General features: G+C 46.5%; 1 protein-coding gene and 1 long non-coding RNA gene across 3 annotated transcripts; one reads left to right on the top strand and one right to left on the bottom strand.

The window, feature by feature from the left end:
• Positions 1 to 11,148: 11,148 nt before the first annotated feature.
• Positions 11,149 to 118,295, bottom strand: LOC120037758 (dystroglycan-like). 2 transcript variants are annotated; one of them, XM_038983722.1, is made up of 4 exons: positions 118,132 to 118,295; positions 116,031 to 116,509; positions 50,092 to 50,774; positions 11,149 to 16,335 (listed from the first exon to the last, which is right to left on the bottom strand). In XM_038983722.1, the coding sequence occupies exons 3-4, from the start codon at positions 50,512 to 50,514 to the stop codon at positions 14,047 to 14,049; spliced, it is 2,712 nt and encodes a 903-aa protein (XP_038839650.1). In that variant the 5' UTR covers positions 50,515 to 50,774; positions 116,031 to 116,509; positions 118,132 to 118,295; the 3' UTR covers positions 11,149 to 14,046. The 2 variants fall into 2 exon arrangements, 1 of the variants encoding a protein (XP_038839650.1); XR_005474870.1 differs by lacking the exons at positions 11,149 to 16,335; positions 50,092 to 50,774 and adding an exon at positions 98,497 to 99,498 and having other exon boundaries at positions 118,132 to 118,289.
• LOC120037759 lies at positions 63,745 to 66,106 on the top strand. The gene is made up of 3 exons (XR_005474871.1): positions 63,745 to 64,684; positions 64,806 to 65,639; positions 65,805 to 66,106. It is a non-coding gene; the product is annotated as an uncharacterized LOC120037759 (long non-coding RNA).
• Positions 118,296 to 130,100: the final 11,805 nt, after the last annotated feature.

The following is a 130,100-nucleotide window of genomic DNA, read 5'->3' as shown; positions in this document are numbered from 1 at the left end:
TGTGACCCACCATTTTCCTCATGCAGCACGACACATCTCCTTCACATAGAGTTGATCAGGCTGTTGATTGTGGCCTGGGGAATGTTGTCCCACTCCTCTTCAATGGCTGTGCGAAGTTGCTTGATATTGGCGGGAACTGGAACACGCTGTCATACACGTCAATCCACAGCATCCCAAACATGCTCAATGGGTGACATGTCTGGTGAGTATGTAGGCCATGGAAGAACTGGGACATTTTCAGCTTCCAGGAATTGTGTACAGATCCTTGCGATATGGGGCATTGCATGAAAAGGCTGAAACATGAGGTGATGGACAATGGGCCTCAGGATCTCGTCACGGTATTTCTGTGCATTCAAATCGCCATCGATAAAGTGCAATTGTGTACATTGTCCGTAGCTTATATCATAACCCCACCGCCACCACTGGGAACTCTGTTCACAACGTTGACATCAGCAAACCGCTCGCCCACCATGCCATACATGCTCAGTGCCATCTGCCCGGTACAGTTGACACTGGGATTCATCCGTGAAGAGAAATTCTTCGGTTTTGCAAACTCTCAGTTTCATCAGCCGTCCGGGTGTCTGGTCTCAGATGATCACTCAGGTGAAGAAGCCCGAATGTGGAGGTCCTGGGCTGGCGTGGTTACACGTGGTCTGCGGTTGTGAGGCCGGTTGGCCATACAGCTAAATTCTCTAAAAACGACATCCTATGGTATTGAAATTAACATTACATTCTCTGGCAACAGCTCTGGTGGACCTTCCTGGAGTCAGTATGCCAATTGCACACTCCCTGAACACTTCTGTGGCATTGCGCTGTGTGACAAAACTGCACATTTTAGAGTGGCCTTTTATTGTCCCCCAGCACAATAAAGCATCCGCTTTTTGATATGCCACACATGTCAGGTGAACGGATTATTTTAATAAGGAGAAATCCTCACTAACAGGGATGAAAAACAAATTTGTTGCCAACATTTGACCGAAATAAACTTTTAGTTTATATGGAACATTTCTGGGATATTTTTTAATTTCAGCTCATGAAACATGGAAACAACCATTTATATGTTGCGGATATATTTTTTGTTAAGTGTCATGTCCGCCTGAGCATCTGCAGTGTTTACTGTGATCTCCACGAACATTGGGGAAATTGCCTTTAAAAAGCCGCAGTGTCTGTAGTATAGTGCAACGCTCCTCAGGTTGAATCCCTGTCTGTCTTTCGTTTTTCTGCGATTTATCAAATCCTATTTCCTTGCCTCTTTTTTCAACCATTATGGAGGACAAGTTCTCTCCCTTCATACCTTCTCCTCCACTACTTTGAGAATGAGGCTCTAGGACAGAGAAGGGGACAAATTGAGGAGAGATTTAGACAGGACTTTTTGTAGGAGCTGTCACATTCTGCAGTCAAGCTTCACAGCAACCAGCTTTTCATGCTGTTTTCAGCTGGTCTCTGGTGGTTGCAGGAGACATCAGGGGAAAACAGATCAGGATAACAGATCAGGATAACAGATCAGGGGAAAACAGATCAGGGGAAAACAGATCGGGATAACAGATCAGGGGATAACAGATCAGGGGAAAATAGATTGGGATAACAGATCAGGGGATAACAGATCAGAGGATAAGAGATCAGGGGAAAACAGATCAGGATAACAGATCAGGATAACAGATCAGGGGATAACAGATCAGAGGATAAGAGATCAGGGGAAAACAGATCAGAGGATAACAGATCAGGATAACAGATCAGGATAACAGATCAGGGGATAACAGATCAGGGGATAACAGGTCAGGGGAAAACAGATCAGGATAACAGATCAGGGGAAAACAGATCAGGGGATAACAGATCAGAGGATAACAGATCAGGGGAAAACAGATCAGGATAACAGATCAGGATAATAGATCAGGGGATATCAGAACAGGGGATAACAGAACAGGATAACAGATCAGGGGATAACAGATCGGAGTATAACAGTCAGGGATACCAGATCAGGATAACAGATCAGGGGATAATAGATCAGGGGATAACAGATCAGAGGATAACAGGTCAGGGGATAACAGGTCAGGATAACGGATCAGGGGATAACAGATCGGAGTGTAACATTTCATAGGATAACAGATCAGAGGATAACAGGTCAGGGGATAACAGGTCAGGGGATAACAGATCAGGATAACAGATCAAAGGATAACATATTGGAGGATAACAGATCGGAGGATAACAGATCGGAGGATAACAGTCAGGGATAACAGATCAGGATAACAGATCAGAGGATAATAGGTCAGGGGATAACAGATCAGAGGATAACAGATAAGAGGATAACAGTCAGGGGATGACCGATCAGGATAACAGATTGGAGGATAACAGTCATGGGATGACAGATCAGGATAACAAATATCTGTTTCAGTGTACTGGCCTCACACACATCCCCAGAGGGAACTATATTGTACTAGGTTGGGTGAGTAGGGAAATACCATGTAACGGCACATCAATGTTTTCACGACAGAGAAAGAGAGAGATAGAAAGGGAGGTATGGCAATGCTCTTGTTCAGTGTTGTTCTTAAACTATGCTAAACCATGGGTTTTGGTGGGCGGCACTCACTTGGCAGGTTTGTTGTGGTGCCATATTCTTTCCATTTTTAAATAATGGATTTAATGGTGCTCGGTGGGATTTTCAACGTTTTTAATATTTTTTATTACCCAACCCTGATCTGTACTTCTTCACAACTTTGTGACTGATCATATGACACTTAGATTGCACACAGGTGGACTTTATTGAACTAAATATGTGACTTCTGAAGGTAACTGGTTGCACCAGATGTTATTTAGGGGCTTCATAGCAAAGGGGGTGAATACATATGCACTCACCATTTTTCCGTTGTTTTTTCCGTGGAATTTATTGAAACAAGTTATTTTTTTCATTTCACTTCACCAATTTGAACTATTTTGTGTAAGTCCATTACATGGAATCCAAATAAAAATCCATTCAAATTAAAGGTTGTAAAGCAACTAAATAGAAAAAACACCAAGGGGATGAATACTTTTGCAAGTCAGAAGTTTACATATACCTTAGACAAATACATTTAAACTCAGTTTTTCACAATTCCTGACATTTAATCCTAGTAAAAATTCCCTGATTTAGGTCAGTTAGGATCACCACTTTATTTTAAGAATGTGAAATGTCAGAATAATAGTGGAGAGAATGATTTATTTCAGCTTTTATTTCTTTCATCACATCCCCAGTGGGTTAGAAGTTTACATACACTCAAATAGTATTTGGTAGCATTGCCTTTAAATTGTTTAACTTGGGTCAAACGTTTCAGGTAGGCTTCCACAAGCTTCCCACAATAGGTTGGGTGAATTTTGGTCCATTCCTCCTGACAGAGCTGCTGTAACTGAGTCAGGTTTGTTGGCCTCCTTGCTAGCACACGCTTTTTCAGTTCTCGGCACAAATTTTATATGGGATTGAGGTCAAGGCTTTGTGATGGCCTCTCCAATACCTTGACTTTGTTGTCCTTAAGCCATTTTGCCACAACTTTGGAAGTGTTCTTGGGATCATTGTCCATTTGGAAGAACCATTTGCGACCAAGATTTAACTTCCTGACTGATGTCTTGAGATGTTGCTTCAATATATCCACATCATTTTCCTCCTTCAAGATGCCATCTATTTTGTGAAGTGCACCAGTCCCTCCTGCAGCAAAGCACCCCCACAATATGATGCTGCCACCCTCGTGCTTCACGGTTGGGATGGTATTCTTTGGCTTGCAAGCCTCCCCATTTTTTCTGAAAAACATAACGATGGTCATTATGGCCAAACAGTTCTACTTTTGTTTCATCAGAAACATTTCTCCAAAAAGGACGATCTTAGTCTGTTTTTTATGGCGGTTTTGGAGCAGTGGCCTTTCAGGTTATGTCGATACAGGACTCGATTTACTGTGGATATAGATACTTTTGTTCCCATTTCCTCCAGGATCTTCACAAGGTCCTTTGCTGTTCTTCTGGGATTGATTTGCACTTTTCGCACCAAAGTAAGTTAATCTCTAGGAGACTGAACGCGTCTCCTTCCTGAGCGGTATGACGGCTGCATGGTGTTTATACTTGCGTACTATTGTTTGTACAGATGAACGTGGTACCTTCAGGCATTTGGAAAATGCTCCCAAGGATGAACGAGACTTGTTGAGGTCTACAAGTTTTGGGCTGAGGACTTCTGAGGATTTTTTTGAAGGTAGTCCTTGAAATACAATTGACTCAAATTATGTCTATTAGCCTATCAGAAGATTCTAAAGTCATTTACTGGAATTTCCAAGCTGTATAAATGTCAACTTTGTGTTTGCAAACTTTTGACCCACTGGAATTGTGATACAGTGAAATCTACTTTTTTTCTCCTTTTTCGTGGTATCCAATTGTTAGTAGTTGTCTCATCGCTACAACTCCCGCACGGACTCGGGAGAGGCAAAGGTCGAGAGCCATGCGTCCTCCGAAACACAACTCAACCAAGCCGTACTGCTTCTTAACACAGCCGCACCAACGTGTTGGAGGAAACACCGTACACCTAGCGACCTGGATAGCGTGCACTGCCCGCCAACAGGAGTCACTAGTGCGCGATGAGACATCCCTGCCGGCCAAACCCTCCCTAATCCGGACGACGCTAGGCCAATGGGCCTCCCGGTCGAGAATATAGAATAGTGTTGATAGCAGACCACTCCAAAGGTATAGAATAGTGTTGATAGGGGACCACTCCAAGGGTATAGAATAGTGTTGATAGGGACCACTCCAAAGGTATAGAAAAGTGTTGATAGGGGACCACTCCAAGGGTATAGAATAGTGATGATAGGGGACCACTCCATGGGTATAGAATAGTGTTGATCGGGGACCACTCCAAGGGTATAGAATAGTGTTGATAGGGGACCACTCCATGGGTATAGAATAGTGCTGATAGGGGACCACTCCATGGGTATAGAATAGTGCTGATAGGGGACCACTACATGGGTATAGCATAGTGTTGATCGGGGACCACTCAATGGGTATAGAATAGTGCTGATAGGGGACCACTCCATGGGTATAGAATAGTGTTGATCGGGGACCACTCCATGGTTATATAATAGTGTTGATAGGGGACCACTCCAAGGGTATAGAATAGTGTTGATAGGGGACCACTCCAAAAGTATAGAACAGTGTTGATAGGGGACCACTGCAAGGGTATAGAATAGTGTTGATAGGGGACCACTCCAAGGGTATAGAATAGTGTTGATATCTGACCACTCCAAGGATATAGAATAGTGTTGATAGGGGACCACTCCATGGGTATAGAATAGTGTTTATAGGGGACCACTCCAAAGGTATAGAATAGTGTTGATAGGGGACCACTCCAAGGGTATAGAATAGTGTTGATAGGGGACCACTCCATGGGTATAGAATAGTGTTGATAGGGGACCACTCCATGGGTATAGAATAGTGTTGATCGGGGACCACTCCATGACTATAGAATAGTGCTGATAGGGGACCACTCCAAAGGTATAGACTAGTGTTGATAGGGGACCACTCCAAGGGTATAGAATAGTGTTGATATCTGACCACTCCAAGGATATAGAATAGTGTTGATAGGGGACCACTCCATGGGTATAGAATAGTGTTTATAGGGGACCACTCCAAGGGTATAGAATAGTGTTGATAGGGGACCACTCCATGACTATAGAATAGTGCTGATAGGGGACCACTCCAAAGGTATAGAATAGTGTTGATAGGGGACCACTCCATGGGTATAGAATAGTGTTGATAGGGGACCACTCCAAGGGTATAGAATAGTGTTGATAGGGGACCACTCCAAGGATATAGAATAGTGTTGATAGGGGACCACTCCAAGGGTATAGAATAGTGTTGATAGGGGACCGCTCCATGAGTATAGAATAGTGCTGATAGGGGACCACTCCATGGGTATAGAATAGTGTTGATCGGGGACCACTCCAAAGGTATAGAATAGTGTTGATCGGGGACCACTCCATGAGTATAGAATAGTGCTGATAGGGGACCACTCCATGAGTATAGAATAGTGTTGATCGGGGACCACTCCAAAGGTATAGAATAGTGTTGATCAGGGACCACTCCATGAGTATAGACTAGTGCTGATAGGGGACCACTCCATGGGTATAGAATAGTGTTGATAGGGGACCACTCCAAGGGTATAGAATAGTGTTGATAGGGGACCACTCCAAGGGTATAGAATAGTGCTGATAGGGGACCACTCCAAGGGTATAGAATAGTGCTGATAGGGGACCACTCAAAAGGTATAGAATAGTGTTGATAGGGGACCACTCCAAGGGTATAGAATAGTGCTGATAGGGGACCACTCCAAGGGTATAGAATAGTGTTGATAGGGGACCACTCCATGGGTATAGAATAGTGTTGATAGGGGACCACTCCATGGTTATATAATAGTGTTGATAGGGGACCACTCCATGGTTATATAATAGTGTTGATAGGGGACCACTCCATGGGTATAGAATAGTGCTGATAGGAGACCACTCCAAAGGTATAGAATAGTGTTGATAGGGGACCACTCCAAGGGTGTAGAATAGTGTTGATAGGGGACCACTCCATGGGTATAGAATAGTGTTGATAGGGGACCACTACATGGGTATAGCATAGTGTTGATAGGGGACCACTCCAAGGGTATAGAATAGTGTTGATAGGGGACCACTCCATGGGTATAGAATAGTGTTGATAGGGGACCACTCCATGGGTATAGAATAGTGTTGATAGGGGACCACTCCATGGTTATATAATAGTGTTGATAGGGGACCACTCCATGGTTATATAATAGTGTTGATAGGGGACCACTCCATGGGTATAGAATAGTGCTGATAGGAGACCACTCCAAAGGTATAGAATAGTGTTGATAGGGGACCACTCCAAGGGTGTAGAATAGTGTTGATAGGGGACCACTCCATGGGTATAGAATAGTGTTGATAGGGGACCACTACATGGGTATAGCATAGTGTTGATAGGGGACCACTCCAAGGGTATAGAATAGTGTTGATAGGGGACCACTACATGGGTATAGCATAGTGTTGATATCTGACCACTCCAAGGATATAGAATAGTGTTGATAGGGGACCACTCCATGAGTATAGAATAGTGCTGATAGGGGACCACTCCATGAGTATAGAATAGTGTTGATCGGGGACCACTCCAAAGGTATAGAATAGTGTTGATCGGGGACCACTCCCAGGGTATAGAATAGTGCTGATAGGGGACCACTCCATGAGTATAGACTAGTGCTGATAGGGGACCATTCCATGGGTATAGAATAGTGTTGATAGGGGACCACTCCAAGGGTATAGAATAGTGTTGATAGGGGACCACTCCAAGGGTGTAGAATAGTGCTGATAGGGGACCACTCCAGGGTTATAGAATAGTGCTGATAGGGTACCACTCCAAGGGTATAGAATAGTGTTGATAGGGGACCACTCCAAGGGTATAGAATAGTGCTGATAGGAGACCACTCCAAGGGTATAGAATAGTGCTGATAGGGGACCACTCCAAAGGTATAGAATAGTGTTGATAGGGGACCACTCCAAGGGTATAGAATAGTGCTGATAGGGTACCACTCCAAGGGTATAGAATAGTGCTGATAGGGGACCACTCCAAGGGAATAGAATAGTGTTGATAGGGGACCACTCCATGGGTATAGAATAGTGTTGATAGGGGACCACTCCATGGGTATAGAATAGTGTTGATAGGGGACCACTCCATGGGTATAGAATAGTGTTGATAGGGGACCACTCCATGGGTATAGATCAAACAGCATTGCTAAAACATAAACATTATTCTATGCTGCTAGACAATGTTGTCAAACAGTCAAAATCAATGTCAAAGTTTACCATCCGTTAGTGAACGTGTATCATTAATATTTTAGTGCTTCTACACCTGCATTACTTGCTGTTTGGGGTTTTAGGCTGGGTTTCTGTACAGCACTTTGAGATATCAGCTGATGTAAGAAGGGCTGTATAAATACATTCGATTGATTGAAATTCGATTGATTAACATTTTATCAGTATTCACCTTCCTTCATTTGAAAAGACACCGTCATCGTCCCCACACAAACCTCTCTGCAATGTCACAGCTACAGAAAAAAACACGTGTTTCTTAAACCCATATAAAGTAGCTTGAGGGATATATGTGACGAAAAAGAGACAACAAATGCTGCTCTTACACAGCGTCTTTGGGTTCAATATAGGTGTAAGTTCATTGAAGGCTACGCAGATCACAATAGAACTGCTTTCTGCTATCACAAGGATACTGGACAGATAGCGTTGAGTACGACACGCTTCTCGTTGCAGTTGAGATACATTTTTAGTTGTTGTTGAGCTTTCTGGTACAAATGAAATACATGTCCGTCAAGGATGAAACACTCCCATTGGTTCAAGACCAAACAGCCAATAAGAGAAGGTCACAATAACAGTTGGGTGAAAACACTTTTTTTTTTTTTTTTAATACAAGATTTCAACATACAGTGTCTAGTGGCATAAATAAAACAATGTTATTAAAACACAGGAGAAGAAAAATGCATTTTTCACCATGCATTGTTTACTCAAGCATTCATACATGTGTACGACCCTCTTCTCTAGGTTGTAAGTTCCCTGTGGTCAAGGACAATTGTCAGGCTTTTCCCGACCGCTCCAGATGGAAAACCTTTTTCCTTCAATCTGCATTTTCTCAGTCTATTTAGCTTCCCTCTATTTCCTCCTTCCTTCTTCCCCATGGGGTATCATCCCTCTAAATCCTCACTCCTTCCTTCTTCCTCATGGGGTATCATCCCTCTAAATCCTCCCCATGGGGTATCATCCCTCTAATTCCTCCCCATGGGATATCATCCCTCTAATTCCTCCCCATGGGGTATCATCCCTCTATTTCCTCCCTCCTTCCTCATGGGGTATCATCCCTCTAATTCCTCCCCATGGGGTATCATCCCTCTATTTCCTCCCTCCTTCCTCATGGGGTATCATCCCTCTAATTCCTCCCCATGGGGTATCATCCCTCTAATTCCTCACTCCTTCCTTCTTCCCCATGGGGTATCATCCCTCTAAATCCTCACTCCTTCCTTCTTCCCCATGGGGTATCATCCCTCTAAATCCTCACTCCTTCCTTCTTCCTCATGGGGTATCATCCCTCTAAATCCTCCCCATGGGGTATCATCCCTCTAATTCCTCCCCATGGGATATCATCCCTCTAATTCCTCCCCATGGGGTATCATCCCTCTATTTCCTCCCTCCTTCCTCATGGGGTATCATCCCTCTAATTCCTCCTCATGGGGTATCATCCCTCTAATTCCTACCCATGGGATATCATCCCTCTAATTCCTCCCCATGGGGTATCATCCCTCTATTTCCTCCCTCCTTCCTCATGGGGTATCATCCCTCTAATTCCTCCTCATGGGGTATCATCCCTCTAATTCCTCCCCATGGGGTATCATCCCTCTAATTCCTCCCCATGGGGTATCATCCCTCTAATTCCTCCCCATGGGATATCATCCCTCTAATTCCTCCCCATGGGGTATCATCCCTCTATTTCCTCCATCCTTCCCCATGGGGTATCATCCCTCTAATTCCTCCCTCCTTCCCCATGGGGTATCATCCCTCTAATTCCTCCCTCCTTCCTCCTTCCCCATGGGGTATCATCCCTCTAATTCCTCCCTCCTTCCCCATGGGGTATCATCCCTCTAATTCCTCCCTCCTGCCTTCTTCCCCATGGGGTATCATCCCTCTAATTCCTCCCTCCTTCCCCATGGGGTGTCTTACAGAGAGGCTAGCTCTTTGTCATGTGTTTTAGCATGTCAATTGAACGTCTGTCTGATACGTGGCAATGTGTTAAGACAAGCCAAAATAACTTTTCACTGCGCTGTACTTTGGCAACCATTTTGTTTGCGAACCAGATGAGTCCCATTTTTATTGGGAAGGCGGTGGGGGGGGAAACAGGTATTTCAAGTAACAAAATGACAAAAATGAAGGACAAACAGTGTATAATGTCCCCCTGAAACCATTATGATAACCATATTATTCTTGTAATTCTTATAATCATCACTATCACTATTGTTACTATCATCATTATTCCAATTGTAAGTACCAATTCACTCATGAATGTAAAAACTAAATGAAGAAAACATTCTCTATAGCAAACAAAATAATATAGTAAAATATGCACCTTGGCGGGGCTCTAGGAGGCCTTCAGTCAGTCCTGCTCGCTGCATATGAAGAAATTCATTTCTAAGGCTGATTTGATTTGACACACACACACACCAATCTCTACATTTCAAATGGACAAAAAAAAAAAAGGAAATCTAATGAAAGAAAATGAACAACACAGAAACACAGAAAAGCTAATGAGATGGAGGGCACTCGTCCATCGGCTTAAACAAAACGTAAAGTTTGACACACCTTAACGTGTATCTTTCAGGACAGCTATCGTGTCCTAAATGAAAAGAATAATGTGTTTTTTTGTGTGGATTCCATATCTTTTGCAATACCGTTGCTGATATCTGAACTGTAATGCTGAAATGTAGCCAACAGATATGATATTCTGTCAACAAGGCATTTGAACCAGTTACCGACTGCGATTACATAATTTTTTTTTTTGCATCGTTGGTTTCTTCTCCGTTAAGCTTTGCACAATCAGAACATCATCATATCCTCTTAATTTGAGTCAAACGGGAATAAAACCCGAATTTGAGAAACACACGTCACTAACACTTTCACTTATGGACATGTACGGGTTTTAACACAACATGTGTGCTTGAGTGTGTCACACGTGCTTATCTTAAGTTAGGATTTGACTCAGTGTAACTAAGCCTGATTATTTTGCTAGCCTAATGAATGAATGGAGCTTAATGCTGAAATGACTACGCCACTAAAACATATATATAAACCAAAAAAACGTCCTTGTACTATCTACTTACCTATTGTTCTATAAATCTCACTCAAACGTGGGGACAAAATCTTTGTCGATCTCAGTAACTGTCATATGTAACTATATATTTATTATTTGACTAACTAACAACCCTATTGGGATAAACCATCTAGGACGATTACTGCAGCTTGTTCCTCGTCAGAAATCAAAAGAGCTGAAGTGATGACATGATCTGTGGACGCGGGGGGGGGGGGGGGGGGGGGGGGGGGGTCAGCAAGTTATTTTACATATAACTCATAAACCTTATCTGTATTTCATGGCGGTGAGTGTGATGGAAACATTGAACTGAAAGGAGATCTACCAACATGTTAACTTTTTTTTTTGAACGATTCTAGTCAAGATTAATAACACCAGTTTTAGTTCAAGGAGACAGAATTATGAACCAGTTATTGTGACAGGAATCAAGGGGTGTCAAAATGGCTGACATGATTAGATAGATGGATAACACGTCTTAATGAAACCTCTATGGACGTAGACATATTGACTCATCAATATGGGGAAGCATTAGAAAACCAATTATAACCCAAACTCATCAATAAAAAATAAATCTCTATATTATAATGTACGGCAACATACCAAGCAAGATATACCATCATAATCCACTCTGTTATATATATATATATATATATATATATATATATATATAGATGATTCATTCATTCCAATACTATTGGGACTTGTTGGATTAGAATTTCAAACGTGTGAAGAAGTATTATCTGGATATAGATAGACGGAGGTCGGCTTCCATAATAAATGGACACTCAAAAAGCAACACTTGGTTTCTGACAAAAACAAACTATGTAGGTACATCGTCATCATTATGCGTGCACATCATCATCATCATCATTATGCGTGTACATCATCATCATCATCATCATTATGCGTGTACATCATCATCATCATTATGCGTGTAGTACATCATCACTCATCTAACCTGCATTGACCACTCACCACCACCACCAGGCAGCACCTTACATTATTGCAAAGGGTCACTTTCAAAGTCGTCAGTGAAGAAGAATTTGAACATTAAATAAAACAGGTCATTCCGACTGTATAACAGGAGGCACATTTCAATTCGACAATATGGCAAAAAATTTAAAATAATCCCTTGAAATAGGTGACCAATGAGAAAAGGTATATAATAAGGAATCAATTCTCTACTCTAAGATTTTACAAATTGCAGTACACTATTCATGTATTTATAGATTTTTTTTTAAACAATTTGATGCTGTATCAAAAACGGTGTGTAAAAAAATTAGATAGAGATTTTATTAACCATTTTTTTCTGTGTTTTCTGGTAATCTTGTAATTGGGATATTCCCATTTCTTTCTTTCTCTCCCTCTAACTCTCCTACCCTCCTCTCAACAATGACCTTTGAGTTGTGAATACATGCTGTATCCCTTTCAGGACATTCTCAATCACTCTCAACAGCCCTAAACTGTTTCCTGTGAAAACAAGAGCATCATCACTACATAAAAAAATAATGACCCCCTTGTCTAAAATAAACTGCAGGAGGCTTTTTTCCACATCTGATTTCCACAAAACGTTTTTTTTGGACTAAAAATACACACAGGCCGATCCATCGTTATTTACAGAAGACACTTGTCGCATCACCATAAAGGCAAAATGGCATTCAAATTGTCAATGTTATGATCATATTCGGATTATGATACTCATTTTAACCCATTTTAAACAAGAATAGTAAAAAAGGGGCATTGTATTGTGTTATATTTCTCTCTTGAATGATTTTGGGTGGCTTTGGGAAACTCAGGCAAAGTAAAAACAAGAGATCTAATAATAATAACCAGGCCAGGGTACCCATCTGGTAATAACCCGGCCAGGGTAACCATCTGGTAATAACCCGGCCAGGGTAACCATCTGGTAATAACCAGGCCAGGGTAACCATCTGGTAATAACCAGGCCAGGGTAACCATCTGGTAATAACCAGGCCAGGGTAACCATCTGGTAATAACCAGGCCAGGGTAACCATCTGGTAATAACCAGGCCAGGCTAACCATCTGGTAATAACAAGGCCAGGGTAACCATCTGGTTGTCATTGCCTTCCATGTTAACGTTCACTAACCCTGACTAGGCCTACCTACTAAGTGTACCGTTCCTTTCTGATCGGGGGAAAATGAGATCCTGCAGGCTATTTCAGTCAGGAGATCTGCTCCACCGCCACCAAAACAATCCTATCTATCTATCTATCTATCTATCTATCTATCTATCTATCTATCTATCTATCTATCTATCTATCTATCTATCTATCTATCTATCTATCTATCTATCTATCTATCTATCTATCTATCTAATCTAACCTTAAAAGATATAAAGTTTAGAAAAAAAAAACAGAAAATAACTTTTTTTATACTAATTTCTAATTATTCTTTTAGGCTACCTTTGTTATGCTCATCTTGACGAGACATTGTGTGAATAAGGGTAAAAATATACAATTAGTGTTAAAAGGCAAACCTTATTGAATCCAAACAGCCACCTCCACATCGATCAGCCATTGTGTTCAGCTGTCTGCAGGGTTGTCCCAGATCAACATGATTATGTTGGTTTTCATTCATAGAACTCTCTATCTCATCATTAAAAACCTTTTTGCCCGCAGTGTGTTTGTTTATTGTCCTCTTGTATTATTCAAGATAAAAGAAGATTAAAAAGGCAAGTAGTTTGATCTTAAAGTCAAGTCAAAAACAGAAGAAAACCAGAACCAAAGACACAAAATAAAACAAAAAGGCCATTTAGTTTCAAATGGAGAAAAAGTTGCTGGGACAGGAGGGGGCGTGTCTTCTCAATCTAGCTGTTCAGCTGTAGCCAATGAGACGACGAGAGACTAAATAGTGTCATTGTTGTGGCTACTGTTGCCGAGGCTACCACCTAGTTCTCCCTCCCTCCCATCGTTCAACCTTAACTCAGCCTTGATCAGATCAGCACAAAACCCTCCCAACCCAAAATGTCCGAAGTTCATTACCACTTTGCAGAGCCTCTACCCTCCTCCTCCCACCCCTTACTCCCAAACAGACAACACTGGTGTGAGACGGTTACAAGTCCCCCCTGCTTCCCCTCTCCTCCTCTGGAGGAGCCAGCTAACCTTAGGGTGGCACGTAAGGTGGTGGGGATCTGTAGGGGGTCATGTTCTTTGGACGAGATCCTTTACCTTCCATGGGGACAGTGAAAGGGGGTGGAGGCTGGTAGGGAGGGGCATTGGGATCCTCATCCCTCAGAGCTGTGTACTCCCCCAGAAGGTCCTGGTTCAGGGGTGTGGTCTCTGGACTGGCCATGTTGGGGTACTCTGGCGGAGGCAGTGGGGGTTTCTCCTCCTGCAGGATGAGGGGCATGGAGGAGGACGGAGGGGGCTTGGAGTCGTCAAGCTCGTCTGCAAAGATTATGGGCACCCCCTTCTTAATGAAGGTAGCCTGGTCCTCGATGGTCAGCTTGCCCTTGCGCTTCTTACGGTAGCAGATCATGGCGATGATGCCGGCGATCAGCAATATGGCTGCCACCACCACTGCAGGGATGACCGTGTGGAGGTAGACGTCGTCCGTGCTCTGGCGTCCGGCGCCGAGCGTCGGGGTGACGGCCGGGGGTATAGGAATGGTGATTTCACTTGGCGGCACGAACATGTAGTTCCGGCAGGCAGCTGTCCCTTTGATCTTGATGTCGATGGGTTTGAATTCAGGTTCCATGGTGGAGATGAATGTCTGGGAGGGCCTTCCCTGGGCGTCAGAGATCCTCCTGGACATGGTCTGGATCTGCTCCTTGGGACAGGGGTTCTGTTGAAGGCTGTTGTTGGTCCACGCCACCATGATGGATCCCTTGGTGATGTTCCTCAGGGTGACTGTGCTGCTGTTGCGGTCCCCGAAAGAGTATGCCAGTTTCTTGATGAGCAAAATCTTCTTGTGGATGTCGTTGGTCACCTGGTGAGGTTCCCCGTGGAAGCGAGCCTGGAACAAAACCGGGGACTTATCGTTGGAAGCCCAGCGGTTCACACGGACCTCAAAGGCGTCGATCGCGTTCAGACCGCCCTTATCGGTGGCCTGCATGAAGTACTCGTGCTTCCCGATGTGGTTCGAGTCAGGTAGACCGTACAGCAGCTGACTTGTGCTATTAAACTGTATCCAGGAATCATCTCCGACCACTTCGTTGTGGTTCATCCTCAATGTCAACCTCAGCTTGTCTGTCGTACCGTCCTCTTTGTCAAAGAAAGTATCGGATGGGATTTTCACTTCAAAATATGTGCCCACGAAGGCATTGACCTGATCGATGGGGTTGCGGAGATCTGGTTTCTCGTTTCTTGGGTCAGGCACGATGGACGAAGGGGTGGTGCGCCTGGCTGGTTTGGCTGTTGTGGTCTTGGGCTCCCTTGGAATCGGAGTAGTCTTCGGTCTCTTTGGTTTCTTGGTTGGCTTTCTGGTGGCGACTGTGGTGGGTGGAGGGAGTGTCGGCGTAGCTTCCACAACGGTATGCCTGGTCATGGTGGGTTCAATGGAGATGGTACTAGTGGACTCCATCACTCTGGTTGGCAGGGGTGCACCCTGAGTAGGAGTGTGGGAATAAGAGTCTCTGACACGGATCGTGGGCTTCATGGGCAAGGGCACAGGCCCTCTCATGGGTGGGGCAGAGCTGTCTGTGGGGGCAGCAATGGCAGGTGACGATAGGGTGGGTACAATGCGAACAGGGGGCTCGACGACAGACGTTGGGGGAAGCAAAGCTAGAACAGGAGTAGGGGTATTGTTGAGCTGGCGCCTCACCCGTTTTGGGATATGAGGCTTCTTGTTGGCGATGTGCCAACCGACGACCGGATATCCCAACTGAGCCGACATAGTGCCCTCTTTAGCCGGCGCCTGGACGCTACTAATATTAGGGACGTTACTCTGGTCCAGGGAACAGCCCAGCTTCCAGGATAACAGGGCTCCGTTCTCCACCACCTTTTTGGCATTTCCTGGTCCGGCCATGAAGGCGGACATATCGAACAATCTGTTGTTGACCACGGGAAGTATCTTCATGTGCTGGAGCGCCACGCCAGAGAACTTCTTCATCTTGCCCAGCAGCTCCACCCTCTGTCTGGAGCTCATCTTGGTCAGGTCGGCATCCAGAATCACTGTGAGGACCGTCACCGGCTCCTCGTTGCCACAGACGAATGGCTGTACCTCGTTGTTGGAGTTGTTGGACGCTGACTGGATGGCTACCTGGATCGGGTCGGTGTCAGCGTGCTCTTCTGGGTGAACCTCGACAGAGAAGATATCCTGGCTGCCGTTGGATGTGGAGACGGAGATATAGTGGACACCCTTGTCCTCCCCCAGTGGTAGACCCTGTAGGATGTTTCTCTTCCAGTCCCAGTGCAGCCATGTCGGTAGCGTCTCCTTGCCTGACTCAGTTATCTGGGGAAAAAAACAAAAGATAAAGAGTTGATAAGTCCCTTTTGTTTCAATTAATAATTTAAGATAAAAGAAAAGAAAACAACATGAAAAATAAGTACGTTCACGCCCACAAAATGTTCAACTTGTTCTACTTACAGAATGACTGTTTTCTTGATTGTGTAACTAGTTTATAAATCATTAAAGATGAACTATGCATAAATCACTCCGCCATTTCCTGGTTGCAAAAATTCTAATAGTTTGCCTTATTTCTGTTTACGTGACAAAACAAGCAAGTATAGTGTAGAGAACCATTGTATCATCAAAAACAGTTTTCAGTTGTTTGAAGCTGGTGTACAAAACGGAAAGCAAAAGACAAACATTTAACTTAAGAACGGGAAGCATAGAAATAACACACATGGAACAGATCTACCGCTTCTTAGACTTGCTTTCAATGAGAATGACAGATCTATAACTCACATTTCTATGTGAATTTGGTCAGTTGCTCCCAAAAGTTTCATATTGCAGCCTTTAATAACAGAGAAGAAAATAACAGGAGATCTTGTTGTGGTTGTATCTTGTGGGTTTATAAATAATAGGAGATCTTGTTGTTTTAATCATTATACATTTTGTACAAAGCTGCTACTGGTGATTTTCTTCACACAATTTAAATTGTTTCTATTAGATTAGTGCAAAAATATGTTTCTCGATAAGGTTAAAGGTGAAATATAGTGAACAATTCACAAGATACAATTCAATTTTAAAGTACATCTAGCCGCTGGAGAGCACCCTTACTTGCCGATCTATACATTTAATTGATCATGTGTACATTACGTCTCCGTAATCGAGCATGGGTAGGATGGTCATCTGAATCAGGGTTAGTTTGGCAGCTGGGGTGAAAGAGGAGCGATTATGATAGAGGAAACCAAGTCAAGATTTAACCTTAGTTTGCAGCTTTGATATGTGCTGAGAGAAGGACAGTGTACCGTCTAGCCATACTTCCAAGTACTTGTATGAGGTGACTACCTCAATCTCTAAACCCTCAGAGGTAGTAATCACACCGGTGGGGAGAGGGGCATTCTTCTTACCAAACCACATGACCTTTGTTTTGGAGGTTTTCAGAAGAGAAATCTTGTTGGACACTAAGAAAGCTTTGTTGTAGAGCGTTTAACACACAATCCGGGGAGGGGCCAGCTGAGTATAATACTGTATCATCTGCATATAAATGGATGTGAGAGCTTCCTACTGCCTGAGCTATGTTGTTGCTGTAAATTGAGAAGAGTGTGGGGCCTAGGATCGAGCCTTGGGGTACTCCATTGGTGACAGGCAGTGTCTGAGACAACAGCTGTTCTGACTTTATACACTGCACTCTCTGAGGTAGTTAGCAAACCAGGCCAAAGACCCCTCAGAGACACCAATACTCCTTAGTCGGCCCACAAGAATGGAATAGTCTACCGTATCAAAGGCTTTGGCCAAGTCAATAAAAATAGCAGCACAACATTGCTTAGAATCAAGGGCAATGGGGACATCATTGAGGACCTTTAAGGTTGCAGCGACACATCCATAACCTGACCGGAAACCAGATTCCATACCCGGGAGAGTACTATAGACATCAAGAAAGCCAGTCAGTTGATTATTGACAAGTTTTTCCAACACTTTTGATAAACAGGGCAAATAGAAATTGGCCTATAACAGTTAAGATCAACTTGATCGCCCCCTTTGAATAAAGGACACACCGTGGCTGCCTTCCAAGCAATGGGAACCTCCCCAGAGAGGAGAGACAGGTTAAAAAGGTCAGAGATAGGCTTGGTGATTATAGGGGCTGCAACCTTAAAGAAAAAAGGGTCTAAACCATCTGACCCAGATGTTTTTTTCTGGTCAAGTTTAAGGAGCTCTTTTAGGACCTCGGACTCAGTTACTGCCTGCAGGGAGAAACTTTGTAGCGGGGCAGGGGAAAAAGAGGGAGGAGCATCGGGGCTAGACGCATTAGAAGGAGTGGGAGATGAGGAAATGTTGGACGGGCAAGGAGGCATGGCTGAGTCAAATAGGAATCCTGACTTAATGAAGTGGTGATTAAAGAGCTCAGCCATGTGCTTCTTGTCAGTAACAACCACATCATCAACATTAAGGGACATGGACAGCTGTGAGGAGGAGGGTTTATTCTCCAGGTCTTTAAACGTTTTCCAGAACTTCCTGGGTGAGACACACAGAGAGAGAACTGCTCCTTAAAGTAACTAACTTTGGCCTTCCGGATAGCCTGAGTGTAACGACTCCCCTTCCTGTTCGGGTGGCGCTCGGCGGTCGTCGTCACCGGCCTACTAGCTGCTACTGACTTTTCCTCCCCCTCCCTTTTTGTTTAGTGGTTACACCTGTTTGTAGTTAGGGTGATTAGCGGGGCTTTATTACCCAGCAGCCCGGCCTGCTGGGTGTGCGGGATTGTTTGTGTGTACAGGTTGTACATTCTTGTGTGTCTCGGTTCGTGTACGTTGTGTCTTGTGATTGTTCGTGTTCTCACTTTATTTTGTGGTGGAGCATTTACCTTTTAGAGTGGCGTCGTGTTTTACCCGTGTTGGGGAATTAAATTGGAACGCTACTCTGAACTCTCTGTCTCCTGCTTCTGACTCCTTCATCCACTACACCCCGGGCATTACACAGAGTGCACTTAATTCTCATTTGCCTGAACGAGAGCCAGTCAGCCTGAGTATGCGTGTGACGATCTTTCGCAAAATGCAATTCTTGAGGTGGAGTAACTCTACAAGATCACGGTCGAACCAGGGACTGAACTTGTTTTTATTTCTCATTTTCTTTATGGGGGCATGTTTGTTAACAATACCACAGAAAATATTAAAAAATAAGGTCCAAGCGTCTTCAACAGAGGGGATCAAGTTTACAGAGGCCAGGTCATGAAGGAAGGCTTGCTCATTAAAGTTTTTTCGCAAGCGTCTATGACAAATCAGGACAGGTCGTTTCACTGAGCAGCCATTACGAACATAGGCTGTAAAACAGTGATTACTAAGATCATTACAGAAAACAACAGACTAATACCTATCATGATTATTTGTGATGATAGCATCAAGGAGAGTAGCCTTTTCTGGGTGTTTGGAGTCATACCTTGTGTGATTGGTATTAATCTGAGAAAGATTGAGGGAGTCCCATTGCTTTAGTACTTGGTCAGGTGGCTTAAGCATGTCCCAGTTCAGGTCACCTAGCAGGACAAAGTCAGATTGTAAGGGGCCAGGAGTGAGCTTAGGGCAGGTATGATACAGGCCGGTGCTGATGGTGGACGACAACATCCAGCAACAGTCAACAAAGAGCTATTTGAAAGTTTAATGCTTAAAACCTGCAAATCAAATTGTTTGGGGACAGACTTGGTGGAGACAACCGAGCACTGAAGGTGTTCCTTGGTAAAGATACCCACTCCACCACCTTTGGAAGATCTGTCTTGCCGAAAAAAGGTTATAACCAGAAACCAGAAAGACTAATATCGGTGTTCAGAACACTTTCTTAACCACATCTCAGTAACGACCAACACATCTAGATTGGAGCTGTGAACCCACACTTTCAAATTAGCTAATACGTTTCTTGTGTTAACGTGCAGAAAACCCAGGCTTTTATGAGAGCAGAAATCAGTGAAGCAGATATCAGAGCACAAGTCAGAATTGGGGCTAGCAACAGTAGATGGACCAGGGTGTGCATGCACATTTCCAGATATCATCAACAGTAATACAATCAAGGCACGGCATTGGACAGGGAGAGTTCTGCAGTACTGATTTCAAATCAAATCAAATTTTATTTAGTCACATGCGCCGAATACAACAGGTGTAGACCTTACAGTGAACTGCTTACTTATTTGACATTTGAATGTGCAATAGATGACAACAAGATCATATTATACAGCAATTTCATCAGGTAACATGAATACAAAGCCGGCCAGTGGTGGGTAGAATAGGATGGGAGGCCAAAAGTCTGTGTAACCAATAGAGAGTCAGAGTCCTGAGTGTGGGAACAAACAGTCTGTCTCACGGTTGGGTAAACAAGAAAGTTCATAGTACAACAAAGCACACAGGAGTCGTGAGGCAAAATAGCATTAAGCACAAGAGAAAAATATAACGACTTGGGGCTAGCCATTGTAAGTTCAGAGTCATTCGTCCCAACAGTGCGTGTGTGCTAGAGGTGAGTGAAACCTCGGGAAAGAGGGGGGAGTGTGGCGGGGGTACCTGTACCAAACAGGGGGAGACAACCAGGGCAGACGGTGAACAGATCGCCAGGTGGAATCTAAGCAGCAGTGCAGTAGGCAACGGGAGTAGGTCTCACACACACTGGAGAAAAGCTTTTTTTTGGGAGGCAGATTCCTTGTAGAAAATCCCAGCGAGCTAGCTAACGTAGCTAGGAAGTCTCTGTCCACCCGGTCTTTCAACGTGGAAAAGGAGGTCGTTAGCTAGCTATATCTCTTCAGATTCGGCGGATGGTCCTTTACGACATCCAAACAAAATTGTCCTGTGGCTGTTGTAATTTGGGGATTGCGAGGAGGATATCTGATGTGATCAAAGCAACAATATCGTTTCTTATCGAGGTAATTTACAATTGAAGTGTCCTGGCTGCATATCAGTTCAAAAAAGAGATGAATCCAAGGGGTACTGTATTGTAATGACCTCTGCACAGAGGGAGGGGGCTTCAAAGGCATTTGGGTGGGAGGGCTGGGAAACTCTCCTGCCATTGTTGGGCTCAACGGCTTTGACACCTCTCACTTCCCCATTTCAGTGCTACTTGAAGTTGTTGATCTGTGCAACTGGATCTGTTCAGTCCTAGCAAGCTTGGTAGCCTTACCTTAGCATTCAGTCCTTATAAAGTACAATATATCATTGTAATTTATTTATCTTCTTTGCATTAAAAGTAGCTTCAGACTAAACATTACTCACTCAGTTCCAGGTTGGATGGTGTTTTCAGGTTTCTTGTTCCTCTTTTGCTGGTCGTTGGTTTGCCAGACCATTTGCTGTACAAACCTTGGAAAAATTAATTTTTGGTAGTAGGAATCCTTCCAGGTAATTTTGTCCAAAATCAGGCTGTAGGTTTGGAGTTTTGATTTGGAGTGAAGGTTACGTTGCAGAGGGTATTATCCTGTATATGTCCTGGTGACATAGTGAAGGTTATGTTGTGGAGGGTAGTATCCTGTATATGTCCTGGTGACATAGTGTTGTGGAGGGTAGTATCCTGTATATGTCCTGGTGACATAGTGAAGGTAATGTTGTGGAGGGTAGTATCCTGTATATGTCCTGGTGACATAGTGAAGGTTATGTTGTGGAGGGTAGTATCCTGTATATGTCCTGGTGACATAGTGAAGGTAATGTTGTGGAGGGTATTATCCTGTATATGTCCTGGTGACATAGTGAAGGTTATGTTGTGGAGGGTAGTATCCTGTATATGTCCTGGTGACATAGTGTTGTGGAGGGTAGTATCCTGTATATGTCCTGGTGACATAGTGAAGGTAATGTTGTGGAGGGTAGTATCCTGTATATGTCCTGGTGACATAGTGAAGGTTATGTTGTGGAGGGTAGTATCCTGTATATGTCCTGGTGACATAGTGAAGGTTATGTTGTAGAGGGTAGTATCCTGTATATGTCCTGGTGACATAGTGAAGGTTATGTTGTGGAGGGTAGTAGCCTGTATATGTCCTGGTGACATAGTGTTGTGGAGGGTAGTATCCTGTATATGTCCTGGTGACATAGTGAAGGTAATGTTGTGGAGGGTAGTATCCTGTATATGTCCTGGTGACATAGTGAAGGTTATGTTGTAGAGGGTAGTATCCTGTATATGTCCTGGTGACATAGTGAAGGTTATGTTGTGGAGGGTAGTATCCTGTATATGTCCTGGTGACATAGTGAAGGTTATGTTGTGGAGGGTAGTATCCTGTATATGTCCTGGTGACATAGTGAAGGTTATGTTGTGGAGGGTAGTATCCTGTATATGTCCTGGTGACATAGTGTTGTGGAGGGTAGTATCCTGTATATGTCCTGGTGACATAGTGTTGTAGAGGGTAGTATCCTGTATATGTCCTGGTGACATAGTGAAGGTTATGTTGTGGAGGGTAGTATCCTGTATATGTCCTGGTGACATAGTGAAGGTTATGTTGTGGAGGGTAGTATCCTGTATATGTCCTGGTGACATAGTGAAGGTTATGTTGTGGAGGGTAGTATCCTGTATATGTCCTGGCGGAGAACATTAAATCTATATTTTTTGTAAAAACATGCTGAAAGATGCAGGTGGCCATCTGCAAAGGGTTTTACATTTACTCCTGAGGTGCTGACCTGTTGCACCCTTGACAACCACTGTGATTATTATTATCTGACCCTGCTGGTCATCTATGAACATTTGAACATCTTGGCCAAGTTCTGTTATATTTTCCACCCGGCACAGCCAGAAGAGGACTGGCCACCCCTCATAGTCTGGTTCCTCTCTAGGTTTCTTCCTAGGTTCTGGCCTTTCTAGGGAGTTTTTCCTAGCCACCGTGCTTCTACACCTGCATTGCTTGCTGTTTGGGGTTTTAGGTTGGTATCTGTACAGCACTTTGTGATATCAGCTGATGTAAGAATGGATTTATAAATACATTTGATGGATTGATTTCTTCAACATGGGGTTTCTTCAACATGGGGTTTCTTCAACATGGGGTTTCTTCAACATGGGGTTTCTTCAACATGGGGTTTCTTCAACATGGGGTTTCTTCAACACGGGGTTTCTTCCACATGGGGTTTCTTCAACATGGGGTTTCTTCAACATGGGGTTTCTTCAACATGGGGTTTCTTCAACATGGGGTTTCTTCAACATGGGGTTTCTTCAACATGGGGTTTGTTACATCTTTTTTAAACATGGTCTAATACAGTTCACATAATAACTTAAAACATTCCAAGTGGATGACGGAGAAATACATCACAACAACAAACCACCAATGCGTCCTCTGCTTCTCAACAAGTTCATTTCGCGGCTGATAAATCGTATAGTTGATAAATGATGTAGATACCGGCGCTCCCTAGATGGATCATTAATGGTCTAACCAATACGCAGCCATCACCAGGGGAAGACACGAAACAGCATCTGGGCTTTTTACAGCATTCAGTCCCTCAGCCTCCGTGCTTTTAGAATCACCCCCCCCCCCCCCCCCCCACACACACACACACACATTTGCATGTAGGCCAGTACGTTGGGACACGCAGACAGACATGTACGTAAGTACATAGCCACACACGCAGGAGGTGGGCACACACACGCGCACACACACACACCATCTTCCCATTAATGCTTCTACACCTCCTACCGCTGCATCAGAGTAGGTGTGGCTATTTTGGAGAGAAACTTTAATAACTATGATGATGGGTAATGTGGTGATGTATCAAAAAGCTTCTGGGTGCCATCACTTGAAGATGATGAGATGATGTGTGTGTGTGTGGGTGTGTGTGTGTCCGCGTGTGGGTGTGTGTGCGTGTGTGTGTGTGTGTGTCCGCGTGTGGGTGTGTGTGCGTGTGTTTGTGTGTCCGCGTGTGGGTGTGTGTGCGGGTGTGCGTGTGTGTGTATGCGTGCGTGTGTGTGTGTGTCCGCGTGTGGGTGTGTGCGCGGGTGTGTGTATGCGTGGGTGCGTGTGTGTCCGCGTGTAGGTGTGTGTGTGTGTGTGTATGCGATGAGTACGCAGCAGTAGGTAGCTGCTCTGGCCCCTTCCTCCCCACCTTAATAGTTAATTAAACCAGGGGGCTGTTAATCTGGCCCCTTCCTCCCCACCTTAATAGTTAATTAAACCAGGGGGGCTGTTAATCTGGCCCCTTCCTCCCCACCTTAATAGTTAATTAAACCACGGGGCTGTTAATCTGGCCCCTTCCTCCCCACCTTAATAGTTAATTAAACCAGGGGGGCTGTTAATCTGGCCCCTTCCTCCCCACCTTAATAGTTAATTAAACCAGGGGGCTGTTAATCTGGCCCCTTCCTCCCCACCTTAATAGTTAATTAAACCAGGGGGGCTGTTAATCTGGCCCCTTCCTCCCCACCTTAATAGTTAATTAAACCAGGGGGCTGTTAATCTGGCCCCTTCCTCCCCACCTTAATAGTTAATTAAACCAGGGGGCTGTTAATCTGGCCCCTTCCTCCCCACCTTAATAGTTAATTAAACCAGGGGGCTGTTAATCTGGCCCCTTCCTCCCCACCTTAATAGTTAATTAAACCAGGGGGCTGTTAATCTGGCCCCTTCCTCCCCACCTTAATAGTTAATTAAACCAGGGGGGCTGTTAATCTGGCCCCTTCCTCCCCACCTTAATAGTTAATTAAACCAGGGGGCTGTTAATCTGGCCCCTTCCTCCCCACCTTAATAGTTAATTAAACCAGGGGGCTGTTAATCTGGCCCCTTCCTCCCCACCTTAATAGTTAATTAAACCAGGGGGGCTGTTAATCTGGCCCCTTCCTCCCCACCTTAATAGTTAATTAAACCAGGGGGGCTGTTAATCTGGCCCCTTCCTCCCCACTTTAATAGTTAATTAAACCAGAGGGCTGTTAATCTGGCCCCTTCCTCCCCACCTTAATAGTTAATTAAACCAGGGGGGCTGTTAATCTGGCCCCTTCCTCCCCACCTTAATAGTTAATTAAACCAGGGGGCTGTTAATCTGGCCCCTTCCTCCCCACCTTAATAGTTAATTAAACCAGGGGGCTGTTAATCTGGCCCCTTCCTCCCCACCTTAATAGTTAATTAAACCAGGGGGCTGTTAATCTGGCCCCTTCCTCCCCACCTTAATAGTTAATTAAACCAGGGGGCTGTTAATCTGGCCCCTTCCTCCCCACCTTAATAGTTAATTAAACCAGGGGGCTGTTAATCTGGCCCCTTCCTCCCCACCTTAATAGTTAATTAAACCAGGCGGCTGTTAATCTGGCCCCTTCCTCCCCACCTTAATAGTTAATTAAACCAGGGGGCTGTTAATCTGGCCCCTTCCTCCCCACCTTAATAGTTAATTAAACCAGGGGGGCTGTTAATCTGGCCCCTTCCTCCCCACCTTAATAGTTAATTAAACCAGGGGGCTGTTAATCTGGCCCCTTCCTCCCCACCTTAATAGTTAATTAAACCAGGGGGCTGTTAATCTGGCCCCTTCCTCCCCACCTTAATAGTTAATTAAACCAGGGGGCTGTTAACTTCTTATGGCTGCAAGGGGCAGTATTGAGTAGCCAGTTAAATCGTGCCCATTTCAAACGGCCTCGTACTCAATTCTTGCTCGTACAATATGCATATTATTATTATTATTGGATAGAAAACACTCTCTAGTTTCTATAACCGTTGGAATTATGTCTCTGAGTGAAACAGAACTCATTCTACAGCACTTTTCCTGACAGGGAGTGAGATTTCAGAAATCTTGGCCCCTGGTCCCAGGTCAGTTTTAAGGTCCCTGTAAATGCTATGAGGATACAAACACTGCCTACGCCTTCCTCTAGATGTCAGTAAGAGGTGACAATTTGAATGGAGTCGATTGCGCAATCAGGGCCTGTATAAAAGAGCACAAGGCGGAAGTAGCTTTCTTTTCTTCCTGCGCCTGACGCACGATGGACGTCGGGACTGGCCTCCTTCCAAGCTTTGGTTTAGCCACTTATATATCGCCGGTCATGTTTTTACTCGTTATAGGTGTTAAAAACATCATAAGGTAGTTAATTTAAACCGTTTTATAGCAATTTATATCCGTTTAGTGCGATTTTGAGGCATTTCTTTGTGGTGCACTTTGAAGCGCTGGGCACGTTTCCAGTACCGGTCGAACGTTAGTGGCCATTTCGACGGGACAAGAGAACATCTTTCGACCAAAAGACGATTAGACCCGAGAAAGGATACATTGCCCAAGATTCTGATGAAAGATCAGCTCATAGTAAGAACTATTTATGATGATAAATCGTTGTTCTGTTGAAAAATGTTAAACGCATAAATCGCCATTTTTTTTTGTGTAGCTTCGCTTGGCGAACCCTGTATTGCACAGTAAGGATAATTTTAGAAATGTAATTCAGCGATTGCATTAAGAACTAATTTGTCTTTCGATTGCTGTCCACCCTATATTTTTTTGTAAAGTTTATGATTAGTTATGCATTAGATTAGATCACTGTCAAAGATGGCGGCCGACGTTTTCGGCCCAGGTTGGCTACTATTCTCATTGTATAACCACGGTTTTTTGTGGCTAAATATGCACATTTTCGAACAAACTCTATATGTATGTTGTAATATGATGTTACAGGAGTGTCATCGGAAGAATTCTGAGAAGGTTAGTGAAAAAATTAATATATTTTGGCGATGATAACGATATCGCTCTCTTTGGCTTGAATCATTGCTCGGGTAACGTTTGCATATGTGGTATGCTAATATAACGATTTATTGTGTTTTCGCTGTAAAACACTTAGAAAATCTGAAATGTTGTCTGAATTCACAAGATCTGTGTCTTTCCATTGCTATGCGCTGTGTATTTTTAAGAAATGTTTTATGATGAGTAAATTGGTAATACACGTTGCTCTCTGTAGTAATTCTAGTCGCTTTGGTGAGATTTGTGATGGTGGCTGCAATGGCAAACTATGATTTATACCTGAAATATGCACATTTTTCTAACAAAACCTATGCTATACAATAAATATGTTATCAGACTGGCATCTGATGAAGTTTTTTCTTGGTTAGTGGCTATTTATATCTTTATTTGGTCGAATTTGTGATAGCACCTGATGGAGTAAGAAACTGATGGAGTTAGAAAAGTGGTGTCTTTTGCTAACGTGGTTAGCTAATAGATTTACATATTTTGTCTTCCCTGTAAAACATTTTAAAAATCGGACATGTTGGCTTGATTCACAAGATGTGTACCTTTCATATGCTGTATTGGACTTGTTAATGTGTGAAAGTTAAATATTTAAAAAAAATATTTTTTTGAATTTCGCGCCCTGCACTTTGAGCTGGATGTTGTCATAGATGTACCGGTGTCGGGCTGCCGCCATAAAAGGTTAATCTGGCCCCTTCCTCCCCACCTTAATAGTTAATTAAACCAGGGGGCTGTTAATCTGGCCCCTTCCTCCCCACCTTAATAGTTAATTAAACCAGGGGGTTGTTAATCTCATCAAAGACACTAACTCTCCTTTCCCAAATGGCACCTTATTCCCTATGTAGTGCACTACTTCTGACCAGAGAAATAGAAGATAGGGTGCCATTTGTAACGCGTCACTTCCTGTTTGATGAACACTGTTCTGATTTTTGCTCATAGCCCCCACACCCGCCGTGACATTCAGCATCTCTGACTATCAGCACTATCAGCATCTCTGACTATCAGCACTATCAGCGTCTCTGACTATCAGCACTATCAGCGTCTCTGACTATCAGCACAATCAGTGTCTCAGACTATCAGTGTCTCTGACTATAGGCGTCTCTGACTATCAGCGTCTCTGACTATCAGCGTCTCTGACTATCAGTGTCTCTGACTATCAGTGTCTCTGACTATCAGCACTATCAGCGTCTCTGACTATCAGTGTCTCTGACTATCAGCGTCTCTGACTATCAGCGTCTCTGACTATCAGCGTCTCTGACTATCAGCGTCTCTGACTATCAGCGTCTCTGACTATCAGCATCTCTGACTATCAGCATCTCTAACTATCAGCACTATCAGTGTCTCTGACTATCAGCATCTCTGACTATCAGCACTATCAGCATATCTGACTATCAGCATCTCTGACTATCAGCACTATCAGCGTCTCTGACTATCAGCATCTCTAACTATCAGCATCTCTGACTATTAGCACTATCAGTGTCTCTGACTATCAGCATCTCTGACTATCAGCATCTCTGACTATCAGCATCTCTAACTATCAGCATCTCTGACTATCAGCACTATCAGTGTCTCTGACTATCAGCACTATCAGTGTCTCTGACTATCAGCACTATCAGCGTCTCTGACTATCAGTGTCTCTGACTATCAGCGTCTCTGACTATCAGCGTCTCTGACTATCAGCGTCTCTGACTATCAGCGTCTCTGACTATCAGCATCTCTGACTATCAGCGTCTTTGACTATCAGTGTCTCTGACTATCAGCGTCTCTGACTATCAGTGTCTCTGACTATCAGCATCTCTGACTATCAGTGTCTCTGACTATCAGTGTCTCTGACTATCAGCGTCTCTGACTATCAGCGTCTCTGACTATCAGCGTCTCTGACTATCAGCGTTTCTGACTATCAGTGTCTCTGACTATCGGTGTCTCTGACTATCAGTGTCTCTGACTATCAGTGTCTCTGACTATCAGCACTATCAGCATCTCTGACTATCAGTGTCTCTGACTATCAGCGTCTCTGACTATCAGCGTCTCTGACTATCAGCGTCTCTGACTATCAGCGTCTCTGACTATCAGCGTCTCTGACTATCAGCGTCTCTGACTATCAGCGTCTCTGACTATCAGCGTCTCTGACTATCAGTGTCTCTGACTATCAGCGTCTCAGACTATCAGCACTATCAGCGTCTCTGACTATCAGCGTCTCTGACTATCAGCGTCTCTGACTATCAGCGTCTCTGACTATCAGCACTATCAGTGTCTCAGACTATCAGTGTCTCTGACTATCAGCGTCTCTGACTATCAGTGTCTCTGACTATCAGTGTCTCTGACTATCAGCACTATCAGTGTCTCAGACTATCAGCGTCTCTGACTATCAGCGTCTCTGACTATCAGCGTCTCTGACTAATAGTGTCTCTGACTATCAGTGTCTCTGACTATCAGCACTATCAGTGTCTCAGACTATCAGTGTCTCTGACTATCAGCGTTTACACACTGTATGAGGAGAAAAGAGATCTATGATGTGATGGAGGAAAAGGAGGGAGGAACGAAGGGATGAGAAATTACAAGATGAGTGAGTGGCGTAGAATCAACATCTAAAGTATCGAAGACATTCTGTACTGTTTGTATTAATGATATGCTCTGCCCTAGATATAGGCCTATGTACACCACCGCTAACTAACCATGTCCTCATTTTGACATACATTAGCTAGGCATCATTTGGCTATAATATATTTGACATACAGTATCAGCCTAGAGGAGGAGGAGAGGAGGTGGAGGAGGAGGGAAAGGAGGAGAGCAGCAGGGAAAGGGGGAGGAGATGTGGATGAGGAGGAGGAAGAGGAGGAGAGGTGGATGAGATGTAGAGGAGAGGAGGAAGATAGGATTAGGAGAGGAGGAAGAGAGGAGGAAGAGATGAGGATAAGGAGAGATGGAGGATGATGAGAGGTGGAGGATGAGGAGAGGTGGAGGATGAGGATAGGTGGAGGAGAGAAGGAAGAGGAGGAGAGGTTGAGAGTTGGAGGAGGAAGAGGGGAAGGAGGAGGAGATCATAAGGAGGAGAGGGGAATGATAGGAGGAGGAGAGGGGGAGGGGGAGAAGAGGAGAGGTTGAGAGGAGGAGGAGGAAAGGTGGAGGAGAGGATGAGGAGAGGTAGAGGGGGAGGGGAGGAGAGGGGGAAGAGAGACAGTTAGGGTGGGTAGCTAGACAGACCGTTTGGTTGGGTAGCTAGACAGACAGTAAGGGTGGATAGCTAGGCAGACAGTTAGGGTGGGTAGCTAGGCAGACAGTAAGGGTGGGTAGCTAGGCAGACAGTAAGGGTGGGTAGCTAGGCAGACAGTAAGGGTGGGTAGCTAGGCAGACAGTTAGGGTGGGTAGCTAGGCAGACAGTAAGGGTGGGTAGCTAGGCAGACAGTTAGGGTGGGTAGCTAGGCAGACAGTTAGGGTGGGTAGCTAGGCAGACAGTAAGGGTGGGTAGCTAGGCAGACAGTAAGGGTGGGTAGCTAGGCAGACAGTAAGGGTGGGTAGCTAGGCAGACAGTAAGGGTGGGTAGCTAGGCAGACAGTTAGGGTGGGTAGCTAGGCAGACAGTAAGGGTGGGTAGCTAGGCAGACAGTAAGGGTGGGTAGCTAGGCAGACAGTTAGGGTGGGTAGCTAGGCAGACAGTAAGGGTGGGTAGCTAGGCAGACAGTTAGGGTGGGTAGCTAGGCAGACAGTTAGGGTGGGTAGCTAGGCAGACAGTTAGGGTGGGTAGCTAGGCAGACAGTTAGGGTGGGTAGCTAGGCAGACAGTTAGGTTGGGTAGCTAGGCAGACAGTTAGGGTGGGTAGCTTGGCAGACAGTTAGGGTGGGTAGCTAGGCAGACAGTTAGGGTGGGTAGCTAGGCAGACAGTTAGGGTGGGTAGCTGGGGCAGACAGTTAGGGTGGGTAGCTAGGCAGACAGTTAGGGTGGGTAGCTAGACATACAGTTAGGGTGTGTAGCTAGGCAGACAGTTAAGGTGGGTAGCTAGGCAGACAGTTAGGGTGTGTAGCTAGGCAGACAGTTAGGGTGGGTAGCTAGGCAGACAGTTAGGGTGGGTAGCTAGGCAGACAGTTAGGTTGGGTAGCTAGGCAGACAGTTAGGGTGGGTAGCTAGGCAGACAGTTAGGGTGGGTAGCTAGGCAGACAGTTAGGGTGGGTAGCTAGGCAGACAGTTAGGGTGGGTAGCTAGGCAGACAGTTAGGGTGGGTAGCTAGGCAGACAGTTAGGGTGGGTAGCTAGGCAGACAGTTAGGGTGGGTAGCTAGGCAGACAGTTAGGGTGGGTAGCTAGGCAGACAGTTAGGGTGGGTAGCTAGGCAGACAGTTAGGGTGGGTAGCTAGGCAGACAGTTAGGGTGGGTAGCTAGGCAGACAGTTAGGGTGGGTAGCTAGGCAGACAGTTAGGGTGGGTAGCTAGGCAGACAGTTAGGGTGGGTAGCTAGGCAGACAGTTAGGGTGGGTAGCTAGGCAGACAGTTAGGGTGGGTAGCTAGGCAGACAGTTAGGGTGGGTAGCTAGGCAGACAGTTAGGGTGGGTAGCTAGACAGACAGTTAGGGTGGGTAGCTAGACAGACAGTTAGGGTGGGTAGCTAGGCAGACAGTTAGGGTGGGTAGCTAGGCAGACAGTTAGGGTGGGTAGCTAGGCAGACAGTTAGGGTGGGTAGCTAGGCAGACAGTTAGGGTGGGTAGCTAGGCAGACAGTTAGGGTGGGTAGCTAGGCAGACAGTTTGGGTGGGTAGCTAGGCAGACAGTTAGGGTGGGTAGCTAGGCAGACAGTTTGGGTGGGTAGCTAGGCAGACAGTTAGGGTGGGTAGCTAGGCAGACAGTTAGGGTGGGTAGCTAGGCAGACAGTTAGGGTGGGTAGCTAGGCAGACAGTTAGGGTGGGTAGCTAGGCAGACAGTTAGGGTGGGTAGCTAGGCAGACAGTTAGGGTGGGTAGCTAGGCAGACAGTTAGGGTGGGTAGCTAGGCAGACAGTCAGATGTTTATGAGAGACTGGTCTCTCTTCAAATCCAGCCCATTTTCAAACTGTTAAATCATTCATATATCACTCTATTCTATTGCTGTTCAGCACTAGAGCGATAGTATTATACCCCAGAGCACAGTCCTAGAATACACCCTTCCTTCTTTTAGTTTCCACTGTCAAACATACTGTGGATAACGGAAAATTATGATATCTATGCTGTGTGTCCGGGAAAAGTCTGATAGAATGCAATTCTATGGCAGCACATGTGAGGGAGGGAGGGAGGCAGAGAGAGAGCGCGAGAGCGAGAGAGAGAGAGAGAGAGAGAGAGAGAGAGAGAGAGAGAGAGAGAGAGATAGGCAGAGAGAGAGAGCGAGAGAGAGAGCGAGAGGCAGAGAGAGAGAGCGAGAGAGAGAGAGAGAGGCAGAGAGAGAGAGAGAGAGAGAGAGAGAGAGAGCGAGAGAGAGAGAGAGAGAGAGAGAGAGAGAGAGAGAGAGAGAGCGAGAGAGAGAGAGAGAGAGAGAGAGAGAGAGAGAGAGAGAGAGAGAGAGAGAGAGAGAGAGAGAGAGAGAGAGAGAGAGAGAGAGAGAGAGAGAGAGCGAGAGCGAGAGCATTAACGGCAGACTCGTACATTTCCTCAGTGAAAACAATGTTTAAGGCAAATGTCAAATCAGCTATTTCTTACTATTATTTTAGGGGGGAGTTCAGTGTTAATGTTGCAGATAGATTGTGGCTTCCATCAATGAATCATTTCCAATCCCCCATATTTTTTTTGTAAATATATATTTTTATATAATTTCCTTTATTATATTCCCCTAACCCTACCACCCCTCCCCTAATTGGAGTAAACTAATGGACGACAACACTTAGGCTTCTACTTCCAGCTAATACATACTACACTGCTCAAAAAAATAAAGGGAACACTTAAACAACACAATGTAACTCCAAGTCAATCACACTTCTGTGAAATCAAACTGTCCACTTAGGAAGCAACACTGATTGACAATAAATTTCACATGCTGTTGTGCAAATGGAATAGACAAAAGGTGGAAATTATAGGCAATTAGTAAGACACCCCCAAAAAAGGAATGGTTCTGCAGGTGGTGACCACACACCACTTCTCAGTTCCTATGCTTCCTGGCTGATGTTTTGGTCACTTTTGAATGCTGGCGGTGCTTTCACTCTAGTGGTAGCATGAGACGGAGTCTACAACCCACACAAGTGGCTCAGGTAGTGCAGTTCATCCAGGATGGCACATCAATGCGAGCTGTGGCAAAAAGGTTTGTTGTGTCTGTCAGCGTAGTGTCCAGAGCATGGAGGCGCTACCAGGAGACAGGCCAGTACATCAGGAGACGTGGAGGAGGCCGTAGGAGGGCAACAACCCAGCAGCAGGACCGCTACCTCCGCCTTTGTGCAAGGAGGTGCACTGCCAGAGCCCTGCAAAATGACCTCCAGCAGGCCACAAATGTGCATGTGTCAGCATATGGTCTCACAAGGGGTCTGAGGATCTCATCTCGGTACCTAATGGCAGTCAGGCTACCTCTGGCGAGCACATGGAGGGCTGTGCGGCCCCACAAAGAAATGCCACCCCACACCATGACTGACCCACCGCCAAACCGGTCATGCTGGAGGATGTTGCAGGCAGCAGAACGTTCTCCACGGCGTCTCCAGACTCTGTCACGTCTGTCACATGTGCTCATGTGCTCAGTGTGAACCTGCTTTCATCTGTGAAGAGCACAGGGCGCCAGTGGCGAATTTGCCAATCTTGGTGTTCTCTGGCAAATGCCAAACGTCCTGCACGGTGTTGGGCTGTAAGCACAACCCCCACCTGTGGACGTCGGGCCCTCATACCACCCTCATGGAGTCTGTTTCTGACCGTTTGAGCAGACACATGCACATTTGTGGCCTGCTGGAGGTCATTTTGCAGGGCTCTGGCAGTGCACCTCCTTGCACAAAGGCGGAGGTAGCGGTCCTGCTGCTGGGTTGTTGCCCTCCTACGGCCTCCTCCACGTCTCCTGATGTACTGGCCTGTCTCCTGGCAGCGCCTCCATGCTCTGGACACTACGCTGACAGACACAACAAACCTTTTTGCCACAGCTCGCATTGATGTGCCATCCTGGATGAACTGCACTACCTGAGCCACTTGTGTGGGTTGTAGACTCCGTCTCATGCTACCACTAGAGTGAAAGCACCGCCAGCATTCAAAAGTGACCAAAACATCAGCCAGGAAGCATAGGAACTGAGAAGTGGTGTGTGGTCACCACCTGCAGAACCATTCCTTTTTTGGGGGTGTCTTACTAATTGCCTATAATTTCCACCTTTTGTCTATTCCATTTGCACAACAGCATGTGAAATTTATTGTCAATCAGTGTTGCTTCCTAAGTGGACAGTTTGATTTCACAGAAGTGTGATTGACTTGGAGTTACATTGTGTTGTTTAAGTGTTCCCTTTATTTTTTTGAGCAGTGTATATACATTTTACAGACACAGTATATTTTACATTGGTTATCATTTGCTTGTTATTAGTCCCTTCAGCTTCACTCAACCCCTCCCATCTATCTCTGAACACAATCCACGTTCGGGAATTATATTTGCCATATATTTTTCAAATGTGCTTTGATGTTTCACAAAAGTTCAAAACCTTTCTACTCTCATAGATTCCACACATTGTAAATTAAAGATAAACATTTTTGCTAAGAGTGTAATTATATTATTGATTAATTGAATAGGACAATTTAAATAACCCAGCACTGCTATTTGCAGAGTTAGCTCAAGATATGTTGCAAAACTTCAGCCATTCCTTAACCTGCAACCTGCAACCAAAAACCAAAAACAAGCTACATATGAACAGTACCAAAACAAATAATCTAAAGTTTCTGTCTCTTTGCAGCAAAATCTGCAGAGCTGGGATGGTTGTATCCCACATACAGCTGAAGTCAGAAGTTTACATACACTTAGGTTGGAGTCATTAAAACTCATTTTTCAACCACTCGACAATTGTCTTGTTAACAAACTATAGTTTTGGCAAGTCGGTTAGGACATCTACTTTGTGCATGACACAATTCATTTTTCCAACAATTGTTTACAGACAGATTACTTCACTTATAATTCACTGTATCACAATTCCAGTGGGTCAAAGGTTTACATACACTAAGTTGACTGTGCCTTTAAACTGCTTGGAAAATTCCAGAAAATTATGTCATGGCTTTAGAAGCTTCTGATAGGCTAATTGACATTATTTGAGTCAATTGGAGGTGTACCTGTGGATGTATTTCAAGCCCTACCTTCGAACTCAGTGCCTCTTTGCTTGACATCATGGGAAAATCAAAAGAAATCAGCCAAGACCTCAGAAAAAAGATTGTAGACCTACACAAGTCTGGTTCATCCTTGGGAGCAATTTCCAAACGCCTGAAGGTACCACGTTCATCTGTACAAACAATAGCAAGTATAAACACCATGGGACCACGCAGCCATCATACCGCTCAGGAAGGAGACGCATTCTGTCTCCTAGAGATGAACGTACTTTGGCGAAAAGTGCAAATCAATTCCAGAACAACAGCAAAGGCCCTTGTGAAGATGCTGGAGGAAACAGGTACAAAATCATCTATATCCACAGTAAAACGAGTCCTATATCGACATAACCTGAAAGGCCGCTCAGCAAAGAAGAAGCCACTGCTCCACAACCGCCATAAAATAAGCCAGACTACGGTTTGCAACTGCACATGGGGACAAAGATCGTACTTTTTGGAGAAGTGTTCTCTTGTCTGATGAAAGAAAAATAGAACTGTTTGACCATAATGACCATCATTATGTTTGAAGGAAAAAGGGGGATGCTTGCAAGCCGAAGAACACCATCCCAACCGCGAAGCACGTGGGTGGCAGCATCATGTTGTGGGGGTGCTTTGCTGCAGGATGGACTGGTGCACTTCACAAAATAGATGGCATCATGAGGGAGGAAAATTATGTGGATATATTGAAGCAACATCTCAAGACATCAGTCAGGAAGTTAAAGCTGGGACACAAATGATTCTTCCAAATGGACAATGACCCCAAGCATACTTCCGAAGTTGTGGCAAAATGCCTTAAGGACAACACAGTCAAGGTATGGAGTGGCCATCACAAAGCTCTGACCTCAATCCCTTAGAAAATGTGTGTGCAGAACTGAAAAAGTGAGTGCGAGCAAGGAGCCCTACAAACCTGACTCAGTTACACCAGCTCTGTAAAGAGGAATGGGCCAAAATTCACCCAATTTATGGTGGGGAGCTTGTGGAAGGCTGCCCGAAACGTTTTACCCAAGTTAAACAATTTAAAGGCAATGCTACCAAATACTAATTGAGTGTATGTAAACTTCTGACCCACTGGGAATGTGATGAAAGAAACAAATCATTCTCTCTACTATTATTCTGACATTTCACATTCTTATAATAAAGTGGTGATCCTAACTGACCTAAAACAGGGAAATTTTACTAGGATTAAATGTCAGGAATTGTGAAGAACTGAGTTTAAATGTATTTGGCTAAGGTGTATGTAAACTTCCGACTTCAACTGTATATATAACATTCTATTAGCAAAATGTTGTATAATAATTTAAATTGAAACAGTTTTGAATCCAGCGTTGTTTTGTGCATCAGTTTATAAACCATGTGTCATGGAATCTGTACATCGAAAATCTCTTCCCAACTATTTTGCAATCTATATGGCAAAGCTGTAAACTTTTTGGTCCTTAAATGAAACTGGTATGCACCAAAATTACCGAATGACAGACCACGTATTCACCCTGCACACCCTAATTGACAAACAAACAAACCAAATCAAAGGCAAAGTCTTCTTATGCTTTGTTGATTTCAAAAAAGAAGAGGGTCTGATATAAAAATAAATATATATAAAAATTATGGAAAGCGGTGTTGGGGGAAAACATATGACATTATAAAATCCATGTACACAAATCCATGTGCGGTTAAAATTGGCAAAAAACACAAACATTTCTTTCCACAGGGCCGTGGGGTGAGACAGGGATGCAGCTTGAGCCCCACCCTCTCAACATATACGTGACCCAATTCAGGAAACTAGGCGTAATGTCGCAAGTGGCGACTTAACAGGAGAGCTGTTTGAACGTAATTTTTTAAAATCAAAATGTGCCTTAATATCAAACTTGTATGCCATCTGTAAATACAAATAAAATTGTTAAATTATGAGCCTAGTTGAAAAAGAAAAACAACTTTCCCGCTAGTCATGATTGGCTGAGATAATGAGAGTGTGGATTGGTCTACCATATAGCATGCGTCTGTCTATTGGAGCTGCTCAGTATGTTTAGGTAATCGTGTCAAACGTGGATTTATTAAAAAAAATATTGCGTAGTAAAACTGCATAAACATAATGTCAAGTTAAAGCGTACTGTTAGCTAGCTAACGTTAGCTGGCTGGGTAGTTAGCTAACGTTATGTGTATGATCTTATTCTTCGTTACTCCAACATTTGCTTGACTAGTTATAGCCATTGAACCTGGTTGGTTAGCTACATGCAGATTCATGCAGGGTAGTAACATCATGAGTTGTGATTATGGTCCATTGTTTAGCTAGCTAGCTAGCTACATGTCTTAACAAAAGACTCCACTCTAATTTTGACAAAGTATTTTATTTTCAAGTTAAAGTGTACTGTTAGCTAGCTAGCTAGCGTTAGCTGGCTGGCCCGCTAACTAACGTTATGTCATGCGTTGGGATTCATTGTTTACCTAGCTAGCTACCTAGCGACATTTCTTAACAAAAGACTGTCTTAGTGTGCCAGAGCACAGAATAACTGAAGTATTTTTAAAAGCTCAACACACGTTGAATATGTCCAGGGGGCAGTAAAACGTCGGCAACAAAGCGTAATTAAATTGTTGCCAGCAGCACAGTTACAGTCACCAACGCTCTGGATAACATTAAAACAGCCTAACAAGCTCTGCTAGGGACAGTAAAATGGTCAGAATAAAGTGTTCTCTCATTATGTGTCTGGAAGTAGCTAGCCAATGTTAGCTTGGGTGCTTGACTGTAGTTGTGAAAGTCATAGGTTTCAGAACAACTCTAGTTATTGGCCAGAGCGTCCACTGTGCGCTCTGAACGAGAAACCACAGATAGAGACTGTAGTTATGAGGTCATAGCTTTCAGAACAACTCTAGTTATTGGCCAGAGCTGTGCGCTCTGAACGCGAAACCACAGAGCGATAGGGCAAGTAATGATCCGTGTACTCTCTATCTCTCTTAGATGTCTGGAAGTAGCTGGCTAGTTAGTACAGAACGGTTGGACCAACCATTATAGAGATGGATGGGGCTAAGGCCTAAGAGGGTGTGAACAATGTTGAATGGGTGTAGACAAAGAAGGGCTCTCCAATAGTAGTACCAAAACATTGAAAGACGGTTCCCTCAAAAGTGAGTTTACAAGATGATAATGAGTTAACAAGTTGATAGTTGATAGTTTCCTCAAATGTAGTGTATGATATACCATTTTGTAGCTCTGAGTCTCTACTTTCATCCAATGTAAAAAACAGAAATTCAAATGTTGCTACATAAGACCGAAGAGTCACATATACAGTATATCAACGAATTGGCGAGGGCATAAGAACATTCTGCAGTAGCCGGCCTCATCCTACTAGAATCTGAAGTCAAATGTCTACCGTTTGCTGATGATCTGGTGTTTCTGTCCCCAATCCAATGAGGGCCTACAGCGGCACCTAGATCTTCTGCACAGATTCTGCCAGACCTGGGCCCTGACAGTAAATCTCAGTAAGACAAAAGTAACGGTGTTCCAAAAAAGGTCCAGTTGCCAGGACCACAAATTCCATCTAGACACCGTTGCCCTAGAGCACACAAAAAAACGATACGTACCTCGGCCTAAATGTCAACGCCGCAGGTAATTTCCACAAAGCTGAGAACGGTCTGAGAGACCAGGCAAGAAGGACCTTCTACGCCATCAAAGGAACATGAAATTCAGACAAACAAATTAGGATCTGTCTAAAAAATACATTAAAAAGTTATAAATCCCATTGCAATTTACGGTTATGAGCTCTGGGGTCCGCTCACCAACCAATAATTTACAAAATGAGACAAACAACAAATTGAGACTCTGCATGCAGTGTACAACGTAAAATACCAAATAATGCATGCAGAACAGAATTAGGCCGAAATCCACTAATTATCAAAATCCAGAAAAGAGACATTAAATTCTACAACCACCTAAAAGGAAGTGATTCACAAACCTTCCATAACAAAGTCAACATCTACAGAGAGATGAACCTGGAGAAGAGTCCCCTAAGCAAGCTGGTTTCTGGGGCTCTGTTCACAAACACAAACAGACCCCACTGAGCCCCAGCACAGCAACACAATTAGACCCAACCAAATCACGAGAAAACAAAATGATAATTACTTGACACATTGGAAAGAATTAACAAAAAAACAGAGCAAACTAGAATGCTATTTGGCCCTAAACAGAGAGTACACAGTGGCAGGATACCTGACCACTGTGACTGACCAAAAATTAAGGAAAGCTTTGACTATGTACGGACTGAGTGTAACCGATGTGAAATGGCTAGCTAGTTAGCGGTGGTGCGCGCTAATAGCGTTTCAATCGGTGACGTCACTCGCTTTGAGACCTTGAAGTAGTGGTTCCTCTTGCTCTGCAAGGGCCGCGGCTTTTTTTGTGGAGCGATGGGTAACGATGCTTCGTGGGTGACTGTTGTTGATGTGTGCAGAGGGTCCCTGGTTCGCGCCCGGGTTGGGGCGAGGGGACGGACTAAAGTTATACCGTTACATGAGCATAGCCTTGCTTTTGAGAGAGACCGCCGTAGGCAGACCTGGCTCTCAAGAGAAGACAGACTACGTGCACACTGCCCACAAAATGAGTTGGAAACTGAGCTGCACTTCTTAACCTCCTGCCAAATGTATGACCAAATTAGAGACACATATTTCCTTCAGATTACACAGATCCACAAAGAATTTGAAAATGAATCCAATTTTGATAAATTCCTGTAGCTACTGGGTGAAATACCACAGTGTGCCATCACAGAAAAGGGAAACCAGTGAAGAACAAACACCGTTGTAAATACAACCTATATTTATGTTTATTTATTTTCCCTTTCGTACTTTAACTATTTGCACAGTCTTACAACACTGTATATAAACATAATATGATATTTGAAATGTCTTTATTCTTTTGGAACTTCTATGAGTGTAATGTTTACTGTTCATTTTTATTGTTTATTTCACTTTTGTTTATTATCTATTTCACTGGTTTTGGCAATGTTAACATGTTTACCATGCCAATAAAGCACTTTGAATTGAATTGAATTGAGAGAGAGAGCGACAGAGTGAGACTTCAGTTCCCCAATAAACTCTAGTTTCCTCTCACTCAGGTAACCTCTAAGGATGCGTCAAAAATGACATCCTATTCCCTATGGGCCAGGGTCCAAACGTAGTGCACTATGTAGGGGATAGGGTGGCATTAGGGACGGAGAAAGACCTGAGGTGACCCTTAACCCAGGAGACACCAAGCTGTTCTGAACAGAGTAGTCATGAAGCCTTTTTCTAAAAGGAAAAAGCCACAACAACATTTGCTTGCAGTTACCATAATGAATAGTTATTGAGAAGGCGAACGAAGACGAGAGAGAGAAAGGATGAGGAGGAGGAAGAGAAGGACAAGGGAGACAAGCTACAGAGTACATGGAGAATTGAAGGCTGCAGAATAACACACACAGAGAATATTAGTGGTCTCTGTTTTTGGCCGTATCACAGGGTATGTCCCAAATGCACTCCATTCCCTGTTTAGTGCACTACTTTTGCTCATGGCTCACAGGGCTCTGGTCTAAAGTAGTGTCCTATATGTATAGGGAATATGGTGTCATTTGGGACCAGTGTAAAATAAAATGTGTAAACTCAACTCCACTTCTGCCAGGGTTCACATACTAACGCGGCTTTAGGAAAGACTTAGTCAACAGATACATATTTCAGTTGTGGGCTGTTGTGTTGTTGTGTTGTGTTCACTAAATAAAATACTGATCTTCCCTTAGTGTGTGTGTGAGGGCCCCCCATTTTAGTCTCCCCCTTTTTGACGGAGGAGAGAAAAATCAATTTTGCCATGTGGTATTGAGAACATTTTGCAGTTTTAAAGCTTTGATGATTTTCTAGAAGAATAGTGCAATTTTATAACAAATTTAATGCAATTCTACAAAAACAAATGTTTAGCAGTTATACAGCTAATTTACTGCAAATCTATTTATTTTGACATGAAGTGGAGAGATTTTTGCAGTTTTAAAGCTAATTTCCTGCAATTCTACACTCCTGCCATGATTTACGCTATGTTAATATGAAGGTCCAGTCTGATGAAATGTTAATATGAAATGTTAATATGATGGATTTTGTCAGTCTATGGAGGTCAGGGCCCTTGGGCATGTGCCCTGCATGCCCGGTCAGTATTCAGCCATGATTACTACACATTTAGATGGCTGGCTAGACTAACTACCTCTCAGACAACTGTTATCTGACATGGCTATTTGAGTGGCTGTCAGTGACTGACATAACACGAACAACTGATGAATGACGGACAACCACATTTCTAAATTGCACCTGGTGTATACTTTTACTCTCAATAGTAAGTTGAGACCCCGACAACACCTGAGACCCGGACTGAGACCCTGACTGAGACCCGGACCGAGACCCCGACCGAGACCCCGACCGAGACCCGGACCGAGACCACGACTGAGACCCCGACTGAGACAACACCTGAGACCCCGACTGAGACCCCGACTGAGACCCGGACCGAGACCCCGACTGAGACCCCGACTGAGACCTGGACTGAGACCCGGACCGAGACCCCGACCGAGACCCCGACTGAGACCCGGACCGAGACCCCGACTGAGACCCCGACTGAGACCCGGACCGAGACCCCGACTGAGACCCCGACTGAGACCCCGACCGAGACCCCGACTGAGACCCGGACCGAGACCCCGACTGAGACCCCGACTGAGACCACGACTGAGACCCCGACTGAGACAACACCTGAGACCCCGACTGAGACCCGGACCGAGACCCGGACCGAGACCCCGACCGAGACCCCGACTGAGACCCGGACCGAGACCCCGACTGAGACCCCGACTGAGACCCCGACTGAGACAACACCTGAGACCCCGACTGAGACCCCGACTGAGACCCCGACTGAGACCCGGACCGAGACCCCGACCGAGACCCCGACTGAGACCCGGACCGAGACCCCGACTGAGACCCCGACTGAGACCCGGACCGAGACCCCGACTGAGACAACACCTGAGACCCCGACTGAGACAACACTGAGACCCCGACTGAGACCCCGACTGAGACCCCGACTGAGACCCCGACTGAGACAATGACTGAGAGCCCGACTGAGACCCGGACCGAGACCCCGACTGAGACAACACCTGAGACCCCGACTGAGACAACACCTGAGACCCCGACTGAGACCCCGACTGAGACCCCGACTGAGACAACACCTGAGACCCCGACTGAGACAACACCTGAGACCCCGACTGAGACCCCGACTGAGACCCCGACTGAGACAACACCTGAGACCCCGACTGAGACCCCGACTGAGACCCCGACTGAGACCCCGACTGAGACCCCGACTGAGACCACGACTGAGACAATGACTGAGACAATGACTGAGACCCCGACTGAGACCCCGACTGAGACCCCGACTGAGACCCCGACTGAGACCCCGACTGAGACCACGACTGAGAGCCCGACTGAGAGCCCGACTGAGACCCCGACTGAGACCCCGACTGAGACCACGACTGAGACAATGACTGAGACCCCGACTGAGACCACGACTGAGACAATGACTGAGAGCCCGACTGAGAGCCCGACTGAGACCCCGACTGAGACCCCGACTGAGACCCGGACTGAGACCCCGACTGAGACCCCGACTGAGCCCCCGACTGACTCCCCGACTGAGACCCCGACTGAGACCCCGACTGAGACCCCGACTGAGACCACGACTGAGACAATGACTGAGACCCCGACTGAGACCCCGACTGAGACCCCGACTGAGACCCCGACTGAGACAATGACTGAGACCCCGACTGAGACCCGGACTGAGACCCCGACTGAGACCCCGACTGAGACCCCGACTGAGACCCCGACTGACTCCCCGACTGAGACCCCGACTGAGACCCCGACTGAGACCCCGACTGAGACCACGACTGAGACAATGACTGAGACCCCGACTGAGACCCCGACTGAGACCCCGACTGAGACCCCGACTGAGACAATGACTGAGACCCCGACTGAGAGCCCGACTGAGACCCCGACTGAGACCCCGACTGAGACAATGACTGAGAGCCCGACTGAGAGCCCGACTGAGACCCCGACTGAGACCCCGACTGAGAGCCCGACTGAGACCCCGACTGAGACCCCGACTGAGACCCGGACTGAGACCACGACTGAGACAATGACTGAGAGCCCGACTGAGAGCCCGACTGAGAGCCCGACTGAGACCCCGACTGAGACCCCGACTGAGACCACGACTGAGACCCCGACTGAGACCCCGACTAAGACCCCGACTGAGACCCCGACTGAGACAATGACTGAGACCCCGACTGAGACCCCGACTGAGACCCCGACTGAGACAATGACTGAGACCCCGACTGACTCCCCCTCTCCGCACATGTTTTTTATGCTTGGAGCCGGACCTGGACATGAGCTACATAACACCAGCAGCAGATAGAAGGGCTTGCCTCCAAAGCCTGGTTGTTGCTACGCAATTATAACATAACAAATAGAAAGGAATGGAGGGAGGCAGGGAGGGAGGGATACACATCTGGATTGAATGAACTGGATATATCTGACCAGAAACACATAATGAGTCACATATTTGACTCTTTTATCTGGTCATCCATCCTACTAATGCAAGTTTTCCGCTGCCACGCCGCCAAGCCTAACTGGGTTCAGCGCAAGCCTCTCTGTGTCAGAAAGGGAGGGGTTTCAGGGAAAGAGAGGGAAATAGGAGAAAAAGAGAGTCCTGTCTAGTGACGGGTGAAGAGGAGCGAGAATATACACTGGAAAGAAAAGTAGTCTCACAAAGCCATTTCCCCAGGGACGTCTAGGCAACAGGGACGTCTAGGCAACAGGGAAGTCTAGGCAACAGGGAAGTCTAGGCAACAGGGACGTCTAGGCAACAGGGACGTCTAGGCAACAGGGACGTCTAGGCAACAGGGAAGTCTAGGCAACAGGGAAGTCTAGGCAACAGGGACGTCTAGGCAACAGGGAAGTCTAGGCAACAGGGACGTCTAGGCAACAGGGAAGTCTAGGCAACAGGGAAGTCTAGGCAACAGGGAAGTCTAGGAAACAGGGAAGTCTAGGAAACAGGGAAGTCTAGGCAACAGGGAAGTCTAGGCAACAGGGAAGTCTAGGCAACAGGGAAGTCTAGGCAACAGGGAAGTCTAGGCAACAGGGAAGTCTAGGCAACAGGGAAGTCTAGGCAACAGGGACGTCTAGGCAACAGGGAAGTCTAGGCAACAGGGACGTCTAGGCAACAGGGAAGTCTAGGCAACAGGGAAGTCTAGGCAACAGGGAAGTCTAGGCAACAGGGACGTCTAGGCAACAGGGACATCTAGGCAACAGGGACGTCTAGGCAACAGGGACGTCTAGGCAACAGGGACGTCTAGGCAACAGGGACGTCTAGGCAACAGGGAAATACACCACCGTTCAAAAGTTTGGGGTCATTTAAAAAAGTCCTTGTTTTTGAAAGAAAAACAAATTTTTTGTCCATTGAAATAACATCAAATTGATCAGAAACACAGTGTAGACATTGTTAATGTTGTAAATGACTATTGTAGCGGGAAACGCATTGGATTAGCCTTAATTTCTAAGAACAAGAATAGACTGACGAGTTTCAGAAGAAAGGTCTTTGTTTCTGGCCATTTTGAGCCTGTAATCGAACCCACAAATAATGCCGCTCCAGATACTCAACTAGTCTAAAGAAGGCCAGTTTTATTGCTTCTTTAAATCAGGACAACCGTTTTCAGCTGTGCTAACATAATTGCAAAAAGGGTTTTCTAATGATCAATTAGCCTTTTAAAATTATAAACTTGGATTAGCTAACACAACGTGCCATTGGAACACAGGAGTGATGGTTGCTGATAACGGGCCTCTGTTCGCCTATGTAGATATTCCATAAAAAAATAAGCTGTTTCTAGCTACAAGAGTCATTTACAACATTAACATCCATTTGATGTTATTTTAATGGACAAAATCATTTGTTTTCCTTTCCAAAGTAAACATTGTTGAAGTGACCCCAAACTTTTGAACGGTAGTGTATGTCAAAAAGGGTTGTGATGTATAAGTCTTCTACAGTTCCATTTCTTGTGATCTAACAAGCCATGCAAAACATAAGCTACTCCTATTCACTGAAGTAGCCACGCCGCGAGTAGCCACGCCCGAGAGTAGCGACGCCCGAGAGTAGCCACGCCCGCGAGTAGCCAAGCCGCGAGTAGCCGCGCCCAGAGTAGCCACGCCCGCGAGTAGCCACGCCCAGAGTAGCCACGCCCGAGAGTAGCCACGCCCGCGAGTAGCCACGCCCGCGAGTAGCCACGCCCGCGAGTAGCCACGCCCGCGAGTAGCCAAGCCCGAGAGTAGCCACGCCTGCATGTTCTTGGAATCATCTAGAGGCTTCTTCCAGCCTGTGTTTCCTAGGTTGCGAATTCAAGGTTCACATGTATTCCTTTTGTTGGCCCGAGGTGACCTATTTTAAGAAATGCCATTGGTTTGTGGAGAAAAATGTTTAAGATCTTTGATAGGCTGATGAGGAATTTGTTACAGGAAATCAAATCACTGCCACCTGGTGAGGCTAGCATAGGGCTAACGTGTGCCAGGTTATCTGATGGGACCAGCTACAATGTAGCTTATGACCACGTGACAGTACTTAACCATTTTAATTGGCTGATGCTTAAACTTAACATTGAAACATGTTGGCAAGTATGGCCCCCGTTACATTTCAGAGAATGAAAGAGAGGCGAGTGGGAGTGTGAAGCCAAAGTAATTACACCAATAATTGTGAATAACTAGGCCCCACTGGATGGCTGTGAGCTTATCCCTTGTGTCCAAGGCCATTACAGTAACTGTGTGAATTGTTATCCATTATACATATGAATACCACATTCATAATACATAACGCATACCACATGCATAATACATGTTTAAACGCTCTGTCGTGCATCTCTGAGTTTACACCATAAAACTTTAGACCTTATTATTGGTCTCGTGGTAGTCGAACATTGATGATCGCTTTGCTCTACAGCCTTGAGCTTAGGCTACCTGTGTATATGGGTGTGTGCCCATCAGATTTTGTGTGTGTGTGTGTGTGTGTGTGTGTGCGTGTGTGTGTGTGTGTGTGTGTGTGTGTGTGTGTGTGTGTGTGTGTGTGTGTGTGTGCGCGCGTGAGTGTGTGCTTGTCCTTTATTGCATACGTGTGTGTAAAAAAAGCAGGCTCTACTCTTTAGAAAATGGCGATAGGGCTTGGCGATAGGGCTTGGCGTTAGGGCTTGGCGATAGGGCTTGGCGATAGGGCTTGGCGTTAGGGCTTGGCGTTAGGGCTTGGCGATAGGGCTTGGCGATAGGGCTTGGCGTTAGGGCTTGGCGTTAGGGTTTGGCGTTAGGGCTTGGTGATAGGGCTTGGCGTTAGGGCTTGGCGATAGAGCTTGGCGATAGGGCTTGGCGATAGAGCTTGGCGATAGGGCTTGGCGATAGGGCTTGGCGATAGGGCTTGGCGATAGGGCTTGGCGTTAGAGCTTGGCGATAGAGCTTGGCGATAGAGCTTGGCGATAGGGCTTGGCATTAGGGCTTGGTGATAGGGCTTGGTGATAGGGCTTGGCGATAGGGCTTGGCGATAGAGCTTGGTGATAGGGCTTGGCGATAGGGCTTGGCATTAGGGCTTGGCGATAGAGCTTGGCATTAGGGCTTGGCGATAGAGCTTGGCGATAGAGCTTGGTGATAGAGCTTGGTGATAGGGCTTGGCGATAGGGCTTGGTGATAGGGCTTGGCAATAGGGCTTGGCATTAGCATTCTTTAGCCCAGCTGTCAGGGATCCATATTCCCAATATGCAAAAGGACTCATGGCTTGGTGTATTGTACCAGGGACTTTTTAACATGTGTTTGACAGGGCAGAACAGATCCCGTGAATACAGGACTACACCCGGAGACTGGGAGACACAGATTGTTATCATGGGACGAGGCCGGAATAAGTGCTGGGGTCATGCATTTCAAACAGTTGGAATGTTTCACAATCAATCCCAGACCAGCGTCTGTGGGGAGTCTGGGGCCCTCGTGGAAAGACATGGACAGATAACTAACTACAATCTAGCTAGTGTCTCTAAGCTAGTTTTAGGACAGGAATGTTTTCCCCATTTGACATATGTATATATATGCTGTAGAACCACTGTACCAGTCAAAAGATGCCAACAAGGCAAAAGGGTGGCTACTTTGAAGAGTCTCAAATATAAAATATATTTTGATGTATTTAACACTTTTTTGGTCACTACATGATTCCATATGTGTTATTTCATAGTGTTGATGTCTTCACTATTATTCTACAATGTAGGTAATATTTAAAAAAAAAAATAAAGAAAAACCCTGGAATGAATAGGTGTGTCCAAATCTTTTTGGACTGGTACTGTGTGTAATGGGGAATATATATATTTTTTTAAAGAAGTAAAAAAGCAAACAATTTACACAATTTACACAATGAATGCGCAAGAATTGGTGGGAGACAGCGGAGCCATTCTGGAGAGAGACACATATCTTCACCACACACTCCTCCCCTTTTTCTTGTCTCAACATTTTTTAAATTGTATTCCAGACAAATTATTTTTCACGCAAACAGTATTTTAGATGCTTTTCTCTGACAGCGTAACTTAATAATCAACTAGGCCGATAATTGTGGGCTTCCCAAATAGGCATTGACCTACAAGCTTGGGATTTTATAACAATCCAAAGCAAAATAAAATGTCAAGAAGCTAATGATTCCTCTGTGGCTAAGTCAAGCTTTCTGGCAAAGTTTTTGAATGATTTGATATATGTCTGTATCGACGGGAGTTATAATTTCCATTTACTTCCCTATTGGACCCACCACTACGCCATTTCCCTCCTGTTCTATTGGACCCACCACTACGCCGTTTCCCTCCTGTCCTATTGGACCCACCACTACGCCATTTCTCTCCTGTCCTATTGGACCCACCACTACGCCATTTCCCTCCTGTTCTATTGGACCCACCACTACGCCATTTCCCTCCTGATCTGTTGGACCCACCACTACGCCATTTCTCTCCTGTCCTATTGGACCCACCACTACGCCATTTCCCTCCTGTTCTGTTGGACCCAACACTACGCCATTTCTCTCCTGTTCTATTGGACCCACCACTACGCCATTTCCCTCCTGTTCTGTTGGACCCACCACTACGCCATTTCCCTCCTGTTCTATTGGACCCACCACTACGCCATTTCCCTCCTGTTCTATTGGACCCACCACTACGCCATTTCCCTCCTGTTCTGTTGGACCCACCACTACGCCATTTCCCTCCTGTTCTGTTGGACCCACCACTACGCCATTTCTCTCCTGTCCTATTGGACCCACCACTACGCCATTTCCCTCCTGTTCTGTCGGTTTTCATATCAACTTTCTTTCGTTGTCCAGAAGCCAAAGTCACAATCCCAGTAACATTAAAAACCCATCCTAGTTGTTGCATCTTTAGTTTCCTCGTCTTTCTAAGCTTCTAACAGAGATTTTCATCTCTGCCACATACTGTATATCAAACCGCTATCAGGTGCTCTGTTTAGAATGGTGTTTTCCCCTGGTGGTCTGTTTAGAATGGTGTTTTCCCCCAGGTGGTCTGTTTAGAATGGTGTTTTCCCCCAGGTGGTCTGTTTAGAATGGTGTTTTCCCCAGGTGCTCTGTTTAGAATGGTGTTTTCCCCCAGGTGGTCTGTTTAGAATGGTGTTTTCCCCAGGTGCTCTGTTTTAGAATGGTGATTTCCACAGGTGCTCTGTTTAGAATGGTGTTTTCCCAGGTGTTCTGTTTAGAATGGTGTTTTCCCCCAGGTGTTCTGTTTAGAATGGTGTTTTCCCAGGTGTTCTGTTTAGAATGGTGTTTTCCCCCAGGTGCTCTGTTTAGAATGGTGTTTTCCCCCAGGTGTTCTGTTTAGAATGGTGTTTTCCCCCAGGTGGTCTGTTTAGAATGGTGTTTTCCCCCAGGTGTTCTGTTTAGAATGGTGTTTTCCCAGGTGCTCTGTTTAGAATGGTGTTTTCCCAGGTGTTCTGTTTAGAATGGTGTTTTCCCCCAGGTGTTCTGTTTAGAATGGTGTTTTCCCAGGTGCTCTGTTTAGAATGGTGTTTTCCCAGGTGTTCTGTTTAGAATGGTGTTTTCCCAGGTGTTCTGTTTAGAATGGTGTTTTCCCAGGTGCTCTGTTTAGAATGGTGTTTTCCCAGGTGTTCTGTTTAGAATGGTGTTTTCCCCCAGGTGTTCTGTTTAGAATGGTGTTTTCCCCCAGGTGTTCTGTTTAGAATGGTGTTTTCCCAGGTGCTCTGTTTAGAATGGTGTTTTCCCAGGTGTTCTGTTTAGAATGGTGTTTTCCCAGGTGCTCTGTTTAGAATGGTGTTTTCACCCAGGTGCTCTGTTTAGAATGGTGTTTTCCCAGGTGTTCTGTTTAGAATGGTGTTTTCCCAGGTGTTCTGTTTAGAATGGTGTTTTCCCAGGTGTTCTGTTTAGAATGGTGTTTTCCCCCAGGTGTTCTGTTTAGAATGGTGTTTTCCCCCAGGTGTTCTGTTTAGAATGGTGTTTTCCCCAGGTGCTCTGTTTAGAATGGTGTTTTCCCCCAGGTGCTCTGTTTAGAATGGTGTTTTCCCCAGGTGCTCTGTTTAGAATGGTGTTTTCCCAGGCGCTCTGTTTAGAATGGTGTTTCCCCCCAGGTGCTCTGTTTAGAATGGTGTTTTCCCCCAGGTGCTCTGTTTAGAATGGTGTTTTCCCAGGTGTGCTGTTTAGAATGGTGTTTTCCCAGGTGCTCTGTTTAAAATTGTGTTTTCCCAGGTGTGCTGTTTAGAATGGTGTTTTCCTGCTAATTGCACTTCGGCAAATGTTTGAATATGATGTTTTATTGGCTGGTTCATTACTACGTGTTCTATGAAGATGCACCACCATAATGTAAATGTGATTTCTGTCATTCTGAGCACCGTGGTAGACACCCTTCATGGGTTATGCACCCAATCCATATGTGTCCGGTACATTTCTCAAATGGACGTTAAATTAAAATCTTCCCAGTCACATTGTCCCGGAAACCCTGAAACACACACACACACACACACACACACACACACACACACACACACACAACACACAACACACAACACACAACACACAACACACACACACACAAACACACAAACACACAAACACACAAACACACAAACACACACACACACACACCCTCAGGGGCCTCAGTAATGATCGATTAGGGCTCTCACCTTCACCATGTTCCTGGTATAGTCCGTCTTCACCGGAACCTTCATCTGGAACACCCGGCCCACCACAGCAGACGAGTCTGGGAATCCTGACACTCCCCCTGCTCCTACTGCAGACTGCTGAACAGCATCTGCCACCGGCTCCAAGGCCTCCACAGCTGCCTCCACCACCTGGAAGTCTGACAGTATGGAGGAGTGCATGGAGGCTTCCAGCTCCCCGGGTCCGTCCACCATCATGTCCCCCAGCACCTCCACCTGTCCCTGGGATTGATCCAGTGGCCAGGCCCCTTGAGCCAGAGTTATCATGAGAGCCAGTAGCAGCAACACACTAGCCCTGCAACCCACAGCTAAGCTCCCCAGACCAGGCATCCCAGTCCCAGCCGCCTCCTCCGCCGCTCGACACTCTCCTCTCTGTTTATTAGCCATTCTTTGTCTTTTGTTAACTATCTCTCACACAAAGGAGGATGTCCCCTGGAGAGGACAGCATGCAACCAAACCACACACCGACAGACACAAAGCTGATCCTACCCGACCCAACCTACGCTTTTCTTTTCAATAGGGGCCCCTTCTCTCTCTCTCTCTCTCTCTGAGAGTCCCCTCTCCTTTTCTCCTCCCGTGTCCCCTGTTCTTTTGTCAGAGGCTCTTCAGTGGTTCGTAGATCCCATTGTTAACCGAGCATTTGAGACCTGTAGAAAGAGAAGAAACAGGGATTCATTAGGACATGCTTTAAATACCAGGAGGAGTTTTAAAACTGCTAGACTGTTCAATATTTAACCTCAACTTTAAACACCTCGGAGATCATTCTCTCTCTAACACCTTAAGAGTTAGGTTAATTATCTGTAGTCTACACAAATCTCAATGTCAATAACATTCCAGGCAACAATGTGCATGCTTCCTATCGTTATGTAGCTATAGCAACACAATCCCAGGTGTGTAGCTATAGCAACAGAATCCCAGGTGTGTAGCTATAGCAACACAATCCCAGGTGTGTAGCTATAGCAACATAATCCCAGGTGTGTAGCTATAGCAACAGAATCCCAGGTGTGTAGCTATAGCAACATAATCACGTGTGTAGCTATAGCAACATAATCAGATTAACATTCAAACTGAAAGAAACAACTTTCAACTCAAGGAGGAGAGGAGGGGAAGGAGAAGGACCCTTCTCTCTCTAGCCCTGTCGATACCGGATTCTAACATGCAGCCTTTGTTGTGATCTTAAAAAAATATATATCTGATCATTAGACGATTAAAGACACTTTGTGATCTGATTGTGATCAGATCTTATAAGTGTAAACACACAAGATTGGGTCAAGATCAGGACAAAGGGTGCATGTTAACGGGAAGATAGAAACAGGGCTTGCTTCTCTCTCTCTCTCTCTCTCTCTCTCTCTCTCTCTCTCTCGCTCTCTCTCGCTCTCTCTCGCTCTCTCTCTCTCTCGCTCTCTCTCGCTCTCTCTCGCTCTCTCTCTCTCTCTCCGTCGTTCCCCCTTTTCTTTGCCTCTGTGTCTCGCTCTGTGAATTCCCCATTACAGCCAGAACAGCCCCGTCTTCCCCTGTAAAGGCAGAAAGAAGCAGGCCCCTGCCTCCCTCCCATTGACTAGTGGAACATGGTGAAACAGGGGTCACCATACAATACCAGCCCAGCTCAACAGAAGCTTTTCTTGGAAGTGCTGAGATGAATGCATGACTTTTCCATTGTATGGGCCTGGCTGGTGAGCCCGGGGGGGCAAGCTCAGGGCTGTTTGTTTCTGTGTCATCAGAAGGCTGGTGAGCCCAACTCAGGGCTGTTATTCATACATGTCTTTCATGGGGGGGAGGGGGGAGAGAAAGAGAAAGGGATGGAGCAACAGAGAGGAGGAGAAGCTGCCTAAATAAGTTGTGTGTGTGTGTGTGTGTGTGTGTGTGTGTGTGTGTGTGTGTGTGTGTGTGTGTGTGTGTGTGTGTGTGTGTGTCTAGCGTAGGGGGGGGGGGCAGCTCCACATTTCTATACAACACAGCTGATTTCCCTGGAGGACATGCTCAGCCCCTCTCTACTGGGAGCTCAGGGAAACAACTGAACCAGAGAGGTGGGAGAGGAAAGAAGACGTGGGAGAGATTTGGAAGGTGAGCGAGAGAGAGTTGGGAGAGATTTGGAAGGAGAGCGAGAGAGAGAGGTGGGAGAGATTTGGAAGGCGAGAGAGAGAGAGGTGGGAGAGATTTGGAAGGAGAGCGAGAGCGAGAGGTGGGAGAGATTTGGAAGGAGAGCGAGAGAGAGAGGGGGGAGAGATTTGGAAGGCGAGAGAGAGAGAGGTGGGAGAGATTTGGAAGGCGAGAGAGAGAGAGAGGTGGGAGAGATTTGGAAGGCGAGAGAGAGAGGTGGGAGAGATTTGGAAGGAGAGTGAGAGAGAGGTGGGAGAGATTTGGAAGGAGAGCGAGAGAGAGAGAGGTGGGAGAGATTTGGAAGGAGAGCGAGAGAGAGGTGGGAGAGATTTGTAAGGAGAGCGAGAGAGAGAGATGGGAGAGATTTGGAAGGCGAGAGAGAGAGAGGTGGGAGAGATTTGGAAGGCGAGAGAGAGAGAGGTGGGAGAGATTTGGAAGGAGAGCGAGAGAGAGAGAGGCGGGAGAGATTTGGAAGGAGAGCGAGAGAGAGAGAGGTGGGAGAGATTTGGAAGGAAAGCGAGAGAGAGAGAGAGGTGGGAGAGATTTGGAAGGCGAGAGAGAGAGAGAGGTGGGAGAGATTTGGAAGGAGAGCGAGAGAGAGGTGGGAGAGATTTGGAAGGCGAGAGAGAGAGAGAGGTGGGTGAGATTTGGAAGGAGAGCGAGAGAGAGAGAGGTGGGAGAGATTTGGAAGGAGAGCGAGAGAGAGAGGTGGGAGAGATTTGGAAGGAGAGCGAGAGAGAGAGGTGGGAGAGATTTGGAAGGAGAGCGAGAGAGAGAGGTGGGAGAGATTTGGAAGGAGAGCGAGAGGTGGGAGAGATTTGGAAGGCGAGAGAGAGAGAGAGGTGGGAGAGATTTGGAAGGAGAACGAGAGAGAGAGAGGTGGGAGAGATTTGGAAGGAGAGCGAGAGAGAGAGGTGGGAGAGATTTGGAAGGAGAGCGAGAGGTGGGAGAGATTTGGAAGGAGAACGAGAGAGAGAGGTGGGAGAGATTTGGAAGGAGAGCGAGAGGTGGGAGAGATTTGGAAGGAGAACGAGAGAGAGAGAGGTGGGAGAGATTTGGAAGGAGAGCGAGAGAGAGAGGTGGGAGAGATTTGGAAGGAGAGCGAGAGGTGGGAGAGATTTGGAAGGAGAGCGAGAGGTGGGAGAGATTTGGAAGGAGAGCGAGAGGTGGGAGAGATTTGGAAGGAGAGCGAGAGAGAGGTGGGAGAGATTTGGAAGGAGAGCGAGAGAGAGAGGTGGGAGAGATTTGGAAGGAGAGCGAGAGAGAGAGGTGGGAGAGATTTGGAAGGAGAGCGAGAGAGAGAGGTGGGAGAGATTTGGAAGGAGAGCGAGAGAGAGAGGTGGGAGAGATTTGGAAGGAGAGCGAGAGGTGGGAGAGATTTGGAAGGTGAGCGAGAGAGAGAGAGAGGTTAGGAGAGATTTGGAAGGTGAGCGAGAGAGAGAGAGAGGTGGGAGAGATTTGGAAGGAGAGCGAGAGAGAGAGGTGGGAGAGATTTGGAAGGAGAGCGAGAGAGAGAGGTGGGAGAGATTTGGAAGGAGAGCGAGAGAGAGAGAGGCGGGAGAGATTTGGAAGGCGAGAGAGAGAGGTGGGAGAGATTTGGAAGGAGAGCGAGAGCGAGAGGTGGGAGAGATTTGGAAGGAGAGCGAGAGAGAGAGAGGCGGGAGAGATTTGGAAGGAGAGCGAGAGAGAGAGAGGCGGGAGAGATTTGGAAGGCGAGAGAGAGAGGTGGGAGAGATTTGGAAGGAGAGAGAGAGGTGGGAGAGATTTGGAAGGTGAGTGAGAGAGAGAGGTGGGAGAGATTTGGAAGGAGAGCGAGAGAGAGAGAGGCGGGAGAGATTTGGAAGGCGAGAGAGAGAGAGAGAGGCGGGAGAGATTTGGAAGGCGAGAGAGAGAGAGGTGGGAGAGATTTGGAAGGAGAGCGAGAGAGAGAGGTGGGAGAGATTTGGAAGGCGAGAGAGAGAGAGAGGTGGGAGAGATTTGGAAGGCGAGAGAGAGAGGTGGGAGAGATTTGGAAGGAGAGCGAGAGAGAGGGGGGGGGAGATTTGGAAGGAGAGAGAGAGAGGTGGGAGAGATTTGGAAGGAGAGCGAGAGAGGGGGGGGGGAGATTTGGAAGGAGAGAGAGAGAGGTAGGAGAGATTTGGAAGGAGAGCGAGAGAGAGAGGTGGGAGAGATTTGGAAGGCGAGAGAGAGAGGTGGGAGAGATTTGGAAGGAGAGAGAGAGAGAGGGGGGGAGAGATTTGGAAGGAGAGAGAGAGAGGTGGGAGAGATTTGGAAGGAGAGTGAGAGAGGTGGGAGAGATTTGGAAGGAGAGCGAGAGAGGTGGGAGAGATTTGGAAGGAGAGCGAGAGAGGTGGGAGAGATTTGGAAGGAGAGAGAGAGAGGTAGGAGAGATTTGGAAGGAGAGCGAGAGAGGTGGGAGAGATTTGGAAGGAGAGCGAGAGAGGTGGGAGAGATTTGGAAGGAGAGCGAGAGAGGTGGGAGAGATTTGGAAGGATAGAGAGAGAGGTAGGAGAGATTTGGAAGGAGAGAGAGAGAGGTGGGAGAGATTTGGAAGGAGAGAGAGAGAGAGGTGGGAGAGATTTGGAAGGAGAGCGAGAGAGAGAGGTGGGAGAGATTTGGAAGGAGAGCGAGAGAGAGAGGTGGGAGAGATTTGGAAGGAGAGCGAGAGGTGGGAGAGATTTGGAAGGAGAGCGAGAGAGAGAGGTGGGAGAGATTTGGAAGGAGAGCGAGAGGTGGGAGAGATTTGGAAGGAGAGCGAGAGAGAGGTGGGAGAGATTTGGAAGGAGAGCGAGAGAGAGAGGTGGGAGAGATTTGGAAGGAGAGCGAGAGAGAGAGGTGGGAGAGATTTGGAAGGAGAGCGAGAGAGAGAGGTGGGAGAGAATTGGAAGGAGAGCGAGAGAGAGAGGTGGGAGAGATTTGGAAGGAGAGCGAGAGGTGGGAGAGATTTGGAAGGTGAGCGAGAGAGAGAGAGAGGTTAGGAGAGATTTGGAAGGTGAGCGAGAGAGAGAGAGAGGTGGGAGAGATTTGGAAGGAGAGCGAGAGAGAGAGGTGGGAGAGATTTGGAAGGAGAGCGAGAGAGAGAGGTGGGAGAGATTTGGAAGGAGAGCGAGAGAGAGAGAGGCGGGAGAGATTTGGAAGGCGAGAGAGAGGTGGGAGAGATTTGGAAGGAGAGCGAGAGCGAGAGGTGGGAGAGATTTGGAAGGAGAGCGAGAGAGAGAGAGGCGGGAGAGATTTGGAAGGAGAGCGAGAGAGAGAGAGGCGGGAGAGATTTGGAAGGCGAGAGAGAGAGGTGGGAGAGATTTGGAAGGAGAGAGAGAGGTGGGAGAGATTTGGAAGGTGAGTGAGAGAGAGAGGTGGGAGAGATTTGGAAGGAGAGCGAGAGAGAGAGAGGCGGGAGAGATTTGGAAGGCGAGAGAGAGAGAGAGAGGCGGGAGAGATTTGGAAGGCGAGAGAGAGAGAGGTGGGAGAGATTTGGAAGGAGAGCGAGAGAGAGAGGTGGGAGAGATTTGGAAGGCGAGAGAGAGAGAGAGGTGGGAGAGATTTGGAAGGCGAGAGAGAGAGGTGGGAGAGATTTGGAAGGAGAGCGAGAGAGAGGGGGGGGGAGATTTGGAAGGAGAGAGAGAGAGGTGGGAGAGATTTGGAAGGAGAGCGAGAGAGAGGGGGGGGAGATTTGGAAGGAGAGAGAGAGAGGTAGGAGAGATTTGGAAGGAGAGCGAGAGAGAGAGGTGGGAGAGATTTGGAAGGCGAGAGAGAGAGGTGGGAGAGATTTGGAAGGAGAGAGAGAGAGAGGGGGGGAGAGATTTGGAAGGAGAGAGAGAGAGGTGGGAGAGATTTGGAAGGAGAGTGAGAGAGGTGGGAGAGATTTGGAAGGAGAGCGAGAGAGGTGGGAGAGATTTGGAAGGAGAGCGAGAGAGGTGGGAGAGATTTGGAAGGAGAGAGAGAGAGGTAGGAGAGATTTGGAAGGAGAGCGAGAGAGGTGGGAGAGATTTGGAAGGAGAGCGAGAGAGGTGGGAGAGATTTGGAAGGAGAGCGAGAGAGGTGGGAGAGATTTGGAAGGAGAGCGAGAGAGAGAGGTGGGAGAGATTTGGAAGGAGAGCGAGATAGAGAGGTGGGAGAGATTTGGAAGGAGAGCGAGAGGTGGGAGAGATTTGGAAGGAGAGCGAGAGAGAGAGGTGGGAGAGATTTGGAAGGAGAGCGAGAGGTGGGAGAGATTTGGAAGGAGAGCGAGAGAGAGGTGGGAGAGATTTGGAAGGAGAGCGAGAGAGAGAGGTGGGAGAGATTTGGAAGGAGAGCGAGAGAGAGGTGGGAGAGATTTGGAAGGAGAGCGAGAGAGAGAGGTGGGAGAGATTTGGAAGGAGAGCGAGAGAGAGAGGTGGGAGAGATTTGGAAGGAGAGCGAGAGGTGGGAGAGATTTGGAAGGTGAGCGAGAGAGAGAGAGAGGTTAGGAGAGATTTGGAAGGTGAGCGAGAGAGAGAGAGAGGTGGGAGAGATTTGGAAGGAGAGCGAGAGAGAGAGGTGGGAGAGATTTGGAAGGAGAGCGAGAGAGAGAGGTGGGAGAGATTTGGAAGGAGAGCGAGAGAGAGAGAGGCGGGAGAGATTTGGAAGGCGAGAGAGAGAGGTGGGAGAGATTTGGAAGGAGAGCGAGAGCGAGAGGTGGGAGAGATTTGGAAGGAGAGCGAGAGAGAGAGAGTCGGGAGAGATTTGGAAGGAGAGCGAGAGAGAGAGAGGCGGGAGAGATTTGGAAGGCGAGAGAGAGAGGTGGGAGAGATTTGGAAGGAGAGAGAGAGGTGGGAGAGATTTGGAAGGTGAGTGAGAGAGAGAGGTGGGAGAGATTTGGAAGGAGAGCGAGAGAGAGAGAGGCGGGAGAGATTTGGAAGGCGAGAGAGAGAGAGAGAGGCGGGAGAGATTTGGAAGGCGAGAGAGAGAGAGGTGGGAGAGATTTGGAAGGAGAGCGAGAGAGAGAGGTGGGAGAGATTTGGAAGGCGAGAGAGAGAGAGAGGTGGGAGAGATTTGGAAGGCGAGAGAGAGAGGTGGGAGAGATTTGGAAGGAGAGCGAGAGAGAGGGGGGGGAGATTTGGAAGGAGAGAGAGAGAGGTGGGAGAGATTTGGAAGGAGAGCGAGAGAGGGGGGGGGAGATTTGGAAGGAGAGCGAGAGAGAGGGGGGGGGGAGAGATTTGGAAGGAGAGAGAGAGAGGTAGGAGAGATTTGGAAGGAGAGCGAGAGAGAGAGGTGGGAGAGATTTGGAAGGCGAGAGAGAGAGGTGGGAGAGATTTGGAAGGAGAGAGAGAGAGAGGGGGGGAGAGATTTGGAAGGAGAGAGAGAGAGGTGGGAGAGATTTGGAAGGAGAGTGAGAGAGGTGGGAGAGATTTGGAAGGAGAGCGAGAGAGGTGGGAGAGATTTGGAAGGAGAGCGAGAGAGGTGGGAGAGATTTGGAAGGAGAGAGAGAGAGGTAGGAGAGATTTGGAAGGAGAGCGAGAGAGGTGGGAGAGATTTGGAAGGAGAGCGAGAGAGGTGGGAGAGATTTGGAAGGAGAGCGAGAGAGGTGGGAGAGATTTGGAAGGAGAGAGAGAGAGGTAGGAGAGATTTGGAAGGAGAGAGAGAGAGGTGGGAGAGATTTGGAAGGAGAGAGAGAGAGAGGTGGGAGAGATTTGGAAGGAGAGCGAGAGAGAGAGGTGGGAGAGATTTGGAAGGAGAGCGAGAGAGAGAGGTGGGAGAGATTTGGAAGGAGAGCGAGAGAGGTGGGAGAGATTTGGAAGGAGAGAGAGAGAGGTAGGAGAGATTTGGAAGGAGAGAGAGAGAGGTGGGAGAGATTTGGAAGGAGAGAGAGAGAGGTGGGAGAGATTTGGAAGGAGAGAGAGAGAGAGGTGGGAGAGATTTGGAAGGAGAGCGAGAGAGAGAGGTGGGAGAGATTTGGAAGGAGAGCGAGAGAGAGAGGTGGGAGAGATTTGGAAGGAGAGCGAGAGGTGGGAGAGATTTGGAAGGAGAGCGAGAGAGAGAGGTGGGAGAGATTTGGAAGGAGAGCGAGAGGTGGGAGAGATTTGGAAGGAGAGCGAGAGAGAGGTGGGAGAGATTTGGAAGGAGAGCGAGAGAGAGAGGTGGGAGAGATTTGGAAGGAGAGCGAGAGAGAGAGGTGGGAGAGATTTGGAAGGAGAGCGAGAGAGAGAGGTGGGAGAGATTTGGAAGGAGAGCGAGAGAGAGAGGTGGGAGAGATTTGGAAGGAGAGCGAGAGGTGGGAGAGATTTGGAAGGTGAGCGAGAGAGAGAGAGAGGTTAGGAGAGATTTGGAAGGTGAGCGAGAGAGAGAGAGAGGTGGGAGAGATTTGGAAGGAGAGCGAGAGAGAGAGGTGGGAGAGATTTGGAAGGAGAGCGAGAGAGAGAGGTGGGAGAGATTTGGAAGGAGAGCGAGAGAGAGAGAGGAGGGAGAGATTTGGAAGGCGAGAGAGAGAGGTGGGAGAGATTTGGAAGGAGAGCGAGAGCGAGAGGTGGGAGAGATTTGGAAGGAGAGCGAGAGAGAGAGAGGCAGGAGAGATTTGGAAGGAGAGCGAGAGAGAGAGAGGTGGGAGAGATTTGGAAGGCGAGAGAGAGAGGTGGGAGAGATTTGGAAGGAGAGAGAGAGGTGGGAGAGATTTGGAAGGTGAGTGAGAGAGAGAGGTGGGAGAGATTTGGAAGGAGAGCGAGAGAGAGAGAGGCGGGAGAGATTTGGAAGGCGAGAGAGAGAGAGAGAGGCGGGAGAGATTTGGAAGGCGAGAGAGAGAGAGGTGGGAGAGATTTGGAAGGAGAGCGAGAGAGAGAGGTGGGAGAGATTTGGAAGGCGAGAGAGAGAGAGAGGTGGGAGAGATTTGGAAGGCGAGAGAGAGAGGTGGGAGAGATTTGGAAGGAGAGCGAGAGAGAGGGGGGGGAGATTTGGAAGGAGAGAGAGAGAGGTGGGAGAGATTTGGAAGGAGAGCGAGAGAGGTGGGAGAGATTTGGAAGGAGAGCGAGAGAGGTGGGAGAGATTTGGAAGGAGAGAGAAAGAGAGGGGGGGAGAGATTTGGAAGGAGAGAGAGAGAGGTGGGAGAGATTTGGAAGGAGAGCGAGAGAGAGGGGGGGGAGATTTGGAAGGAGAGAGAGAGAGGTAGGAGAGATTTGGAAGGAGAGCGAGAGAGAGAGGTGGGAAAGATTTGGAAGGCGAGAGAGAGAGGTGGGAGAGATTTGGAAGGAGAGAGAGAGAGAGGGGGGGAGAGATTTGGAAGGAGAGAGAGAGAGGTGGGAGAGATTTGGAAGGAGAGTGAGAGAGGTGGGAGAGATTTGGAAGGAGAGCGAGAGAGGTGGGAGAGATTTGGAAGGAGAGCGAGAGAGGTGGGAGAGATTTGGAAGGAGAGAGAGAGAGGTAGGAGAGATTTGGAAGGAGAGCGAGAGAGGTGGGAGAGATTTGGAAGGAGAGCGAGAGAGGTGGGAGAGATTTGGAAGGAGAGCGAGAGAGGTGGGAGAGATTTGGAAGGAGAGAGAGAGAGGTAGGAGAGATTTGGAAGGAGAGAGAGAGAGGTGGGAGAGATTTGGAAGGAGAGAGAGAGAGAGGTGGGAGAGATTTGGAAGGAGAGCGAGAGAGAGAGGTGGGAGAGATTTGGAAGGAGAGCGAGAGAGGTGGGAGAGATTTGGAAGGAGAGCGAGAGAGGTGGGAGAGATTTGGAAGGAGAGAGAGAGAGGTAGGAGAGATTTGGAAGGAGAGAGAGAGAGGTGGGAGAGATTTGGAAGGAGAGAGAGAGAGGTAGGAGAGATTTGGAAGGCGAGAGAGAGAGGTGAGAAGGAGAAGAAAGGAGAGAGATGAGAGGAACACACGAGAGCATTGGGAGAGGGAGAACATGAGAGAGGGAGAACATGAGAGAGGGAGAACATGAGAGAAACACAAGAGAGCATTGGGAAAGGGCAAGGCAGAAGTGGGAGAAACAAGAGAAGAGGCGAAAGGAGAGAAGTGAGCGAGAGGGAGCTAGTCACATGCTCTTACGTGTTGATTGTTCCCCAGAAGAGAGGAGAATGTAATTCAGCCTAAACAACAACTAAATGGCTCCTAAACCCACCAGAGCACCATGTATTTTCCTAAGCTCTGCTTTGGCCTGTCATTTACTGCACATAGCCAAGTTCTGAATTAATCCACAGAATGCAAAAGATTCCATTTAAAAATGTTCAAGTTAACAACAGTGCAGAATCTAAGAAAATACCAACTAAAAACATGTCGGGGTTTTTTGTTGGCAGAAAGTGACAGATATGAGGCCTAACACATAACACGTATTATCATAGAAAACATCAAAAAGCAGGAGTCTGTTTTGTGAACACAATCACTGAAAAGTGCAGTGAAACCTTCTGTCCTGTGTTATTGAGTGCTTTGAAGTTGAAGCCACACAGGATTCCAGAATCAGAATCCCTGAAATCATATCATCCGTCATTGTTGATAACAGGTAGGCTACGGTGTCCACAAAGGTACAAACCCTTTCTCCTCCTTCAGAAACTCCCTCTAATATTCAGCCTGAACAATAAGCCTGATGGACCAGGGAGTGGCCTGAGGGACCAGAGAGTGGCCTGATGGACCAGAGAGTGGCCTGATGGACCAGAGAGTGGCCTGATGGACCAGAGAGTGGCCTGACGGACCAGGGAGTGGCCTGATGGACCAGAGAGTGGCCTGATGGACCAGAGAGTGGCCTGATGGACCAGGGAGTGGCCTGATGGACCAGGGAGTGGCCTGATGGACCAGGGAGTGGCCTGATGGACCAGAGAGTGGCCTGATGGACCAGGGAGTGACCAGAGAGTGGCCTGATGGACCAGGGAGTGGCCTGATGGACCAGGGAGTGGCCTGATGGACCAGGGAGTGGCCTGATGGACCAGGGAGTGGCCTGATGGACCAGAGTGGCCTGATGGAACAGAGAGTGGCCTGATGGACCAGGGAGTGACCTGATGGACCAGGGAGTGACCAGAGAGTGGCCTGATGGACCAGAGAGTGGCCTGATGGACCAGAGAGTGGCCTGATGGACCAGGGAGTGGCCTGATGGACCAGGGAGTGGCCTGATGGACCAGGGAGTGACCAGAGAGTGGCCTGATGGACCAGGGAGTGGCCTGATGGACCAGGGAGTGGCCTGATGGACCAGGGAGTGGCCTGATGGAACAGAGTGGCCTGATGGAACAGAGAGTGGCCTGATGGACCAGGGAGTGGCCTGATGGACCAGGGAGTGGCCTGATGGAACAGAGAGTGGCCTGATGGACCAGAGAGTGGCCTGATGGACCAGAGTGGCCTGATGGAGCAGAGAGTGGCCTGATGGACCAGGGAGCGGCCTGATGGACCAGGGAGTGGCCTGATGGAACAGAGAGTGGCCTGATGGACCAGAGAGTGGCCTGATGGACCAGGGAGTGGCCTGATGGACCAAGGAGTGACCAGAGAGTGGCCTGATGGACCAGAGAGTGGCCTGATGGACCAGAGTGGCCTGATGGACCAGAGTGGCCTGATGGAACAGAGAGTGGCCTGATGGACCAGGGAGCGGCCTGATGGACCAGGGAGTGGCCTGATGGAACAGAGAGTGGCCTGATGGACCAGAGAGTGGCCTGATGGACCAGGGAGTGGCCTGATGGACCAAGGAGTGACCAGAGAGTGGCCTGATGGACCAGAGAGTGGCCTGATGGACCAGGGAGTGGCCTGATGGACCAGGGAGTGGCCTGATGGACCAGAGAGTGGCCTGATGGACCAGGGAGTGGCCTGATGGAACAGAGAGTGGCCTGATGGACCAGGGAGTGACCAGAGAGTGGCCTGATGGACCAGGGAGTGACCAGAGAGTGGTCTGATGGACCAGAGAGTGGCCTGATGGACCAGGGAGTGACCAGAGAGTGGCCTGATGGACCAGAGAGTGACCAGAGAGTGGCCTGATGGACCAGAGAGACGCCTGATGGAACAGAGAGTGGCCTGATGGAACAAAGTGGCCTGATGGACCAGAGAGTGCCCTGATGGACCAGAGAGTGCCCTGATGGACCAGAGAGTGCCCTGATGGACCAGAGAGTGGCCTGATGGAACAGAGAGTGGCCTGATGGACCAGGGAGTGGCCTGATGGACCAGGGAGTGGCCTGTTTTTCCACCATACCTGGCAGAGTGGCTTGATGCACCAGGGAGTGGCCTGATGGGAATGGCCTGGCGGACTGGCCGGGCGGAGTGGCCTGGCAGAGTGGCCTGATGGACCAGGGAGTGCCCTGATGGACTGGCCTGGCGGAGTGGCCTGATGGACTGGCCTGGCGGAGTGGCCTGGCAGTATCAAAGAACTTCAGATCTGCTTCCCAAATGGCACCCTATTCCCTATATAGTGCCTTACTTTTGACTAGGACCCATATGACTCTGTTCAAAAGTAGTGCACTAAGTAGGGTGCCATTTGGGATGAAAGCCAGAACTGTCTCCTCTCTGGTAGTCTAGCAGATTGGTAAAGGAGTTCCTTTCAGCACTCGGAGAAGTGAAGGGGGCTATTCAGAGGGTAAAACCGTCATCACATAGCTGCATTCCACTCTTGATCAACCGACCCTTCACCTGTCACCCCGGTACAAGGAGAGACCTGAGACCGAGGCGTCTAAACCGGCAGAAAAGACACACAGAGTCCGTCATTCAAAGTCCGAAGTGCGTCCCAAATGCCACCCTATTCTCTATGTGGTGCACTAGTTTTGATCAGGGTCCAAATGGCTTTGGTCAAAAGTAGTGCACTATGTAGGGGATATAGAAATAGGGTACCATTCGGTACGCACTCAGAGCCAGAGCCTGAACCTGAGCTGGCTGTGAGCTCTGAGCCGTGGAATGGAATGGTCTTTGGCTTCCTGATTCTCACATCAAAAGGAGGCTAGATCAGAGGGGTCTACAGGCACACAGACCTGGGCTCTGGCAGTACCGTCCACACTGACTGACTGGGCCTTTGTGAAAGAGAGAGACCGAGAGAGAGAGAGAGAGAGAGAGAGAGAGAGAGAGAGAGAGAGAGAGAGACAGAGAGAGAGACTGAGACAGAGAGAGACACCGAGACAGAGAGAGACACCGAGGGACACCGAGACAGAGAGAGACAGAGAGACAGAGACACCGAGACAGAGAGAGACACCGAGACAGAGAGAGACACCGAGACAGAGAGAGACACCGAGAGACACCGAGACAGGGTGAGAGACAGAGAGAGAGACAGAGACAGAGAGACAGAGAGAGACACCGAGACAGAGAGAGAGACAGAGAGACAGAGACAGTGAGACAGAGAGACAGAGACAGAGAGACAGAGAGAGAGACAGAGAGACAGAGAGAGACACCAAGAGACACCAAGACCGAGAGAGACAGAGAGAGAGACAGAGAGACAGAGAGAGAGACAGAGACAGAGAGACAGAGAGAGAGACAGAGACAGAGAGACAGAGAGAGAGACAGAGAGACAGAGAGACAGAGAGAGAGAGACAGAGACAGACAGACAGAGAGACAGAGAGAGAGAGAGACAGAGAGAGAGACAGAGAGAGAGACAGAGAGACAGAGAGACAGAGAGAGAGAGAGAGAGAGAGACAGAGACAGACAGAGAGACAGAGAGAGAGAGAGACAGAGAGAGAGACAGAGAGACAGAGAGACAGAGAGAGAGAGGCCAGTTCTGATGGCTGATACAGTCCACTGCCCAAAGCTCTGAGATTAAGATTTAAATAGAGGTGGGTGGCTAGGAGTGGTGTGTGTGTGTGTATGTAGATGCCTGGGAGGTGGAATGAAAGGCGAGTGGGAGAGGTGAGGAGTGGACTAGACTGAAAGACAAACTGCCTGAACCATGTCACAACATGGAGGGGGTGACAGTCTGAACCAGGTCACAACATGGAGGGGTGACAGGCAGTTCCCAGTCTGAACCAGGTCACAACATGGAGGGGTGACAGGCAGTTCCCAGTCTGAACCAGGTCACAACATGGAGGGGTGACAGGCAGTTCCCAGTCTGAACCAGGTCACAACATGGAGGGGTGACAGGCAGTTCCCAGTCTGAACCAGGTCACAACATGGAGGGGTGACAGGCAGTTCCCAGTCTGAACCAGGTCACAACATGGAGGGGTGACAGGCAGTTCCCAGTCGAACCAGGTCACAACATGGAGGGGTGACAGGCAGTTCCAAGTCTGAACCAGGTCACAACATGGAGGGGTGACAGGCAGTTCCCAGTCTGAACCAGGTCACAACATGGAGGGGTGACAGGCAGTTCCAAGTCTGAACCAGGTCACAACATGGAGGGGTGACAGGCAGTTCCCAGTCTGAACCAGGTCACAACATGGAGGGGTGACAGGCAGATCCCAGTCTGAACCAGGTCACAACATGGAGGGGTGACAGTCTGAACCAGGTCACAACATGGAGGGGTGACAGGCAGTTCCCAGTCTGAACCAGGTCACAACATGGAGGGGGGACAGGCAGTTACCAGTATGAACCAGGTCACAACATGGAGGGGTGACAGGCAGTTCCCAGTCTGAACCAGGTCACAACATGGAGGGGTGACAGGCAGTTCCCAGTCTAAACCAGGTCACAACATGGAGGGGTGACAGGCAGCTCCTAGTCTGAACCAGGTCACAACATGGAGGGGTGAAAGTCTGAACCAGGTCACAACATGGAGGGGTGACAGGCAGTTCCCAGTCTGAACCAGGTCACAACATGGAGGGGTGACAGGCAGTTCCCAGTCTGAACCAGGTCACAACATGGAGGGGGGACAGGCAGTTCCCAGTCTGAACCAGGTCACAACATGGAGGGGTGAAAGGCAGTTCCCAGTCTGAACCAGGTCACAACATGGAGGGGTGACAGGCAGTTCCCAGTCTGAACCAGGTCACAACATGGAGGGGTGACAGGCAGTTCCCAGTCTGAACCAGGTCACAACATGGAGGGGTGACAGGCAGTTCCCAGTCTGAACCAGGTCACAACATGGAGGGGTGACAGGCAGTTCCCAGTCTGAACCAGGTCACAACATGGAGGGGTGACAGGCAGTTCCCAGTCTGAACCAGGTCACAACATGGAGGGGTGACAGGCAGTTCCCAGTCTGAACCAGGTCACAACATGGAGGGGTGACAGGCAGTACCCAGTCTGAACCAGGTCACAACATGGAGGGGTGACAGGCAGTTCCCAGTCTGAACCAGGTCACAACATGGAGGGGTGACAGGCAGTTCCCAGTCTGAACCAGGTCACAACATGGAGGGGTGACAGGCAGTTCCCAGTCGAACCAGGTCACAACATGGAGGGGTGACAGGCAGTTCCCAGTCTGAACCAGGTCACAACATGGAGGGGTGACAGGCAGTTCCCAGTCGAACCAGGTCACAACATGGAGGGGTGACAGGCAGTTCCCAGTCTGAACCAGGTCACAACATGGAGGGGTGACAGGCAGTTCCCAGTCTGAACCAGGTCACAACATGGAGGGGTGACAGGCAGTTCCCAGTCTGAACCAGGTCACAACATGGAGTGGTGACAGGCAGTTCCTAGTCTGAACCAGGTCACAACATGGAGGGGTGACAGTCTGAACCAGGTCACAACATGGAGGGGTGACAGGCAGTTCCCAGTCTGAACCAAGTCACAACATGGAGGGGTGACAGGCAGTTCCCAGTCTGAACCAGGTCACAACATGGAGGGGTGACAGGCAGTTCCCAGTCTGAACCAGGTCACAACATGGAGGGGTGACAGGCAGTTCCCAGTCTGAACCAGGTCACAACATGGAGGGGTGACAGGCAGTTCCCAGTCTGAACCAGGTCACAACATGGAGGGGTGACAGGCAGTTCCCAGTCTGAACCAGGTCACAACATGGAGGGGTGACAGGCAGTTCCCAGTCTGAACCAGGTCACAACATGGAGGGGTGACAGGCAGTTCCCAGTCTGAACCAGGTCACAACATGGAGGGGTGACAGGCAGTTCCTGGAGGCGCCATGGTAACACCTTTGTCCAGCGTGGAATGAGGCCGGGGGACTAACTGTGGCTTTAGAATAGAAGGGACAGACAGGCTTTAGAATGACTAAAATTACTCATGTCCACTCTGAATGTTCTAACGACACATTCTAGCCACTCTGAATGTTCTAACAACACATTCTAGCCACTCTGAATGTTCTAACAACACATTCTAGCCACTCTGAATGTTCTAACAACACATTCTAGCCACTGAATGTTCTAACGACACATTCTAGCCACTCTGAATGTTCTAACAACACATTCTAGCCACTCTGAATGTTCTAACAACACATTCTAGCCACTCTGAATGTTCTAACAACACATTCTAGCCACTCTGAATATCCTAACAACACATTCTAGCCACTCTGAATGTTCTAACAACACATTCTAGCCACTCTGAATGTTCTAACGACACATTCTAGCCACTCTGAATGTTCTAACAACACATTCTAGCCACTCTGAATGTTCTAACAACACATTCTAGCCACTCTGAATATCCTAACAACACATTCTAGCCACTCTGAATGTTCTAACGACACATTCTAGCCACTCTGAATGTTCTAACAACACATTCTAGCCACTTTGAATGTTCTAACAACACATTCTAGCCACTTTGAATGTTCTAACAACACATTCTAGCCACTCTGAATGTTCTAACGACACATTCTAGCCACTTTGAATGTTCTAACAACACATTCTAGCCACTCTGAATGTTCTAACGACACATTCTAGTCACTCTGAATGTTCTAACGACACATTCTAGTCACTCTGAATGTTCTAACGACACATTCTAGCCACTCTGAATGTTCTAACAACACATTCTAGTCACTCTGAATGTTCTAACGACACATTCTAGCCACTCTGAATGTTCTAACAACACATTCTAGCCACTTTCAATGTTCTAACGACCCATTCTAGCCACTCTGAATGTTCTAACAACACATTCTAGTCACTCTGAATGTTCTAACACATTCTAGCCACTCTGAATATCCTAACAACACATTCTAGCCACTCTGAATGTTCTAACGACACATTCTAGCCACTCTGAATGTTCTAACAACACATTCTAGACACTCTGAATTGAAGTTCGAGTGCATTCGGAAAGTCTTCAGAACCCTTGACTTTTTACACATTTTAGTTACATTATAGCCTTTTTCTAAAATTTATTAAATCGTTTTTTCCCCCTATCAATCTACACACGATACCCCATAATGACAAAGCAAAAACAGTTTTTGGTGATATTTTTGCTAATTTATGGGGGGAGAAAATAAATAATAATGACATTTACATAAGTATTCAGAACCTTTACTCTATTTAGTACTTTGTTGAAGCACCTTCGGCAGTGATTATAGCCTCAAGTCTTCTTGGGTATGACGCTACAAGCTTGGCACACCTGTATTTGGGGAGTTTCTCCCATTCTTCTCTGCAGATCCTCTCAAGCTCTGTCAGGTTGGATGGGGAGCGTCGCTGCCCAGCTATTTCCAGGTCTCTCCAGAGATATTCGATCGGGTTAAATTCCGGGCTCTGCCTGGGCCACTCAACGACATTCAGAGACTTGTGCAAATAGCACTCCTGTGTCGCCTTGGCTGTATGCTTAGGGTCGTTTTCCTAATGGATGGTGAATTTTCACCCCAGTCTGAGGTCCTGAGCGCTCTGGTGCAGATTTTCATCAAGGATTTCTCTGTACTTTACTCCGTTCATCTTTCCCTTGATCTTGACTAGACTCCCAGTCCCTGCCGCTGAAAAACATCCCTACAGCATGATGCTGCCACCACCATGCTTCACTGTAGGATTGGTGCCAGGTTTCCTCCAGACGTGACGCTTGGCATTCAGGCCAAAGACTTCAATCTTGGTTTCATCAGGCAAGAGAATCTTGTGCCTTTTAGCAAACTCCAAGTGGGCCGTCATGTGCCTTTTACTGAGTAGTGACTTCCGTCTATCATAAAGGCCTGATTGGTGGAGTGCTGCAGAGATGGTTGTCATGCAGAGATGGTTGTCCTTCTGGAAGGTTCTCCCATCTCCACAGAGGAACACTGGAGCTCTGCCAGAGTGACCACCTCCCTGACCAGGGCCCTTCTCCCCGATTGCTCAGTTTGGCCAGGCGGCTAGCTCTAGGAAGAGTCTTGGTGGTTCCAAACTTCTTACATTTAAGAATGATGGAGGCCACTGTTTTCTTGTGGACCTTCAATGCTGCAGAAATGTTTTGGTACCCTTCCCCAAATCTGTGCCTCGACAGAATCCTGTCTCAGAGCTCTACGGATAATTTCTTTGACCTCATGGCTTGGTTTCTGCTCTGACATGCACTGTCAACTGTGGGACCTTATATAGACAGGTGTGTGCCTTTCCAAATCAAGTCCAATCAACTGAATTTACCACAGGTGGACTCCTATCAAGTTGTAAAAACATCTCAAGGATGATCAATGGAAACAGGCTACACCTGAGCTCAATTTTCGAGTCTCAAAGGGTCTGAATAATTACGTAAATAATGTATTTCTGTTTTAACTTGTTCATACATTTGCAGACGTTTCTACAAACTTGATTTTGCATTATGGGGTAGTGTGTGTAGATTGATGAGAAATAAATAACAATATAATCCGTTTCAGAATATGTCTAACGTAACAAAATGTGGAAAAATTGAAGGGGTCTGAATACTTTCCGAATGTATATGTATATATATATATATATATATATATATATATATGCTTAATTTAGAGTCATTTATTCAACTTCACGCCCTTCTTATCGAATTCTGAGGAGCATATTGAAGACGTTAGAAGAACTGTCCACATTAACTTTTCAACCAACAAGATGAGTAGATGAGCCTAACAAACAACAAAAGCACTAGCCTATGTACATCTACTATCCTCCATAGTGCAAACGTTGACCTATTCTATTGGTCAACTTGTCGTTCTGTGCGAGAAAGAAATGTACCAAACATAGTCTGGAACAGTTGTGGTAGATCCCAAATTAATACAACCACTTGCATCGCCAAAAACTGTTCTTACGCAAAAGCTACTAGCTTAAAAAAAAATGTTTAAAAGCAACAAGGCTGATGCAGCAGATCAGAACATTTAACTTAAAATGTGGATAAACGATTAGGCTATTTCTTCACATTATAAGCGCAACAATGTGCACAGGGTAGTAGGCTATAATAAAAATCTGTTGTTCTGCCCCTGAGCAAGGCAGTTAACCCACTGTTCCCCGGGCGCCGAAGACGTGGATGTCGATCAAAGCAGCCCCCCGGCACCTCTCTGATTCAGAGGGGTTGGGTTAAATGCGGAAGACACATTTCAGTTCAAGGCATTCAGTTGTAAAACTGACTAGGTATCCCCCTTTCCCTTTTATAAGTGTTAATGCTCTTAAGTGTGAATGCTCTAAAATGCAATCAATTAGCAGGAAAAAAAAACATTCTCAAAAATGACCGCAAATGCAATTATGCATGTAATGCTTTGTTATAAAGGTGCATTTTATATGGTGAAAATTATCTTCCCCAAACTAGAAACTCACGCGCCGCCTATGTATGCCAGCTAAGCTCTACATGATAAAACGATTTTGGGGGTTGTATTGTTGTGCGGCTTTTGACATAATCAATCATAGTCTGCTGCTGGAAAAACGTGTGTGTTATGGCTTTACACCCCTTGCTAAATTGTGGATAAAGAGTTACCTGTCTAACATAACACAGAGGGTGTTATTTAATGGAAGCCTCTCCAACATAATCCATGTAGAATCAGGAGTTCCCCAGGGCAGCTGTCTAGGCCCCTTACTTCTTTCAATCTTAAAATAATGACATTCCACTGGCTTTGAGTAATGCCAGTGTGTCTATGTATACGGAAGACTCAACATACACATCAGCTATTACAGCAACTGAAATGCCTGCAACACTTAACAAAGAGCTGCAGTTAGTTTCAGAATGGGTGGAAATTAATAAGTTAGTCCTAAATATTTAAAAACATTGTATTTGGGACAAATCATTCACTAAACCCTAAACCTCAACTACATCTTGTAATAAATAATATGGAAATTGAGCAAGTTGAGGTGACTAAACTGCTTGGAGTAACCCTGGATTGTAAACTTTCATGATCAAAATATATACAAACAACAGTAGCTAAGATGGGGAGAAGTCTGTCCATAATAAAGTGCTGCTCTACCTTCTTAACAACACTATCAACAAGGCAGGTCCTACAGGCCCTAGTTTTGTCGCTCCTGGACTACTGTTCAGTCGTGTGGTCAGGTGCCACAAAGAAGGACTTAGGGAAATTGTAATTGGCTCAGAACAGGGCAACACAATTGGCCCTTGGATGTACACAGAGAGCAAACATTAATACGCATGTCAATCTCTTCTGGCTCAGAGTGGAGGAGAGATTGACTTCAACACTATTGTATTTGTGAGAGGTATTGATATGTCGAATGCACCGAGCTGTCTGTTTAAACAACTAGCACACAGCTCAGACACCCATGAATACCCCACAAGACGTGCCACCAGAGGTCTCTTCACAGTCCCCAGGTCCAGAATGGACTGTGGGAGTCGCACAGTACTATATAGAGCCATGACTCTATTCCACATCAGGAAACTGATGCAAGCAGAGAGTCGGATATAAAAAAAACATAAAAAATACACCTCGTGGAATAGTGGGGACTGTGAAGAGACACAAACATAGGCACGGACACATGCATACACACACATGATAACATACACACTATACACACACATGTTCACATGGATTTTGTGTTGTAGATATGTGGTAGTGGAGTAGTGGCCTCAGGGCACACACAGATGTTGTGAATTCTGTAATGAATGTATTGTAATATTTTAAAATTGTATAACTGCCTTAATTTTGCTGGACCCCAAGAAGAGTAGCTGCTGCCTTGGCAGGAACTAATGGGGATCCATAATAAACCCCAGGAAGAGAAGCTGCTGCCTTGACAGGAACTAATGAGGACCCATAATAAACCCCAGGAAGAGTAGCTGCTGTCTCGGCAGGAACTAATGGGGATCCATAATAAACCCCAGGAAGAGAAGCTGCTGCCTTGACAGGAACTAATGGGGATCCATAATAAACCCCAGGAAGAGTAGCTGCTGCCTTGGCAGGAACTAATGGGGATCCATAATAAACCCCAGGAAGAGTAGCTGCTACCTTGACAGGAACTAAAAGGGATCCATAATAAACCCCAGGAAGAGTAGCTGCTGCCTTGGCAGGAACTAACGGGGATCCATAATAAACCCCAGGAAGAGAAGCTGCTGCCTTGGCAGGAACTAAAGGGGATCCATAATAAACCCCAGGAAGAGTAGCTGCTGCCTTGGCAGGAACTAATGGGGATCCATAATAAACCCCAGGAAGAGAAGCTGCTGCCTTGGCAGGAACTAATGGGGATCCATAATAAACCCCAGGAAGAGTAGCTGCTGCCTTGACAGGAACTAATGGGGATCCATAATAAACCCCAGGAAGAGTAGCTGCTGCCTTGGCAGGAACTAATGAGGATCCATAATAAACCCCAGGAAGAGTAGCTGCTGCCTTGACAGGAACTAAAAGGGATCCATAATAAACCCCAGGAAGAGTAGCTGCTGCCTTGGCATGAACTAATGGGGATCCATAATAAACCCCAGGAAGAGTAGCTGCTGCCTTGGCAAGAACTAATGAGGATCCATAATCAACCCCAGGAAGAGTAGCTGCTGCCTTGGCAGGAACTAATGAGGATCCATAATAAACCCCAGGAAGAGTAGCTGCTGCCTTGGCAGGAACTAAAGGGGATCCATAATAAACACCAGGAAGAGAAGCTGCTGCCTTGGCAGGAACTAATGGGGATCCATAATAAACCCCAGGAAGAGTAGCTGCTGCCTTGGCAGGAACTAATGGGGATCCATAATAAACCCCAGGAAGAGTAGCTGCTGCCTTGGCAGGAACTAATGAGGATCCATAATAAACCCCAGGAAGAGTAGCTGCTGCCTTGGCAGGAACTAATGGAGATCCATAATAAACCCCAGGAAGAGTAGCTGCTGCCTTGGCAGGAACTAATGGGGATCCATAATAAACCCCAGGAAGAGTAGCTGCTGCCTTGGCAGGAACTAATGGGGATCCATAATAAACCCCAGGAAGAGTAGCTGCTGCCTTGGCAGGAACTGATTGGGATCCATAATAAACCCCAGGAAGAGTAGCTGGTGCCTTGGCAGGAACTGATTGGGATCCATAATAAACCCCAGGAAGAGTAGCTGCTGCCTTGACAGGAACTAACGGGGATCCATAATAAACCCCAGGAAGAGTAGCTGCTGCCTTGACAGGAACTAATGGGGATCCATAATAAACCCCAGGAAGAGTAGCTGCTGCCTTGACAGGAACTAATGAGGATCCATAATAAACACCAGGAAGAGTAGCTGCTGCCTTGACAGGAACTAATGAGGATCCATAATAAACCCCAGGAAGAGTAGCTGCTGCCTTGACAGGAACTAATGGGGATCCATAATAAACCCCAGGAAGAGTAGCTGCTGCCTTGGCAGGAACTAATGGGGATCCATAATAAACCCCAGGAAGAGTAGCTGCTGCCTTGGCAGGAACTAATGGGGATCCATAATAAACCCCAGGAAGAGTAGCTGCTGCCTTGGCAGGAACTAATGGGGCTCCATAATAAACCCCAGGAAGAGTAGCTGCTGCCTTGGCAGGAACTAATGGGGATCCATAATAAACCCCAGGAAGAGTAGCTGCTGCCTATTTCGTGCCTTTGTTTTCTTCTTCTTAATATTAGCATTTATGAGGCCAGCAAACAAATTCTTCACACGCTAAGAATGTATTTCCTCCAAAGTGATAATGAAAAAGTACCTCTCGGGACCCAAAACACTCGTTTTCTGGAGACTTGTGGGAGGAGTGCTGACTGCGTTTCCCACTGTATGCACTTTCAGTGTGCCTGATTGGTCCAGAATGAGGAGAAATCCGCACACAATGCCTCCCTGACCACCTCCTGAAGTAGCAAACCAGGTCTGAACACAAATCAGACCACAAACCAACGTTCGTGTCTCTAGGTCCGTCTAATCAATGCGATCTTCGTATTCTGATAGGAGAAGCATGTTAAGTGTCAAGTGTAGGACATGACCTTCGAGACTTACCCAGAGAGACTCAGTGTTGTAATCGTTTGCCAAAGGTGATTCTAACATGTATTGACTCAGGGCGTTGAATATTTATCTAATCAAGATTTAAATTAAATTCCCAAAAATATGTAACATCTTTCTTCCACTGACATTACAGAGTATTTTGTGTAGATTGTTGACAGAAAATTACAATTAAATCCATTATATTCCCACTTTGTGACACAACAAAATGTGGGAAAAGTCAAGGGGGTATGAATGGTTTTTAAAGGCTCTGTACATAGAGAGTTCATCTGTTCTAGTGCAGGTCTATGCAGGGGCATGTGGTTTGTCTGGACTGGATTGTAAATGTATTGTCATCGTGCCTATGACCCGTGACCGAAAGGTCATCCTGCTTGAGTTTAGTTTATTTAGAGATACCCCATTAGTCCATCAGGGAACTTCCTGGGTTCCTGCACCTAGCTTCCTGCTCTATACAGAGAATCCACAGCGTATTATAATCACGGGACTCTACTTTCTAGACTTGACCATCACACTTCCAGAATAACTCATGTCATGCTCAAGGTATTTAAACACTGGGAGAAACGTATTCTACTTTGGGAAATGGAAATACAGCATCATACTGTTATGTTAGTGTAATGTGTTCTACTGCGACTAGAATTAGTTTGAGTTGTGTGTATTATTTTGTATTATTTGTACGTATTACTGCGCACCGTTGGAGGAAGGAACATAAGCATTTTGCTACACCTGCGATAACATCTGCAAAATATGTGTACGCAGAGACCAATAAAATTAGATTTGATGTGATACTGAATATAGCCATATTATTTATACATATATATAATATATATATAATAATAATAATAAGGCTATATTCAGTAAGGCTATAAGGCTATATTCTCTCATTCATATATATATATATATAAATAAAACCGCATGGTGTTTAAAGTTATGGTGTATTTTTATTGCATAATTAAGAGGGAAAAGGAATATTTAGGGTGAAACAATTATACACGGGATTATTACGATCGGCTACGTTGGTATAATAAAGGTAAGGACTAAATGTAATATCAGTCCCTTTAAAAGCTACAGTCTGGGATCCGGGAAGCTGTTCCCAGAGGCTCATCCCTCAACTGCTTAAGAAAACAAAGTGGCGAGGTCCTCCATTTTGTTTTGTTGTTGTTGTTTTTCAAATCCCAGAATGTAGCTTAGCTTTAAATAAAGCATTCCTGTCCTGTCTGACAGACAACGTTTTCTTACTGGAGGTACACATTTAGGTGACAAGTTCCCCCAGTTGAACTATCCTGCTCCAAGGCCATCAGTATAAATGAACATAATTACCCGCTGAACTCCAATGTCATCTGATGATGTTGTCATATTTGTGTTTTTTTGGGGGGGATGGTAGCCTAATGGTTCTTGTAAGCAGGCAGAGATGAACGTTTTAGGCGATGAATGTCTCTGAATTAAAAACAACAAATTCACACAGGGGACATGGAACGGGGACGACTGAGGCAAAAATGTGACAAACTAATTTAGGCCTAGGCCTGTTTTTAGCCCTAATGCTTCAGAATAACTAATGCTTTCCTGCTTTCAAAACAGTCTTTGGTGGAGTTGATGATATAGACTATACAGTAATTCCTTTTCTCAGGCTACTTCAGACCATGTCTCATCTATCCTAGATTAAACGCCTAACTTTATTGCTTGAATGAATGAGTGTATAACCAGTAAAACAGACAGCCAACACCAGCTTGTGGTATAACTGAGCATTTTCATGGAGAGCTGTTGCTTCCCAAAAGATGGAATGCAAAGTAGTGGAAAACAGAACCCTTAAAAAGGGACAGTTCACCCTAAAAACAACGTTAGTCAGATGTCTTCAGACGTCAAAAGAGGTCTTATGTTTTAGATACGTCCACGTCCCAGGCCATTCTGTGGAGCAGTCCACCCAGCTACGCTCTGGATCCTCAATCCAAAATGAATTAAAAAGATAATCACCATGTAAAGTCCAGACTTATTTCAGTTTATTCCTGTTTTTGTTGTTGTCGAGGCTACTTAACCACAACGCTAGGCTAACCGTCACTATGGATACTGTGTCATCTGGGGGAAGCTTGAAGTCACGTGAGATAATACATTAGAAAGATGACGTCAACAGACTCCACCTACAGCCATCTCTATCATTAAACCTAACATGACAACAGACTCCACCTCCAGCCATCTATATCATTAAACCTAACATGACAACAGACTCCACCTCCAGCCATCTCTATCATTAAACCTAACATGACAACAGACTCCACCTCCAGCCATCTCTATCATTAAACCTAACATGACAACAGACTCCACCTCCAGCCATCTCTATCATTAAACCTAACATGACAACAGACTCCACCTCCAGCCATCTCTATCATTAAACCTAACATGACAACAGACTCCACCTCCAGCCATCTCTATAATTAAACCTAACATGACAACAGACTCCACCTCCAGCCATCTCGATCATTAAACCTAACATGACTGTCTATATAGCCTAGAGTCTGTTTCTATGGATAGCAGGCTGGTAGTAGACCCCGGATGGCCCAGAGACTGTAGACCAGTTATTCCCAAACCCCAGGGATACGCACAATGCGGTCAGGAGTACGCCAAATAAAAAAATGATTCACATTTATTTGATTAAATAATTAAACAATCTAGTGTTCAGCGAAATAAGAACAATGTCAAATACAGGAAGCCTAGTCAAATAAATAACATCCAATCACATTAACCGTTTTTTTATCTTCACATTTTCAAACAGTCCATTTATATTTTCCAACGGGGCTATACATTTGGGTGAGGTGTTTTTTCTCTCGCCTGAGTAGCCTCGTTTCACTGCCAAAAAATAAAATTAAACCATCTAGTGTTCAGTGAAATAACAACACAATGTCAAATACAAGTAGCCTAGACAAATAATTAACGTCCAATCACATTAACCGTTACTCTCTCGCGGGAACTCAACTAACAGTCCGTATGTAGCCAAACGTAGCTGCTGCTCATGTTGGTATCTGTACTGACGGCGCTAAAGCCATGACAGGGAGACATAGTGGCGTGGTAACACGCGTGCAAGCAGTTGCTCCCAACGCCACTTGGGTACTCTGCAGCATCCACAGAGAGGCTCTTGCTGCCCAGGGAATGCCTGACAGCTTGAAAGACGTTTTGGACACTACAGTGAAAATGGTTAACTTTGTTAAAGCAAGGCCCCTGAACTCTCGTGTATTTTCTGCACTATGCAATGATATGGGCAGCGACCATGTAACACATTTACATACAAATAGTGTGCTGGTTATCAAGGGGCAAAAAATTGACACGTTTTTTGAATTGAGACGAGCTAAAATATTTTACTGACCATCATTTTCACTTGTCTGACCGCTTGCATGATGACGAGATTCTCGGCCCTCACTATCATGAAAACTAAATTGTAACGGCTGATTTCCTCCTCTTCGTCTGAAGAGGAGGTGTAGCAGGGATCGGACCAAAGTGCAGAGTGGTAAGTGTCCATGTTTTAATATAATTAACAGAACACGACAAAATATACAAAATAACAAAGTAACCTAACCGAAACAGTCCCGTGTGGCACGAACAGAGACACAGGAAACAAACACCCACAAACCAACAGTGAAAACAGGCAACCTAAATATGGTAAAACACCTAAAACAGGCAAAACACCTGTCTCTGATTGAGAACCATATCAGGCCAAATGACAAACCTAAACATAGAAACACATAACATAGACTGCCCACCCCAACTCACGCCCTGACCAACTAACTAAAGACAAAACAAAGGAAAAATAAAGGTCAGAACGTGACACTAAATACAGGCACAGACTGCGTGTGGAAAATGATTTAAGACTGAGACTCTCTCCAATACAACCCAACATTGCAGAGTTATGTGCATCTTTTCAAGTACACCCTTCTCATTAACCTGTGGTGAGTTATTCACAATTTTCGATGAACAAATAAGGTTTTATATGTAAAATGGTTAAATAAAGAGCCAAATTATATTATTATTTGTGCTCTGGTCCTATAAGAGCTCTTTTTCACTTCCCACGAGCCGGGTAGTGACTAAAACTCACTCATTCTTATGTTTAATAAATGTATAGTGTATAGTGTGTGTGTGGCAGGCTTACAATGATGTCAAAAAACAACATTTGAGAGTGCGCTGACCCTGTTGCTAGAGGGGGTACACTGACCCTGGTGCTAGAGGGGGTACACTGACCCTGGTGCTAGAGGGGGTACAGCTGACCCTGGTGCTAGAGGGGGTGCGCTGACCCTGTTGCTAGAGGGGGTACACTGACCCTGGTGCTAGAGGGGGTACAGCTGACCCTGGTGCTAGAGGGGGTACGCTGACCCTGGTGCTAGAGGGGGTACAGCTGACCCTGGTGCTATAGGGGGTACGCTGACCCTGTTGCTAGAGGGGGTACACTGACCCTGGTGCTAGAGGGGGTACAGCTGACCCTGGTGCTAGAGGGGGTACAGGTGACCCTGGTGCTAGAGGGGGAACACTGACCAAGGTGCTAGAGGGGGTACGCTGACCCTGGTGCTAGAGGGGGTACACTGACCCTGGTGCTAGAGGGGGTACAGCTGACCCTGGTGCTAGAGGGGGTACAGGTGACCCTGGTGCTAGAGGGGGAACACTGACCAAGGTGCTAGAGGGGGTACGCTGACCCTGGTGCTAGAGGGGGTACACTGACCCTGGTGCTAGAGGGGGTACACTGACCCTGGTGCTAGAGGGGGTACGCTGACCCTGGTGCTAGAGGGGGTACACTGACCCTGGTGCTAGAGGGGGTACGCTGACCCTGGTGCTAGAGGGGGTACAGCTGACCCTGGTGCTAGAGGGGGTACACTGACCCTGGTGCTAGAGGTGGTACGCTGACCCTGGTGCTAGAGGGGGTACACTGACCCTGGTGCTAGAGGGGGTACACTGACCCTGGTGCTAGAGGGGGTACGCTGACCCTGGTGCTAGAGGGGGTACACTGACCCTGGTGCTAGAGGGGGTACGCTGACCCTGGTGCTAGAGGGGGTACGCTGACCCTGGTGCTAGAGGGGGTACGCTGACCCTGGTGCTAGAGGGGGTACGCTGACCCTGGTGCTAGAGGGGGTACGCTGACCCTGGTGCTAGAGGGGGTACGCTGACCCTGGTGCTAGAGGGGGTACGCTGACCCAGGTGCTAGAGTGGGTACAGCTGACCCTGGTGCTAGAGGGGGTACGCTGACCCTGGTGCTAGAGGGGGTACGCAGCTGGAGGTTGAATGTTTGAAGGGGTACGGGACTATAAAAAGTCTGGGAAACACTGCTGTAGACGGTCAGAGAGATGAGAGATGACAGCATCTATTTTGGCAAGCCAGGGAGGGGGGGGGGCGCCCCCGTCCGCTAGGAGATTCCATACCCAGTGTAATTAGGCTAACCCGTAAGACGACTGGAGGATAACCGACTAGACTCACTGACTGGTGGAATTCCTATACTAGCCAATGGGATAAGGCCTCCTGTCCCGTCAGAGCCTCTCCCGGTCATCACACCACATGCCCTTTCAACGTCTCCCAATAGAACCAGAGACACAGCTGATACCTGTTCTATTAATGGCAGTAGGCAGGCAGGGTGAGAAGAGAGGGAGGGAGGGGGGCATTCCTAAAACAGGAACAACATATGTTGAGGAGAGCGAGAGCTAAGCAGACAGGCGACAAGGCCAGGGAGGATTGGCGCCACACAAACACCCAGAACATCTCTTCAAAAGGCAGATTAGCATTTAGGGTCTGATTACTGGACTAAATATCCTGTTTAATAGAGAATCTCTATTTAGTCCAGAACTAGGACTACATTTTATCTGGTACCAGATTAAATACGTTTTTTTAACGCTACAGGTCAACAAATAGTTTTAAGAAGAAGAAAACAGGCCAAATCATCCTCCTAGTTCAACTGAACATATAGTAGGAGGCTGTAGGAGGAGAGCATCCTCCTAGTTCAACTGAACATATTGTAGGAGGCTGTAGGAGGAGAGCATCCTCCTAGTTCAACTGAACATATTGTAGGAGGCTGTAGGAGAGGAGCATCCTCCTAGTTCAACTGAACACACTGTAGGAGAGCATCCTCCTAGTTCAACTGAACACACTGTAGGAGAGCATCCTCCTAGTTCAACTGAACACACTGTAGGAGGAGAGCATCCTCCTAGTTCAACTGAACATATTGTAGGAGGCTGTAGGAGGAGAGCATCCTCCTAGTTCAACTGAACATATTGTAGGAGGCTGTAGGAGAGGAGCATCCTCCTAGTTCAACTGAACATATTGTAGGAGGCTGTAGGAGGAGAGCATCCTCCTAGTTCAACTGAACATATTGTAGGAGGCTGTAGGAGAGGAGCATCCTCCTAGTTCAACTGAACATATTGTAGGAGGAGAGCATCCTCCTAGTTCAACTGAACATATTGTAGGAGGCTGTAGGAGAGGAGCATCCTCCTAGTTCAACTGAACATACTGTAGGAGGAGAGCATCCTCCTAGTTCAACTGAACATATTGTAGGAGGCTGTAGGAGGAGAGCATCCTCCTAGTTCAACTGAACATACTGTAGGAGGCTGTAGGAGGAGAGCATCCTCCTAGTTCAACTGAACATACTGTAGGAGGCTGTAGGAGGAGAGCATCCTCCTAGTTCAACTGAACATATTGTAGGAGGCTGTAGGAGAGGAGCATCCTCCTAGTTCAACTGAACATACTGTAGGAGGAGAGCATCCTCCTAGTTCAACTGAACATATTGTAGGAGGCTGTAGGAGGAGAGCATCCTCCTAGTTCAACTGAACATACTGTAGGAGGCTGTAGGAGGAGAGCATCCTCCTAGTTCAACTGAACATACTGTAGGAGGCTGTAGGAGGAGAGCATCCTCCTAGTTCAACTGAACATACTGTAGGAGGCTGTAGGAGGAGAGCATCCTCCTAGTTCAACTGAACATACTGTAGGAGGAGAGCATCCTCCTAGTTCAACTGAACATATTGTAGGAGGCTGTAGGAGGAGAGCATCCTCCTAGTTCAACTGAACATACTGTAGGAGAGGAGCATCCTCCTAGTTCAACTGAACATATTGTAGGAGGCTGTAGGAGGAGAGCATCCTCCTAGTTCAACTGAACATATTGTAGGAGGCTGTAGGAGGAGAGCATCCTCCTAGTTCAACTGAACACACTGTAGGAGAGCATCCTCCTAGTTCAACTGAACATATTGTAGGAGGGGAGCATCCTCCTAGTTCAACTGAACATATTGTAGGAGGCTGTAGTAGGAGAGCATCCTCCTAGTTCAACTGAACATACTGTAGGAGGGGAGCATCCTCCTAGTTCAACTGAACATATTGTAGGAGGCTGTAGGAGGAGAGCATCCTCCTAGTTCAACTGAACATATTGTAGGAGGAGAGCATCCTCCTAGTTCAACTGAACATATTGTAGGAGGAGAGCATCCTCCTAGTTCAACTGAACATATAGTAGGAGGCTGTAGGAGGAGAGCATCCTCCTAGTTCAACTGAACATATTGTAGGAGGCTGTAGGAGGAGAGCATCCTCCTAGTTCAACTGAACACACTGTAGGAGGCTGTAGGAGGAGAGCATCCTCCTAGTTCAACTGAACACACTGTAGGAGGCTGTAGGAGGAGAGCATCCTCCTAGTTCAACTGAACATATTGTAGGAGGAGAGCATCCTCCTAGTTCAACTGAACACACTGTAGGAGGAGAGCATCCTCCTAGTTCAACTGAACACACTGTAGGAGGAGAGCATCCTCCTAGTTCAACTGAACATATTGTAGGAGGCTGTAGGAGGAGAGAATCCTCCTAGTTCAACTGAACATATTGTAGGAGGCTGTAGGAGGGGAGCATCCTCCTAGTTCAACTGAACATATTGTAGGAGGAGAGCATCCTCCTAGTTCAACTGAACATATTGTAGGAGGCTGTAGGAGGGGAGCATCCTCCTAGTTCAACTGAACATATTGTAGGAGGCTGTAGGAGGAGAGCATCCTCCTAGTTCAACTGAACACACTGTAGGAGGAGAGCATCCTCCTAGTTCAACTGAACATATTGTAGGAGGCTGTAGGAGGGGAGCATCCTCCTAGTTCAACTGAACATATTGTAGGAGGCTGTAGGAGGAGAGCATCCTCCTAGTTAAACTGAACATACTGTAGGAGGAGAGCATCCTCCTAGTTCAACTGAACATATAGTAGGAGGCTGTAGGAGGAGAGCATCCTCCTAGTTCAACTGAACATATTGTAGGAGGCTGTAGGAGGAGAGCATCCTCCTAGTTCAACTGAACATACTGTAGGAGGAGAGCATCCTCCTAGTTCAACTGAACATATAGTAGGAGGCTGTAGGAGGAGAGCATCCTCCTAGTTCAACTGAACATATAGTAGGAGGCTGTAGGAGGAGAGCATCCTCCTAGTTCAACTGAACATATTGTAGGAGGCTGTAGGAGGAGAGCATCCTCCTAGTTCAACTGAACATATTGTAGGAGGCTGTAGGAGGAGAGCATCCTCCTAGTTCAACTGAACATATTGTAGGAGGCTGTAGGAGGAGAGCATCCTCCTAGTTCAACTGAACATACTGTAGGAGGAGAGCATCCTCCTAGTTCAACTGAACACACTGTAGGAGAGGAGCATCCTCCTAGTTCAACTGAACATATTGTAGGAGGCTGTAGGAGGAGAGCATCCTCCTAGTTCAACTGAACATACTGTAGGAGGCTGTAGGAGGAGAGCATCCTCCTAGTTCAACTGAACATATTGTAGGAGGCTGTAGGAGGAGAGCATCCTCCTAGTTCAACTGAACATATTGTAGGAGGAGAGCATCCTCCTAGTTCAACTGAACATATTGTAGGAGGCTGTAGAAGGAGAGCATTCTTCCACCATATGTGTGCACCATAATGTGGTGTGTATCTCCATGCCAAGAAACGTAATAACAAGCTATTCTTAGCAACACACCAATGAGTCTGTGAATTATGAAGGAAGAAATGGGAGAGGATGGACCAGGCGGCGTTTCTTGGAACACAAAGACAATAAATAACCACGGTTGGTGGCGGAACTGTAGAACTATGGAACACAAAGACAATAAATAACCACGGTTGGTTGCGGAACTGTAGAACTATGGAACACAAAGACAATAAATAACCACGGTTGGTTGCGGAACTGTAGAACTATGGAACACAAAGACAATAAATAACCACGGTTGGTTGCGGAACTGTAGAACACAAAGACAATAAATAACCACAGTTGGTGGCGGAACTGTAGAACTATGGAACTACGGAACTGTAGAACTATAGAATTGTAGAAAACACGGAACTATAGAGCCAACAAAACTATAGGAACAACGTAATCTTCTTGAAACTGCTGGTCCTCCCTCTAAATGGTGCTTGTGTGATGAGGGGTTGGGATAGAAAAGCTAAAGACAATGTTTCCGTGGACTGTACGGTAAATCGATCCCTTTAAGACAGAAGCGTATACTATACTAAATTAAAATAATGATTAGATCAATAGTGCAGATTGTGTCTTTTCACATAAAACAATTTTCAAAAAAAGTGTGCCTGCAACAGGATTTAACTTCATACCCTCATGTCCCTAAATGTCCCATAGTCCCTTATTCTACCTGCTAAACTACTGGTCAGGTGAAACTACAAAATCCTAACTAGATCTGTAAGTACGGCGTCCAGCTCCGGTATCAAACGTAGCATCACAAATTTGAATTCAAAAATATATTTCTAAGAAATACATTAAATGCATGTTGAAATATATTTTACAAAATATTTCCAAATACAATTTTTATATATATTTACCAAATATATTGATAAATAGATTATTTAATGTATTTTGAAATATATTAAATACATGTTCAGATGCATTTAACATATACAGTATCATGTATCTTAGAAAATCCATGTATAAATCAATTTAAAATATAAACTTGAAGTCGGAAGTTAACATACACTTAGGTTGGAGTCATTAAAACACATTTTTCAACCACTCCACAAATTTCTTGTTAACAAACTATAGTTTTGGTAAGTTTGGTAAGTCGAAAATGACACAAGTCATTTTCCCAACAATTATTTACAGACAGATTATTTCACTGTATGTTCATCTGTACAAACAATAGTACACAAGTATAAACACCATGGGACCACGCAGCCGTCATACCACTCCGGAAGGAGACGAGTTTTGTCTCCTAGAGAAGAACGTACTTTGGTGCGAAAAGTGCAAATCAATCCCAGAACAGCAAATGAACTTGTGAAGATGCTGGAGGAAACAGGTACAAAAGTATCTATATCCACAGTAAAACGAGTACTATATCGACATAACCTGAAAGGCCGCTCAGTAAGGAAGAAGCCACTGCTCCAAACCTGCCATAAAAAAGCCTGACTACGGTTTGCAACTGCACATGGGGACAACAATCGTACTTTTCGGAGAAATGTCCTCTGGTCTGATGAGACAAAAATAGAACTGCTTGGCCATAATGACCATCATTATGTTTGGAGCAAAAGGGGGACGCTTGCAAGCCGAAGAACACCATCCCAACCGTGAACCACGGGGGTGGCAGCATCATGTTGTGGGGGTGCTTTGCTGAAGGAGGCTCTGGTGCACTTCACAAAATAGATGAAATCATGAGGGAGGAAAATTATGTGGATATATTGAAGCAACATCTCAAGACATCGGTCAGGAAGTTAAAGCTTGGTCGCAAATGGGTCTTCTAAATGGACAATGACCCCAAGCATACTTCCAAAGTTGTGGCAAAATGGCTTGACCATTTTGAAACATTTGACCCAAGTTTAAATTGTTTAAAGGCAATGCTACCAAATACTAATTGAGTGTATGTAAACTTCTGACCCACTGAGAATGTGAAGAAATAAAAGCTGAAATAAATCATTCTCTCTACTATTATTCTGACATTTCACATTCTTGAAATAAAGTGGTGATCCTAACTGACCTAAGACTGGGAATTTTTAAGAGGATTAAATGTCAGGAATTGTGAAAAACTGAGTTGTAATGTATTTGGCTAAGGTGTATGTGAACTTCCGACTTCAACTGTATCTTTCCTTCATATGGGAAGCAGTTTCCAACAATCAAAACATATTTTATTATTTACCTAGCAGGTATCCTAGTGGTTAAAGCGTTGGGCCAGTAGCCAGACGGTTACAAGATCGAATCCTCGAGCTGACAAGGTACAAATCTGTCATTCTGCCCCCGAACAAGACAGTTAACCCACTGTTCCTAGGCCGTCATTGAAAATAAGAATTTGTTCTTAACTGACTCGCCTAAAAGGTAAAATAAAATAAAAGTAACTGTCTAAACACTTTTGTATGGAATCTAGCATAGGCCAAAGTCCTAGTAGGTACATGTCTGATTTCCTATACATTATTCCTGGTGGTTTTGGCCATTGATATACAGTATGAGGAAGACAGAGGAGCCAAAGGCAGGGTTGCACTAGAGACATAGGAGGACACAGGCTATGAAGATCTTAAACATGGATAGTCTACTGTTACAGAGACTGAAACAAACATCTAGGAGCAGAGTATAGGACTCGAGGCAGTAATCTCTGCCAAAACTGCTTCAACAAAGTACTGAATAAAGGGTCTGAATACTTATGTTAAATGTGATATTTCAGTGTTTTTTTTTTAAAACAAATATGCAAACATTTCTAAAAACCTGTTTTTGCTTTGTCATTATGGGTATTGTGTGTAGATTGATGACGGGGGGGGGGGGGGGGGGGGCAATGTAATCAATTTTAGAATAAGACTGTAACATAACAAAAATGGGGGAAAAGTCAAGGGGTCTGAATACTTTCCGAATGTTCTGTATGTTAGCCTTCATTTAAACACGAGGTGAAGGAAAAGCAGAGAGCAGTATTAGGGGTTGTACTGTATCTAACCTCGACAAATAGGAGTGCACTGGTTCAACTATGGGGAGTGTCCCAAATACTGTACTGTATCTAACCTCGACAAATAGGAGTACACTGGTTCAACTATGGGGAGTGTCCCAAATGGGGAGTGTCCCAAATGGGGAGTATCCCAAGAGGGTGCCTATTCCCTATAGTGCACTACTTGAACAGGACAAGGAGCACCTTACTGGACAAGGAGCACTAGGGTAGATTACTGGACTAGGAGCACTAGGGTAGATTACCGGACTAGGAGCACTAGGGTAGATTACTGGACTAGGAGAACTAGGGTAGATTACTGGACTAGGAGAACTAGGGTAGATTACTGCACTAGGAGCACTAGGGTAGATTACTGGACTAGGTGCACTAGGGTAGATTACTGGACTAGGAGCACTAGGGTAGATTACTGGACTAGGAGCACTAGGGTAGATTACTGGACTAGGAGCACTAGGGTAGATTACTGCACTAGGAGCACTAGGGTAGATTACTGGACTAGGAGAACTAGGGTAGATTACTGGACTAGGAGCACTAGGGTAGATTACTGGACTAGGAGAACTAGGGTAGATTACTGGACTAGGAGAACTAGGGTAGATTACTGCACTAGGAGCACTAGGGTAGATTACTGGACTAGGAGCACTAGGGTAGATTACTGGACTAGGAGCACTAGGGTAGATTACTGGGGTAGATTACTGGACTAGGAGCACAAGGGTAGATTACTACGGTAGATTACTGGACTAGGAGAACTAGGGTAGATTACTGGACTAGGAGCACTAGGGTAGATACTGGACTAGGAGCACTAGGGTAGATTAATGCACTAGGAGCACTAGGGTAGATTACTGGACTAGGAGAACTAGGGTAGATTACTGGACTAGGAGCACTAGGGTAGATTACTGGACTAGGAGCACTAGGGTGGATTACTGGACTAGGAGCACTAGGGTAGATTACTGGACTAGGAGCACTAGGGTAGATTACTGCACTAGGAGCACTAGGGTAGATTACTGGACTAGGAGAACTAGGGTAGATTACTGGACTAGGAGCACTAGGGTAGATTACTGGACTAGGAGCACTAGGGTAGATTACTGGACTAGGAGAACTAGGGTAGATTACTGGACTAGGAGAACTAGGGTAGATTACTGCACTAGGAGCACTAGGGTAGATTACTGGACTAGGAGCACTAGGGTAGATTACTGGACTAGGAGCACTAGGGTAGATTACTGGACTAGGAGCACTAGGGTAGATTACTGGACTAGGAGCACTAGGGTAGATTACTAGGGTAGATTACTGGACTAGGAGCACAAGGGTAGATTACTACGGTAGATTACTGGACTAGGAGAACTAGGGTAGATTACTGGACTAGGAGCACTAGGGTAGATTACTGGACTAGGAGAACTAGGGTAGATTACTGGACTAGGAGGGATATTCACTAAATTGTTTAGCTAAAACTAATCTGCGACACAACTTGGAACAGGGTGGTAGGCAAGGCCAGTTTCTTGAATAATACAGACAGCAATAAAGTAGACTATCATCTCATAAAAGGCAATACTCCACCAAGCAACAGACAGAAAAACGCCTTTATTCTGCTCACTCCTCATGACTGCTGCTATGACTACAGACTGAGACACAGTAGCCTATTCAACATCAGTGTGATATTGTACCAAGGCTTTATTACACTCCATTCTCCTCTCTGATCTTGGTTTCTCCATTGAGGCTATATGATGTGACTACCGGTTGTGGGGTGTGTGTGTGTGTCTAAAGAGGGTGTATGGTTACCCAGAAGGCTGAGAACATGGTGATCTGTTCATAACCACAATTTATACTGCCATAAATGCAAGGACAGAAAAGTAATGTTTTATGTCACAAGATTTTGGACTAATCTGTCAAGACAACAACCACGATAAAGGATTAAACACACATTTTAAATCAACTTGTGAAATTGATTGAATATAGCTACGACCCCCCTTATATCTTCATGCAGATTATTATAAATGATTTAACAGAATATAGCTACGACCCCCCTTATATCTTCATGCAGATTATTATAAATGACTTAACAGCGGTAACAAGTTGTCCAGTGTTCCACACCGGTACCCTAGTTTCTGGAAAGACCCTTATACGCTGCTGCCATTGCTAACACACATACACACACACGCAAGCACGCACACACACACATTCACACACACGCGCATACACACACTCACACGCGCATACACACGCAAGCGCGCACACTCACACGCAAGCACGCACACACTCACACGCAAGCACGCACACACACACATTCACACACACACGCGCATACACACACTCACACACACACGCGCATACACACACACGCAAGCACGCACACTCACACGCAAGCACGCACACACTCACACGCAAGCACACACACACACACACTCCCACATAAGCACACACACTCGCATACATACACACACTCGCTGCCTGCTGCTGCCAAATTCACAAAGAAGTGTCTCAGAGTAGGAGAACTGATACAGGATCAGGTCTTCTAACTCATTATGATATAAAAGGATTAGGCTAACAGGGTAAAACTGATCCCACATCAGAAATCCTACTCCTAGTCTGAGACGCTTTGTGAATACAGGCCCTGTTCCAACAAATTAGCCAACCTCGACTGCTGCTGAAGCCATGACGATGACACAAACACACACAAACACAAACACGGAGATGTGTGTGTGTGTGTGTGTGTGTGTGTGTGTGTGTGTGTGTGTGTGTGTGTGTGTGTGTGTGTGTGTGTGTGTGTGTGCGTGTGTACGTGTGTGTGTGTGTGTGTGTGTGTGTGTGAATGTGTTAGCCAAAACAAATCCAGCTCCTTCAACTACAAATAAAAGAGGTCTCCCTTCCTCAACTTTGTTCAGACAATCTAGAGCTAGGCTGCGATGGGCAGTACAAATGATGTGGTAATCAGCCCTAATGAAATTATGATATTGGATAGAGTGAAGAATGAACAAAGTAACAAAAAACACATGCTGATCCTCAACACAGGTGGCCCCGCAGGTCGTGGCCCCTCAGGGGGTGGCCCCTCAAGGGGGGTGGCCCCTCAAGGGGGGTGGCCCCGCAAGTTTGGTGACGACACAACGGTGTTAGGCCTGATCACAGACAACGATGACACAGCCTATATGGAGGAGGTTAGAGACCTGGCCGTGTGGTGCAAGGCCAACAACTTCTCCCTCAACGTGAGCAAGACAAAAGGAGCTGATCGTAGACTACAGGAAAAAGACTGGTCCGAACAGGCCCCCCATTAACATCGACGGGGCTGTAGTGGAGCGGGTCGAGAGTTTCAAGTCCCTTGGTGTTCACATCACCAATAAACTACGATGGACCAAAGTCACCAAGAAAGTTGTGAAGAGGGCACAACAAAACCTTTTCCTCCTCAGGATACAGACAATACTTGTGGTGCACAGTGGAATTAAAAGGGTAACTACACCCCGAAATGTAAAATTTCTCCCTGACGTGGTATCCTGATGTGATTTAAGCATTGTTGTGGACTTAGAACATCCAATTGTGTGGTTTTTCTGTATTAAACGTGTGATTTTATCAGTGAAAACCTGACAAAACAGAATCCTGAAGAAAAAAAAAACTGAATCAGGTAAAAAAAATAAAACAGATTTCATAGAAACCCTACAGTCCCTCATGCTGAGGCAGACAGCTGAGACTGACAGACAGCTGAGGCAGCCAGACAGCTGAGGCAGCCAGCTGAGGCAGACAGACAGCTGATACAGACAGATAGCTGAGGCAGCCAGCTGAGGCAGACAGACAGCTGATACAGACAGACAGCTTGGCAGACAGACATCTGAGGCAGACAGACAGCTTGGCAGACAGACAGCTGAGGCAGACAGACAGCTGAGGCAGCCAGCTGAGGCAGACAGACAGCTGAGGCAGACAGACAGCTTGGCAGACAGACAGCTGAGGCAGACAGACAGCTGAGGCAGCCAGCTTGGCAGACAGACAGCTGAGGCAGACAAACAGCTGAGGCAGCCAGCTGAGGCAGACAGACAGCTTGGCAGACAGACAGCTGAGGCAGACAGACAGCTGAGGCAGCCAGCTGAGACAGACAGCTTGGCAGACAGACAGCTGAGGCAGACAGCTGAGGCAGACAGCTTGGCAGACAGACAGCTTGGCACACAGACAGCTAGACAGCTGAGACAGGCAGACAGCTGAGACAGACAGACAGCTGGGCAGACAGACAGCTAGACAGCTGAGACAGGCAGACAGCTGAAACAGGCAGACAGCTGGGCAGACAGACAGCTTGGCAGACAGACAGCTTGGCAGACAGGGCAGTTGGTAGAGGAATGGACACACACACACACAGTTTGTAGGGGACAGTTGTTTGACAGCTGGCATCTTAGTACCCCTCTTCAGTCACAGTAGGCTGTGAACACTGATACACCCTGCTAAACCGTAGTTAACCTCAAAAGACCACTGATTCACCCTGCTAAACCATAGTTAAGCTCACTAGAACACTGATACACCCTGCTAAACCCTAGTTAACCTCACTAGACCACTGATACACCCTGCTAAACCCTAGTTAACCTCACTAGAACACTGATACACCCTGCTAAACCCTAGTTAACCTCACATCTAGAACACTGATACACCCTGCTAAACCATAGTTAAGCTCACTAGAACACTGATGCACCCTGCTAAACCCTAGTTAACCTCACTAGACCACTGATACACCCTGCTAAACCCTAGTTAACCTCACTAGAACACTGATACACCCTGCTAAACCCTAGTTAACCTCACATCTAGAACACTGTTACACCCTGCTAAACCCTAGCTAACCTCACTAGAACACTGATGCACCCTGCTAAACCATAGTTAACCTCACTAGACCACTGATACACCCTGCTAAACCCTAGTTAACCTCACTAGACCACTGATACACCCTGCTAAACCCTAGTTAACCTCACATCTAGAACACTGGTACACCCTGCTAAACCCTAGCTAACCTCACTAGACCACTGATTCACCCTGTTAAACCCTAGTTAACCTCACTAGAACACGGATTCACCCTGCTAAACCCTAGTTAACCTCACATCTAGAACACTGGTACACCCTGTTAAACCCTAGTTAACCTCACTAGAACACTGATTCACCCTGCTAAACCCTAGTTAACCTCACATCTAGAACACTGATTCACCCTGTTAAACCCTAGTTAACCTCACTAGAACACTGATACACCCTGCTAAACCCTAGTTAACCTCACATCTAGAACACTGTTACACCCTGCTAAACCCTAGCTAACCTCACTAGAACACTGATACACCCTGCTAAACCCTAGTTAACCTCACATCTAGAACACTGATACACCCTGCTAAACCCTAGTTAACCTCACTAGAGCACTGATTCACCCTGCTAAACCCTAGTTAACCTCACTAGAACACTGATACACCCTGCTAAACCCTAGTTAACCTCACTAGAACACTGATTCACCCTGCTAAACCCTAGTTAACCTCACTAGAACACTGATACACCCTGCTAAACCCTAGTTAACCTCACATCTAGAACACTGATACACCCTGCTAAACCCTAGTTAACCTCACATCTAGAACACTGATACACCCTGCTAAACCCTAGTTAACCTCACTAGAACACCGATACACCCTGCTAAACCCTAGTTAACCTCACATCTAGAACACTGGTACATCCTGCTAAACACTAGTTAACCTCACATCTAGAACACTGATACACCCTGCTAAACCCTAGTTAACCTCACTAGAACACTGATACACCCTGCTAAACCCTAGTTAACCTCACTAGACCACTGATTCACCCTGCTAAACCCTAGTTAACCTCACTAGAACACTGATACACCCTGCTAAACCCTAGTTAAAATCACATCTAGAACACTGATACACCCTGCTAAACCCTAGTTAACCTCACTAGACCACTGATACACCCTGCTAAACCCTAGTTAACCTCACTAGAACACTGATACACCCTGCTAAACCCTAGTTAACCTCACTAGACCACTGATACACCCTGCTAAACCCTAGTTAACCTCACTAGAACACTGATGCACCCTGCTAAACCCTAGTTAACCTCACTAGACCACTGATACACCCTGCTAAACCCTAGTTAACCTCACTAGAACACTGATACACCCTGCTAAACCCTAGTTAACCTCACATCTAGAAAACTGTTACACCCTGCTAAACCCTAGCTAACCTCACTAGAACACTGATGCACCCTGCTAAACCATAGTTAACCTCACTAGACCACTGATACACCCTGCTAAACCCTAGTTAACCTCACTAGACCACTGATACACCCTGCTAAACCCTAGTTAACCTCACATCTAGAACACTGGTACACCCTGCTAAACCCTAGCTAACCTCACTAGACCACTGATTCACCCTGTTAAACCCTAGTTAACCTCACTAGAACACTGATTCACCCTGCTAAACCCTAGTTAACCTCACATCTAGAACACTGGTACACCCTGCTAAACCCTAGCTAACCTCACTAGACCACTGATTCACCCTGTTAAACCCTAGTTAACCTCACTAGAACACTGATACACCCTGCTAAACCCTAGTTAACCTCACTAGACCACTGATACACCCTGCTAAACCCTAGTTAACCTCACTAGAACACTGATACACCCTGCTAAACCCTAGTTAACCTCACATCTAGAACACTGTTACACCCTGCTAAACCCTAGCTAACCTCACTAGAACACTGATACACCCTGCTAAACCCTAGTTAACCTCACTAGAACACTGATTCACCCTGCTAAACCCTAGTTAACCTCACTAGAACACTGATACACCCTGCTAAACCCTAGTTAACCTCACATCTAGAACACTGATACACCCTACTAAACCCTAGTTAACCTCACTAGAACACCAATACACCCTGCTAAACCCTAGTTAACCTCACATCTAGAACACTGGTACACCCTGCTAAACACTAGTTAACCTCACATCTAGAACACTGATACACCCTGCTAAACCCTAGTTAACCTCACTAGAACACTGATACACCCTGCTAAACCCTAGTTAACCTCACTAGACCACTGATTCACCCTGCTAAACCCTAGTTAACCTCACTAGAACACTGATGCACCCTGCTAAACCCTACTTAACCTCACTAGACCACTGATACACCCTGCTAAACCCTAGTTAACCTCACTAGAACACTGATGCACCCTGCTAAACCCTAGTTAACCTCACTAGACCACTGTTACACCCTGCTAAACCCTAGTTAACCTCACATCTAGAACAATGATACACCCTGCTAAACCCTAGTTAACCTCACATCTAGAACACTGATACACCCTGCTAAACCCTAGTTAACCTCACTAGAACACTGATACACCCTGCTAAACCCTAGTTAATCTCACTAGAACACTGTTACACCCTGCTAAACCCTAGTTAACCTCACATCTAGAACACTGATACACCCTGCTAAACCCTAGTTAACCTCACTAGACCACTGATGCACCCTGCTAAACCCTAGTTAACCTCACTAGAACACTGATACACCCTGCTAAACCCTAGTTAACCTCACTAGAACACTGATTCACCCTGCTAAACCCTAGTTAACCTCACTAGAACACTGATACACCCTGCTAAACCCTAGTTAACCTCACTAGACCACTGATTCACACTGCTAAACCCTAGTTAACCTCACTAGAACGAGGAGCGAGGAGTTAGGAGCGAGGGGTTAGGAGCGAGGGGTTAGGAGCGAGGGGTTAGGAGTGAGGAGTTAGGAGCGAGGGGTTAGGAGCGAGGGGTTAGGAGCGAGGTGTTAGGAGCGAGGAGTTAACCTCACATCTAGAACACCGATACACCCTGCTAAACCCTAGTTAACCTCACATCTAGAACACTGGTACACCCTGCTAAACACTAGTTAACCTCACATCTAGAACACTGATACACCCTGCTAAACCCTAGTTAACCTCACTAGAACACTGATACACCCTGCTAAACCCTAGTTAACCTCACTAGACCACTGATTCACCCTGCTAAACCCTAGTTAACCTCACTAGAACGAGGAGCGAGGAGTTAGGAGCGAGGAGTTAGGAGCGAAGTGTTAGGAGCGAGGTGTTAGGAGCGAGGTGTTAGGGGCGAGGTGTTAGGAGCGAGGAGTTAGGAGCGAGGTGTTAGGAGCGAGGAGTTAGGAGCGAGGGGTTAGGAGTTAGGAGTTAGGAGCGAGGAGTTAGGAGTTAGGAGCGAGGTGTTAGGAGCGAGGTGTTAGGAGCGAGGTGTTAGGAGCGAGGTGTTAGGAGCGAGGAGTTAGGAGCGAGGTGTTAGGGGCGAGCGGTTAGGAGCGAGGAGTTAGGGAAGCTTACAGTAGGACGGCAGTTGTTGCATTCAAGACAATGATGGAGATCGGTGTGTGTGTGTGTGTGTGTGTGTGTGTGTGTGTGTGTGTGTGTGTGTGTGTGTGTGTGTGTGTGTGTGTGTGTGTGTGTGTGTGTGTGTGTGTGTGTGTGTGTGTGTGTGCGTGCGTACGTACACTAATCTGCAGGAACAGAAGCAGAGAAAACAGTTTGCCATGTTTCCTTTAAGGCAAGGGGATGACAATAGCATTGAGCTTTAAAATAACCAGGGAAAGAGAGTCTTCCCCCTTTCTCATTGAGTTGTGTTGGGAGTCTGTCTGCAAGACTAACTCCATTAAAACAACTGCTTTGTTTAGTGTGTACTGGCCTGAAGACAGATACAGTGGGAAGGTTTTAGACATGCTATGGAGGAGTGAAGAGGCCCGGGGGCAAAGCAACAGAGGCTACAGATGGATGGGTGGATTACTGAAACTCTAAAAAGGGCATCTCTCTCTCTCTCTCTCGCTCAGAAAACAAAACAGTGTTTTTGAAAACAAACTATTCCCTTTGAAAAACACAATCATATTTATTTTAAAATGTTATTTGTTGTATTTCTGTTCTCCAAAGGCTGTAAAATGCCCAAGGTGTTGGAGAAGGAGAACACCAATTTCTGTGAGTGCTGTCTGCTAGCGCTTCCAAAAGTAGCTTTGACAAAACACGTTAGCCTTCACTTCAGGAAACACGTTAGCCTTCACTTCAGGAAACACGTTAGCCTTCACTTCAGGAAACACGTTAGCCTTCACTTCAGGAAACACGTTAGCCTTCACTTCAGGAAACACATTAGCCTTCACTTCAGGAAACACGTCAGCCTTCACTTGAGGAAACACGTTAGCCTTCACTTCAGGAAACACGTCAGCCTTCACTTCAGAAAACACGTCAGCCTTCACTTCAGAAAACACGTCAGCCTTCACTTCAGAAAACACGTCAGCCTTCACTTCAGAAAACACGTCAGCCTTCACTTCAGAAAACACGTCAGCCTTCACTTCAGGAAACAAGTCAGCCTTCACTTCAGGAAACACGTCAGCCTTCACTTCAGGAAACACGTCAGCCTTCACTTCAGGAAACACGCCAGCCTTCACTTCAGGAAACACGTTAGCCTTCACTTCAGGAAACACGTCAGCCTTCACTTCAGGAAACACGTCAGCCTTCACTTCAGAAAACAAGTTAGCCTTCACTTCCGGAAACACCACATGTCAAGGTGTGAAGTGGAACTACAGCAGAAGGCCTTTTAATGTAGAAAACACAACTGGTTTGTCTGACCTGGGAGAGAGGCCACAACCTGCCCTAGCTAGCAGGAAGTGTGTGCGTGTGTGTAGGGGAAGGTGTGTGTGTGTTTGTGTGTGTGTATGTATGTGTGTGTGTGTGTATGTATGTGTGTGTGTGTGTGTGTGTGTGTGTGTGTGTGTGTGTGTGTGTGTGTGTGTGTGTGTGTGTGTGTGTGTGTGTGTGTGTGTGTGTGTGTGTGTGTGTGTGTGTGTGTGTGTGTGTGTGCGTGTGTGAAATGGGATGCTTTGGAGTGAGCTGAAGAGAGCAAACGGTTAACATTTCTGACCCGAGCTGCCAAAGAGTCAACCTGGAATGCTATCTGGTACTCTGACAGAAAAGACCCCTCTGAGAACACAGAAACATGGTATAGAAGGTGTAGGATACACATTAAATACAGACATAGGCTAGGTGGTGAACTGTGTCCTTGTTAGGCATCAAAGTGTTAAGCGATATCTAAAACTATTATACTGATATCAGCCTTGTAGCCTAGTAGGCCGATCTCTGTTCAGCCTAGTAGGTCTATCTCTGTTTAGCCTAGTAGGTCGATCTCTGTTTAGCCTAGTAGGTTGATCTCTGTTCAGCCTAGTAGGTCGATCTCTGTTCAGCCTAGTAGGTCGATCTCTGTTCAGCCTAGTAGGTCGATCTCTGTTTAGCCTAGTAGGTTGATCTCTGTTCAGCCTAGTAGGTCGATCTCTGTTCAGCCTAGTAGGTCGATCTCTGTTCAGCCTAGTAGGTCAATCTCTGTTCAGCCTAGTAGGTCAATCTCTGTTCAGCCTAGTAGGTCTATCTCTGTTCAGCCTAGTAGGTTGATCTCTGTTCAGCCTAATAGGTCGATCTCTGTTCAGCCTAGTAGGTCGATCTCTGTTCAGCCTAGTAGGTCAATCTCTGTTCAGCCTAGTAGGTCAATCTCTGTGTAGCCTGGTAGTTAGATCTATGTTTAGCCTAGTAGGTTGATCATTTTAAACAATAATGAATGTTCAGTGCCAGACACAAACATTAAGAGAGAAAACAACTCATTATTAATACATCTAATGTAGCTAAGCACAATAGCCTTTAGCTGCATACAGACTACACAGTCTGCTGTTAGGCCACCTGTAACAATGCTTCATGTAAGGTTGAAGAGAGATCCTCTGTGTCTGTAGATGTGGCACATCTGGGACGCATTTGGGAAGCAGACATGATGTGTGATGTGTCACTAAAGTGGCCACGGTCTCAGCCATCCTAATAGCTGAGGTGTTGATGTCCTATCGCCACTAATCAAACAAGGTCTCTGTCGTTGCACATCGGACGCGCTGCTTCAGTCGCCAGAGTCAGGGTCAGCTCAACTCTGCCTGGCAGCCAGCCCTGGCTTCCAGGTTACACACCCACCCCGGCCCTGGCTTCCAGGTTACACACCCACCCCGGCCCTGGCTTCCAGGTTACACACCCACCCCAGCTTCCAGGTTACACACCCACCCCGGCCCTGGCTTCCAGGTTACACACCCACCCCGGCCCTGGCTTCCAGGTTACACACCCACCCCGGCCCTGGCTTCCAGGTTACACACCCACCCCAGCTTCCAGGTTACACACCCACCCCGGCCCTGGCTTCCAGGTTACACACCCACCCCGGCCCTGGCTTCCAGGTTACACACCCACCCCAGCTTCCAGGTTACACACCCACCCCAGCTTCCAGGTTACACACCCATCCCGGCCCTGGCTTCCAGGTTACACACCCACCCCAGCCCTGGCTTCCAGGTTACACACCCACCCCAGCCCTGGCTACCAGGTTACACACCCACCCCAGCCCTGGCAATGCCCACCAACACAGGCTAGTCCAATCCATAGGAAGACTTGTCACTGAAGTCACCCCCCCCCCCCCCCCCCCCCCCCCCAAACCGTTGGTGAGCTGTTGACCCACAGAAAGAACCATCCATGAGGAAGGTATAAGGCCTGTATTCTAGTGTTGGAGGTTGCTACTTTATTTTCAGTAAATGGTTGTGAGTCAGCTATACAGGGCTAGTCTCTTTCTAACATTTAAACATTAGACCACCTTCCTGCCAGGTGAAAATCAATCTAGACATTTCAATCCTGTGAACGTCACTCTGTCTCTCCAACGTAAGCAAGAAAGGCCTTAACCTGACGCTGCGTGGTGCAGTTGGGTGAGTCATCGCAGGCAGCATTGTGACTACTGATGTTCTGATTGAAGGAATGCTTGTTGTCGTCTGTGTTCTGTGAGGAGGCCTTCACAGTAAACACAGGGCCCATTCTGTCTGACCTTCACTAGCCTAACATAACAGGCAACAAAAATACACCTGAGGTTTCTTTCATTCTGGTCCTGAGGAGACAAAAAAAACCTGTTAGAACCTGTTTAACCGGTTCTCCTCTGCACCGTTTAACCGGTTCTCTTCTCCACTGTTTAACCGGTTCTCTTCTGCACCGTTTAACCGGTTCTCTTCTGCACCGTTTAACCGGTTCTCCTCTGCACCGTTTAACCGGTTCTCTTCTCCGCCGTTTAACCGGTTCTCTTCTCCGCCGTTTAACCGGTTCTCTTCTGCGCCGTTTAACCGGTTCTCTTCTGCACCGTTTAACCGGTTCTCTTCTGCGCCGTTTAACCGGTTCTCTTCTGCGCCGTTTAACCGGTTCTCTTCTCCGCCGTTTAACCGGTTCTCCTCTGCACCGTTTAACCGGTTCTCTTCTCCGCCGTTTAACCGGTTCTCTTCTCCGCCGTTTAACCGGTTCTCTTCTCCGCCGTTTAACCGGTTCTCTTCTCCGCCGTTTAACCGGTTCTCTTCTCCGCCGTTTAACCGGTTCTCTTCTGCGCCGTTTAACCGGTTCTCTTCTCCGCCGTTTAACCGGTTCTCTTCTGCGCCGTTTAACCGGTTCTCCTCTGCACCGTTTAACCGGTTCTCTTCTCCGCCGTTTAACCGGTTCTCTTCTCCGCCGTTTAACCGGTTCTCTTCTGCACCGTTTAACCGGTTCTCTTCTGCACCGTTTAACCGGTTCTCTTCTCCGCCGTTTAACCGGTTCTCTTCTCCGCCGTTTAACCGGTTCTCTTCTGCGCCGTTTAACCGGTTCTCTTCTGCACCGTTTAACCGGTTCTCTTCTCCGCCGTTTAACCGGTTCTCTTCTGCGCCGTTTAACCGGTTCTCTTCTGCACCGTTTAACCGGTTCTCTTCTGCACCGTTTAACCGGTTCTCTTCTCCAGTCCAGTAAATGTGGAGGAGTTAAGATGGAATGTCTCCTTGTTAACGTCACGCCACAGACTCTCCTTTCTATTTCCCCTGAAGACCCGAATCATCACTAGCTCTTTTAAACTGAGACAAAATGGTGCATGCTGGGTCTTTCACTGTGTCTGGTGTGTCTGGACGAAAGCCTTTACTTAGGCTGTGTCAATGTGTGAGTGTGTTTGAACCAATAGAGGACTGTGTGTGATTGTGTGTATGTGCGTGTCTGTCCACGCGTGCATAGCCTACGTGTATGTTGGGGGGGGGAGAGGGGGGTGTGGGGGGGTGACAACGAATGACTGAGTAAAGTAAAGCTCTCAAAACGAGGAACAATGTCCTCTATTTAAGTGTAAAGACACAGGTCAGTGTGAAAACAGAGCTGTGCTGTTTAACTGTGAGAAGTAGCATAGACATGTCCTCTGCTGCACCATCTCTCTTGACTCGGCAACGTACCAAACGGGACTCTGTTTCACTTTACAGCGCCATATGGGATACAAGCAGAGGCTCGTGTCTTCAACACCACTAGCCAGGTGGAAGATGGCATTGCTTGCCCCTATCAAAACAGAGAATAAGCATGACTGGTTAGCTCATTTAACCTTTAATTTATACATTCTCAAAAATCTAGTTTGCAAAAAAGGGCCTATACTACTCTACCTACCAAGGGTCCATTAATAGAATATAACTTTATTATCCATCCAGGATATGGTTACACGATAAGAATATAACTTTATTGTCCATCCAAGATATTGTTACACGATAAGAATATAACTTTATTGTCCATCCAAGATATGGTTACACGATAAGAATATAACTTTATTGTCCATCCAGGATAGGGTTACACAATAAAAAAAAATTATCAAATATTGCAATTTGGCTTGCAATACAGATCAAAACACCTGGGTGAACTGTTGGAATCCAAGACATAGAATGATTTATATTAGGCCTTTTACAGAGAATGCTGTGATCTCGCCCCCGGTACAGAGAATGCTGTGATCTCGCCCCCGGTACAGAGAATGCTGTGATCTCGCCCCCGGTACAGAGAATGCTGTGATCTCGCCCCCGGTACAGAGAATGCTGTGGTCTCGCCCCCGGTACAGAGAATGCTGTGGTCTCGCCCCTGTACAGAGAATGCTGTGATCTCGCCCCCGGTACAGAGAATGCTGTGATCTCGCCCCGGTACAGAGAATGCTGTGATCTCGCCCCCGGTACAGAGAATGCTGTGATCTCGCCCCCGGTACAGAGAATGCTGTGGTCTCGCCCCTGTACAGAGAATGCTGTGATCTCGCCCCCGGTACAGAGAATGCTGTGATCTCGCCCCGGTACAGAGAATGCTGTGATCTCGCCCCCGGTACAGAGAATGCTGTGATCTCGCCCCGGTACAGAGAATGCTGTGATCTCGCCCCGGTACAGAGAATGCTGTGATCTCGCCCCGGTACAGAGAATGCTGTGATCTCGCCCCTCTACAGAGAATGCTGTGATCTCGCCCCGGTACAGAGAATGCTGTGATCTCGCCCCGGTACAGAGAATGCTGTGATCTCGCCCCGGTACAGAGAATGCTGTGATCTCGCCCCGGTACAGAGAATGCTGTGAACGAATGGAGACGTCAACTTTAGTGATCCAGGTTGAAATCGTGCAACAGTATTATTTTTATGGAAAAGAAATAGAAAATAGAAAAGCTATGAATACAGATGGGAAATAAAGCGTTTTCTGCCCTTCCAGCTGTAGAGTTTGTAGCTTTAGTTTTAAGTGAGAAGACATTAGCCAGCCTGCATAGCAACCATTTTTGTAAGTCATAGCAACCAATGGTTTTGCACAAATTAAAATATTTTGGTTTCTGTCCTCAAATGGAAGGATTAGATCATATAAATGGACTTATAAAAAATAATGCACAAAACATATTACAGCCATCCCCAGCATATGTTAATTCAGTGAAAGTGATGCTTTTGTGATTGGACTCATTCTAGGTGTTGTTTTCGACCACCATTTCACACCGGCTATTTTGGCACCGTGTTTTTTGGGGTTAACCCTGCTCCGGAGCACGGCCTGCAAGCCCTGGGCTAAGGTTGGTGCTATCCCACTTTACAATGTACAAGTGTGAACACTCGCTTAAAGCCCTGGGCTAAGGTTGGTGCTATCCCACTTTACAATGTACAAGTGTGAACACTCGCTTAAAGCCCTGGGCTAAGGTTGGTGCTATCCCACTTTACAATGTACAAGTGTGAACACTCGCTTTAAAGCCCTGGGCTAAGGTGCAGTGTGGAACGTGCCTATTAAAAAGCAAAAGATGAAAGGCGGCATTGTTCCTTGTTTGGACCAAAACGAGTTGACTGCATGACCTAACAGAACAGCACGCAAACGAATAGTGACAGACAGACAAGAGGAGGAGCTGAGCTGCTTGAGTGACAGGGGGCGGGGGCTTGGTGTGTTTGGGGAAGCAGCCGCAAGAGAGAAAAAAAATAGAGTCAACTAATAAAAATGTCATTTACACAGCAGCTGAGTGACGCTTCAACATGTTGAATGTGATAATGATATCTTGCGATATGAGAAAAAGAAAAGAAAAAAATAGTCCATTTTAAAATGGCTAACCAGTAATTTGTCTAAGTTCCAAATGACAACCTATTCTGTCTTTAGTGCACTACTTTTGACCAGGGTCCATAGGGAAGTAGTGCACTATATAGGGAATAAGGTGCCATTTGGGATACACTACACCCCTACATGGCAGACACCCTTTCATGTTGAACACACTAGGAAATGAACTCAAACGCCTTGGAACCATCTGACCTGGTACAGGCCTGTATTATAACAAGTCTTTCCTCTACGCTGAAGGCTACCAGACTAAGGGTATATATAGGGTATATATATATATATAACAATAGGGTGTTTTAGTTCATTATCAATGTGGTTTGCTTGTGCATTCAGGACATTTCTAGGTGGCCAATGGATAGGCCTAAATAGTGACTGGATAAGCCAGTGTGTTGTTAAAGATCGGTTGATTTATAAGTAGGCCTAACTTTACAATTGTGAAATAAAAGGGGCCATTCACTTGGCTACCTTCACTAGTAATAACAATATAGGCCCTAAACAATGTTCTTTATCACAGGGTTTCAAGATCAGGCTCAGAATCACACAACTACCCTCCTGACACCCCCTCCTCCTGACACCTCCTCCTGACTCCCCCTCCTCCTGAACCCCTCCTGACACCCTCTCCTGACTCCCCCTCCTCCTGACCCCCTCCTGACACCCCCTCCTCCTGACCCCCTCCTGACACCCCCTCCTCCTGACCCCCTCCTGACCCCCTCCTCCTTCTGACACCCTCTCCTGACACCACCTCCTCCTGACCCCCTCCTGACACCCCTCCTCCTGACCCCCTCCTGCCACCCCCTCCTCCTGACACCCCCTCCTCCTGACACCCCCTCCTCCTGACCCCCTCCTGACCCCCTCCTCCTTCTGACACCCCCTCCTGACCCCCTCCTGACACCCTCTCCTGACACCCCCTCCTCCTGACACCCCCTCCTCCTGACCCCCTCCTGACACCCCCTCCTCCTGACACCCCCTCCTCCTGACACCTCCTCCTCCTGACACCCTCCTCCTCCTGACACCCTCTCCTGATACCCCCTCCTCCTGACCCCCTCCTGAAACCCCCTCCTCCTGACACCTCCTCCTCCTGACACCCTGTCCTGACACCCCCTCCTCCTGACACCCCCTCCTCCTGACACCCTCTCCTGACACCCCCTCCTCCTGACACCCCCTCCTCCTGACACCCTCTCCTGACACCCCCTCCTCCTGACACCCCCTCCTCCTGACACCCTCTCCTGACACCCCCTCCTCCTAACACCCCCTCCTCCTGACACCTCCTCCTCCTGACACCCCCTCCTCCTGACACCTCCTCCTCCTGACACCTCTTCCTCCTGACACCCTCTCCTGACACCTCCTCGTCCTGACACCCCCTCCTCCTGACAACCTCTCATGACACCCCCTCCTCCTGACACCCCCTCCTCCTGACACCTCCTCCTCCTGACACCCTCTCCTGACACCCCCCTCCTCCTGACACTCCCTCCTCCTGACACCTCCTCCTGACACCCTCCTCCTGACACCCCCTCCTCCTGACACCCACTCCTCCTGACACCCCCTCCTCCTGACACCTCCTCCTCCTGACACCCTCCTCCTGACACCCTCTCCTCCTGACACCTCCTCCTCCTGACACCCCCTCCTGACACCCCCTCCTCCTGACACCCCCTCCTCCTGACACCCTCTCCTGACACCCCCTCCTCCTGACACCCCCTCCTCCTGACACCTCCTCCTGACACCGCCTCCTCCTGACACCCTCCTCCTGACACCCCCTCCTCCTGACACCCCCTCCTCCTGACACCCCCTCCTCCTGACACCCCCTCCTCCTGACACCCCCTCCTGACACCCCCTCCTCCTGACACCTCCTCCTGACACCTCCTCCTGACACCTCCTCCTGACACCTCCTCCTGACACCTCCTACTCCTAACACCACATACTCCTGACACCCCCTCCTTCTGACACCCTCCTCCTCCTGACACCTCCTCATCCTGACACCTCCTCCTCCTGACACCCCCTCCTCCTGACACCTCCTCCTGACACCCCCTCCTCCTGACACCCCCTCCTCCTGACACCCCCTCCTCCTGACACCTCCTCCTGACACCCCATCCTGACACCCCCTCCTCCTGACACCCCTTCCTCCTGACACCCCCTCCTCCTGACACCTCCTCCTGACACCTCCTCCTGACACCCCCTCATCCTGACACCTCCTCCTGACACCTCCTCCTCCTGACACCTCCTCCTGACACCTCCTCCTCCTGACACCTCCTCCTGACACCTCCTCCTGACACCCTCTCCTGACACCTCCTCCTCCTGACACCCCCTCCTCCTGAAACCTCCTCCTCCTGACACCTCCTCCTGACACCTCCTCCTCCTGACACCCCCTCCTCCTGAAACCTCCTCCTCCTGACACCTCCTCCTGACACCCCCTCCTCCTGACACCTCCTCCTCCTGACACCTCCTCCCCCCCTCCTGACACCCCCTCCTCCTGACACCTCCTCCTCCTGACACCTCCTCCTGACACCCCCTCCTCCTGACCCCTCCTCCTCCTGACACCTCCTCCTGACACCTCCTCCTCCTGACACCTCCTCCTGACACCCCCTCCTCCTGACCCCTCCTCCTCCTGACACCTCCTCCTCCTGACACCTCCTCCTCCTGACACCTCCTCCTCCTGACACCTCCTCCTGACACCCCCTCCTCCTGACACCCCCTCCTCCTGACACCTCCTCCTCCTGACACCTCCTCCTGACACCTCCTCCTCCTGACACCCCCTCCTCCTGACACCCCCTCCTGAAACCCCCTCCTGACACCTCCTCCTGACACCTCCTCCTGACACCCCCTCTTCCTGACACCCCCTCCTCCTGACACCCCCTCCTCCTGACACCTCCCCCTCCTGACACCTCCCCCTCCTGACACCCCCTCCTCCTGACACCCCCTCCTGACACCCCCTCCTGACACCCCCTCCTGACACCTCCTCCTGACACCTCCTCCTGACACCCCCTCCTCCTGACACCCACTCCTCCTGAGACCCCCTCCTCCTGACACCTCCTCCTCCTGACACCCTCCTCCTGACACCCCCTCCTCCTGACACCTCCTCCTCCTGACACCCCCTCCTGACACCCCCTCCTCCTGACACCCCCTCCTCCTGACACCCTCTCCTGACACCCCCTCCTCCTGACACCCCCTCCTCCTGACACCTCCTCCTGACACCTCCTCCTCCTGACACCCTCCTCCTGACACCCCCTCCTCCTGACACCCTCCCCCTGACACCCCCTCCTCCTGACACCCCCTCCTCCTGACACCCCCTCCTGACACCCCCTCCTCCTGACACCTCCTCCTGACACCTCCTCCTGACACCTCCTCCTGACACCTCCTACCCCTAACACCACATACTCCTGACACCCCCTCCTTCTGACACCCTCCTCCTCCTGACACCTCCTCATCCTGACACCTCGTCCTCCTGACACCCCCTCCTCCTGACACCTCCTCCTGACACCCCCTCCTCCTGACACCCCCTCCTCCTGACACCCCCTCCTCCTGACACCTCCTCCTGACACCCCATCCTGACACCCCCTCCTCCTGACACCCCTTCCTCCTGACACCCCCTCCTCCTGACACCTCCTCCTGACACCTCCTCCTGACACCCCCTCCTCCTGACACCTCCTCCTGACACCTCCTCCTCCTGACACCTCCTCCTGACACCTCCTCCTGACACCCTCTCCTGACACCTCCTCCTCCTGACACCCCCTCCTCCTGACACCTCCTCCTCCTGACACCTCCTCCTGACACCTCCTCCTCCTGACACCCCCTCCTCCTGAAACCTCCTCCTCCTGACACCTCCTCCTGACACCCCCTCCTCCTGACACCTCCTCCTCCTGACACCTCCTCCCCCCCTCCTGACACCCCCTCCTCCTGACACCTCCTCCTCCTGACACCTCCTCCTGACACCCCCTCCTCCTGACCCCTCCTCCTCCTGACACCTCCTCCTGACACCTCCTCCTCCTGACACCTCCTCCTGACACCCCCTCCTCCTGACCCCTCCTCCTCCTGACACCTCCTCTTCCTGACACCTCCTCCTGACACCCCCTCCTCCTGACACCCCCTCCTCCTGACACCTCCTCCTCCTGACACCTCCTCCTGACACCTCCTCCTCCTGACACCCCCTCCTCCTGACACCCCCTCCTGACACCCCCTCCTGACACCTCCTCCTGACACCTCCTCCTGACACCCCCTCTTCCTGACACCCCCTCTTCCTGACACCCCCTCCTCCTGACACCCCCTCCTCCTGACACCTCCCCCTCCTGACACCTCCCCCTCCTGACACCCCCTCCTCCTGACACCCCCTCCTGACACCCCCTCCTGACACCCCCTCCTGACACCTCCTCCTGACACCTCCTGACACCCCCTCTTCCTGACACCCCCTCCTGACACCCCCTCCTCCTGACACCCCCTCCTCCTGACACCTCCTCCTCCTGACACCTCCTCCTGACACCCCCTCCTCCTGACACCCCCTCCTCCTCTCACCTAGTTCACCACACAACCCCTCCTCCTGACACCTAGTTCACCACACACACACACACACTCACACACTCACACACACACACACACTCCTCCACTTCAACAAACAGGACCATTCACAGACATCAAAGAGCACCTCTATGCATTGACTGTGCAGTGCTGTGGAATTAAGCATCTCACTACGCGACTCCTGTTGAGCTTGTCACTGTTGACAGAGGCTCATGATAAAAGCTCAGTTAAGAATATTAGTTATGGCCGGATTATCTATAGAGAGAATTATGAGATCAGATAATATAGGATAAGATGATTATAATGACTCCTAAACACACAATCAATCAGGACGTTACACACAGACACAGCGACAATAGACGAGAATAACACAGATCGAGCATATTTTCCCGCTTTAACAACTAGCCACTTCTAACAGGTACAGTATGGAAGTTTAGCCTAGTTGCTAGGCTAATTGTTTACATCAAAATGTTGGATTGAGTGTTGGCGGCATGCTTCAATAGACCTTTCGGAGTTTGTGTAGCTTTTGTTATTCTATAAAAGAAGCAGGATGAATCATTAAAAAAAACAGAACAATTGTAGATGTCTGAAAATGCTTTATCCACATTTTTGTTAAGTGGGAGACAAAGAAAACCTTCTGTCAGATTGATGTCTCAACTATGGTTGAGTAGGCCTCAGCCTACTTTTAACGGCTACAATGAACACACTGTTTTGGAATACCAGAGGAAATGCATCTATTGCTGTTTCAGCCGATATCGGTACCGCCTTTGTGCTTAGTCTGCCTATAAAAAAAAGTACACTGTCCCTGAATCATTTTGAAAAAAGGTATTGAATAAACAAACCTAAGTTAAGTTTTTTTTTTTTTTTCTTTAATGTAAAAATGTTTTGAAGGAATATTGATTAGCAGAGACAGATAAAAATAAAAAACCTCTATAAAATGACTTGGCCATAAACTGTTTTAGCCTAGAGTACAAAGTAAACAACAACATGTTTACATCAGGCCTTGGTAAACAAACCAGTAGGGCTAGGACAATAGAAGTATCACAATATGTTTTCCCCCCATGACTAAAATGAAAAACATAAAGCAGATGACACTATTTGTTCCTTTAAAAGCCTGCTGTATGATGTAAAATATTGTGTGCTGTAGCTTGGAAAAGAAATACATGTGACTCTGGCTGACAAAATAATGATGTCTGTTTCCAACATTAGGGCTGTTTTTCCTTGAGGGGGGGGGTGGGGGGGTGTATATAGTTACATATCAGAATATTATTTTTGACGATATACTGTATCGTATCGTTTTGACAATATCTCAATATCATTTTTGTGAGAGTTGGTTGTATCTGCACCAAAACTCCAGCATTTCTCCTTCATAGCTTGTTCTCCATCTTCTTTTTAAATAGGGAGACAATTTGTTTTCAGCACATTTTATTTCCATGATTGATCATTTTCTCATGGCTCTCTCTCTTGCCCCTCCGCGGCAGACATATGCTGAGCAAAACATGTATGTTTGGAACATTGAATCGCAATGAAATCACAGTATCGAATCACAATACATATAGAATCGTGAGAATCGCAATACATATAGAATCGTGAGGTCCCTGGCAATTCCCACCCTACTGTTTTCCTAAAGAAGTCACGTTCGCTTCGTGTTTTGGTTCCTTGCTACGATACTAACGAGTATTGCAATACTGGTATCGTCCCGGCCCTACAAACAAATCTGTCTGTGCACCATTTGAGAACCACCATAGTTTCAATAGGAGCTGATGATCTCACAAGAAGAGACCTCCAAGGCAGCTGAATCAGAACCAGTCCTAACCGTCTGCACAGAACCAGTCCTATCCGTCTGTACAGAACCAGTCCTATCCGTCTGTACAGAACCAGTCCTATCCATCTGTACAGAACCAGTCCTATCCTAACCGTCTGTACAGAACCAGTCCTATCCTATCCGTCTGTACAGAACCAGTCCTATCCTAACCGTCTGTACAGAACCAGTCCTATCCTAACCGTCTGTACAGAACCAGTCCTATCCTAACCGTCTGTACAGAACCAGTCCTATCCTAACCATCAGTACAGAACCAGTCCTATCCTAACCGTCTGTACATAACTAGTCCTATCCTAACCATCAGTACATAACTAGTCCTATCCTAACCGTCAGTACAGAACCAGTCCTATCCTAACCATCAGTACATAACTAGTCCTATCCTAACCGTCAGTACAGAACCAGTCCTATCCTAACCGTCAGTACAGAACCAGTCCTATCCTAACTATCAGTACAGAACCAGTCCTATCCTAACCGTCTGTACAGAACCAGTCCTATCCTAACCGTCTGTACAGAACCAGTCCTATCCTAACCGTCTGTACAGAACCAGTCCTATCCTAACTATCAGTACAGAACCAGTCCTATCCTAACCATCTGTACAGAACCAGTCCTATCCTAACTATCAGTACAGAACCAGTCCTATCCTAACTATCAGTACAGAACCAGTCCTATCCTAACCGTCTGTACAGAACCAGTCCTATCCTAACCGTCTGTGCATAACTAGTCCTATCCTAACTATCAGTACATAACTAGTCCTATCCTAACTATCAGTACATAACTAGTCCTATCCTAACTATCTGTACAGAACCAGTCCTATCCGTCTGTACATAACTAGTCCTATCCTAACCGTCTGTACAGAACCAGTCCTATCCTAACTATCTGTACAGAACCAGTCCTATCCGTCTGTACATAACTAGTCCTATCCTAACTATCTGTACATAACTAGTCCTATCCTAACTATCAGTACATAACTAGTCCTATCCTAACCGTCTGTACAGAACCAGTCCTATCCTAACCGTCAGTACATAACTAGTCCTATCCTAACCATCAGTACAGAACCAGTCCTATCCTAACTATCTGTACAGAACCAGTCCTAACCATCTGTACATAACCAGTCCTATCCTAACTATCAGTACAGAACCAGTCCTATCCTAACCATCTGTACAGAACCAGTCCTTTCCTAACCATCAGTACAGAACCAGTCCTATCCTAACTATCTGTACAGAACCAGTCCTAGCCGTCTGTACAGAACCAGTCCTATCCTAACCATCTGTACAGAACCAGTCCTATCCTAACCATCAGTACAGAACCAGTCCTATCCTAACTATCTGTACAGAACCAGTCCTAACCATCTGTACAGAACCAGTCCTATCCTAACTATCTGTACAGAACCAGTCCTATCCGTCAGTACAGAACCAGTCCTATCCTAACCGTCTGTGCAGAACCAGTCCTATCCTAACCGTCTGTACAGAACCAGTCCTATCCTAACTATCTGTACAGAACCAGTCCTAACCATCAGTACAGAACCAGTCCTATCCTAACTATCTGTACAGAACCAGTCCTAACCATCAGTACAGAACCAGTCCTATCCTAACCGTCTGTGCAGAACCAGTCCTATCCTAACCGTCTGTACAGAACCAGTCCTATCCTAACTATCTGTACAGAACCAGTCCTAACCATCAGTACAGAACCAGTCCTATCCTAACCGTCTGTACAGAACCAGTCCTATCCTAACTATCTGTACAGAACCAGTCCTAACCATCTGTACAGAACTAGTCCTATTACCTCCAGAAGTCCAGTTTGAATCCTCCTTTTAAATCAATACAACATGTTTTACCTAGAACCATCAAGGCGGCAGGTAGCCTAGCGGTTAGAGTGTAGAGGCGGCAGGTAGCCTAGCGGTTAGAGTGTAGAGGCGGCAGGTAGCCTAGCGGTTAGAGTGTAGAGGCGGCAGGTAGCCTAGCGGTTAGAGTGTAGAGGCGGCAGGTAGCCTAGCGGTTAGAGTGTAGAGGCGGCAGGTAGCCTAGCGGTTAGAGTGTAGAGGCGGCAGGTAGCCTAGCGGTTAGAGTGTAGAGGCGGCAGGTAGCCTAGCGGTTAGAGTGTAGAGGCGGCAGGTAGCCTAGCGGTTAGAGTGTAGAGGCGGCAGGTAGCCTAGTGGTTAGAGTGTAGAGGCGGCAGGTAGCCTAGCGGTTAGAGTGTAGTGGCGGCAGGTAGCCTAGCGGTTAGAGTGTAGAGGAGGCAGGTAGCCTAGCGGTTAGAGTGTAGAGGAGGCAGGTAGCCTAGCGGTTAGAGTGTAGTGGCGGCAGGTAGCCTAGCGGTTAGAGTGTAGAGGCGGCAGGTAGCCTAGCGGTTAGAGTGTAGAGGCGGCAGGTAGCCTAGCGGTTAGAGTGTAGAGGCGGCATGTAGCCTAGCGGTTAGAGTGTAGAGGCGGCAGGTAGCCTAGTGGTTAGAGTGTAGAGGAGGCAGGTAGCCTAGCGGTTAGAGTGTAGAGGCGGCAGGTAGCCTAGCGGTTAGAGTGTAGAGGCGGCAGGTAGCCTAGCGGTTAGAGTGTAGAGGCGGCAGGTAGCCTAGCGGTTAGAGTGTAGAGGCGGCAGGTAGCCTAGCGGTTAGAGTGTAGAGGCGGCAGGTAGCCTAGCGGTTAGAGTGTAGAGGCGGCAGGTAGCCTAGCGGTTAGAGTGTTAGACCAGTAACCCAGAATCTGTCGATATGCACTCGAGAAAGGCACTTAGGCCTAACCCTAATTGCTCAAGCGTTGCCATTGATAACGGCAGACCCTGGCAGTCACCCCACTCTCCATGAGGGTGTCTCAGGGAGAGGTAGTACATGCAACAAACAAACACAAAAACATTTCCAATTCACACATATGTATCAATACACACTTGTACATGTGTGACAATCGGACAAATATAAGAACCCACTATTATCTTATTATATAAAGTGTTCGTCGGCTTGTGCCTGTGGGTCAGAAAACCCTTTTGTAATTCCAGGCAGAACTTCTTCTTTTTTTCACCCAACAAAATAACCCTCAAGGAACCCTTTTTAGTTGGGAGAATACAGCTACGGTACCTTTCAACCTTTTACAAAAGTTGAACCACTTTATGTTCTGAAAAGAGGAGAAGGGGGATGCCAGTATTTACACATTATTACATGTGGAGCTACATTTGTTGTTATGGCTTCACTTTCCTACTGAAAAGTCAGAATCTACCTTAGTTTCCTTCTGTATCCAGTAACTTTGTTGCTTTCTACTGCTTCACTGCAGACGGATCATTAAAGGGGCATGCATGACTCGCTCCTAAACCTTTCCCCATACCCTTTAAGACAACTCACCGCAGGTTATTTACAGACAACAGAGCAGGAACATGTAGGTTAGGCTCCAGACGACTGCTGCAGCTGAAGGACTATTACACAGCGCTGTGTGTACTTCAGCAGACAGAGGCAGTGATCCAAATAGCACCCTATATCTTATATGGTGCACTACTTTAGAATGGGGCCCTGACAAAAGTAGTGCACTATATAGGGAATAGGGTGGTATTTGGGAATCATGGAGAAAGTGGTGCTGCCTCAGAAGGCGGCTGCTACCGCTCACAGGACGATAAACAAGACAACAGCTGCTACCGCTCACAGGACGATAAACAAGACAACAGCTGCTAGCGCTCACAGCACGATAAACAAGACAACTGCTGCTACCGCTCACAGGACGATAAACAAGACACCAGCTGCTACCGCTCACAGGACGATAAACAAGACAACAGCTGCTACCGCTCACAGGACGATAAACAAGACAACAGCTGCTACCGCTCACAGGACGATAAACAAGACAACAGCTGCTACCGCTCACAGGACGATAAACAAGACAACAGCTGCTACCGCTCACAGGACGATAAACAAGACAACAGCTGCTACCGCTCACAGGACGATAAACAAGACAACAGCTGCTACCGCTCACAGGACGATAAACAAGACAACAGCTGCTACCGCTCACAGGACAATAAACAAGACAACAGCTGCTACCGCTCACAGGACGATAAACAAGACAACAGCTGCTACCGCTCACAGGACGATAAACAAGACAACAGCTGCTAGCGCTCACAGGACGATAAACAAGACAACAGCTGCTAGCGCTCACAGGACGATAAACAAGACAACAGCTGCTAGCGCTCACAGGACGATAAACAAGACAACAGCTGCTAGCGCTCACAGGACGATAAACAAGACAACAGCTGCTACCGCTCACAGGACGATAAACAAGACAACAGCTGCTAGCGCTCACAGGACGATAAACAAGACAACAGCTGCTACCGCTCACAGGAAGACAACAGCTGCTACCGCTCACATGAAGACAACCGCTGCTACCGCTCACAGGAAGACAACAGCTGCTAGCGCTCACAGGACGACAACAGCTGCTACCGCTCACAGGACGACAACAGCTGCTACCGCTCACAGGAAGACAAGACAACCGCTGCTACCGCTCACAGGAAGACAACAGCTGCTACCGCTCACAGGACGACAACAGCTGCTACCGCTCACAGGAAGACAAGACAACAGCTGCTACCGCTCACAGGACGACAACAGCTGCTACCGCTCACAGGAAGACAACAGCTGCTACCGCTCACAGGAAGACAAGACAACAGCTGCTACCGCTCACAGGACGACAACAGCTGCTACCGCTCACAGGAAGACAAGACAACAGCTCAACAGCAGATCCAGGCTGCATCACATCCGGCCGTATATTACTACATGATGTATTAGGGTCATGGAGAGGTGGTACTACTATATTACTACATGATGTATTAGGGTCATGGAGAGGAGGTACTACTATATTACTACATGATGTATTAGGGTCATGGAGAGGTGGTACTACTATATTACTACATGATGTATTAGGGTCATGGAGAGGAGGTACTACTATATTACTACATGATGTATTAGGGTCATGGAGAGGTGGTACTACCATATTACTAATCTATTGTGGTCCGAACGGCAGTCTATTCCCTACTCCATAAAGCACTACTTTTAACCAGAGCCCCCTGTGTTGTAAAGGGAATAGGGTGCTGGTTGGGACTTGTGCATTGTTTTCAGTGTCCAGAATGCATTCCAAGTCACTACTAAAAGCACGTCCCATTGATTATTTAATTACAGAGCAGCTCTCTGAGGTACTACATCAATGTTGTGTCATCAAATAGCGAAGGCATAGAAATGAACGGCCAAACCAAAGCAAACGAAATATCTTATCTTGTTTCCAGACGTAAAAAAAAAAAAACACTGAAAGTGGAGAGCCACAAACCAATAAAATGTTTTAAAAAACAACCCACCTGAAAATAGGACAAGAGGACATAATTGTATACACCTCTTGTCTCTCAATATGTAACCTAGCGTAGCAAACGTAAAAGAAACACCTGAAAATAGATCCCCCTACATACTGGTCTTGACGATAAGGAGAAAAAAAACTGTTGGGGGAGTTTCTCTTCTGCATTGTTCAACCAATCCAGTAACTGTGGAGGAGGAGTTAAGATGGAAGTGTCGCCATTTTGTATTTGATTTTTTTCACTCACCAAGTAAGGAGTTTTTCTATAGAGGTCAATGAGAGTGTTGAAATTTGGTTAACCCCAAAAAATGTATGGCTTATTTGCAACGTGTGTGTCACGTTCCTGACCTGTTTTCTGTTAGTTATATGTGTTAGTTGGTCAGGACGTGAGTTTGGGTGGGCATTCTATGTTTTCTGTTTCTATGTTGGTTTATTGGGTTGCCTGGTATGGCTCTTAATTAGAGGCAGGTGTTTGGCGTTCCTCTAATTAAGAGTCATATTTAGGTAGGCGTTTTCACAGTGTTCGTTGTGGGTGGTTGTCTCCTGTGTCTGTGTATATGTTTGCACCATACGGGACTGTTTGCGGTTTGTTCGTTTTATGTAGTCTGTTCCTGTTCATTGCGTTCTTCACGTTATATGTAAGTTCGTCGTTCAGGTCTGTCTGCATCGTTTATTTGTTTTGTTTGTTTATACAAGTTTAGTTTGTTTTTCCGTCGTGTTCAATAAATATGTCATTTCACTACGCTGCGCCTTGGTTCCCTCAATACTCCTCCTTTTCGGTTGAAGAGGAGGAGGACCACCGTTACAGTGTGATGTTTTTGATCTAACAGAATATTCATAATGATTAGGATGTTACGGGTGTACTGATATAAGTAGGACATGTTACATCCCGGAAACTTTGAGAAAAAAAAACATTTTATATGTCAGAGTTGTGCCTGGTTGTCACTTGTTACCACAACCACAAAGTCATAAACCCCGCCTATTTCTACAATTGATCTTCTTAAAATTTCATTTTAAACCCAAGTCTAATCTTAACCACACTGCTAACCTTACGCCTAACCCCAACCATTAAAACCAAAAAGTAAAATGTTTGGTTTTCATGAATTTTTACAATACATTGCAAATTTTGACTTTGTGACTGTAGTAACTAATGGAAACCGTTGTACCTGTTGTTCACACACGTATTTGCCCTCTCATTGGCTAGAACGGTCCCACCTGATCTTGCCTCTTCCCCAGCTGCCTTCCATTTTTGAAGATCATTTACTTGACTTCTTAGAGCGGCCACTACAGCATCTGGTTAATATAATGGATAATCTATGGTGTCACGTTGTTAACGTCCAAAAGCGGGAAGTCAAGTCACAAGCTCTCTCCATTTCCCCTGAAAACCGGAACATCTGGTTGGTTGTTGGGGATTCGGCAAAGGCTACTCAATATGTCACTGCTGTTGTTCATTATTATAAACGTGGTTTTTCAAGCCTTGAATGCTGATTGGCTGACAGCCGTAGACACGGTATATCAGACCGTATACCATTGGTGTGACAAAAAATGTTTTACTGCTCTAATTACATTGGTAACCAGTTTATAATAGCAATAAGGCACCTTGGGGGTTTGTGGTATATGACCAAGTATATAACGGCTACGGGCTGTATCCAGGCACTCCGCATTGCGTTGTGGGTAAGAACAGCCCTTAGCCGTGGTATATTGGCCATACACCACACCCCCTCGGGCCTTATGTTAAACCCCTGAGGTGCCTTACTGCTATTATAAACTGGTCACTAAAGTAATTAGAGCAATAAAAACAAAATGTTTTTGTCATAACCATGGTATAACGGTCTCATATACCACGGCTGTCAGTCAATCAGCCTCCAGGGCTGGAACCACCCAGTTTATAATGCTTCATTAGAAACAGTTTAAGCCTCCGAATGCAGTGCCACTCCTAACAGGCAAACCGCCAAGGTTTCAAGTATCTATGACTAAATAGGCTATGAATAATTTTGGACCAACACCTCCCAGTGAATCAGAACAATAAACAAACATACAATGGTCTATTGGGTGTTTGCACATAAAAAATAAAAAATAAACACTAATCGATTTATATTCCTAAGTGTTTTAGTGCACCTCAGGGAAAAACACTCAGATAGGTCATGTAAAAATACCATAGAGACTCACAAACAAATACCTCGAAAGATTATTATTATTTTTTTAACAAGTGTGATGTTATCAAGATTTTTTTATTTTTTTTAAAGGACCACACAAACATATTGAAACCAAAAGGGGTTTCTAAAGAATGAAAGTGTGGTCGTACTGTCGCCGCCTTCATAAATGTTTCCGACATATGGTTGTCTGTCCTCACACCGAGAGAAAGCTTTTTCGCGTTCGGGCCATACAGAGATTAGAGATATACCCCCCGATGGAAGGTTTCAAACGTCTCCATGGAGAAGGGGACGTGAGTCAAATATTAAAACACATCCCACGGTAAAATTATAACACACTTGTATTATTGAACCAAGCCGTGTGGTATTTTGATGTGAATCAAACAGTAGCGGTATCGAGATGACTGCGTTACATTGTAAGATTGCAGTAAAATGTTACAGAGCGGTGATGCACAACATCTAACGCATCCTGCCTCATTTTTTGTATTCAACGTAACCAAAATTGGACCCTCAACTGTTCTCTCACAACGCAAGAAAAGCACATGTGTGCACATGAACGGAAAACAAATAGCTTTAACCTACATTAAATAAATAGCTACTGGCTCCTCTAGCCTGACATAATGTGGAATTGGATCTAGCCACCTAATAAATGTTTTGAGCAAATCGGTGGCTATAGTGCAATAACATTGGGAAGAATACGATCAACTAGTAGGATTTATTCATATAAACCACATCTATATTGTAGATGAAGATGAAAAGTATTAATGAGTCTACTCAGCTAATCTAACGTACCATTATATAACGTATGGTTACTGTAATCTAACGTAACATTATATAACGTTTGTTTACTGTAATCTAACGGGAACATTATATAACATATGGTTAATGTAATCTAATAAACTATTAGACAGTATAGTAGGCTAAATTTAAACAACATTTCCAAGGCAGGCCATGAAAAGTAGAAATGCAATAATGCTGATATAACTAAAGTTATATCGCTAGCCATAACTTCACCTTGCAAATCTCACTGTACAGTCCTAATAATTAAGTGGGATAGCGATATAACTGTAGTAACACCATAGAAACCCACGATAATCGGTTAAATAAATAGTAAACCAATGTTATTAGCTAACTACATACAGTACGTTCGCGCATTACCATCTCGTACAGTCACCACATATGTCCTTGCACATATGCACCTGTTTTTAGCCCAGTTTGAAAGCCCTGAAACGGCCAGCAGCGACGTGACTAACACCAGCAGCTGCGAAGGGCAAAACCGTGAGGTCTGAAATAGAAGCTAGCTAAGAAGCAGGCAGAAGAGAAGGCTTAATAGCTAGCTACCGCGGAGGACCCACCTCAGCCAATGCTAGATAGCTACAGCCAGATATCTGGCTATGGCTTGCTCAAGTTTCCCGTTCTGTAGCTAAAAAATGCACCAATTAGCTATCCGTATATACACTTACCCGATTGCATTCACCGAATTCACATTAGTTTGCTTAGCTAAACGTGTATCTCAAACTCAATCGTATGTTGACTTGCCCGTCCTCTCGTGTTTGTATCCACAGAAGGGAGACTAAGAATGATCGCTCTCCTTCTCCTTGAGTGTTCTCGCTATTCTCAAACACTTTCACTGACAGAGCCGGCAGACTAGATCAGTACACCCAATAATCATGAAGGAAGAAGACAGAAGCAGAGATTTTTTAGATTTAAAAAAAAAATATGAAGCCGTTATATATCGGGAACTGACCTTTTTAATCTGTGGCATATATTATATTCCTTGAAATCCTCTTCTTTGTAGAAGGACTGAAAAGAAGACCCAGCTGCAACGACCCAGGTGTAGCGAGAGGCACTCCTTCTCTGGACGTCTCCAACAAGTATTAAGGTGTTCCGCTGTTGCCTTTGCTAGATGGTAGTGAGTCTCCACAGGAAGCTTGTGTTCGGGTCCACCACCCTTTTGGAACGCAGAAGCCCTAGCCTACCCTACTAAAAAACGCACCAGCGGTATTTGATTACAAGTCCTAGCCTACTTGGCTTCTCTGCGGTGGTAGGTAGACTGCTTCTGAAGATCAAGTTAACAAAAAAAAGAAAAACCGAAGGATAACAAGCCCAGGGCAATCACATGACGGGCTAAGTGGCAAAACAACCTCCCGGATCAGCTAGAGAGGTCTACACTCATTTAGCCAGCTTTCTCCCTCTCTTTCTTTCTCTCTCGCTCTCTCTCTCTCTCTCTCTCTCAATTCAATTCAATTCAATTCAAGGGGCTTTATTGGCATGGGAAACATGTGTTAACATTGCCAAAGCAAGTGAGGTAGATAATACACAAAAGTGAAATAAACAATACAAATTAACAGTAAACATTACACATACAGAAGTTTCAAAACAAGAAAGACATTACAAATGTCATATTATATATATACAGTGTTGTAACAATGTACAAATGGTTAAAGCACACAAGTTAAAATAAATAAGCATAAATATGGGTTGTATTTACAATGGTGTTTGTTCTTCACTGGTTGCCCTTTTCTTGTGGCAACAGGTCACAAATCTTGCTGCTGTGATGGCACACTGTGGAATTTCACCCAGTAGATATGGGAGTTTATCAAAATTGGATTTGTTTTCAAATTCTTTGTGGATCTGTGTAATCTGAGGGAAATATGTCTCTCTAATATGGTCATACATTGGGCAGGAGGTTAGGAAGTGCAGCTCAGTTTCCACCTCATTTTGTGGGCAGTGAGCACATAGCCTGTCTTCTCTTGAGAGCCATGTCTGCCTACGGCGGCCTTTCTCAATAGCAAGGCTATGCTCACTGAGTCTGTACATAGTCAAAGCTTTCCTTAAGTTTGGGTCAGTCACAGTGGTCAGGTATTCTGCCACTGTGTACTCTCTGTTTAGGGCCAAATAGCATTCTAGTTTGCTCTGTTTTTTTGTTAATTCTTTCCAATGTGTCAAGTAATTATCTTTTTGTTTTCTCATGATTTGGTTGGGTCTAATTGTGCTGTTGTCCTGGGGCTCTGTGGGGTGTGTTTGTGTTTGTGAACAGAGCCCTAGGACCAGCTTGCTTAGGGGACTCTTCTCCAGGTTCATCTCTCTGTAGGTGATGGCTTTGTTATGGAAGGTTTGGGAATCGCTTCCTTTTAGGTGGTTGTAGAATTTAACGGCTCTTTTCTGGATTTTGATATTTAGTGGGTATCGGCCTAATTCTGCTCTGCATGCATTATTTGGTGTTCTACGTTGTACACGGAGGATATTTTTGCAGAATTCTGCATGCAGAGTCTCAATTTGGTGTTTGTCCCATTTTGTGAAATCTTGGTTGGTGAGCGGACCCCAGACCTCACAACCATAAAGGGCAATGGGCTCTATGACTGATTCAAGTATTTTTAGCCAGATCCTAATTGGTATGTTGAAATTTATGTTCCTTTTGATGGCATAGAATGCCCTTCTTGCCTTGTCTCTCAGATCGTTCACAGCTCTGTGGAAGCTACCTGTGGTGCTGATGTTTAGGCCGAGGTATGTATAGTTTTTTGTGTGCTCTAGGGCAACGGTGTCTAGATGGAATTTGTGGTCCTGGCGACTGGACCTTTTTTGGAACACCATTATTTTGGTCTTACTGAGATTTACTGTCAGGGCCCAGGTCTGACAGAATCTGTGCAGAAGATCTAGGTGCTGTTGTAGGCCCTCCTTGGTTGGTGACAGAAGCACCAGATCATCAGCAAACAGTAGACATTTGACTTCGGATTCTAGTAGGGTGAGACCGGGTGCTGCAGACTGTTCTAATGCTCGCGCCAATTCATTGATATATATGTTGAAGAGGGTGGGGCTTAAGCTGCATCCCTGTCTCACCCCACGACCTCTCTCTCTCTGTCTCTCTCTTTCCCTGAGACGCACACAAATGCCTCCTAGCTACGTCTTTGAGCTCTGTCGGAGGAGCCAGAGCCAGCCCTTTAGGAATTAATTCTCCTCCACTCCACTGGCCTGAGTGGGAGGGACGTAGAATTACTCCGCCCCAAATTGTCTCTCCACCTTTATTTCCACCGTTCTCAAAAATATGTCTGACATTAAGCAGAAGCCTAGTGGAAAAATAAATATGCATAGTATTTCAGACCTTTACCACAGTCACCCAAACACATGAACATGATTAGCCTAGAATGGGGTTGAATAGAATAGAATAGGATTGAATAGAATAGAACAGACTAGAATACAGTAGAATATAATAAAATAGAATAGAGTAGAATACAGTAGAATATAATAGAATAGAATAGAGTAGAATACAGTAGAATATAATAGAATATAATAGAATATAATAAAATAGAACAGACTAGAATACAGTAGAATATAATAGAATATAATAAAATAGAATACAGTAGAATACAGTAGAACATAATAGAATAGAATAAAATAGAATACAGTAGAATACAGTAGAATATAATAGAATATAATAAAATAGAATAGAGTAGAATACAGTAGAATATAATAGAATAGAATAAAATAGAATAGAGTAGAATACAGTGGAATATAATAGAATATAATAAAATAGAATAGAGTAGAATACAGTAGAATATAATAGAATAGAATAAAATAGAATATAGTAGAATACAGTAGAATATAATAAAATAGAATAGAGTAGAATAGAATGGAAACAAAAGATCCCATTCAATTCCATGTTATTACTAATAATAAATAATCCAATCGATCAGTCAACCATTGAATCAATCAAATGTATTTACCGAACCCTTTTGACAACAGTTGGCACTATTAAGAACCCAAAATAACTGCTAAATGACTATATAACAAATTGTTAAAAACCTCTTAAGGATCAGCCCCTTTTTTTTTTCTTTTTTTTTTCGCCTAAAAATGTCATACCCAAATCTAACTGCCTGTAGCTCAGGCCCTGAAGCAAGGATATGCATTTTCTTGGTCCCATTTGAAAGGAAACACTTAGAAGTTTATGGAAATGTGAAACGAATGTAGGAGAAAATAACACATTCGATCTGGTAAAAGATAATACAGTTGTTACTGTGCAGTCAGTCTGTGATGTTACTGCGCAGTCAGTCTGTGATGTTACTGTGCAGTCAGTTTGTGATGTTACTAAGCAGTCAGTCTGTGATGTTACTAAGCAGTCAGTCTGTGATGTTACTGTGCAGTCAGTCTGTGATGTTACTGTGCAGTCAGTCTGTGTTGTTACTGTGCAGTCAGTTTGTGATGTTACTGTGCAGTCAGTCTGTGATGTTACTGTGCAGTCAGTCTGTGATGTTACTGTGCAGTCAGTCTGTGATGTTACTGTGCAGTCAGTCTGTGATGTTACTGTGCAGTCAGTCTGTGATGTTACTGTGCAGTCAGTCTGTGTTGTTACTGTGCAGTCAGTCTGTGATGTTACTGTGCAGTCAGTCTGTGTTGTTACTGTGCAGTCAGTCTGTGATGTTACTAAGCAGTCAGTCTGTGATGTTACTGTGCAGTCAGTCTGTGTTGTTACTGTGCAGTCAGTCTGTGTTGTTACTAAGCAGTCAGTCTGTGATGTTACTGTGCAGTCAGTCTGTGTTGTTACTGTGCAGTCAGTCTGTGTTGTTACTAAGCAGTCAGTCTGTGATGTTACTGTGCAGTCAGTCTGTGATGTTACTAAGCAGTCAGTCTGTGATGTTACTGTGCAGTCAGTCTGTGTTGTTACTGTGCAGTCAGTCTGTGATGTTACTGTGCAGTCAGTCTGTGATGTTACTGTGCAGTCAGTCTGTGATGTTACTGTGCAGTCAGTTTGTGTTGTTACTGTGCAGTCAGTCTGTGATGTTACTGTGCAGTCAGTCTGTGTTGTTACTAAGCAGTCAGTCTGTGATGTTACTGTGCAGTCAGTCTGTGATGTTACTGTGCAGTCAGTCTGTGATGTTACTGTGCAGTCAGTCTGTGATGTTACTGTGCAGTCAGTCTGTGATGTTACTAAGCAGTCAGTCTGTGTTGTTACTGTGCAGTCAGTCTGTGATGTTACTGTGCAGTCAGTCTGTGTTGTTACTAAGCAGTCAGTCTGTGATGTTACTGTGCAGTCAGTCTGTGATGTTACTGAGCAGTCAGTCTGTGATGTTACTGTGCAGTCAGTCTGTGATGTTACTGTGCAGTCAGTCTGTGATGTTACTGAGCAGTCAGTCTGTGATGTTACTGTGCAGTCAGTCTGTGTTGTTACTGTGCAGTCAGTCTGTGTTGTTACTAAGCAGTCAGTCTGTGTTGTTACTGTGCAGTCAGTCTGTGTTGTTACTGTGCAGTCAGTCTGTGATGTTACTGTGCAGTCAGTCTGTGATGTTACTGTGCAGTCAGTCTGTGTTGTTACTAAGCAGTCAGTCTGTGTTGTTACTGTGCAGTCAGTCTGTGTTGTTACTAAGCAGTCAGTCTGTGTTGTTACTAAGCAGTCAGTCTGTGATGTTACTGTGCAGTCAGTCTGTGATGTTACTGTGCAGTCAGTCTGTGTTGTTACTAAGCAGTCAGTCTGTGATGTTACTGTGCAGTCAGTCTGTGATGTTACTGTGCAGTCAGTCTGTGATGTTACTGTGCAGTCAGTCTGTGATGTTACTGTGCAGTCAGTCTGTGATGTTACTGTGCAGTCAGTCTGTGTTGTTACTGTGCAGTCAGTCTGTGATGTTACTGTGCAGTCAGTCTGTGATGTTACTACGCAGTCAGTCTGTGTTGTTACTGTGCAGTCAGTCTGTGATGTTACTGTGCAGTCAGTCTGTGATGTTACTGTGCAGTCAGTCTGTGATGTTACTGTGCAGTCAGTCTGTGTTGTTACTGTGCAGTCAGTCTGTGATGTTACTGTGCAGTCAGTCTGTGATGTTACTGTGCAGTCAGTCTGTGTTGTTACTAAGCAGTCAGTCTGTGATGTTACTGTGCAGTCAGTCTGTGTTGTTACTGTGCAGTCAGTCTGTGTTGTTACTGTGCAGTCAGTCTGTGATGTTACTGTGCAGTCAGTCTGTGATGTTACTGTGCAGTCAGTCTGTGTTGTTACTGTGCAGTCAGTCTGTGATGTTACTGTGCAGTCAGTCTGTGATGTTACTGTGCAGTCAGTCTGTGTTGTTACTAAGCAGTCAGTCTGTGATGTTACTGTGCAGTCAGTCTGTGTTGTTACTGTGCAGTCAGTCTGTGTTGTTACTAAGCAGTCAGTCTGTGATGTTACTGTGCAGTCAGTCTGTGATGTTACTGTGCAGTCAGTCTGTGATGTTACTGTGCAGTCAGTCTGTGATGTTACTGTGCAGTCAGTCTGTGTTGTTACTAAGCAGTCAGTCTGTGATGTTACTGTGCAGTCAGTCTGTGTTGTTACTAAGCAGTCAGTCTGTGATGTTACTAAGCAGTCAGTCTGTGTTGTTACTGTGCAGTCAGTCTGTGTTGTTACTGTGCAGTCAGTCTGTGATGTTACTAAGCAGTCAGTCTGTGATGTTACTGTGCAGTCAGTCTGTGTTGTTACTGTGCAGTCAGTCTGTGTTGTTACTAAGCAGTCAGTCTGTGATGTTACTGTGCAGTCAGTCTGTGTTGTTACTGTGCAGTCAGTCTGTGTTGTTACTAAGCAGTCAGTCTGTGATGTTACTGTGCAGTCAGTCTGTGATGTTACTAAGCAGTCAGTCTGTGATGTTACTGTGCAGTCAGTCTGTGTTGTTACTGTGCAGTCAGTCTGTGATGTTACTGTGCAGTCAGTCTGTGATGTTACTGTGCAGTCAGTCTGTGGTGTTACTAAGCAGTCAGTCTGTGTTGTTACTGTGTAGTCAGTCTGTGTTGTTACTGTGCAGTCAGTCTGTGTTGTTACTGTGCAGTCAGTCTGTGATGTTACTAAGCAGTCAGTCTGTGTTGTTACTAAGCAGTCAGTCTGTGATGTTACTGTGCAGTCAGTCTGTGATGTTACTGTGCAGTCAGTCTGTGATGTTACTAAGCAGTCAGTCTGTGTTGTTACTGTGCAGTCAGTCTGTGATGTTACTGTGCAGTCAGTCTGTGTTGTTACTACGCAGTCAGTCTGTGATGTTACTGTGCAGTCAGTCTGTGATGTTACTAAGCAGTCAGTCTGTGTTGTTACTGTGCAGTCAGTCTGTGATGTTACTAAGCAGTCAGTCTGTGATGTTACTGTGCGGTCAGTCTGTGTGTTACTAAGCAGTCAGTCTGTGATGTTACTGTGCAGTCAGTCTGTGATGTTACTAAGCAGTCAGTCTGTGTTGTTACTGTGCAGTCAGTCTGTGATGTTACTGTGCAGTCAGTCTGTGTTGTTACTACGCAGTCAGTCTGTGATGTTACTGTGCAGTCAGTCTGTGATGTTACTAAGCAGTCAGTCTGTGTTGTTACTGTGCAGTCAGTCTGTGATGTTACTAAGCAGTCAGTCTGTGATGTTACTGTGCAGTCAGTCTGTGATGTTACTGTGCAGTCAGTCTGTGTTGTTACTGTGCAGTCAGTCTGTGATGTTACTGTGCAGTCAGTCTGTGATGTTACTGTGCAGTCAGTCTGTGATGTTACTGTGCAGTCAGTCTGTGATGTTACTGTGCAGTCAGTCTGTGATGTTACTGTGCAGTCAGTCTGTGATGTTACTGTGCAGTCAATCTGTGTTGTTACTAAGCAGTCAGTCTGTGATGTTACTGTGCAGTCAGTCTGTGTTGTTACTGTGCAGTCAGTCTGTGTTGTTACTGTGCAGTCCGTCTGTGATGTTACTGTGCAGTCAGTCTGTGTTGCTACTAAGCAGTCAGTCTGTGATGTTACCGTGCAGTCAGTCTGTGATGTTACTGTGCAGTCAGTCTGTGATGTTACTGTGCAGTCAGTCTGTGATGTTACTGTGCAGTCAGTCTGTGATGTTACTGTGCAGTCAGTCTGTGTTGTTACTGTGCAGTCAGTCTGTGATGTTACTAAGCAGTCAGTCTGTGTTGTTACTGTGCAGTCAGTCTGTGATGTTACTGTGCAGTCAGTCTGTGATGTTACTGTGCAGTCAGTCTGTGATGTTACTAAGCAGTCAGTCTGTGATGTTACTGTGCAGTCAGTCTGTGATGTTACTGTGCAGTCAGTCTGTGTGTTACTGTGCAGTCAGTCTGTGATTTACTGTGCAGTCAGTCTGTGATGTTACTGTGCAGTCAGTCTGTGATGTTACTGTGCAGTCAGTCTGTGATGTTACTGTGCAGTCAGTCTGTGTTGTTACTGTGCAGTCAGTCTGTGTTGTTACTGTGCAGTCAGTCTGTGATGTTACTGTGCAGTCAGTCTGTGATGTTACTGTGCAGTCAGTCTGTGATGTTACTGTGCAGTCAGTCTGTGATGTTACTGTGCAGTCAGTCTGTGATGTTACTAAGCAGTCAGTCTGTGATGTTACTGTGCAGTCAGTCTGTGTTGTTACTAAGCAGTCAGTCTGTGATGTTACTGTGCAGTCAGTCTGTGATGTTACTAAGCAGTCAGTCTGTGATGTTACTGTGCAGTCAGTCTGTGATGTTACTGTGCAGTCAGTCTGTGATGTTACTGTGCAGTCAGTCTGTGATGTTACTACGCAGTCAGTCTGTGATGTTACTGTGCAGTCAGTCTGTGATGTTACTAAGCAGTCAGTCTGTGTTGTTACTGTGTAGTCAGTCTGTGTTGTTACTGTGCAGTCAGTCTGTGTTGTTACTGTGCAGTCAGTCTGTGATGTTACTAAGCAGTCAGTCTGTGTTGTTACTAAGCAGTCAGTCTGTGATGTTACTGTGCAGTCAGTCTGTGATGTTACTGTGCAGTCAGTCTGTGATGTTACTAAGCAGTCAGTCTGTGTTGTTACTGTGCTGTCAGTCTGTGATGTTACTGTGCAGTCAGTCTGTGTTGTTACTACGCAGTCAGTCTGTGATGTTACTGTGCAGTCAGTCTGTGATGTTACTAAGCAGTCAGTCTGTGTTGTTACTGTGCAGTCAGTCTGTGATGTTACTAAGCAGTCAGTCTGTGTTGTTACTAAGCAGTCAGTCTGTGATGTTACTGTGCAGTCAGTCTGTGATGTTACTGTGCAGTCAGTCTGTGATGTTACTAAGCAGTCAGTCTGTGTTGTTACTGTGCAGTCAGTCTGTGATGTTACTGTGCAGTCAGTCTGTGTTGTTACTATGCAGTCAGTCTGTGATGTTACTGTGCAGTCAGTCTGTGATGTTACTAAGCAGTCAGTCTGTGTTGTTACTGTGCAGTCAGTCTGTGATGTTACTAAGCAGTCAGTCTGTGATGTTACTGTGCAGTCAGTCTGTGTTGTTACTAAGCAGTCAGTCTGTGATGTTACTGTGCAGTCAGTCTGTGATGTTACTAAGCAGTCAGTCTGTGTTGTTACTGTGCAGTCAGTCTGTGATGTTACTGTGCAGTCAGTCTGTGTTGTTACTACGCAGTCAGTCTGTGATGTTACTGTGCAGTCAGTCTGTGATGTTACTAAGCAGTCAGTCTGTGTTGTTACTGTGCAGTCAGTCTGTGATGTTACTAAGCAGTCAGTCTGTGATGTTACTGTGCAGTCAGTCTGTGATGTTACTGTGCAGTCAGTCTGTGTTGTTACTGTGCAGTCAGTCTGTGATGTTACTGTGCAGTCAGTCTGTGATGTTACTGTGCAGTCAGTCTGTGATGTTACTGTGCAGTCAATCTGTGTTGTTACTAAGCAGTCAGTCTGTGATGTTACTGTGCAGTCAGTCTGTGTTGTTACTGTGCAGTCAGTCTGTGTTGTTACTGTGCAGTCCGTCTGTGATGTTACTGTGCAGTCAGTCTGTGTTGCTACTAAGCAGTCAGTCTGTGATGTTACCGTGCAGTCAGTCTGTGATGTTACTGTGCAGTCAGTCTGTGATGTTACTGTGCAGTCAGTCTGTGATGTTACTGTGCAGTCAGTCTGTGATGTTACTGTGCAGTCAGTCTGTGTTGTTACTGTGCAGTCAGTCTGTGATGTTACTAAGCAGTCAGTCTGTGTTGTTACTGTGCAGTCAGTCTGTGATGTTACTGTGCAGTCAGTCTGTGATGTTACTGTGCAGTCAGTCTGTGATGTTACTAAGCAGTCAGTCTGTGATGTTACTGTGCAGTCAGTCTGTGATGTTACTGTGCAGTCAGTCTGTGTTGTTACTGTGCAGTCAGTCTGTGATGTTACTGTGCAGTCAGTCTGTGATGTTACTGTGCAGTCAGTCTGTGATGTTACTGTGCAGTCAGTCTGTGTTGTTACTGTGCAGTCAGTCTGTGTTGTTACTGTGCAGTCAGTCTGTGATGTTACTGTGCAGTCAGTCTGTGATGTTACTGTGCAGTCAGTCTGTGATGTTACTGTGCAGTCAGTCTGTGATGTTACTGTGCAGTCAGTCTGTGATGTTACTAAGCAGTCAGTCTGTGATGTTACTGTGCAGTCAGTCTGTGTTGTTACTAAGCAGTCAGTCTGTGATGTTACTGTGCAGTCAGTCTGTGATGTTACTAAGCAGTCAGTCTGTGATGTTACTGTGCAGTCAGTCTGTGATGTTACTGTGCAGTCAGTCTGTGATGTTACTGTGCAGTCAGTCTGTGATGTTACTACGCAGTCAGTCTGTGATGTTACTGTGCAGTCAGTCTGTGATGTTACTAAGCAGTCAGTCTGTGTTGTTACTGTGTAGTCAGTCTGTGTTGTTACTGTGCAGTCAGTCTGTGTTGTTACTGTGCAGTCAGTCTGTGATGTTACTAAGCAGTCAGTCTGTGTTGTTACTAAGCAGTCAGTCTGTGATGTTACTGTGCAGTCAGTCTGTGATGTTACTGTGCAGTCAGTCTGTGATGTTACTAAGCAGTCAGTCTGTGTTGTTACTGTGCTGTCAGTCTGTGATGTTACTGTGCAGTCAGTCTGTGTTGTTACTACGCAGTCAGTCTGTGATGTTACTGTGCAGTCAGTCTGTGATGTTACTAAGCAGTCAGTCTGTGTTGTTACTGTGCAGTCAGTCTGTGATGTTACTAAGCAGTCAGTCTGTGATGTTACTGTGCAGTCAGTCTGTGTTGTTACTAAGCAGTCAGTCTGTGATGTTACTGTGCAGTCAGTCTGTGATGTTACTGTGCAGTCAGTCTGTGATGTTACTAAGCAGTCAGTCTGTGTTGTTACTGTGCAGTCAGTCTGTGATGTTACTGTGCAGTCAGTCTGTGTTGTTACTACGCAGTCAGTCTGTGATGTTACTGTGCAGTCAGTCTGTGATGTTACTAAGCAGTCAGTCTGTGTTGTTACTGTGCAGTCAGTCTGTGATGTTACTAAGCAGTCAGTCTGTGATGTTACTGTGCAGTCAGTCTGTGATGTTACTGTGCAGTCAGTCTGTGTTGTTACTGTGCAGTCAGTCTGTGATGTTACTGTGCAGTCAGTCTGTGATGTTACTGTGCAGTCAGTCTGTGATGTTACTGTGCAGTCAGTCTGTGTTGTTACTGTGCAGTCAGTCTGTGTTGTTACTAAGCAGTCAGTCTGTGATGTTACTGTGCAGTCAGTCTGTGATGTTACTGTGCAGTCAGTCTGTGATGTTACTGTGTAGTCAGTCTGTGGAAATTGATTGGCTCATGTAAGGACAAGACAATCAAAATAATTTGAATGAGGTCGCCTTCCCCTGCTCAACCAATGGTTGCGTGCAACGTCATCGACTGTGTCATCGACTGACAGATTGCCATAACATATAATGTGGTTAACTGATATGTCAAAATACCTGTCCTGGCATTGTAAGATTTGGCAGGTGTCAGCAACACCTGAGCAGATGAACGGGCCCTGAATCTACTCTGGTGTTTGATGGGAATTTTTGAAAGAGTGTCTAGAGCTAAGAACATGATATGTGATTCATAATGATGCAATGCGCTGTGGAATCTGCGCCGGATAAACCGCACGTAATTAGCTTTAAAACTGCAAAAAATTATTCTCCCCCCCTGGCAAAATGTGTCTAATTGCAGAAAACGTGCTTTAAAACTGCAACATTTTCTCTATACCCCGTGGAAAAAATATGTAGAATTGCATAAAATTAACTTTCTCTCTGCCGTCAAGAGGGGGGGGGGCGACTGAAGTGTTTTAGGGCCCCCAAAAAGCTAAGGTCGGCCCTGAATCAGTTACCCAACCGAGGCAGGGCCCCCCAGTTACCCATGTGGGCCACCTACCTCATCTCCTCCCCACATCTGATGATTATCAGATCGGGCAGCATTGAGATTGAGCTCATGTGATTGGTGGTTGCAGTAAAAATATTTGTATATCTATATATACATTTCAATGTTTCTCTGCCTGGGCCCCCTACGGTCTTGGGCCCCCTACGGTCTTGGGCCCCCTACGGTCTTGGGCCCCCTACGGACTTGGGCCCCCTACGGGCTTGGGTCCCCTACGGGCTTGGGTCCCCTACGGACCTGGGTCCCCTATGGTCTTGGACCTCCTACGGGCTTGGGCCCCCTACGGTCTTGGGCCTCCTACGGACTTGGGCCCCCTACGGTCTTGGGCCCCCTACGGGCTTGGGCCCCCTACGGTCTTGGGCCTCCTACGGGCTTGGGCCCCCTACGGTCCTTGGACCCCTACGGTCTTGGACCCCTGGGGCTTCAGCTCCTAATAAACCGCTGCATTATTCGGGCCCTGTCTTGAATAATTTGTCATTTTCTCTGAACTAGAATGCCTGATAATGTAATTCATACCCTACAGTACAGAGGATTGCCCGCCTGTAGTTTAACATAGGCTACTGTTTCTGCTATATTATACTAATGTACTCCATCACAACGTGAGCTAGATCACATTATAATGTCATGTATACAGACGGCAGAGCACTTCCTGTTTAGTTTTAACAAAGGCCACCGTATCTGTCATATACCATCAGGGACAATTGTCTGTATATTATCTCAGGTGTAGGCTGGATCGTTTCTGAGGTTATGCTCAATGTTAATTCACATTAAAGGCACTGTCTCGGAGAGAGTTATGTACAGAATGTATAATGACAAATAATGAGATAACCAGAAGGAAAGCAAAATGTAAAGGTTTAGTATGACACTGTGAACGTCAGAGGCAATCCATCTGAGAGTGTCTAACAACAAGACGACCAGGGAAACTCTTCAGAGAACATTACGCTTTGCCAGGCTTCAAATCCTATTGGCTTGTTATTTTGTTGTTGTTGTCTTTTTCAGTTGCAGGTATTAGTGAAAGCCAAGGGACAACAATGACTGGGTTCCAAATGGCACCCTATTCTCTATGTGGTTCTTTACTTTGGACCAGAAACCCATAGGGTTATTGAGGAGACCAAGGCGCAGCGTGATATGAATGCATTCTTCCTTTAATGAAGAAAAACACTAAACAAACTAACGTGAAGCTATATAGAACGAGTGCTGACACAGGTAACTACACGTAGACAAGAACCCACAAAACCAAAATGGAAATTTCGCAACCTAAATAGGATCCCCAATCAGAGACAACGATAAACAGCTGTCTCTGATTGGGAACCAATTCAGGCCACCATAGACCTACAGTATGCCTAGACTACAGACACACACCTAGACATACAAAACCCAAGACAAGACAAACAAGCATACCCACCCTCGTCACACCCTGACCTGACCAAAATAATACAGAAAACATAGATAACTAAGGTCGGGGTGTGACAGCCCATAGGGAACTGGGACCCATAGGTCTCTGGTCAAAAGCAGTGCACTATATAGGGTGTATGGTGGCGTTTGGGACACATTCAAAACAATTCCGTTTTACTTCTTGAAATCTGTTATGCCTCAAGAGAATGTATTGTCACACATAAAGTGATGATTCTGTGATGATTCTGTCATTCTCATTATTTGGGAAAATATGGTTATTAACGCTGTATTGGAAGCGATAATGTAATGAGAACTTCCTGGATGGAAGCTTTTCTTAGCATGTCAAGTTATGAATTGGCAATTTTTGATGGACAACACTATTGTATACTCAAAGCCATACCCAGGTACATACATTGACCAACAGCTATAGGTACTGTATAAATGAACATGAACCTCATATGATAATTTGTCTTGCAGTAGCATATTATAGCCACATTATCACCCCAGACATTGCTTATTAATGTGTTTGAGGGTGTCCTGGTGCAAATTATAATGTATCAGACAGATATTTACATGGTCAAAATCTGAGTGAAGGTGTGTGTTTTCTGCTTCGAATCACCATTGACCCAGTCAGTTAAATAGCCTCCTCAGGACATCTCAGTAAATATGCTGCCTCCCTTATTAATATTGCATCTCAACCTCATAAAAATGAGATACAAAACACTGAAAGGAGGAGGGGAACTGGGAGCAGAGAGAGGAGAGAGAGAGGGGGGGGTGGAGAGAGAGAGGTTGGTAAGGGATAAGAGACGAGAGAAAGGGACTGGCAGCATGAGCAGGGAGAAGGGGGAGCAGGCAGAGAGCCGGGGAATCAGGGAGAGAGAGCGGGAGCAGGAAGAGAGGGAGGGAGCGCAAAGAGACAGAGGGAGGGGGGATGGAGAGCAGAGAGAGAGAGATGGCTGAGATAGATGGAGAGAGGGGGAAAGAGAAAGGGAAAGAAGATAGAGAGAGCAGAATGAGAGAGAACAGGGGATGCTTATAAGGGAAGCAATCCGTGCCCAGACGTTGTATTCCACGTGTAGGCAGTCAACCCGCGTGGTCACATGGTCTACGGTGGTCACAGTGGCTAATGGATCATCAATATGCATGGAGCTGACGGATGACAGTGGCAGCAGGTTATGGGAGATATTTAAAGGACTCTGATGTAGAAGCCTTCTCATCGTCACTTCCTGTTGACATGCCAGATTATTCTTGAGGGTTCAAAGGAAGTATACTGTACATGTTGAATATCAACCTTTTTTTTTGTTCATGGATCATCAATATGCATGGAAAAGGACTTCAGCGGTATCTGTTTGAGGAAGACAGAGAAAAAGGATATGTA

The sequence above is a fragment of the Salvelinus namaycush genome, unplaced genomic scaffold (assembly GCF_016432855.1).
Source record: "Salvelinus namaycush isolate Seneca unplaced genomic scaffold, SaNama_1.0 Scaffold185, whole genome shotgun sequence".
NCBI lineage: Eukaryota > Metazoa > Chordata > Actinopteri > Salmoniformes > Salmonidae > Salvelinus > Salvelinus namaycush.
The sequence above is the reverse complement of the archived record's forward strand: the minus strand, read 5'-3'. Positions and strand labels throughout refer to the sequence as shown.

Coding starts and splice junctions, on each gene's coding strand:
- LOC120037758 (XM_038983722.1), bottom strand. CDS start 50,514: ATGGCTAATAAACAGAGAGGAGAGTGTCGAGCGGCGGAGGAGGCGGCT. Junction 16,336..50,091: donor ATACCAGGAACATGGTGAAG/GTGAGAGCCCTA, acceptor TTTTTTCCCCAG/ATAACTGAGTCAGGCAAGGA.